The following is a 144179-nucleotide window of genomic DNA, read 5'->3' on the forward strand; positions in this document are numbered from 1 at the left end:
GCACGGGAATGCAGATGCATTAAGTCGCAAATTAGACGCATTAGAAGTAATGGGTAAGGCAGTGGTGTACCTTAGCTATGTGGCGCCCCTGGCAGTAATTTAAAATGGCTCCTTCTGAAGAACCCCCCAGGAAGCAAAGAATGCAGAGAGATTGATATTTTCCCTTGTCCCAAGAAAATGTGAAGGCGTTTCTTGGCACACACACACACACACACACACACACACACATATATATATATATATATATATATATATATATATGTATATATATATATATATATATATATATATCCAGTATTGTTAATTTACAGAAATTTGAGATAGAACGAAACTAATTTACAGCTCAGAATCAAAGATGTTATGAAGGATTAAGAAACAGAAACACACATTTAGATACAAATACTCGTTATATTTTACAGTCTATTTCAAAATACATTGAGTTGCTAGGAATGCCAATATCAAATTTAACTTAACACGTTATTAAGCTCAGTTAATCTACTTAAATGCTACTTTCCTGGTTTTAATTTTCGCTAAATTATCGATTAATTCCTCTAAATTAAGTTTCGCTACCTCTCCATGTTCAATCGATAAAATGGCTAAATTTGACAAACGTTCCTGTCCCATGGATGATCTTAAATAATTCTTGATAAGCTTTATTTTACTGAAGCTTCGCCCACAAGAGGCCACCGTAACAGAAAGTGTTAAGTAAATTCTAAGAGTTATTTAGATATTCAGATATATATCTTCTAAAGAAAGCTCTTGAATCTTTTTATGAATGTCAAGTGGTGTTGCTTTTTCAACATCCTTAATGAGTTCTTTAACTTGCATTCGAAAAATTTCCAATTCTATATCTACATCATGTGAATATTTAATCCCGAAATCTGCAGCATGTTTAAGAAGAATATCAATTGGCTCTTTTTTTAGAGCTTCTGCCGTTAAAAAATAAAATTCTGAAGATATGGAAGCCATTGCCTTATACCTCTTAGTGAGTACTGTCAGGATTTGATCATAAACCAAATTTATTTCCCTCTGAAACTCCCGTTTTGAGTCGAGATAATCATCATGGATTTGTTTGTTTGAATCTGAAAGACGTTGGCTTATGATCCTCCGTCTTTTTTCAGCAGAATTATCATCGATGCCGATTTTTTGCGCTTGCTTTGTTGCATAGTCGATTACTGGACCAATACCTTGATCTCGGATTTCCTGAATCGTATTTAACAATCCCTTTATCATTTTGCTAGCCTTCTCGACTGCAACAGTCTCTTTCTGAAGTGACTTGCTGATTGTATCAATCTAGACTAGAATTATTTCCCACAGATGCAAAAGACATAGGAATTTGAAGTCGATTTGCTTGATGAGTCCTTGAGCCCCCACTGACGTTTCAGGTTCCATTTGTCTTGATTAATATCAGCCACTTCCTCCAGACTTGCATACTGTTCGCTCAGTGTTCTTTTTAAAGCAGTGACTGCTCTTCGTTTGGTTGACCACCTAGTGTCTTAATGACCATTGAATGTAATGTCGAAGTTACTTAACACAGCTTGCCACTGAATAAAGTAAATATCTTTTGAACGGTTCCAAAAAAAAGTAATCATTAAAGGCGAAACAGCGGCAGCATGCGATCCGTTAAGGTTTAAACTATGTGCAGCACATGGTACAAACCGAGCACTATCATTATTTTTGAGAACCTGAGCTTGCACATCGATATATTTTCCAGCCATATTGCTGCCATTATCATAACCTTGACCTCTGCAATTATCCATACTTAGCCCATCTTCTTTAAGTTTTTTAAGGATGTCCTCTGAAAGCCTTCACCTGTTCTTTCATTAGTGTTGATAAAGTCAATGAAACTTTCTTTAACTTGATGTTTCCCATCTGAAAAGTCAACAAATTTAATAACATGGCTCATTTGCTCAATGTGAGCACTGACTGGTGTGCAGTCAAAGATAATCGAAAAGTATTTTCCATTTTTTTAATTGATTCAAGATTTTCTGCCTCAAGTTCCTTCCAATTAAAGTTATGAGCTCGTTTCGGACCTTAGGGGAAAAGTAACTGGGTGCCATTTTATTTTATTTAACGTATGCCATATGTTTTGCTAGTTTAGAATGTTAGCGACTTTTAAGTTCTAATGTGCTTAAAAAACTCCACTACTTGACTCGCCAATGATTTCGAGGAACAGCAAAGAAAGAAGTGGTAGATTATTCTTAGTACAAAATATAATTACATCTATGACTACTTTCTGTATGTTCCTCCACTTCTCTACGTCCTTCTGAATACTTTCTTGAATTTCATCATCTACAGTTGTCTTTTGTTTTAGTCGGTTTTGCAAATCTTTCCACTGTATGCAACACAACCTGTGGCTGGACGAGTTTTCGTGATTGTAAATGAGAGGGTTTAAGTGTTTGCAGTCATTGAAGCCTTTATTAAAATCTGAAAATGAAGATGACTTTCCTCGATGATCCTTCCCAAAGAGGAGACAGGGGAAAGAAAATAGAGAATCTTCCGACTGGCTATAAAGTAACCATTGTCTTCGCACACGTTCGCCATTTGTGAGCTTTCTGTAAAACCACTTGCCATCGAAACGTCTATCTCCATCCGACACAGAAAACTTGAAGGTTGATACGTCAACTATTTGAGGGTCACGTTCAGCCAGCACAGTTCGAGTACTATCAGTAATCAATGGATAGCTAGGCCATTTCTTGGGATCATTGAAAACTATTTCACCTATTTCTGGTGAACAGCCTTCTTCTAGTGGAGGTATATCATGACAACCAACTGCTGACCCTTCCTCATCTAAAGAACTATATGTGGAAGATTCGTACTCTTCATAGTTGTTTTCTGAAACTAGTGGGGCTATATGATGGAAAGTTGATGGTTGTAGTTGGTTGTCATCATTTGTTTGTGGATGTGTTTCCGTATTATCATATTCAAAATCGGCGTTACTCTCGTCTTGATCTGTTGCAGTGTTACGTGTTTCCACCTCCTTCTTGGGTTTTAGCCAATTTTCGAAGTCTCCTAAAAGGTGAACTGCAGCTCTTTCCTTTTATTTTCTTAGTTTTTTAAATGCACTTCCAGATAGTCTTTTAGGTCCCATTTCTTTGTTGTATGAAAGGAAATGTTTTAACCTGGAATGAAATATAAATGCAAATAAAATGAACCTATACACATAATAATATAACAATAACATATGAATAATTTATAATGGGCCACACAAAAGAGAACCCTCTGGGCTCAAGTACCAACAATTGGCTCAAGTACTCTCCCCAGGTCAGGCCGAATCTAGACAAGACACTCAGACTTGTCATGTCGAAAATTGCCTTGATTTCTGCCACTGCCAAATTTCAGCTGTAGAGACACAGTGGAAGTTACCTAAAAGAAATCACGAAAGCTTTTATTTAGTGTGTTGGCGCTTACAAGGAAAGGCCTGTCCACACGTTACGATTTGTCTGCACAGGTATCTGCGCAAATGTGTGTGCATGCAAAAGATCGCCGCAAATCAGATATTAGATTGTAGAGCGTACCCAGGAGCCGATATAGACTCAGATCACAATTTAGTAATGATGAAGAGCAGGTTTAAGTTTAAGAGAACCGTTCGAAAGAACCAGTCGGGAATCAAATGGGATACTAAAGCTCTGAGGAATGATGATACGCGTTGAAGATCGCGAAGGCTGTGGATACTGGGGTCGTGAATACCAAGGTTGGAAGTTCAAGTGAAGAAGAGTGGAAATCTCTAAAAACAGCAGTCACAGATGTTGGGATGATAAACATAGGAACAAGGAAGAGAAATACGAAGAAGCCATGGGTAATAGAAGAAATACGTCATGTGATCGATGAAGGAAGGAAGTATAAAAACGTTCAGGGAAATTCAGGAATACAGAAATACAAGTCAATTACGAATGAAATAAATCTGAAATGCGGAGAAGCTAAGGCAAAATGGCTGCAGGAAAGATGTGAAGAAATTGAAAATTAAATGATCGTCGGTAAGACTGATTCAGCATACAGAAAAGTGAAAACAACATTCGGGAAAATTAAGCCGACAGTAAACTCAGCTGGTCTGTCAAACCACGGAGATATCTTCACATTAATACAATGTCTGAAAATTGGTTAAAAGAAGGCATCTTGTCGGCACATATAAAAGATAACTATAGAGTCGTCTGATGGTAAATAAAAATCGATGTAATCTGTAAGGGTCTGAAAGACGTGCTTGACGTTTGTGCGTCCCGTTTCCAGGCGCGTGCACTGCCGGGCTAAAAGCAATGGCGGTAACATTAAGACTGCAGTGGTAATTCCACTGCTGAGCGCAAAGGAGAGGGCGGATGGATGGGAAAAATACATTGAAGGACTCTATTAGGTGGAAGACGTTTCTGATGGAGTGTTAGAAGAAGAGACGAGTGTTGACATGGAAGACAGAGGGGATCCAGTATTAGAGGCACAATTTAAGAGGGCTTTGGAGGACTTGAAATCAAATAAGGCTGACGGGATAGGTAATATTCCATCGTAATTTCTGAAGTCATTGGGAGAAGTAGCAACCAAATGACTGCTCAACTAGGTGAGTAGAATCTATGAGACTGGCGACGTACCATCAGACTTTCGGAAAAATATCATACTCACAATTCCGAAGATAGCAAAGGCAGATAGGTGTGAGAACTACCGGACAATCAGATTAACATCTCACGCATCGAAGATACTGACGAGAATAATATATATAAGAATGGAAAAGAAAATTGAGGATCTATTAGGTGACGATCAGTTTGGCTTTAAGGAAGGTAAAGGCACCAGATAGGCAGTCACGACACAGTGACTGATAATGGATGCAAGACTGAAGAAAAATCATGACACTTCCATAGGATCTGTCGACCTAGAAAAAGCGTTCGACAATGTAAAATGGTGCAAGATGTTCGAAATTCTGAAGAGAATAGGAGTAAGCTATAGAGAAAGCTTATCCATCGACTCTTTGATTTGGTCTGAATGTCAGATATCAAGGTAAAAAAAAAAAAATAAAAAACATAGCAGCAAAACAATGTAGAAGTATATCAGAAGTGACGGTGACAATAAATGCTGACTTTTTAATATTTCTTTGAATTCAAACAAATTTTATTGTCAGGGAAACCACATTGGGCACACTATGTTGCTTTATATTAGGCAATACTAACGATGTAAGAGCTAGAGAATTTAGAGTTAGCCAATTTGTTTCAAAAAAATTTCCCATAGAGAGATACAACGTGCATCGAGAAACATATCGCAGCCAGATATGACTGAAACTGAAGTGCTCAGGGCTTGTTTTACTAAATCAAATTGACTAGTGCGGTATCGCCAGTGTTTGTGAACCTTGAATGCACAATTCACGTAATCTGATAATAATGCCCGTTATTGATCTGGATGGTTCATTGTTACCTGTGTGTATGGACCAGCAACTTTGGTTCACGCCTGATAATACCAGCTTTACGTACAGAAAAAATTGTGAAGGGATCATCGATGTCTGGAGTAAAAAAAAAAAAAAACTGGAAGAGAGAGAGAAATAAATGTATGGCATTTTTCACACATCAGGCTTTATTTCCGATTTAAAGAAAGTTGTTGTTGTCCTTCTGTGTTCTGTATTCCATACAAACGCTTTGAGAAATGCATGAAAATTCGGCCGGATTTCATTAACCCGGAGAGTCTCAGTGGAATGCAGGAAGGGACACTTCGTGCCTCATGTGGCAAAACAGCAGGTAGTATAGTGGAAAAAATTCAGATATACTATCAATATCACGCTTCTACTTGGCACGTACATCAAAGTTGCTTCTTTAACACAGCTTGCTTTTATCAAAAACATTCATCTGAGATTATAATGAAATTAGCGTCACTTTGATATTAATCAAATGTGATGACATTTACGATAAAACAACTGATTTCATCTTCAATACTTTTAAATCTTATGTGTAATTGTAACTGGTACTTCTGTTATAAAGAATATGACAAACAGCCAAATTCCCTTAGACAGCATATCAAATGTTACTGAAATAAACAATAAAGGTGCTGCAATTATCAAACACGAGTATGTTCGTATTTATTAATTTTAGTAAAGGAAATGTAGTTGTGAGAAAGAAAAATTGTATGATTGGCATTGTAGATGAATGAGTTCATATTATTTTGAATAATCAAAAGTAAAACTCTGTTTTTTATGTACTTATAAACAACAAGACTGATAATTTTAGTATCTTCCCTAGGGACGCTTTTGGCAACACCTATGTCGATTGAAACTTATAGTGACATGTGCATGACTTTCCACAGATTTTGATATGTATATATTGTTATAATGTAGTTTTACCTACTGCTACGAATTTCAAATAAAACAACTAACTGAAAAAAAAACAGTCCAGAAATTAAGCATATATATGTAAGAAGCGTCAAATCATAAATAGTGCGATGCTACTGCGATAAAAACGGGGAAAATGTTTAACTGTCTGATAAAACAAAATAAGAGTTTGATTCAAACATGGATGAATCGTAGCTGCTTATGAACCATGAGTATGAGCACCCGAAACATGTTGCTATTACAGAACACATGACTCACCTTCCATGATGTACGACCGAGCGCTTCCTATAGCTACACAGCCACAGATGAACTGGTAACTGTTGAGTTTTGCAAGGCCGTGTAACTTTGAATGCAGCTTTGGCGAGCCTCTGAGGGGGGCAGTCAGCCTCACGGTCGACAGGATTAGGGTCGGCACCGAGGTCCTTCTGCGAATAGGAGACAGACAACACGGAGGTGCGTGTCCGGCCTGGTCTACTTACGCTCACCAGCTAACACAAACACCTACCACTACGAAGGCGGGTAGCGATTTTGAAACCTAATGGAAAGCCGACCAGGGTGGGGAGGTAGGCTAGTCGTCACTGCCAATGAACTTTTAAGTGCTAAATTATTTCTCAGTATGATAACCAGGTATTACCGGAAGTGTACATGGTGCGTTCAGCATGGCTTGTTCTATGTCGCTCTCATTAGGCCTCGTGCTTCAAAATCCTCACCCCCAAACGTTTGGGAAAATCGTATTTGCCCTGACCTGTCGAGAGTACAATTAAGCCAAAAGGATCTATGTTCCTTCAAAACCTCAAATCTGCTAACACATTGTCGACTCAGCGGAGATAAAAGAATATGGTAAAAAGATTTGATATGGCAATTACCATAGCAAAATTAATGAGACCAGTAATATTAACAACGAATCTTGTTTATAGGTGTATGTGATAATTGTTATTAAATAGGTCTAATATGAATTTCTGGGTACTTTGTTAAGGTAATATTTTGCAACTGTTGCCATAAGCTAATATAACAAGTAAATAATATTTACTTACCGTGAATATAGAGTATATGTTTACTTGCCCAATTAAACAAGAAATGTAACTGGATCCGACCACAATCGCACTTTATACATTTGCATGAAGATGAAGATGTCAAAACTGGTTTGCAAGGTTATGTGCTCTCGTGCTCTGATAAAAAAGTTCATGGAGTAAGGAGGTTCAGCTTGGGTGATATATATTAGCTGAGCACTGCCAAAAAAGTAGTTGTAGTAGTATTAGTAGTAGTAGTATTTTTCAAAAGTTTACCTAAAATGATAATACCGGCCGCGGCGCACATTCTGTTTCGAGCAGACTGCACATCTACGCCATAGTCTGCGTTTCTTGGACTGGTTACTTGGAGTGACATGAGGAAAGTGCCTCCCAGTAAAGCGAATAGTTTTCTCGTCATCAGAGCGTTTTCCTGTACTCTCTTTTCTCCGCTCTGTAGCAATTTTTTCCGAAATTTCTCGTACCAGACTGGCTGCGGCGCAGCACCTTTTTTTTTTTTTTTTTTTTTTTTTTTTTGAGAGCTGCGCGGCGCTCCATCACGTCATCGTCGGCGGCCTTTGGAATTTGCGCCCACCTTGTTCTTGCGCCCCTGGCGGGGGACACTCCTGCCAACCCCTATGTACACCCCTGGAGTAAGGGTGTCACGGAATGGCAAAGGGCACAAGCAGAGGATGAGGAGTGCCAGGGCCTTAGAACTCAACCACATTTCATTGTGGAGGGAAATTTGTTGTGTAGAGTTACCAGGTGCGGACCACAGGTAGTGGTACCAAAGAGTTTGATAGAGGAAGTCTTAAAGCAAGCCCATGATTATGTGCTTTCGGGGCCTGGTGGTCGTCGAGTAACAGAAAGATGAGTTGCAGAACGATTTTGGTGGCGCACTCGGAGAAGGGATGTGGAACAATACGTAGCCACCCTTTCCCCCCCTCCAAGCGGCAGTGGCGGCGGCTGAAAGACGACAGCGGCTGAGGCGGCGTGTGATGACGCCCGGCCCCAAGCTACGGCACGAGGCGCGACTACCTGCGGCAAGGTCACGGACGGTCAGAGCGGTAAACTCTTTCCACTACAAAGGAGACCCCCGCTGTTATCGCAACGAGACAGCTTGTCGGACGGAGATCGCAATGTTGTTCCCCATGCACACAGGAGGCGGCGACTTTGGCAGAGATTATTAGCGCTACTGGACCTATTAGTTGGTGATAGTGAACACTGTCGCTTTTGCAAAAGTCAAGGGATAAAGGACAAACTATTAAGGGCTGCTAGCCTCATTAGTAACCCTTGTCAGATGCAAGAACACTGAGCATAGGGAGAACACGCTGTAGAATTTTCAAGGCAAAGACAGCGGACTTTGAATTTAGAAAGAGGGGATAATTAAATAAACCGATATTTGAGTAAAGTGGGTGTGTAGTCGTGATGAACTTACGTTTTGGTAATCCATGACGGTGAAGGCTAGGCATAGATAGCTGTGCCAGACAAAAACAAACTGTTCATCACAGAGCTTAGGCCCCTGAGCCATGGTAAATTCCTATATAAAGAATTCGGAAAAAGCCAGGAAAAATGGTTCAAATGGCTCTGAGCACTATGGGACTTAACATCTGAGGTCATCAGTCCCCTATAACTTAGAACTACTTAAACCTAAGTAACATAAGGACATCACACTCATCCATGCCCGAGGCAGGATTCGAACCTGCGACTGTAGCGGTCGCGGTTCCAGACTGACGCGCCTAGAACCGCTCGGCCACACCAGCCGGCTAGACAGAGGACAGTAAAATAGATCAACAACTTAAAGACACGTACGTGCAGTGCAGTTGTTCAACTTACGCTTTTATTTGGATCACAGGAACTGATGCACCATTAGTCCAGCCCATTCCACTCGTTGAGTTGCTCTAAGGCTAATACAAAAGGGGAACTGGTTTATGACACTGTGTTGACTGCAAATGGACAACTAGTTTGCCACCATAATTTTGCAGCAAGTAATTGTCTACGGAACAATAAATTTAAGAAGACAGCATGAGCTAGACAGTTGGCAGAATGCAACAGGCTACCTCCAAGTTCCTTTGGAAGAAAGCCCTCCCCGACAATTACCCTAGAAGCTGTGTGTGTGACCTCATAGTGCCGTGTGGTTACTCAAACGTAGGGCGTGCCAAACAGTAACCGAACTAGCGTGAGAGCTGGTCCTTTGAGAATGTGCATGGGTATTTTCGTCAAGATATTCTTATATTAATATCGTGTGTTTTCTTATTAATGACTTAATTAAATATGTCGAAGATATGAAATGTTGTTTGTCTTAGGTTAGTCGTTTTATTTATTTCCTTTTTTGATGAAACGTGCAACAGGACAGTACCTTGTTTACTGAGTGACAATTTTGAGCAAAGAGGAAAGAGGGAATGTACTGCTTTAGTATAAATGAAGTTATCTCTAATTTTAGGACCGTGGTAGACAGTATGTTGTTTTCTGTCACTGATCAGCTTGAAAATGGGGCTATGAGATCAAAAAAAGTTTGCTATCTCAAGGCAAAATGTTGTCTAATAACTCAATCAGAAAGTAGGTCGACGGTGTTTCCCTCATTCCTGTCTGACCAGAACTAAATTTGTGTATTGACAAGGAGGCCATAAGCCTGAAAACAGTGGATGTAATGTAGTCAAGTGTTATCTGATCATAACGTGAGTTAACTAGATAAGGATAGATCATTACATTGGTTTCATGACACATACATAACATGATTGCTAGTTGGTAAAGAACAAATTAGATAAAATTTTATGTGTGAAAATACGAAGTTGCTTTCTGATGAAATTTGTTACCTACCTAATGTGCTACTGTATAATTTTGTACTAGTTTAATTTGAGATAGGAGTTAATCATGGATTACTTATTGAGAGCCCCATTCTGAGTAAATAGTGTCAAGTAGTATTTGTTTCAAATATGTATTTTCTTTTTCAGAGTTTCTGATTGGTGACTGGAGAATATTCATAACTGTAAATGTTTATGGAGCCATTGAATGCTTGGTGTTTAGTATTATTAATTACATTGAATGTTTACTTATTTTCCGATGTTTTGCACAATTGATGAATAGGTAGTGGACATAGCATAAAATATTTTGAAACCATTGTAGACTGAGTGTTTTATATTATTGATTGTGTTGAATACTTACTACTTTTTCAATGCTTTGCATAGAACACATTCTGTTTTGTTGAGATACTCTAACAGTCGCCCTTGTTATCAGTAGTTGATTATTATGTCTTAGGATAGTATAGTGTGTTTACTTAATGAGTACCAACCTGTATTGGACATAAATGTGGTTAATTGCTTAAGATGATTGCATTTATAGAATTTTAGTAATGTTATGAATGTTTACATAATGTGTACCAACCTTTATTGGATATAAGTGTTATTAATTGATTAAGCTGATTTCATTTACAGAATTTTTGTAATATTATGAATGTGTTTACATAATGAGTACCAACCTGTATTGGATCTAACTGTGACTAATAATGGTGATTTCATTTACAGAATTTTTGTAATGTTATGAATATTTGTGGCAATGGCCACTGTGTCAATGGTCTTGGCAAGTTAACTATTTCAAATGATGTATCTTGAACCTTGCCAAACATAACAAAAAATTAATAACGGATTGGTATAGCATGGAGATTAGGGTCTCCTCCTCGTGGCACTAACCGAAAAATGTCCTGGACTGTCGTTCCATCGGAAAGACAGCCCTGAGTCCATTTTCTTCAAAGATATCTGAGAGTGATGAAACGGAACTTATTGTCCTGTTCCATGTATTTTCCAGTAAATTGCGGTACAGGAGAACTATAGCCAGAGTGTTTTGACTCTGCAGAATCGAATTCCGTGTATGACAAACAGAAGAGAATGGACCAAGTGGTGTTTATTTATTTATTTATTCATTTTATTTCATGTGTGCCACATTTCCTTGTATCCTTTCCCGTATGCGACCTTTGACTGTATGAATGAGATAGTATGTGATGTGGCAGAAAGCTCTGGTCAGAGGTCATAGCATTGCATGTGTTGAGTCGTTCTGTGGTAGGGTAGTACCAGTCCCCTAAACGTGAACAAGTTTAGTAAAGATGGTGGCAAGTCAGGTGAGAGAGATCGCAAAGACCGCACTGCAGTTCCTTCTCTAAATCCTCGCACAAACGAAAAAATGGCTGACATCGAAATAAGTGTCCAAGGAATAGAAAAGCAACTGGAATCACTCAATAGAGGAAAGTCCACTGGACCTGACGGGATACCAATTCGATTCTACACAGAGAACGCGAAAGAACTTGCCCCCCTTCGAACAGCTGTGTACCGCAAGTCTCTAGAGGAACGGAGGGTTCCAAATGATTGGAAAAGAGCACAGGTAGACCCAGTCTTCAAGAAGGGTCGTCGAGCAGATGCGCAAAACTATAGACCTATATCTCTGACGTCGATCTGTTGTAGAATTTTAGAACATGTTTTTTGCTCGAGTATCATGTCGTTTTTGGAAACCCAGAATCTACTATGTAGGAATCAACATGGATTCCGGAAACAGCGACCGTGTGGGACCCAACTCGCTTTATTTGTTCATGAGACCCAGAAAATATTAGATACAGGCTCCCTGGTAGATGCTATTTTTCTTGACTTCCGGAAGGCGTTTGATACAGTTCCGCACTGTCGCCTGATAAACAAAGTAAGAGCCTACGGAATATCAGACCAGCTGTGTGCCTGGATTGAAGAGTTTTTAGCAAACAGAACACAGCATGTTGCTATCAATGGAGAGACGTCTACAGACGTTAAAGTAACCTCTGGCGTGCCACAGGGGAGTGTTATGGGAACATTGCTTTTCACAATATATATAAATGACCTAGTAGATAGTGTCGGAAGTTCCATGCGGCTTTTCGCGGATGATGCTGTAGTATACAAAGAAGTTGCAGCATTAGAAAATTGTAGCGAAATGCAGGAAGATCTGCAGCGGATAGGCACTTGGTGCAGGGAGTGGCAACTGTCCCTTAACATAGACAAACGTAATGTATTGCGAATACACAGAAAGAAGGATACTTTATTGTATGATTATATGATAGCGGAACAAACACTGGTAGCAGTTACTTCTGTAAAATATCTGGGAGTATGCGTGCGGAACGATTTGAAGTGGAATGATCATATAAAATTAATTGTTGGTAAGGCGGGTACCAGGTTGAGATTCATTGGGAGAGTGCTTAGAAAATGTAGTCCATCAACAAAGGAGAAGGCTTACAAAACACTCGTTCGACCTATACTTGAGTATTGCTCATCAGTGTAGGATCCGTACCAGATCGGTTTGACGGAGGAGATAGAGAAGATCCAAAGAAGAGCGGCGCGTTTCGTCACAGGGTTATTTGGTAACCGTGATAGCGTTACGGAGATGTTTAATAAACTCAAGTGGCAGACTCTGCAAGAGAGGCGCTCTGCATCGCGGTGTAGATTGCTCGCCAGGTTTCGAGAGGGTGCGTTTCTGGATGAGGTATCGAATATATTGCTTCCCCCTACTTATACCTCCCGAGGAGATCACGAATGTAAAATTAGAGAGATTAGAGCGCGCACGGGGGCTTTGAGACAGTCGTTCTTCCCGCGAACCATACGCGACTGGAACAGGAAAGGGAGGTAATGGCACACCGTTGGGTGGCTTGCGGAGTATAAATGTAGATGTAGGTGTAGATTGGTTCTGTTAGGATGGCGAACCATCCCCTCCACCACCTTTTGAACGAAGAACGGTTAGGTGAGGTGTCCGGTCGAGCACTTGTTCCTTGGTCGCGGTGCTGGACAGACATGGAGACGCAGCCCTCGTTTTTGTAATGTTAACAAAGGTATTAGATTGTTTGAAATCTGCTCAGTAATGAAGTCCAGATGTTGAAATCAGGTGCGAGATTACCATTAAACCCCATAAGGGTATTTATTTTCATAATTTATTTGAATTTCAGTAGAACTTTGCGTTTGTGCCTTGGTCAGGCCACACACCATGGGCCTTAAGCTCACGGTCATTTTATTGCTCTGTGCTGAACGGAAATTCACTCATTCAATTTATTTTAATCTGCTCTTTCATTTACAGTAATATTTTGGGGGAATTTTATTTATTTTCCACATGTTTTCTTTGTGAACTAGCTATCGCGCCACGTGGTCGGTTGGAGCAACCGCCACATCGATAAATTGTAGTTTCGGTCTGAAAATGTATTGTACGCGATGAATAATCATATGATAGTGAGCGAATTTAAAACAGGGAAGGAATAATCTTGTGTGTCCGTAATTTTCTAGATGTCTGTTGGCTACCGAAACTTGGCCACGTGTGTTGAATAGCATTGAAGTGAAAATGTTTCTTGTGATCCACCATAACTATTTGATTTGTTAGCGATGTTGTACGTTAAGTAAAATACATGGTTTAAACTCGTGCCACTAGGAAAAGTGTGCTCATTGATTTGATAAAGACTTGCGAAATACTCTTCCACCCTGACCTAGTTTTGCTTGTAGTGTCTTTGCTGAACTTGTTCTGAGTCACCTACAGCAATTGAATCTAATAAGCATGAGTTTAGGTATAACTGTGTATCTGTATGAAATTACATTGAAGCCAGGTCTGCGCTCCCGTCTCATTCCATAATTACATGGCGAAACTGAACCATCTTAACTAGAGAGACCAGTTGTGATAATGTATATTAAAAGAGAAACACGACTAGTTGTTGAAATACCATCAGTACTGAATAACTATCATATAATCTGTACCCTCGACTGATTATTTGCTCCCTCCATCGTAAGGAATAGGTGAAAGTCATTACCACAGTCGAATTCTGGGTCATGAAAGCAAATAAAAGCTATATACTGCCTATTAAGCCCTGTATAGATGCCTTCTGTAGTGGTTCAAAAATATATTTTGTTATCTGTTGCGTTCAAATTTTTTCCACTAGAAATTACTAATACCCGGCAATAACTCGCAGGGTCCCGTAATTTTGTGGACCACACGAATTTAAGAAACCATTTATCACAGACGGTAGCTTGCAGGAGCGGTAGGACATGGCAAAGTGACGGCAATCTCCCGACTTAGGTGGAGTTTTGCCACCACCAGTACTGGAAGGTTACATTGCACATGGAACGAACTTGATGTCCGAATTACTGCCACAGTTGTATCGTCTATTGAGAATTAAAAAATTACGGACCAGTCCATTTCATCCGCGGGTGAATGGGAGAACGGAGCGAGTACATAGGACAATTTCGAAAATGTTAAGTTATTATGTGAATGGAAACTGGGACGTTTATCTTCCATACGTGGTATCGAGTTATAACACTAAAATACATTCGTGGATCGGGATGTCACCGTTCGAGGTTGTCTATGGAAGAAAGATGCCATCGACATTTGAAGTTCTATGTCTGAAATCGGGAGCTAAAGGGGACGCAGTGAGGGAATTTGCACAGTCAATACGGGATGTATGGAAGAGGGTACAGAAGGCCAACACGAAAGCGTCAGAGAGGCAGAAACAACCGAATAGGCGGTTGGAACCTTTACCACAGTACAGGGTAGGTCAATGGGTATTAATCACGAATCCATATACACCTAAGGGAAAGACGAAAAAACTCTTGACGAAGTACCATGGACCATACCAGGTCGTGGAGATGAATTCGTCTGTGAATGTTAAAGTACAGCTGCCAACAAAAACATCCATTATCTACGTGAGTAGAGTAAAGGTTTTTAAAGGAATGGTGGACGGATTACCTCAATTACAAGCAAGTGACCCGATTTCAGAGGCTAGGCAAAGCAAGTGGAGGAAGAAGGTCTCGGCGGAAGAACAACAGCGGACGCTTTCCAAACAGAATTATCGTGTCGCGGATGTTCAGTATGCAATGCATGGTTACAAAGGAAAGTGCACATAAAGTAAGAACGTCCCTAGCTGTGTAACAGTACGTTTAAAGAACGGCTTGCTCAAGTACCAGTCAACTATGAAGAAAAAATGCGGTGTTTGTTGTTGTTGTTGTTTCTGGTGACACCATTGAGACACAAAAAGAACAGCTATCGCGAAGTGAGTATTATAAATATCTCTTTGATAACAACTGGCTGACAAATGTTGTTATACGCTGAAGCGCCAAGGAAACTGGTATAAGCATATGTATTCAAATACACAGATATATAAACAGGCAGAATATGGCGCTGCGGTCGGCAATGTCTATACAGGGTGTTACAAAAAGGTACGGCCAAACTTTCAAGAAACATTCCTCACACACAAATAAAGAAAAGATGTTATGTGGACATGTGTCCGGAAACGCTTAATTTCCATGTTAGAGCTCATTTTAGTTTCGTCAGTATGTACTGTACTTCCTCGATTCACCGCCAGTTGGACCAATTGAAGGAAGGTAATGTTGACTTCGGTGCTTGTGTTGACATGCGACTCATTGCTCTACAGTACTAGCATCAAGCACATCAGTACGTAGCATCAACGGGTTAATGTTCATCACGAACGTGGTTTTGCAGTCAGTGCAATGTTTACAAATGCGGAGTTGGCAGATGCCCATTTGATGTTTGGATTAGCACGGGGCAATAGCGGTGGCGCGGTACGTTTGTATCGAGACAGATTTTCAGAACGAAGGTGTCCCGACCGGAAGACCTTCGAAGCAATTGATCGGCGTCTTAGGGAGCACGGAACATTCCAGCCTATGACTCGCGACTGGAGAAGACCTAGAACGACGAGGACACCTGCAATGGACGAGGCAATTCTTCGTGTTGTTGACGATAACCTTAATGTCAGCGTCAGAGAAGTTGCTGCTGTACAAGGTAACGTTGACCACGTCACTGTATGGAGAGTGCTACGGGAAAACCAGTTGTTTCCGTACCATGTACAGCGTGTGCAGGCACTATCAGCAGCTGATTGGCCTCCACGGGTACACTTCTGCGAATGGTTGATCCAACAGTGTGTCAATCTTCATTTCAGTGCAAATGTTCTCTTTACGGATGAGGCTTCATTCCAACGTGATCAAATTGTAAATTTTCACAATCAACATGTGTGGGCTGACGAGAATCCGCACGCAATTGTGCAATCACGTCATCAACACAGATTTTCTGTGAACGTTTGGGCAGGCATTGTTGGTGATGTCTTGATTGGGCCCCATGTTCTTCCACCTACGCCCAATGGAGCACGTTATCATGATTTCGTACGGGATAATCTACCTGTGCTGCTGGAACATGTGCCTTTACAAGTACGACACAACATGTGGTTCATGCACGATGAAGCTCCTGCAAATTTCAGTCGAAGTGTTCGTACACTTCTCAACAACAGATTCGGTGACCGATGGATTGGTAGAGGCAGACCAATTCCATGGTCTCCACGCTGTCCTGACCTCAACCCTCTTGACTTTCATTTATGGGGGCATTTGAAAGCTCTTGCCTACGCAACCCTGGTACCAAATGTAGAGACTCTTCGTGCTCGTATTGTGGACGGCTGTGATACAATACGCCATTCTCCAGAGCTACATCAGCGCATCAGGGATTCCATGCGACGGAGGGTGGATGCATGTATCCCTTCTAACAGAGGCCATTTTGAACATTTCCTGTAACAAAGTGTTTGAAGTCACGCTGGTACGTTCTGTTGCTGTGTGTTTCCATTCCATGATTAATGTGATTTGAAGAGCAGTAATAAAATGAGCTCTAACATGGAAAGTAAGCATTTCCGGACACATGTCCACCTAACATATTTACTTCCTTTCTGTGTGAGGAATGTTTCCTGAAAGTTTGGCCGTACCTTTTTATAACACCCTGTATAAGACAACAAGTATGTGGCGCAGTTGACGCCATGAACTCTGCCTCAGCTTCCCTATCTGCCTTCCGACCACCATGCGCATCCTGTACGACCACATCCCCTTCTCCCACCTTCTTGTCCTCGGAAACATACGCACCCTGTACATCGTCTCGATGCCTCCACCCCCTGATATTTCCCTTCCTCACCACCCCAGCCCGTTGCCACGCCTTTACCGTTTTGTCCCGCCCTCTCTCCATCTCCAAAGTCTCCACCTCCTTTCCTAACGCAACTTCCAGTACCTACCCCTGCCGGATGATGATCCCCGCCCTGACATCTACCCCTCCTACCAACTCTAACCCCACCTTGATCCTCCTCCTCCTTTGGGGTCACTTTCCCCACCTCTTCCCTTGCCCTGAGTGGTTTCCGTCCCTCCTACCACACCCCTCCCCGCCCACTCGCAGCCACTGGCCATTAACGTGCCATCTTCTGAGGAATCATTTGCGCTATGATTTCACCCGGAACAAGTCCCGTCCACTCACCCCCTCCGGAACAAGTCCCGCCCATTCACCCTTGGTTTTCCCGGTATTTGTTTGTAGCCTGGTTTACCGCGTTCAGCTGCACGTTGCGGCTTAGCATTGTCTTTTTTACTCGTTTAATACATCGCAGTACCATTTGTGCGTGAACTATTTGCGTGTGAAAAGCGTTTTGTCGTTCGTTATAGAACAACTATTTCCGCGTTTCGTGTTGTAATAGTGGTTTATAATGAGTTCTTTTAAATGTGAAGTTTTTAGTAAATGAGTACAGTTACCGCAAGACTCTGAAGAGGCATATTTCCACAGCCCACCCACGGAAGCTGAGAGAAATGATGTCTCCTGTTACAAATAACGAACGATCGTGTACATACAAGGATCTCACTTGTAAAGGTAGTTTAAAACGCCACCAACAAAATATTCATGGCGAACCGCAACATAAAGGCTTAAAGTATACGATGTGTGCATTTGAAACCGATTCTAAAAAGTGCTCATTTCCATTCTGCACACGCATTATGCGTGAAACCAGAAGCCCTGGAAATCTCCAGTGAAGAAGAATTTTTAAAATGGGAAGAATAAATGGAATGTGCTACACATTCCAAATTCATTAAAAGCTGTGGCACTAAATTTTATGATGATGGCCCCACATGGTATTATGTTTGCCATCGCTAAGGTCAGTTTATCTCCGAAGGTGATGGGAGACGACATGTAAATTGATAGGGAGCAACAAAATCAATGAAAAGTGCCCTGCAGAGATTAAAGTCCAATACAAGGAAGGAAAATGCCATGTTACTTTTGTGTCCACTCATGTTGGTCACGATCTGGACCTAAGTCATCTGAACCTGACAGAAAAAGAACAGATGAAGATAGCTGAAGACATTGTTGCAGGAATCCCGTTTCCTAGTGTCCTCCAAAAAATTCAAGAAACAGTGCAGAATTCAAATTTGGAGAGAGTGCATCTTACAATGATGCAAGATTTTCGTAATATTGCAGCTGGGTAAAAGCTGTCTTCAAAGTCAGTCAGACATCCAAATTATGCGATCAGTGTTGAAGCTTGGGTGCAAGAAGTGCAGCAAAGTGACGATCCATGTGTATTGTTCTAGAAGCCTCAAGAAACAATTAATGGCAGCACCCTGAACTGAGAAGTGAAAGCTTTGTGTTAATTATAATGAACAACGCACAAGGCGTAATATTAGCTAAATATGGAAGTGATTGAATTTGTGTCGATGGAACTCATGGCCTAAATGGCTACGATTTTGAAGTTACTACGTTACTTGTACTGGATGACATGAAGCAAGGATTTCCCTGTGCTTTCCTCATATCTAACAGGAATGACTCAGATGTTTTGAGTATATTTTTCAATTGTGTTAAGTCTCAGGTTGGACAGATTTCCCCAAAAGTATTAATGAAAGTTGTGGCAGAATCGTTTAGTATCGCTTGGAACAAAACAATGGGACCTCGTGAAACGAGACTTTTCTGTACCTGACATGTCGATAGAGCCTGGAGAGTCAATATTAAGAGCAAAATTCGAAATTTGGACAAGAGAAACGAGGTCTATAAACTTGTTAAGTCGTTAATGTAGGTAAAAGACGTTGCTGTGTTTCAGGAATCATTGATAAAAGCACTGCAGAAATTCAACAGCGATTCACAGACTTCAGAATTTGGTCACTATTTCAAGACGTATGTAAAAAGAAAAAGTGAAGTGTTGGCATATTGTCATCGGATGCGAGGCGGACTCAACACAAAGATGCACCTGGAGAGTATGCATAAGACATTGAAATACACACATGACAATGCAAAGCAGGTGAAACGTTTGGATAAAGGTATATCCGCTTTGATGTCGCTTGTAACAGCAAATCAGTTTGACAGGGTCGTTGTCAACGTGAAAGGAAAGCTAACAAGTAAAACGAAAAGCATTCGCCGTACCGGTAAGCACAAATCCAGTATTTTGATGAATAAGGACTCAACTAGGAAGGTAGGTGGAGGTTGGGAAGTACCATTGACAAAATCACATGAAGTTTACCTCGTAGGGGAAAACAGTATCCACTGTAACTGTAAATTAATATGCACTGACTGTAAAGTGTGCATTCATAGCTATTCGTGCACGTATTTTGATTATAGCATTAAGTTAAATATTTGCAAGCATATACATAATGTTTGGCAACTAGAGAGTACAGAAGAAAATCCGTTTGAAATTTCGGAATTACGAGATGTACTAGCAGCTACAGATGTTGGAAACATATCTTTCATTAATTAGAGATAAGTGATTCTGAAGCAAGTTAGTGGAAATGCTAATGCATGCACCCCATAAGCATTGGCAGAAGAGAAGAGAAAAATTATTTCTATTGTTTCTGGTATGTCAGCTACTGAAGTTCAGCTGGCCAACAAAATGGTGACTTCATTGAAGGCTATGTAAGTGCTTTTTGCATCAGTAGTGGTATCTCTTACACTAGCCCACAAAGAATTCACAAGAGAAAACTTGTGCCCCAGAGGAGACTGTTTTCAACAAAGAAGAAAAAATGGCTCTGAGCACTATGGGACTTAACTTCTGAGGTCATCAGTCACCTAGACCTTAGAACTACTTAAACCTGACTAACCTACGGACATTCAACACATCCATGCCCAAGGCAGGATTCGAACCTGCGACCGCAGGGGTGCGCGGTTCCAGACTACAGCGCCTAGAACCGCTAGGACACTCCGGTCGGCAAATAAGAAAAGTTCCTCACACCACATACCCATGGCAGTTCCTGATACAGAAGAAACTCACAAGATACTGAGAACAATTCCGGATGAAGGTTTGTACTATTAATTTGCAGCTACTTGCTGTTAATATTTTAAATGTTCATCTGTTGTGATTAGCTCTACATTGGGATGTAGTATGAAGATTCTGACGTGAAAATCAGTTCATTTTTTATCATTACATAACATGCTTCATACAAACAAAGATAGTGACGTAAGTTCTCTGTCAATTCTCACATTATACAAACTGATAACCATAATCTAGGTTACAATACATATGTAGTTAATTCTTCCAGTAGACAATATTTGAGATGGTTATCACTAAAGACAATAATCTATTATGATAGCGCATATGGTGTTACTTCTTTAGACAGATAGGCCTACTGTTTGAGAACATTTCTGATGTTCGTATAAGGGAACAGATTTTGAAACTAGTCAATCCCTCCCTTCAACAAGTGATGGACATATTGGATCGGCAGGACACACTTGACATTGCTCAGGAATCATTTGAAACTTCACCAGCCATGTGTCAGGTTAACCGACCTGCCGAGCGAGCTGCACGGAGCAGTAAACAGCCCTCGCGCCCGGCCGCGCCGCTGCCACCAGGCTCTCAGCCACGTGTGCTGCGCCGGCAAGCAAATGCAGTGCTCAAAACCTGCCCGCGCTGCGCTACTAGACATTCGCGTGAGAATTGCCCGTCACGGCAAGCTATTTGCTTTTATTGTAATAAAAAAGGACATGTTCAGTGTGCTTGCCAGAAAAAGCTCAGATCGGAAGCTCAAAACCATTCCAGGCGCCGGAATCGGAATCGAACCAAGGATACTCAGGCTCGTGAAACTTCGCCCATTGAAATTCATGTAGTTCATTCCACTCCGCCCTGTGCCACTCTCTCTAACAGTGACTGTGTTCGTCCCACAAATAATGTGTGTCGACATCGCCGGAACTTCCGTCAAGTCGCAAGTGATTCTGTACCAGTGTCAGTTCACGTTGCACGAGACAGTCGCTCTTGTCATCAGCAGGACAATAAACTTTTTGTGGACTTGGACATAAACGGCAAAGCGATACCATTCCAGCTCCATACCGGGGCTGCAGTTTCACTGATCAATCAAGACACTTAAAAACTGCTGGGCACACCTCCGTTGCGTGCCACAAATGTTAAGTTAACTAGCTATTCAGGTCCAAAGATCCCTGTGTTAGGACAGTGCAGCCTTCTTGCAACATGCAAAATACAAACAAAACTTGTGTCATTTTACGTCCGTCGCTCTTCTTCAGCAGTGAACATGTTTGGTTTCGATTTATTTCAGTTGTTTAACTTGTCTATAGTAAATCAGGTCCTATCAGTGAACCAGACTGTGCCTTCCGACAGTGTTTCTCGTCTATGTGAAGAATTTGCAGACATTTTTGCACCGGGCCTTGGTTGCGCTAAGAACTATAAAGCACATTTGGAACTCAAAGTAAACGCGCAACTGAAATTTTTCAGAGCGCGCAATGTTCGCCACGCATTGTGTGATGAGGTCGCAAAAACATTACTCGATTTGGAATCACAAGGTGTAATTGAACATGTGTAGACTTCTATCTGGGCTTCACCCTTAGTAATTTTGCCAAAACCTTTGGGAAAATTGAGACTTTGTGTGGACTTCAAGGCAACAGTGAATCATCAACTAGTAATTGCAACTTTTCCTTTACCCTGCCCGGAAGACCTTTTTGACAAACTGTGCCCGGGTAAATATTTTTCGAAATGGACCTCGCAGATGCGTGCTTGCAAATACCGGTGGACGAAGAATCCCAGCGCGTTTTGGTTGTTAACACGCTTCTTGGGTTGTATCAATTCAAACGACTGCCACTCGGGTGTGCATCGGCCCCTGCATTGTATCAGCATTATCTCCAAACTGTTTGTGCGTTGGTCCCTACTGCAGCAAATTATCTGGACGATATTGTGATCTCCGGAAAGACGGAAGAAGAACATTTGGCCAATCTCAGAACATTATTTCAGGTCTTGCGACAAAATGGTCTTCGCTTGAGGAAGGACAAATGTGTGTTTTTTGATCGCGATTTGCCATACCTGGGACATGTACTCAATGCCCAAGGCATACATCCCAGTCCCACGCACCTCGTGCCATACAAGACTTGCCTTCGCCGCAGAATTTGAAGCAGCTACAGAGTGTGCTGGGAAAAATAAATTACTATAACAGATACGTGCCACATGCCTCTTCCATTTCAGCTCAGCTTCATCGCTTACGCCGTAAAGGTGTTCCGTTCGTCTGGACGACGGAATACGAACGCGCCTTTCGCCAGTTGAAATCGGCGTTGCTTTCCAATACCTGCCTTACGCCATTCGATCCCCAGAAGCCCCTTTTGATGATGGTGGATGCATCGGATTTCGGGATCGGTGCTGTGCTTGCGCACAAAGATGGATCGCACGATCGCCCTATTGCCTTTGCGTCCAAATTGCTCTCGTCTGCGCAAAGAAATTATTCACAGATCGAGAAAGAAGCATTGGCTCTCGTATTTGGTGTTACAAAGTTTCATGATTTCTTGTATGGTCGTCACTTTACCATCATCACAGACCACAAACCTTTGACATCGCTTTTTCATCCGAACTAGCCTGTACCTCCACGTACAGCGCAGAAATTCATTCGCTGGTCTATTTTCCTCTAGTAGTACCGCTACGATATCTTGTATCGGTCCACTGCTAAGCACGGAAACGCCGATGCGTTGTCCCGTTTGCCTGTTGCTGAGGATACAGCATTCGATTCCTCCGAACTTGCTGGCATGTTCATTGATTCGGAAACCAATGACGTGGTCGAATCGTTTCCGATTGATTTTCGTCGTGTAGCTACAGCCACAGCTGCCGACCCTGTGCTTGCTACCGTTCTGCGTTTTGATGCTACGCAATGGCCCTTGTCAAAGTCACGGATCGGGGATACGTTGGTTCGCCGATTTTTTGCTCACAAGGAGAGACTTTTTGTTCGACGTGGTGTTTTGCTGTTGCGTTCTGATAATGATCGGTCCAGGGCTGTGGTCCCACGTTCGTTACAGTTCTCTGTCTTACAGCTTCTCCACCAAGGACATTGGGGTATAGTGAGAACGAAACAACTTGCTCGTAAGTACTGTGCTTGGTTTGGAATCGATGCCGCGATTACGAATATGTGCTCTTCTTGCATGGTGTGTGCCGAACAACAACCAGCACCACCGCGGAAATTCTTTGCGTGGCCAAAAGCCACTTCCCCTTGGCAACGCTTACACATCGATTTTGCTGGTCCATTCTGGAATGCTCGATGGTTGGTTGTGGTAGATTCATTCAGTAATTTTCCTTTTGCTGTCCAGATGTCTTCCACGACGTCATCTGCCACCATCCAAGCGTTATCTGCTATCTTTTGCATTGAAGGTCTTCCACAGACTATTGTTTCCGACAATGGCCCACAGTTCATGTCCGCAGAATTTCAGTCATTCTGCAAGGCCAATGGTATCCAACATCTGACGTCCGCGCCGTTTTCGCCACAGTCAAACGGTGCCGCTGAACGATTGGTCAGGACTTTCAAGTCACAGATGTTGAAGTTGAAAGAGTCGCATTCTCGGGAGGACGCGTTATTGCTCTTTTTGTCTTCGTATCTCTCTCAGCCCCGAGATGGTCGCTCACCGGATGAGTTGCTCCATGGTCGTCATCGTCGAACCTTGATGTCTTTGCTAAATCCGCCGCATCAGGTTCCTGTGCAGCGGCAGACACCTGCTTTTGCTCCAGGCGACGTTGTCTACTATCGCCACTATCGAGGTTCACGGCGTTGCCTCGAAGGGCGCATTCTTCGCTGCCTCGGCTGCGCTATGTATCTGGTTTTGGGGGCTTCTGGTGAGGTGCGTCGGAATCTCAATCAGCTGCGCCTCTGTCGTCGCACGGGATCTGCCCCTCTCCGTCTGCTTTCAGCGACGGTGCCGTCCGGTCACCGCCCTGGGGACCCATCTACTGGCTCGCCTCAGCTACAGGTGTTACCGACGCTGCCTTCCATTTTACCCCATGGCGACGCGCCGCCGCCGCCGCCTGTTCTCCCGCCGGCGACGCCCGCAGTGGACGCTTCGCTGCAGCCACCGGGCGCCTCCCTGGGTCACGCGCCGCCGATCGCTTTCGGGACCAGTTGTCCTCCGACATGGAACTCTTGCCCGCTCCGGACCATGTGTCGTCTTCGCGTACATCGCATGTTGGCGTGCACCCTGGAGCAGGTTTTCAGGCGTTTCCTAGCTCCCCGCGGTCCGAATGGTAGGGTGCGGGTGGCACAGCCTCGCCTGTCGTTAGGCTCCCCACCTCGTCGCATACAACATGGGGTCCTCCCCACGCCGGGCGGAAGCCTTATACCACAACCGTACGCCGATTTGCGGGGGAGGAATGTGGTGTCACCGCCAGACACCACACTTGCCTCTAAATCGGCCGCGTTCCGGTATAGTCTGTCGGTAAACTGAAGAGCGAGCGAGCGAGTCCCCACTCTGCCAACCCAGCTACGTCACAAGGCGCTTCTACAGGCTGTTTCACAACGTAGTACCGGCCCTGCCGCGGCGCGCGATTTAAATCTGTGGCGACGTCGTACACAGATACGTCTCGGCTGCGTTTTTTTTAGACAAATGCATTAAGACCATAAGGAATACAAAAGACGATAGCTTCTTTCGAAATACAACAATAGTGCAAATAATATTAACATAAGAACGGAAGTCAGGATTCTACCACAAACATAGAACCGAATGCCTGTTCATGTGAATATGGTATATGTTCCTCTACTGCTATTCGTGAAACGAACCGCACATAATTCAATCAATCTGTAGAATTTAAGGCTTGTTCTTATTTTGTGTTTCTACTGAAAGGTAGAAGTTTTCTTTGAGGGATTGTATTGAAACTTAACAATTCTTGCAACATGAAGAGTGCTTAAAAAGTAAGCAGAAATTTATAATTTTGTGTGTTAGTCCGATTTGCACTACTTTTTTGTTACTGTGTACAATGTTATGCATATTGGCTATTTACTCCGTTGTCAGTTGTCAGAAAGATTACATGTGTTTTGGTAGCATCAACGATTATTTGTTTTGTATAAAAATAGAATAGAGAATCTGTATCAAAATTTGTTGTAAGAATGGAATAATATGTATGAAATTTTTGGAAATGTTGAATATTGCTTTTGGTGAACTTGTTATGAGTAAGCCAAGGGCATACAAGTGGTATAAACATTTCAAAGTGGGTCTTAAAGGGCAGCAGTTTTACAAGTATGGATGAGATTGAAAGTGTGCAGTTAGAAGACCTATAAACTATCCCGAAGAAACAGTTCCTAAAGTGTTTCGGGAATTGGAAAAAGAACTGGCATAAGTGTGTAGTATGTAATGGGGAATATTTTGAAGAGTATAACATTGCTGTAGACTAACAAATAAAGTTCTTACCAAAAAATAAAAGTTAATATGTAAGCGCACCTCGTATGTCAAGCTGTCTGCTTGGAAGTCCAGAATCGGGGTATGTGTTTCGAAGGAAATTTCAGCAGTGTTTACAATAGCTATTGCGCACATGTTTTAAGCAATATGTCATAGAATCGGGTGAATAGTGACCGAGACAGAGATTTGGTGTTCCATCAGCATCAAAGGTTTTACGTGATTTTGAAACTGTCTATAACGATGGGTTCCCTCACGAAATTATTAATTTCCTTCGTGGCGACTCCAGTAAACCATGCGGCTTATTTCCGCGTTTCTTCTTTATGCGTCCTATTGGGGGAGGCTGACGTTTGCCTAAATTGCACCCATTTGGTTGGGAGTAGTAATATCAGCCAACAGTTCTTTTTGCGTCGCCTCTTTAACATACGCTCTACTAACATTAGAGACGATCGAACGCTCGTTACTCCGCAAATACCTCCTTTTCTTCGTATTCTGCACATTTTCTTACAATACTAGACGATTATTCATCACTTCCAGATATCGAAGTATATCAGTAAGTATACAAAGTTAACTCACACTGGCATCTAAAATCCCACGAACAGAAACGACGTATATCACTGCATGCCGATCTACACCGCTACAAAGGTAACGGGCAACAGATTTTGGGTGCCCCTGTAGTCCGGTGGCAGCGTTCTTCCGGGAAAGGCCACTTCCCCCACCAAAAGCGCTGCTCGCTCTTCAGTTTACAGACAGACTATAGTATACGTCGGACCCGCCTGTCGCCACTATCAGTGGTTGCAGACCGAGCTCCGCCACACGGCATGTCTAGAGAGTCTTCCTAGCACTCGCCCCAGTTGTACAACCGACTTTGCTAGCGATCGTTGACTGACAAAATACTCTCTCATTTGCCGAGACTATCGTCTCCAGGCGACGGGAGTTTAGCATAGCCTTCAGCTACGTCATTTGCTATGACCTAGCAAGACGCCATATTCAGTTACTATTGATATTGTGAATCATGTACCGTCAAGAGCGCCGTTCATCATTAATGGATTAAAGTTAAGTATTCCACCCGCTACGTCCGTTTTTCTCAGTTCTAATTTCCTTGTCATGTTCCAGACCTCACGCCAGCCTCCGTGAGCTAAAACGCGTGCATTTCGGCCTCCTCTAGTAACACGGTGTTGGCTCTCCTGCCAACCACAACAGTTATCTTAAATTGCAACGCAGTGTAATTCGAGTGTGAAGTTCAGAATATCTTCTGGTAGTTGCTTTGTCACTACTTTGTGAGTAAAGTGGAACTACGTGTTGATCAGTAACTCTAACTAAGATCATCAATCCGAAATACGAATTTGCGTGAGATTATGACGTCTCGTCTTGACAATATTTTTCAATATAGCAACTTTTGTTTATGTTCAACCCACTTTGAGAGACCAGTACCACGTGCTTATACATTTGTTTGACCCATCAGGTTAATAGTAAGACGATAGTAACCTGTTCGCGGTTTTTCTTTTGTAAATTGCGTTTCGATGTAATTTATTTTAATTATCAAAATTATTGTGGAGTTACACTCTTTGTGTAAACCAAGTTGACCACGTGAAGCATGTGGTGTACGTATCAAAGTAGCCCTGAGCAATTCTTTTCAGGAAGATTTCACAGAGAGTTAGTATGAATTTAGTATACCAGTGTGTGGTAATTTCATGACGGACAGGATTGCGCTACGAACGTAACTTCTTTGGGTGAAAATTGAATCAGTTGGTTGTGGTTAATTTCCTCTTGCATATGTTTCAACGTTCTTCGTGTGTTATTTTATGAATGCTGTGTTGTATGTAGTTTCCCAATCTTGGCTCCCTATTTGATGTCTTCCGTAAGATTACAAACTCACATTTACACAATCCTAAATAAGGCACCAGTTTACTTATGAATCAAGTTTGATATGCTGAAATTTTAACGGAACAATGATCAGTTAGGGGTAGCGTCTTTGATTCATAATCAAAACGTCTTCGGTCCCGGGTTCGATCCCCGCCACTGCATAAATTTTGGTAAATAATCAGCATTGGCGGCCGAAGACTTCCAGCGTAAGAAGTCAGCCTTATTCTGCCAATGGCCTTGTCAAAGAGGGCGGAGGAGCGGATAGAGGTTCAGGGCACTCTCTTGTCCTATGGGTGGGAAATTGCCCCCAAAGGCGGAAGAATCAGCAATGATCAACGACATGAGGATGCAGAAGGCAATGGAAACCACTGCATTAGAGACACGTAACGTGTATCCACAGGACATGTGGCCTGTAATTGAAGAAGTGTCATGATGATCTCTCCATTGGCAAAAGATTCCGGAATAGTCCCCCATTCAGATCTCCGGGAGGGGACTGCCAAGGGGGAGGTTACCATGAGGAAAAGATTGAATAATCAACGAATGGATAACGTTCTACGAGTCAGGGCATGGAATGTCAGAAGCTTGAACGTAGTAGGGAAACTAGAAAATCTGAAAAGGGAAATGCAAAGGCTCAATCTAGATATAGTAGGGATCAGTGAAGTGAAGTGGAAGGAAGACGGGGATTTCTGGTCAGATGAGTATCGGGTAATATCAACAGCAGCAGAAAATGGTATAACAGGTGTAGGATTCGTTATGAATAGGAAGGCGGGGCAGAGGGTGTGTTACTGTGAACAGTTCAGTGACTGGGTTGTTCTAATCAGAATCGACAGCAGACCAACACCGACAACGATAGTTCAGGTATACATGCCGACGTCGCAAGCTGAAGATGAACAGGTAGAGAAAGTGTATGAGGATATTGAAAGGGTAATGCAGCATGTAACGGGGGACGAAAATCTAATAGTCATGGGCGACTGGAATGCAGTTGTAGGGGAAGGAGTAGAAGAAGAGGTTACAGGAGAATATGGGCTTGGGACAAGGAATGAAAGAGGAGAAAGACTAACTGAGTTCTGTAACAAGTTTCAGCTAGTAATAGCGAATACCCTGTTCAAGAATCACAAGAGGAGGAGGTATACTTGGAAAAGGCCGGGAGATACGGGAAGATTTCAATTAGATTACATCATGGTCAGACAGAGATTCCGAAATCAGATACTGGATTGGAAGGCGTACCCAGGAGCAGATATAGGCTCAGATCACAATATAGTAGTGATGAAGAGTAGGCTGAAGTTCAAGACATTAGTCAGGAAGAATCAATACGCAAAGAAGTGGGATACGGAAGTACTAAGGAATGACGAGATACGTTTGAAGTTCTCTAACGCTATAGATACAGCAATAAGGAATAGCGCAGTAGGCAGTACAGTTGAAGAGGAATGGACATTTCTAAAAAGGGCCATCACAGAAGTTGGGAAGGAAAACATAGGTACAAAGAAGGTAGCTGCGAAGAAACCATGGGTAACAGAAGAAATACTTCAGTTGATTGATGAAAGGAGGAAGTAGAAACATGTTCCGGGAAAATCAGGAATACAGAAATACAAGTCGCTGAGGAATGAAGTAAATAGGAAGTGCAGGGAAGCTAAGACGAAATGGCTGCAGGAAAAATGTGAAGACATCGAAAAAGGTATGATTGTCGGAAGGACAGACTCAGCATACAGGAAAGTCAAAACAACCTTTGGTGACATTAAAAGCAACGGTGGTAACATTAAGAGTGCAACGGGAATTCCACTGTTAAATGCAGAGGAGAGAGCAGATAGGTGGAAAGAATACATTGAAAGCCTCTATGAGGGTGAAGATTTGTCTGATGTGACAGAAGAAGAAACAGGAGTCGATTTAGAAGAGATAGGGGATCCAGTATTATAATCGGAATTTAAAAGAGCTTTGGAGGACTTACGGTCACATAAGGCAGAAGGGATAGATAACATTCCATCAGAATTTCTAAAATCATTGCCGGCCGTGGTGGTCTCACGGTTCTAGGCGCGCAGTCCGGACCCGCGCGACTGCTACGGTCGCAGGTTCGAATCCTGCCTCGGGCATAGATGTGTGTAATGTCCTTAGGTTAGTTAGGTTTAAGTAGTTCTAGGTTCTAGGGGACTGATGACCACAGCTGTTAAGTCCCATAGTGCTCAGAGCCGTCTAAAATCATTGGGGGAAGTGGAAACAAAACGACTAATCACGTTGGTGTGTAGAATATATGAGTCTGGCGATATACCATCTGACTTTCGGAAAAGCATCATCCACACAATTCCGAAGACAGCAAGAGCTGACAAGTGCGAGAATTATCGCACAATCAGCTTAACAGCTCATGCTTCGAAGCTGCTTACAAGAATAACATACAGAAGAATGGAAAAGAAAATTGAGAATGCGCTAGGTGACGATCAGTTTGGCTTCAGGAAAAGTAAAGGGACGAGAGAGGCAATTCTGACGTTACGGCTAGTAATGGAAGCAAGGCTAAAGAAAAATCAAGACACTTTCATAGGATTTGTCGACCTGGAAAAAGCGTTCGACAATATAAAATGGTGCAAGATGTTCGAGATTCTGAAAAAAGTAGGGGTAAGCTATAGGGAGAGACGGGTCATATACAATATGTACAACAACCAAGAGGGAATAATAAGAGTGGACGATCAAGAACGAAGTGCTCGTATTAAGAAGGGTGTAAGACAAGGCTGTAGCCTTTCGCCCCTACTCTTCAATCTGTACATCGAGGAAGCAATGATGGAAATAAAAGAAAGGTTCAGGAGTGGAATTAAAATACAAGGTGAAAGGATATCAATGATACGATTTGCAGATGACATTGCTATCCTGAGTGAAAGTGAAGAAGAATTAAATGATCTGCTGAACGGAATGAACAGTCTAATGAGTACACAGTATGGTTTGAGAGTAAATCGGAGAAAGGCGAAGGTAATGAGAAGTAGTAGAAATGAGAATAGCGAGAAACTTAACATCAGGGTTGATGGTCACGTAGTCAATGAAGTTAAGGAATTCTGCTACCTAGGCAGTAAAATAACCAATGACGGACGGAGCAAGGAGGACATCAAAAGTAGACTCGCTATGGCAAAAAAGGCATTTCTGGCCAAGAAAAGTCTACTAATATCAAATACCGGCCTTAATTTGAGGAAGAAATTTCTGAGGATGTACATCTGGAGTACAGCATTGTATGGTAGTGAAACATGGACTGTGGGAAAACCGGAACAGAAGAGAATCGAAGCATTTGAGATGTGGTGCTATAGACGAATGTTGAAAATTAGGTGGACTGATAAGGTAAGGAATGAGGAGGTTCTACGCAGAATCGGAGAGGAAAGGAATATATGGAAAACACCGATAAGGAGAAGGGACAGGATGATAGGACATCTGCTAAGACATGAGGGAATGACTTCCAAGGTACTAGAGGGAGCTGTAGAGGGCAAAAACTGTAGAGGAATACAGAGATTGGAATACGTCAAGCAAATAACTGAGGACATAGGTTGCAAGTGCTACCCTGAGATGAAGAGGTTAGCATAGGAAAGGAATTCGTGGCGGGCCGCATCAAACCAGCCAGTAGACTGATGACAAAAAAAAAATTCACCGGTTATCGTAAGATGAGTGCTAAAAGATTATAATTGATGTTAGTCTGGTTGGGAATTTGGTAAGGTAGACTGGGTACCTGGTGAAACAGTTGCGCAGTAATGCAAGGTTAACTTCCTCAGATAGTTCACAGCTTTTAACCCACTTTTATGGTCTTGAATATCAGCACCTCTATCAGAAAAAATTAATGCAACAACGTTACACATGGCGACCCTGTTCTGTGATTCCGCTAGACTCTGGAATCTCTGAAACGTTAGATTGCGAGCGTTGTATAATTTTAATTTTTTTCCCTGCAGCGCTCAAACAACTTCTGCGTTGTTTCTGAGCAGACTTTCAAAAGATTCACGGCGTTGTTGAGCAGCGTTGTGTTGTTTGTCTTGTTTTGTTTTCTATATTTGTGTGTTTTATATGTATGTATTTTTTTTCTCGCTTGTAAATTGCACTGACTTCGATCAAAGATATAAATTTGTTTTGAGTGTGAAAATTTGCGTACTAGGTTGGGTACCTTTCGTGTGACTGTCGTAATTTTTGGGGGATATATTTATTCTGATTAGTGTGTTGCGTACCGGGTATAAATTGAACTAATGCAGACATGTAACCAAGCTAAAAGTAGGCGGTCCAACAACTTAAGCAACATGGACCAAGGGGATAATTTGATTTCGAATATTAACGCGTCAGACGGTTCCGAAAATCCATTGAGGATACTTCAGAGGAAATGCCAAACAGGACGAACGGACCATCAGAGCCAGAAATTAATTTGCCTCCAACTAACCAAATTGATTTGGCAGAACTCATGAAAGCCTTATTGCAACAAAATAAAGAAAACGCAGAGAAATCTGAAAAATCGATCCGAGAGCTAGGCGATCAAATGACGCAAAATCTGAAAAATCGATCCGAGAGCTAGGCGAACAAATGACGCAGAAATCTGAAAAATCGATTCGCGAGCTAGGGGAACAAATAGACGAAAAACTAATCCTGCAGACAAATAAAGTCGAAAAGTCGATGCAGAGAGTGTCCAATGATATCCAACAAAGAACAAACAATTTGGCAAGTGAAATAACAAGGGATATTACGAAAGAATTAGGCAGTACATTTGAACAAATCGATGATCGTCTGCAAGCCTTAGAACAAGGCAAGCGGAGTCACGATGCGGAATCGAAAGAGAGCGAGAAGCAGCTACTTAAGAATTTACAAGCGCTGAGAGAAGAATGCCAAAGGGAATACCAGCAGGTACTCTCCAGGGTCCAGGAGGCAGAAACGCATTGTCCCGCGTCCGTTAGCAACACATAGCGGACAACAGTCAAGCGATTCACGCACTCGAACAGCAAGTAGAACTATTGAAGCAGACTGGGGCAGAGGACAACAGACAAATACAATATAAGATTGCGGCATTAGCGGACATCATAGGCACGATGAAGGTGACGGAGAGCGATAACAATACTACATCGGTAGTGGTTGTAGAGACCGAAGAAGTGCGTTCGCTTCTTAGATTTCAGAAGGGTCAGTTCGAAGTGAACAGGCGGCACAAAGCTGTAACAGGCAAATTACAAGAACGCGTGGCCCATCTGGAAATCCGCATGGCATGTGATTCCGAACTCACCAATAGCACTAAAAATAGCTGTACGAACAGTGCAGAGAGGGACTCCGGCCACGAGGGAGATTTTAACGACAGGGAAGAATGTATTTTGATGGGCAGACATGAGAAAAATAGAAACATTCAAGGGCCTCGCCAGGAGGAAATGCGGGGATTTGATTTCAAACATTTCCTTACAGTGAGAAAGTTTGAGATATTTTGAAATTCGCAAAAAGGAATACATTCACGAGCATGGCTCGAGCAATTTGAGTTCTGTCTTCCCTCCAACTGGGCAAGTTCACATAAGATAGAATATATGTGTGGCTATTTGGAAGGCGAACCGGCGATTCCCATGAGGTCGGCAGCGCGTCACTGCAACTCCACTCAGGAGTTTCGACAAGCCTTTCTGTCCGCCTATTGGTCGGAAGGGGCACAAGATAGGGTAAAGCATGGCATAATTATGCTGCCTAATTTCAACCAGTCTGGTTTCGTCATCCCAGCACACCTATTCGACCACATGCTGCAGGCAAATCAATCTCTATACGACCCATACGGGCCTGCGGAACTAATTAAGATATGCATCACCAAATTGCCGATGCACTTGCGCCATGTCATTCTTGCGGGACGATGCAAAGTGGACGTGGAAACGTTTAAGACACTTCTCCAAGAGTTGGAATACAATACAAGAGAATGCCCGCCTAATCAGGCACAAAGTTATTACGGGACACAGCAGCGCGACGCGAACGGAACAATAATCGGGACCGGCCGTATAGAAACTGGGGTAACAGTCGCGAACACAGGTGGAACAACGGAAATGATCGAGGACGTGGACAGGATCGTGAACGCAACAGTTACGGCAACCAGAATCGATACTACAGTGAACACGGTGGGAATAGGACTGTAGGTGGAGCACCTCAAGATTTTGAAATTCGGCCGGCTAACCCAAGACATAGCCCAGCAAATGGAAATGAACAAAACCGGCAATGACAAATGATCAGCGCAGAAGGCGCCCAATCAGAACAAATGAGTGACATGGCAAATGAGTACATAGGGTGTATAGAGAGGAGAATGAATTGATTGGTTTACATTTGTGACATATGCATTTTGAATAATGATAAAGATGTTTCTATGTGCTTAATTGAAGTGATGTTTTTAGTTTTTTTTCTTTCCTTGTGCAATTAGGATTTAGGTTGGTTCAAATGTGAAGATAAAAGGTTTCTTTGTGAATGAGTGAAATGCTGTTTATGGTTTTTTTGTATAAATTGAAAAGAGTCGATCCTGAGAGAAGCGAGATCTGTGTTGAATTAGTGCAAAACTAAGGGGAATATCCGATCTGTGGGTATTATAGGTCTGGCAAACCCAGGCCCCCAGCTGTTAGTAGCCTTGTTTCCGATTTTCTGCTTTCGGTGCTACTACCTATCTATTACTATTCTATATCTGTCAGTATAAATGAGGATCTCTTACTATAATATGCGTGCTGTATGAATATTTTAAGATTGGAGAACTCTGAGAAAGGCATGAGTAAGTTTGGAATCTTGAAAACAGGAACGATAATACGATTGTTTAACCAATGGCTTCCCAATGTGCGCTGACATATTAATATTGATGACATATTTTTTTTGTTCTTTATAGCTGAGTACGTAAAGTGCTGTCTGTGGATTTCGTAAGTGGATTGATTCCCTTCAAGGTGAAAGAAGAGTTGTGGTTTGTGTAATTTACGTGGCCCTGAAATAGTATTGTGGCAGTCAAATGACGAGCAATTTTCCAGCAAACGGAGAATGGAATGGAAATATGGATCCTTTTTGTAGTCTTGACTGATGTTGAGCCAGAGCCTGAAAAATTCTTCTTCTTTAACACTTGCCCTAGAAAAGTGACGTTTATGTGTTTTGCTGATGCTGTGAGCATTACAACTTACTGTTTTCGCTGGTGCGGGATTCACTGCATCCTATATGAATTGAACTGAAGAGATGTCCCTCTTGAAGGTAGAGGAAGATTAAATAATTTTGATTATGGGACCGAAGGAAAGCTTGGTTTAAAAATAGAGGAGACCACAATTTTGCCAGTAATGAGAAAAGAATCAAGAGTAACCACCACAGGCGAAATAACTAATTTGGAAGCGAAAGGTGACTTAAAGAAGGAACGAAATTTGAGCAAAATGGCTAAGAAAATGTAGTATAACCTGTATGATGAAAATATTTTACCCTTCTCAGACTCATCTGTGTGATTAATTCTTGTGATAACGTAATCTTAGATGAACTTGTCTCACTGTTTTATGTATGAACATATGAGTATGATAAATGTATAATTGCGAGTCTCTTATCAGGTGTGTCAACTGGTATAAATGTTTTGGCGTGTAAATAACCATTGTTCTTTTTACTGTGTATGTTTAAGGAAAGTTTCTCCATATTTATCATGTGACAAGACATATGCCGCGAGCGTCAGGAAGAGGACGAATTAGAACAATAGTGGTATAAACACTGTGTTGAAGTAGCATTGAAGTAGCTTGTTGGATTAACTAGTAGTGGATTGAAGTAAAATTCTGAGTAATTCATGTTTATGGGTAGTTAGTTTGTAGAATAGACAACAGGTGTGCATGTGTGTGTGTAAATAACATGTGAACCCTATGCTTTCCTGACTTATACTTGCACAAAGCATAATCCTATTCATTTTAGTTAATTAATAAGTAGCATTTGATTTATTAAAACGCCAGTGAACCACATTAGTGACGTGGATTTAGATATTACATTGTCAGTTCATTTAATTTTTATTTTTATACTGTCAAGTCATTTCCCTTTAATTTTTTATATTGTCAAGTCATTTAACTTTTATTTTTATATTGTCGATTCATCTAACTTTTTTATTTAAAAAATGAAGTCTCACTTTTGTTCTTAAAAATTGTGAATGACAATACTAAGTGGTATTATGTATGACATTTTGTAATCACATAACTATGATGAACAATTTCTGTGAATGCAGTTGAGAACATGAAAGCTAACCGGCTAAACTCTTACGAGACAGCAGGAGCAGCGAGGAGGACAACTAGTTGTAAACAGGCGGGTTTCCCTGCAGGACACACTGTCAACCGGGCCACTTCGGGAGCGCGGTTGACAACAAAAGAAGGGTACGGGACAAACACTTTCCCTCCGTGGAGGCGATGACCTGTGATGGCCGAGCGGTCCACCGCGCAGAAATCCATCTGCTGGCAACGCACCACACGCACGCGACCATGACGAGACGGCCGCGGTGAAACGACAGAAGACAGGGGATAAAGGGGTGTGGAGCCTTTTGACAGGTACTCTCCAGAGTAACTTGCAGGTGTCAATGACAACTATCAACATTTCTTGGCGGAAGCCCATTGTCAAGCGACAGTAAATCATGGTTCGGTGTTCTCTGATTTCTAAGGGTGGCACAAAGAAGAGCCACTAAGTGTCATCCTTGCCGAGGAATATCAAACGGGCGAGCCAATTGAGGATAACTCAAGAATTTAACAACACAAGGGCGTGGAGCCTTTTGGCACGTACTGTCCAGAGAAATTGGCACACTTCAACACCGCCTATCAACATTTCCTGACGGATGCCCACTGTCAAGCGCCAGTAAATCATGGTTCGATGTTCTCTGGTCGCTAAGGGTGGCACAAAGAACAGCCATTAAGTGTCATCCTTGCCCAGGAATATCAAACCGGCGAGCCAATTAAGGATAACTCAAGAATGTACCAACACAAAGCACGTGGAGCCTTTTGACACATACTGTCCAGAGAAACTGGCAGACTTCAACGGCGCCTATCAACATTTCCTGGCGGATGCCCACTGTCAAGCGACAGTAAATCATAGTTTGTTGTCTCTGATAGCTAAGGGTGGCACAAAGAAGAGCCATTAAGAGTCATCCTTGCCCAGGAATATCAATCCGGCGAGTCAAACAAGGATACCGCACGAATTTGACAACACAAACATGCAACCAAATCGAGATCTACATCACACGGGCCACTAAGAGAAACTTCATGAGAGGGCAGAGACGGCAGGATTGCACGCAACAGATGGAGAAAAAACCCTACTGACAGCTGCGGCGACCACCCCCCCCCTCTTATATTGTACCTCGGAACAGTGGAACTACGGAGTGTGCCAGTGAACAGTGATTATACAATTCTTAGTCCAATGCATATACGTGTGTCCTTTCAGAGAAACTTTGATCATGTATTTTGCAGGGGTTCGGTTTATTGGTGTTTTTTTCTTATTAGACTGAATCTTGTATTTTGTAGGTGTTTTATTTATTGGTATTTGTTTTAGACGTTGACTACTCTACTTTCAGAGCTGTTTTATTTCTCAATATTTGTGTTTGTGTGATGTATTAGATTTGTGATATTTTGTTCCGTAAATTCATTCCTGTGGCATTGTTTCGTTTATCAGTCAGATAGCTATTCATTCTCATTGGACTGTGATCGATTAGCCTTTGCATGGGGCATATTTAAAGTGAGTAAGCCCTTAAGGGTAACAATCACATAATTAATTGTAGTTTCAGTATAATGACACAGTGATCATTGTTTGCTAACTAACTGAAATATAGTAGAGTGATTAAATTAGTGCCACAAAGTTATTTTAATTCTGCAAATTATTAGTTTTATAGGATATAGAATTTTTTGCTATAAACACTTTGTAAAACATATTTTTTTTCTCTAATCATGTTGTTTGCTTTTGCGGATTGTGCATTGTAATGTTCTGCTTTATAATACTGATGTTATTTTCATATTTTTTTAAACTGCTGTGACACCTTTGTTATTTTCATAAATTTTACTTGTTAATAAACAGTCATAAATTTTACTGTGATCAGTTGGCTCTTGCAATGAGCAAATATTGGTGAACTCCATAAGGGTAACAACCAGTAATTATTTTCATATTAATGACACAGGGACCATTGTTTTTACTTGCTGGCCGAATTAGGTCTACACTATCATTTAAACAGGTGTCACAGATTGTTTTTTTCTCTTTGAAATTGGTAGATTCTAAATATGTGTTGAAATTATTGTGTTTTAGCAAGTAGATGGTGACCTTTTGCCTTTTCTTTACATTTTTGGTTTAAGTTGGGTGTGAGAAGCCTGCTTGGGAATTTCCTAGCATGGCCAGAAAATTCCCTGCACAGTCTTTTCCCGGAGTGTTGGAGTAATGAAAGGTATCTGTTGGATTCCTTTCATGTTAATTTCTTAAATGTCATTAACGGCATAAATTCCTCTTCTAAATTTACTGTGGTGTTTCTGACTATCTGGGAGGAGACTGTGCTGTGAAAAGTGATGCTTTTACACATAAACAAGAACGATCTGTCACACTACTACACTTTAAAACACAGTTTCTATGTAATTATTGTCACACAGTCTCATACAGAACCTACATTCGCTTTCTTTTATATACAGTATATGATAAGATACTGCCATTCTTAGTATGGTCCTCTCTGTCCCTTGTCATGTTGGTATAGGAAACTGCCTCTCTGGTCACTTTGTTTGTATCTGTCAAGCATGCTCGGTAGGGGCCCAGGTCAGTCGGTCCACGGCGAGCATCTGAAGTGGTAAGATCTCCACCTAAGATCGTGTCTGCTAAGTCCGTAGGACAATGGATTTCTTAAGTTCAGCCTAACTGAAAATTTAATCACCTTCATTTCAGGTTTAGCTCTATAATATCTAATGTTATCTTAAATTGCAACGCAGTGTAATTCGAGTGTGAAGTTCAGAATATCTTCTGGTAGTTGCTTTGTCACTACTTTGTGAGTAAAGTAACTCTAACTAAGATCATCAATCTTAAATGCGAATGTGCATGAGATTATAACGTCTCGTCTTGACAATATTATTCAATATAGCAACTTTTGTTAATGTTCAACCCACTTTGTGAGACCAGTACCACGTGCTTATACAACTGTTTGACCCATCAGGTTAATAGTAAGACGATAGTAACCAGTTCGAGGTTTTGCTTTTTTAAATTGCGTTTCGATGTAATTTATTTTAATTATCAAAATTATTGTGGAGTTACACTCTTTGTGTAAACCAAGTTGACCACGTGAAGCATGTTGTGTAAGCATCAAAGTAGCCCTGAGCAATTCTTTTCGGGAAGATTTCACAGAGAGTTAGTACGAATTCAGTATACCAGTGTGTGGTAATTTCATGACGCACAGGATTGTGTTGCAAACGTAACTTCTTTGGGTGAAAATTGAATCGGTTGGTTGTGGTTAATTTCCTCTTGCATATGTTTCAACGTTCTTCGTGTGTTATTTTATGAATGCTGTGTTGTATGTAGTCTCCCTATCTTGGCTCCTTATTTGATGTGTTCCGTAAGATTACAAACTCACATTTACACAATCCTAAATAAGTCACCAGTTTACTTATGAATCAAGTTTGGTATGCTGAAATTTTAACGGAACAATGATCAATGTTAAAATAAATGTCCAAATATAAACTGATGTACTTCTTTTTATTTAAATTGTCTTTATATATATCACCAGTTATCGTAAGATGAGTACTAAAAGATTATAATTAATGTTAGTCTGGTTGGGAATTTGGGACGCTAGACTGGGTACCTGGTGAAACAGTTGTGCAGTAATGCAAGGTTAACTTCCTCAGATAGCTCACAGCTTTTAACCCACTTTTATGGTCTTGAATATCAACACCGCCTTCAGAACAAATTAATGCAACAACATTACATACTTTCCCTTTCAGATTTTATTTATGAATTTCATGTTCATGTGATGTGGAGTCTTTTCGTGTAGTTTTAGTCTGTGACTGAATCACTCTCCCTGAAAAACCTGTGAGATTTTTTTTATCTGCCACTATGGCTTGGATAGAATTTTTTGTAGTCTGAAAGTATTGAAGAAGTTATTATTCCGAGAACCCCAAAAAATAATACTATAGCTAATGACTGAAATGAAATATACAAAATACATATTTTTTAAACGTTAATGAATGATATTATTTATGGTGTTCATGACTTAGTTTTGTTACTTGGTATGCTGTGTACATGATAACTCCACAATATCTTTTTAATTACTGATACACTTACCTATTTGACACAGATTATGAGATACAATTTTTTGATCAAATAGTGTATTTCACATATACATTCCACAGACTGTTTTGTGGTGAAATGAACAATTCTAGGTTTTGCATAGTTTAATTATTTTTTACTTGCTGTGGTGTGCTGCTGTATTTTCACTCAGTAATTCTATCGGTATGGCTTGAACCTGCAAATAAGTTTGAACTTAGAGTGTGCAATGATATGTCATGCTTGGTTCAGTCTCATACCATCCTCTATGTAGATAACTCACAAGTAATAGGCTGCTATAACACTGATGAAGATTTTATCTGTCATACTGAGTAAAGGCTTGGAGAATCAAGTGCTTTCTCAGTGTGGCAGATTATTTGCATGTTCCAGCAGAACCAATAGATTTACTGAGTGAAAGCTCAGTGGCATACACAGCAGTGATACATGCAACATGGATCATCTGGTATGTGATGGCAGTTCCATGAAGTTGACCACAATGCAAGTGATTTATCTTCTATTTCACTCATATGCAGTGGCAAGTTTCTGTTCTATGTATGGAACATGATTTAAAATCCTGTATCTGTCAGTACATATGTGCAACAAACTTTGAGTCAACCAAGGCAGCAACAGCTCCAACGTAACACACCAGGTATGAGATTAATTCTGTCTTATGCACAATGATGAAATGCCTTGTGAGTGATCGTCATATTCATATATGCCCAGTGTTACATCCCTGTTCCAGTATACAATGCCTGCATTCTGAATTAATGTTTACTTACAGTGTCTGTTACTGAGTGTGAAGGACTAACTTTTGGCATACCTTGGCAACAAGAGATCCCTCACAGCACACCAGGTTCGAGATTAATTTTGTGTTATGCATAATACTGAAATGCCTTGTGAGACATCACTATATTCATATATGCCCAAGGCCAGTTCCCTGTTCCAGTATACAATGCCTGCATTCTGATTTAATATTTACTTTCAGAGTTTGTCGCTGTATTGTGTGACACAGCAATTGTTACTGAACATCTCCAACACACCACCTAAGGTGGTCTGTCCCTGTAGCTGTGTGGTTAGAGAGAGACAGATAGCTATGCAGGGGCCCAGGTGCATTTCCTGGCCGAGTCGGAGAATCTATCCTCTCGGAGGCTGGGTGATATGTTGCCCTTATCACCATTTTACCTTTTTTTGAGATGCAAGGCACCAAAGTGGTATCAACTGATGAAGACTTGCTGTAGGCAGCCGAATGGTCCTGCATAGGATCTGCCAACCAGGATTTCCATTCGTTCACACTAGGTATGAAACTTATTCCATGTTATACAAATTATTGAAATGTGTTGTGCGTCATCTCAGAAATCATATATGCTCAGCCAATTTAATATTTATTTGCAGGGGTCTAGAGTAAGCAGCGTATAGCTGTGTACGCTATGATGCATTGCTGTGACTTACAACTAGCATGGCAGTACAGCATGCCACTGTAACGGTGTCAACACCGCTGGGTAGTGTTGTCTGCTCCACTGAATGGTGGTGAATGAGAAATAGACTTGTCATAATGGCCAGTCTGACCTCTGTACCACAGGTTTGCATGCTGGACAATGGGTATTTGGGGCAAATCCAGTAATACTCAGCTACAAACAAGTTTATTTACTTTTAACATCACAGGATCATGTTTCTATATCTGCATCCATCCCCTGTCCCCGCTCCCCAGGGAGACAGGTCACAATTTGTTGTGCAAAGATAAGGTTAGACCATCAGCAAGAGTGAACCACTAGTTCCTGCTACTAATAAGGTGAGAACACTGTTCCCTTGTTGTATATTTTTAAGAGCTTAAAACAGGACCAACTGCAGTAATGGATAGCAGCTGTACAGATGTGAACTGAGTTGGCGACCCTTTGCTCACAGCTCCAGGCTGCTTTGGCTTCCGTCACACAGCTTGAGGCTGCTGCCAAGGGGCGTCAGTGTGGGGGATCGAACACAGGCATGCAAGGGACATCGAGCATGTCCCACGTTTCCTCCGATTGGCCCAGTGCTGTTACTGCCCCGGGTACTGCCTGCACCGAGGTTGATCCGCTACACGTGGTCGACTGGGAGATCATTCCAAAACGTGGCAGACAGCGAAAAACTTTCCAAGGGGCCGGTTGTCGGGCCTCCCCATTTCGTTTGACGAACAGGTTTCGGGCATTATCTGTGGCTGACGATATCTCTGAGTCAGATGCAATCGTCCACCCTGTTCCAGAGGAAGCTTCTCGGCCCACAAGGTCTGGGCATTCACAGAGGGTGGGTATGTTGGTAGTTGGGAGCTCCAACGTTAGGCATGTAATGGGGCCCCTTAGGAACATGGCTGCCAAGGAGGGGAAGGAAGCCAGTGTGCACTCCACGTGCGTTCCAGGGGGAGTCATTCTGGATGTGAAAAGGGTGCTTCTGGATGCCATGAAGATTACAGGGTGCAGCCAACAGCAGGTACTAGCTCATGACGGTACCAATGATGTGTGTCGCTTTGGAATGGAGCAGATTCTTTCTGGTTTTGAGTGGCTAGCGGAAATGGTAAAGACTGCCAGTCTTGCTTCCGAGATTAAGGTGGACTGTGGTCCTTTGGTGCAGAGCCGAGCAGAGGGTTTGAATCAGAGGCTCAGACGGTTCTGTGACCGTGTAGGCTGCAGATTCCTTGACTTGCGCCATCGGGTGGTGGGTTCCCAGGTTCCTCTTAATAGGTCAGGAGTCCACTACACACAGGAGGCGGCTACACGGGTAGCGGGGGCTGTGTGGAAGGGACTAGGAAGTTTTTTTTAGGTTAGAGGGTCTCAGTGAACCACAGAAGGGGCGTCCATCTAAAAGTGGGCAGGTAAAACACAGTAAGGTAGTTGTAGAAACGATTGGTATTGTAGTTGTAAATAGTCGTAGTTGTGTTTGGAAAGAACCAGATCCCCAAGCCCTAATAGAAAGCACTGAAGTTCAAATAGTTGTAGGTACAGAGAGCTGGCTAAAGCCGGAAATAACTCCAGCCGAAATTTTTTCAAACGATCTAACACTGTTCGCAAAGGATATATGAAATTCAGTTGATGGTGGAGTATTTATTGTTGTCAGAGGTAGTTTGCCTTGCAGTGAAATTGAAGTAGATAGTTCGTGTGAAATAGTATGAGTAGAGGTTATGCCTGACAATCAGAGTAACCCATTAATTGGATCGTTTTACCGACCCCCCGACTCAGAAGATACAGTTGCTGGACAGTTCAAAGAAAACATGAGTCTCATTTATAATAAGTACCCCGCCCATACAATTATAATCGGTGGTGACTTCAAGCTACCCTCAATATGCTGGAAAAATTATACGTTTAAAGCCGGCGGCAGGCATAGAACGTCACCCGGAATTGTACTGAATGCTTTCTCAGAAAATTATTTCGAACAATTAGTTCAGGAGCCCACTCGAAGCGGAAATGGTTGCGAAAACATACTTGACATCATAACAACAAATAATCCGGGACATATAGTGAGTTTTGATGGACCACAAGGTGAGTCGCTGCTAGGCTGAATACCGTAACACCTACAAGCATCAAAAAGAAACGCAAAGTATATCCGTTTTAAAGAGCTGATCAAAATGCTCTTAACGCCTTTTTAAGAGGCATTCTTCAATTCTTCTGATCTGATCATGTAAGTGTAGAAAAGTTGTGGAATGTTTTCAAAGAGATAGTATCGACAGCAATTGAGAGATATATACCACATAAATTAATAAGTAATGGTACAGATCACCTATGGTACACAAAACGGGTCAGATGGTTGTTGCAGAAGCAACGAAAAAAGCATGCCAAATTTAAAAGAACGCAAAATCCCCAAGATAGGCAAGGTTTTACAGAAGTTCGAAATATAGCGCGTACTTCAATGCGAGATGCTTTTAGTAATTTCCACAACGAAATTCTGTCTCGAAATCTGGCAGAAAACCCAAAGAGATTCTGGTCATACATAAATCACACCAGTGGAAAGACGCAATCAATACCTTCAGTGAACGATAACAACGGTTAAGTCACTGATGACATAGCAGAGTTATTAAAGCCGGTTATCCGAAACTCCTTCACCAAAGAAGAAGTAAATATTCCTGAATTCCAATCGAGAACAACAGCCAAGATGAGAAACATAGAAGCAGATATCCTCAGTGTAACAAAGCAGCTTAAATCACTTAATAAAGGCAAGGCCTCCGGTCCATATTGTATACCAGTCAGGTTCCTCTCAGAGTATGCTCATCCAATAACTCCATTATTTAGCACTTATATAAAACCACTCGCTAACAGAAAGATCCGCACTTAAAGACTGGAAAATTGCTCAAGTCACACCAATACCCAATAAAGGAAGTAGGAGTAGTACGCTGAATTACAGGCCTATATCACTAACGTCCATTTGCAGTAGGGTTTTGGAACATATACTGTATTCAAACATTAAGAAGTACCTCGAAGAAAATGATTTATTGACACATATTCAGCACGGATTCAGAAAATATCGTTATTGTGAAAAACAACTAGATCCTTATACTCAGGAAGTAATAAGTGCTATCGACAGAGGACGTCAAATTGATTCCATATTTTTAGATTTCCAGAACGCTTTCGACACCGTTTCTCACAAGCGTCTTCTAACCAAACTGTGTGCCTATGAAGTATCGCCTCAGTTGTGCGACTGGATTCGTGATTTCCTGTCAGAAATGTCACTGTTCGTAGTAACAAGCGCAAAGTCATCGAGTAAAAAAGAAGTAATATCCGGTGTTCCCCAAGGAAGTGTTATAGGCCCTCTATTGTTCTTGATCTACATTAACGACATAGGAGACAATCTGAGTAGCCGTATTAGATTGTTTGCAGATGATGCTGTCATTTACCATGTTGTAAAGTCATGAGATGATCAAAACGACTTGCAAAATGATTTAGATAAGAAATCTATATGGTGCGAAAAGTGGCAGTTGACCCTTAATAAAGAAAAGTGTGAAGTTATTCACATGAGTCCTAAAAGAAATCAGCTAAATTTCGATTACGCGATAAGTCACACAAATCTGAAGGCTGTAAATTCAGCTAAATACTTAGCGATTACTATTACAAATAACCTAAATTAGAAAGATCACAAAGATAATATTGTGGGTAGAGCAAACCAAAGACTGCGATTCATTGGGAGAACACTTAGAAGGTGCTACAAGTCTACTAAAGAAACTGCTTACACCACGCTTGTCCGCCCTATTCTGGAGTATTGCTGTGCGGTGTGGGATCCGCATTAGGTGGGACTGACAGATGACATCGAAAAAGTACAAAGAAGGGCAGCTCGTTTTGTATTATCTCGAAATAGGGGAGATAGTGTCACAGACATGATACGTGAGTTGAAGTGGCAGTCATTAAAACAAAGGCGTTTTTCGTTGGGGTGGGATGTTCTCATGAAATTTCAATTACCAGTTTTCTCCTCCGATTGCGAAAACATTCTGTTACCACCCACCCACATAAGGAGAAATGAAAATCACCAGAAAATCAGGGCTCTCACAGAAAAATTTAAGTGCTCGTTTTTCCCGCGTGCCGTTTGAGAGTGAAACGGTAGAGGTACAGCTTGAAGGTGGATCATTGAACCCTCTGCCAGGCACTTTATTGTAAATATCAGAGTAATCACGTAGATGTAGATGTAGATGGGGGTCCTAGTAATTGAAACCTCTCTACTTTTCCAGGCTGCATTAACTGTCCCGTGCTCGAGCATCCCTGTCCTCACTCCTTCCCCTCTTCCCCTTCTTTAGATGTTTCCTTGCTTACATTGGCCTGGCTGCCCTGGTTTTTTGCTATCCCTTACAGTCTTATCTTAATGCTTTTCCCTTTCCTTTTTGGAGTTTTTGGTCCCTATTTGGGGTTTGAACTCCTCTAAATTTTGTCTCCATGGTGTGAGTCAACTGGGGAGCAACACCATGCATAAAGCCTTTGGCATGTGGCCTTACCACCTGTTTCATTTTTCACATAAAGCCATTGTCCTTTCTGTGTCGGGGTGTTATATGCTCTTTTGATTGGACCTCTGACAACACAGGGATCACAGTTCCGATACATGACCTGTTACCTCCCCGTGTATACCTGGGAGCAGTGGCTTGTCATTCTGGAGCATCAGAACTCCCAGCAACAGCCCCTATTCCAGGTGGCCCTTGGTGTGTTTGAGTAATGCACAAGGGGAGAGCCCATGATTGCTTTCGGTGATATCAGGGTATCAAACGCATCAAACTTAAAAAAAAACCAGCCATTCTGTGGCTGCCTCTTTAGTCAGGAATGACTCTTTTCATGGTACCTCTTTTTAACCTACAACTTTCCCCTCCCTGATAGGAGGAGGCTCAGAGTCGCTGGCTTGAGGTGAGGTCTTTTCCTGCTATCTGGTTTGCGTCAAGACTGACAAGGACACCTTCCCACTACCAGCTCATTATTTTTGGTAGAAACTATCAAAGACAAGTTTGGCTGATCTATTGATCAGATTTTTTGCTGCTGAACAGTCTGTGGCCCTTTGTGCCTGTGACCATCTTCGAAACATTCTGATGTCCATTACTCCTCAATAGCCTTTGAATATGTTTCAAGGTGTCATTTCTCACAGGGACCTCATCTTCCAAACTAGTGAACTGGTGAACTGGTGAACTGCGGGCCAGTCTGGAATGACGAGGCATTCATTTTGATCAGCATGTTCAGAAAGGTCCTAAGGAAAACCACATTGATAATGACCACTTTATTCTGGTCTTTGAAGGGGATACCCTCCCAGAAAAGGTAAAGGTTATGGTTTATCAGTGTGATGGGAAACTCTATGTCCATTACTTCTGAAGTGTTGTTGGTGTTTATGTTTTGTACACATGTATGCATGCTGTGCAGCAGATTCTGTATGCAATGAGTGATGGGAATGCCTTTGTTCCCTGCCCGTGTGCATTCATTGTCATGACTATCACTCTCCATGCTTGCTGGATTCCCTGGATTATAAGAAGGAAAGGAGATACTGGGATATAACTCCATTGACTGTTTATCATAAACTGAGGCTCTTCACAAATATGATCAACTTTGCTTTGTGTCTATGAGATCTACTATTGGCTCTATTACATCCTTCCCCCCTCTTCCTCCTTATCCCAGTGATGCCCCTCTCTTCTCTCCCTCTCCCCTGAAGTTAAAACTTCTTTCTCTCTGATTGTTGCTCCCTTCATCTGGCTATAGAAGTGATCCTTCTCTGGAGTCTGCTAGTGCGAGGGTCCCTTCTCAGTCCAGGAGTCTGCTGGTACACATTGACTGTGGAAGCATCAGCTCTGGGAGGGCCCAAGGCCACCCAGTGTCTCTGAGATCTAGGGCTTGCAGAAGCCTTCTCTCCTTCTCTCTCTCTCTCTCTCAAGAAGGAACATAGTTCCTGGGACGAGGCCCCTCATTGCCCAGGTTTCAGTGTTAAGTATCCTTTTCCTCATCACTATTTAAGGGCTTATGACCTCCGTCAAATTGTTTGTTACCCCTGGCCTGCATGAGGATGATTTCTGTGTCTCTGTTAGTTTCCACTTGGTGGCCTCTGTGGAGTGAGAGTTCCAGGGTGCCATGTACCATGCTTCTGCATGGACCTTCCCACACAGTTTTCAGTTTTCTCCCCATAAACTGTGGGTAGTGCATTTCTGTCACCATATTGTGTTTGATACCAACTGATTCTCTATCATGAGACCCATTCTCTGACTGTGGTCCCTCAATGTCCTCCACTTCCTTGCCCACACCTCTGAGGGTGCAGATAGTTTGACTCCACTCCATCTTTGTTCGACCTTAGTTTTGTCCCCTCCAGTATGTGGTTGTCAAATTTACGGCTCAGCTGCTTCTTCCACACTGATCCTCTTAGATGAGGTATACCACTGTGATATCTGTTTGGCGTCAGTGCCTTTTGCAGTAGCCCTATTGTTTCTGGTTGAAGCTGGGCATCTCCCCCATGTCACCACCCTTTTGGTTCTAAGCTTCTTGTTTCCTATGTCATTGCAATCTTCTTTTTCCCCACACACCCCTCCTATTTCATACTTTAGCATCTCAGACGTCACCCACCCTCTGACCACCTTCCAGGTGGTCTTGCTGCTCTTTGCCATGATTTGTGTCTTCTCTCTTTGTCTTGTTCCCCACATTCTCTCCAAACATCTCTTCCCCCTTGGTTAGTTTCTTGACCCTGGATTGAGATGGATCTCTCCTGAGGGGTCTAAATTTCATTGTTTATGGGAGTTTCAGGATGTTGTTGTGTTTTACTGCAATTGGTCTAGGCTGTAAATTCGCTGATCACAAGGGATTTACCATCATGTCTTCTGCTGGCAAGGTACACAATCTCTTGCCTGCCACATGTAGCATGTGTACTGCATAACTAATGGCCATTTACCAGGCTCTTTTAGTTTATGAAACAGTCCTCTCTCACCCATGTTGTGTTATGTGCAGACTCAATGAGTGCCCTTGAGGCTATCAGGCAATGGTTTTCCCTCCACCTCTTGGTCTATGCCATCTACAGCCTCCTCACCAATCTTGACCATGTTGATTGTTCAGTTGACTTTCTTTGGGTTCCTGCTCATGTGGTATTCCAGGTAATGAGCTGCTGATCATGTGGCTTGGGGTGCATTCCTTTTCTGTGACCTCTCTGGTGCTGGATTTGCAGCTTCACATCAAATCCCATTTGCTTAGTTTTGGGCTTACTCTTGGAGACAACCCCCCTGCCCAATAAACTTCTTGCGATAAGGGTACTCTTGCTGCATGGCCCACTGTGGATCTACCATCCTCTACTATCTTCGTATTGGTCATACCAGGTTGACTCAGAGCCTCTTACTCCATAATGATCCGCCCCAAACGTCTCTGCCTCTCACTGTCATCCATATTTTACTAGACTCCCCCACTAAATATGCTCTTCCACTCTCCGTTGCCACAGATGTTAGCAGACGACCTTGCATAGTTAGATCTATTCTCAGTTTTCATCATAAAAGTAGTTTGTCCCCTATATTTAAGTAGCTGAATTTTCTTCCATAACTGGTGGCCTTCATCGTTGCCTTCACGCCAGCCAGCTTTTCCTCCCCCCTTTTATCTCCATTTTGCCACGCGGGATTAGCCGAGCGGTCTAGGCGCTGCAGTCATGGACTGCGCGGCTGGTCCCGGCGAAGGTTCAAGTCCTCCCTCGGGCATGGGTGTGTGTGTTTGTAGTTAGGATAATTTAGGTTAAGTAGTGTGTAAGCTTAGGGACTGATGACCTTAGCAGTTAAGCCCGTATAATACTTCACACACACACATTTCTCTCCATTTTGTTCGGTATTTTGTGCTGTTTCGTCCCCACCCCTCTCTTCTTGTGTCATCTTCCCTGGTGTTGCAGTCTTGGTATGATGTGGGGACCGGGGTGGGTTGGTGGTGATTCCAGCACCCTGTCACACATAGCACCATTGGGGTGCATTATGATCTCCCCCCCCCCTCCTGTTCATTACTCTTCCTGCCACCCCAGTGCCCAGTGTTCCCTCTGTCCATTCATTTGCCTGTTTTCTTTTCCCATCGACTAGACTGTGTTGTTGGTTTGTTGCTCGGACTGCCTCTGCCACTACTTTTGATCTTGGGATCGATGATGTCACCGTTTGGTCCCTCTCCCCATTCCAACAATCAATCAATATCTGCATCCAGCAGGCAAGCAGTGAGACACAGTATCTGCTCTGTTAGCATCTGTGTCAAGATGTTACTTGGCTTAATGCCAGGTTTGAAATTATTACTTATTTCGAAATACAAATAGGCATTATTGTTCTCTGATAAATTAGGGCTTCAAAACTATGTGTGTGAATTTTGGAAATAATGACCAGTTAAAAATGCAACATTCTGGAAATTGAGAAATTTGGTTACAGATAACTTTTGAAATAATGTGATTTTAAAAAAACTAAAATATATACTGCAAAGTGGAACCAAAAAGGCTTTCAGCTAATTATATTGCTACACTCAGAATTACTTATCCACTCATTCCTAATTCCATCTCCAAGTGTTTATACTGATCCTGAAATTAATATTTATTTATGAAACTTATTGTTAGGTAACTGAGTTACATTGTCAGGAAAATTGATTGTGAACAATCAGATGTAGATATATTCCCATCTATAACAAAAAAATATTTAATCTGTTTAGCAGTTATACGTGTGTTACTCATCTAGCTGGATCAAAAATAAATATATATTACAACTTGGTGATTTCAGTCTACTCTGTTGTAATTTACCCGATTGGTGAGAAATGGATGGCCATCACCAGCATTGCACTGAGCCTCAATCACAGTCATCACTGCTCAGCTCAGATTCGGAGCGGATCGACCTAACAATGCTAGCATTGTAGGCTGGTGGCACAACCAGCGTCAGTTGCTGCCGATGCATAATATCGAACGTCAGCAGAACTGCCATACCAGATGCTGGTGAAGAAGGAAGGAAGATCGACGTTCGACATCCTGTCAACAGTGTAGTTGTCAGAGACAGAGCACAAGCTCGGATACTTTCAAGGATGGAGAAAAAAATCAGCCTTGGCCTTTTAAAGGAACCATCTAAGCATTTGCCTTAGTTGATTTAGGAAAATAATGGAAAACCTAAATCTGGAAGGCAGGACACAGAATAGAACCATCATGTTCCTGAATATGAGGCCAGCGTGCTAGCTAATGTGCTAATAACCTTCATCCAGAAGTGTTCTCAGTAACTTGGTTTCTTCTGTATCAGGAACTGCCATGGGTATACGGCTTGAGGAATTCGTTTTCTTTGCTGAAAACGGTCTCCACTGCGGCGCAAGATTTCTCTTGTGACTCCTTTGTGGGCTAATGAAAGACATCCACTACTGGTGTGAATAGCACTTACATAGCTTTCAACCAAGGCACCACTTTGTTAGCCAGCTGAACTTTAGTAGCTGACATACCAGAAACAATACAAATAATTTTTCTCTTCTCTTCTGCCAATGCTTCTGCGGCACAGGATCGCTTCTGTCTCATTACTGAAATACATCTCTCCAACATTTGTAACTGGTACATATGGCAATTCTGAAATTTCTAACGAATTTTCTACTGTACTTTCTAGCTGGCAAACATCATGTATATGCTAGCACATATGCTTTAGTCAGTACATGTGCATGAAAATCTATGAATGCATACCTTACAGTCAGTATACACTAAGTAGATAATATTTTCTTCAAGAAGATAAACTTCATGTGATTCTGTGGCTGGTACTTCGCACCCTCTGCTTACATTCCTACTTGAGTCTCCTTATTCATCAAAAAATACTGGATTTGTGCTTACAGTGCTTGTCTTTCACTTTACTTGTTAGTTTTACTTTCAGATCGACAATGAGCCTGTGAAATAGCTTTGCTGTTACAAGCGACATCAATGCAGATATAGATTTATTCAAATGTTTCACATGCTTTGCATTACCATGTATGTATTTCAGTGTCTTATGCATACTATCCTGGTGCATGTTTGTGTTGAGTCTGGCTCACATCCTATCACAATACCCCAACACTTCACATTCTTTTCACAATGCGTCTTGAAATAGTGACCAAATTCTGAAGTCTGTGAATCACTGCTGAGTTTCTGCACTACTTTTATCAATGATTCCTGAAACACGGCAACGTCTTTTATCTACATTAACGACTTACGAAGTTTATACACCTCATTTCTCTTGTCCCAATTTCGAATTTTGTACTTAATATTGGCCCTCCAGGCTCTATCGACATGTCAGGTACAGAAAAGTCTCATTTCAGGAGGTCCCATTGTTTTGTTCCAAGCGATACTATATGATTCTGCCAGAACAGTCATGAATACTTTTGAGGAAATCTGTCCAACCTGAGACTTAACACAATTGAAAAATATACTCAAAACATCAGAGTCATTCCTGTTAGATATGAGGAAAGCACAGGGAAATCCTTGCCTCATGTCATCCAGTACAAGTAACGTAGTAACTTCAAAATCATAGCCATTTAGGCTATTAGTTTCATCAACACAAATACAATCACTTCCGTATTTTGTTAATATTTCAGATTGTGTGTTGTTCATTATAATTTACACAAAGTCTTCACTTCTCAGTTCAGGGTGGAGATCATTAATTGTTTCTTGAGGCGTATAGAACAATACACATGAATTTTGATTTTGCTGCACTTCTTGCACCCAAGCTTCAATGCTGATTGCATAATTTGGATGTCTGACTGACTTTGAAGACATGTTATATGCAGCTCCAGTATTACGCAAATCCTGCAACATTGTCAGATTCTCTCCAAATTTGAATTCTGCACTGTCTCTTGAATTTTTTTGGAGGACACTAGGGAACAGGATTATTGCATCAATGTCTTCCGCTAACTTCGTTCTTTTTCTGTCAGATGCAGATAGATGACTTAGGTCCAGATCATGACCAGCATGAGTCGACAGAAAATGAAAATGGGAGTTTCCTTCCTTGTATTAGACTTTAATCTCTTCAGGCACTTTCCATTGATTTTGTTGCTCCCTGTCAATTTTAGATATCTGCCCCCATCACCTTTGGAGATAAACTGGCGTGAGAGATGGCAAATATAATAGTTGGTGCCAAAGCTTTTAAAGAATTTGGAATGTGTATCACTTTCCATTTTAAAAATTCTTCTTCACTTGAGAATTTTAGGGTTTGTAGTTTCAGACATAATACATGTGCAGATAGGAAACATCCATCCAGCACATTTTAGAATCGGTTTCAAATGCGCACATCGAACACTTGAAGCAATTATGTTGTGGTTTGCCATGAATATTTTGTTGATGGCGTTTTTAACTACCTTTACAAGTAAAATCCTTGTTGCATAAGTAGCAGTGATAGGTACACAAACATTCGTTATTAGTAACAGGAGGCATCATTTCACTCAGTTTCTGTAGGTGGACTGTGGAAATATGCCTCTTCAAAGTCTTGCAGTAACTGTACTCATTTCCGCAAACTTCACATTTAAAAGCTGTCATTTTAAAACACTATGACCACATACAACTACAAGTGATAAAAACAGCCACAATGTACAGTATCTATTGAAATCAACAGCTTAGTTAATGCTTCAATACTAGAAATAAGTTTAATCCATAGTAAAGATGTTCATGTAGGCTAGTTACTTTGGCGTAGAAGGTGTTCATTGTTCAAGAACACACCATTTCAATAACTTGTCTCTTCAAAATGTGTAACTAGTAATTTCAATTTAAGAGGAGTGTTAAATGGTTAACTGGTGGCCAACTTCCTCCACTACATTCACAAATTTATTGCATAACTACCATAACTGATGTACCAAGTGTACCAAATAACATAAATTTTATGGAAAATTTTACCTCTGTGCATGTTTGAATGAGTAATATGTTCTGTGTAAATAAGTGTGGTAAACTAATTTTCTGTTTCATGGTGTGTGTCTACAACAGGTTAGAATGTTTTGTACTTCTGTATATTGTGGATTGACATACTGTACTGTATTTAAAGTTTATTGTTACTTCTTAAATGAAAATATGTTTAAAGAATTTTTTATTTACTTCTCGTCCATGAAAACCACTTCACATTGAATCTGTGGATGACGTATTAGCATATTTATTCTTTTGTGAATAGATATAACATGTATGGTCTCACTGTGAGATTGTACGTATGTATGTTTCTGTGTAAATGAAAAAAAATTATGTCATCTCTCAGTTCTCACATTTTGATCACTGTAATTTGCATATCTCATTCTAGATTTACTATGTTATTGGTCAGCAGCATTTTTGTTTCATTTGTGTAATGCCCATACTATGTACTACATTTTGGCACAATGTAGCGTATAATTTAATGCATACACTAAATTATTTGTGTCTGTTACGTTTTTAAATGCCTTCTGGGAGTTACTTGTCCTTTTACGTAATTTTACTCATGAGTATTGCCTTCATTGCTTAAGTCTCACAGTATTTTTGGAAAATGAGAAGTGTGCCAGTAATGATGTTTCGGCCCCTCAATCAACAGTAATCATAATTTTATGGGAGTTCTAAGTTATTTGAAAACATTCAAGAAAGATTATTATTTTGGGTGAAGCTGGGACACAAGCTTCTACCCCTTTGAGATATTCAGAGTTGTTTCATTGTAGTAAGCACTGAAAATCTTTTAATCATTTATAATGGAGTTAACACAGCGAAAGCATTCCTGACTGTTGAACTTCAGCATTACTGTTGTGCATATCACACTACCAAAGCGAACTGACTAATTGACCTATCAGATGTCCACTTGTATGTCACGTACAATTTGTTCCCACATGTGTTTGATTCTGATGTGTTAGGTTGTTATAAAAATTGTACTGAGTCAATTTAAGTATGTCATTCTAGAATTTGTGTTTTTTATTTCTTTGCTCCTTTCACATACATGCTAGCTAGTCATTGTGTGGTAGATCTGAAGTGGTGCTGCTGAAACATCAGTTTAGTGTTGTGTAGATAACCAAATTAAAATCTGTCTAGCTTGTTTCTTCACATAGGGAATCTGCCAATATTTAACTGTTGGCTCGTTATTCTTTCGGTACTCTATTCTTATTGAATTCTTATAATATGAATTCTCACACAAAAGTTCCCTGCACATTTTCAAATTACACAGACACAGATGTGTTTTATTATGTTACCAAAGGGAGAAAGGCTTTGGAGGCAAATGATTACTTCTGAAGTAATATAATAGCTTTGTGATTTTGTTCTGCATAAAAGACAGTGGTAGTTGATGGCACTTTCATTTGGATCAGTATTGTTATTCTGGATGACAAATAATTTCATGGCCATTTCTTACTACTGGAATTTTTCACATGATGCTTGGAACACAAGTTGAAGTCGAAAAAAAAAATTAAACTGATGTGAAAGTTATGTTCAGAATTTACTTATGAATTACTAAATTATCAGATGTGTTTGCTCTCATGCACCTAAAGTATAGCAAGTAGTCTCATTACCTGCAGAGAAATGAAAGTGCTACACAAGTAAGGATGGAACTCTCCACAGATATTTTAAAAAAATTATAGTATGTCACCTAACTCTCCCTGGGATTACGGAAGTGTCCGATTCCACCTGTCCGCTTTGACCCATGACGTCATCGGTATGGCGGAAATGGCTATTCTAAGCGTCTCCATAATGGCGCCTTTGATGTGATTACATACACATGGCAACAAACATGAAAATACGTATAATTAAGACAGTAAAATATCCCTCCTGAAATACAATCAAACCAGCACGACAACCGCGGGAAATTGGGGGTTTTTGGGAGGGGCCAAGCTAAGTATAACAGTAAAAAAAAACACACCACGATCCCAAAACACACAGAATGACGAACAAAAAAATTACAACATCAATAGGAGTCGATAACTTCCCTTGACCAATACAGATCAACCGCAGCTGACGATACCAAAACAACAACTCCAACAGTAAAAACTACAGAAAGTGGAATCAGACATTTCCCTTGACCACAGGTAACAATACCGAAACACCAATACCTACATGTAAAACTACGGCAATTGGTTCGGTCATTTCCCTTGACCTATATAGATCAACCACAACTACTGATACGAAAATACCAACACCCACAACTACGAAAAACAAAACGAAAACCACAACACCTCGAAAACGGTCAAACATCATAAATCCCGCGCCGTAATCACGTCACACACACCAACACCCTTATTCATGGGTCAGAGCAGACGGGGGAATCGGACGCTTCCGTTGACCCCTCTCCCTCACACCCTATTATCAGCACTTTGTCACTGAAATTAATTTAAGCCGTAGAATATACATAGACGGCCGTACTGGTTAACATATATATAATAATAACATAATAACAAACAATTAAAAAACGGAAGTGCTTCTTTACTCATATTATGGTGAAGTATCCATGTACATTTCAAAAGTTTTTCCAGCACTTTAAAAATTGATTTCAACTCACAACTGTGAAATTACAATAGACTTAAAGCTTATGCAAACAGACAGAATTTTTAGACTTTTTGGAGTGAATCTTAAATTAATATCTTGCTAGGTGTTAAATTTTGCAAGATGGTTAAAAGACACGTTACAATAAACGTGCACAATTGGCTTCAGCTGTGCCAGGTACTTCCACGGCAAACATAAGAGATAACAATTTAGCAATGAATTCTTTAAATACGAGAACTCAGTACTCAGATGAATAGCCTATGAAGAAACATACTTCTATCGTATGTGAGAAAAAGCATCCAAAGCTAAAACTGGAAAAACCCACCCTCAAAAAATAATTTGCTTGGAGAAATTGGAATCACAGTATACTTGACACTTCAGTTTCAGAACTCAGACAGCATATGTGAAACAAGCACCAATGTTCGCTATACTTCCAATGGGCATCAAAATTACATCGTTCTTGCTAGATCGATCCAAACTGTTTTCGCGTGTTATTCGCTGAATAGTTTTGCTGAAATGTTTTAGGGGTGGAAGAAGAATTAGCACAGCTTGAAGAACGTTTTACAGCTGTGAAACACTGCAGCATTTATTTCCTCCATACCTGCTCTGTGACAAACATACATATCATCATCATTGTGTTTAAAAAAATGGTTTGAATGACATTTACGAAATTAATAGATCTGTTCGTTAAAAACAGACAGGACAGAGAATAACGACAGTTTATTTTCCTGAAACGTTTGCAATTGCATATAGGACACTGATCACACAGAAACAGCCACAATTCTTTATAACCTCGTTTATAATGCGCAGGGATGTCATTGGTAGAATTTACAAGTTAAAATTCACCCATTACCCATGCAAATATTAAAGAAATATATCATACAAGGAAATATTTGACTGCTTTCATTATGCATTTCCACTTTACGGCATTCTTATATTCTTTAATTTTCGTGAGCTACTATGAGGGCACACACAAACCAAACGACTTAGACATCTTTCTGTATAACGTTGGTTATAGACAATAGAAAATCGACTGCATCCTTGGCTTTACTACAGACATAACAGACTCAAGACGATTGTTTTCTCATTGTATGTTTGCTCTGCTGTATCCCTCAAATGAACTTATTATAATAAGTGAATTAGTTAATGAAAATTTGTCGTTTTTGCCCTTAAATAACATCACGCTATTTTTTGTTTTCTATTGCTGGCGATGCTTCCAGTTCTCTATAAATATTTTTGTTTCTTTAATAACACACATTGATATTATATTGCTATCCAGAAAAGTTAAATTTCTTATCATTACTGAATTTCGTCACGGTCTAACATGTGTTGGACTGTGACGATAACAACTTTGATGCAGCTTCCAGTTTGCGGAACTGGCAGCTGTTTAGGGGACGGCCTTACACTATTGATAGGCATGAAGGGGGATGAATGGGTGGGACTTGTTCCGGGTGAAATCCTAGCGCTAAGGGCACGTTTGTCAGACAGGCTCTCCGCATCGTGTCCGTCCTTGAGCGAGGTGCGAATGTTGGCCCGGCCTCCCGCTGTATGCTCGCACCCGGCGGCTCGCCGCATGGACTCCAGCGCCTTCCTCCTCCACGGCCGCTCGCGACGACTTGGCGAAAGTGGCTGCGTTGTTACAGCCTCTTTTGGCGTTCCCCAGACGTAACCCTTACCCGATGCTGGAAATAACGAAAATGTTGACTCGTTGGATCATACGGCGTGTTTTCACTGATCAGCTGTCCATGATTTAAGCTCCTGACACCACGTTTTACGCTTCTTTGCGTTGGTTGTCATAATTGATGGTTTCGATATAGCAGCTCGTCCATGAATATTTGATTTATGGAGCTCTCCCGACAGTGTCGATAGATACGGGGTCTCTAAGATGGCTATTCAGCAATGCAGTCACTTTATCAGCCATTGTTTCGTGTTAGCGTACGACTATTTCTAACATTTAGTTTTGATTTGCGCCCACTATTACATTTACACAATGATGTCTTTCCATGTTTTGAATCGGGTGCCACGACTGTTGAGACAGTTGCTCTTGAAACATTCAATGAGTTGGCTTTCTTGGTTACTGATACTCCAGGTAATTGGGCCCCCACAATCTGCCCTCTTCAGAACTCTGTTAGATCTTTCATTGCACGTCGACCTCAGCCTCTGACTGCAAAATACGCAGCGTGCACTACTGATAAACCACCTGCAGTGATGCCTAGTCCATACTGAACACACACAGTCCGGAGTGTCTTACCTGCGTTGTTGACCATCAAACACGACCATCCCATTACTACCACTGTTCAAATTATTTTGTCTATCCCCTATACAACATGCTGTAAATTTTCTAGTTAGCAAATTTATGCACAATAACTAAAAATAAAAATAAGAAAGAATTTCATTTGGTCTTGGAATGATTTTGATACTGGTTAGCTAATTGTTGGTGTCTATGTTTGCCCTCTTCTGACATGTAAAATAATGATTTTCCTGTGATATTTGTGTGCAATTTATATTGTGGTCAATACGGTATTCTCCTAAGACCAGTGATCTAAACATTTTTGTTTCTTCAACTTTTACTTGAAATGACTTGACATTATGTTCATATTGTGTTATAGCTCGACCAGTCTATGGCCATTGTTGTTAGTGAACCTGTGTCCAGGGCATTGTTGTATTGTTCCTCTGTATTTCCTTTCTCATCCTAAGTATGAGTTTAAATGAGCCAATAAAATTTTGACATCACCTGTAGGAAGTTTTATTGTGGTTTCCTCTAGTTCATGCAGGTAGTTATCCACTGCACCTTTATCTCTCTTGCTACCTTGGTTTACTACTGCATGTGAATTAATTATTTTTGTTATTATTGATATCATAATTATTGATGTCTTACAATTTACCCATTTCACACAACAAGTAAAATGCAAAATAATGTTGCTCTATAATATATGGATGTAGAAATATCAGGAATAGGGTTCCTGATTCCTGGGCCTGAATATTCACAGCAAGCTCATGTGATCAGTGCACATGCCAGAAGTATGTAAAAGTCTACACTCACCAGAATTTTCTGTTTGTGGATTTGTATCTATTTGTGAAAATGAGGTAACCAGAGAAGTATACCTTCATATGTTCACTCAGTCGGAACATATTGTATTGTGTTTACTGTTCTCGTGCAAGGGATAAATTGGTTGTCATTCATAAGCAGCTGGGAAAAGGCCTAACTACTCTCTAGTAATTTGAAGTTGCTGTGATACTATCGAAGGTCATTTATCAGAGATACCCAAGGTATGCCAATAATATCCTCTGCTGTGGATATTGTCTCTACTGCAGGAAATGCAGAGATCATAATTACTCGACCAGTTGACTGTGAATGGCACGGCACTGGTAGATGTAGGCACCCTATATACGGGATGTAGGCATCAGTGAGAACTTAGGGCTCTACTCCCATCCACCTAACAGCTAAACTGAGCCAGTGAGACTCAATTCAATCGTTTGGAAACCTGCTGTGTCCTGTGTGGTCTGGTAGGCATCAGCATTTCAAATATATGGTGAATAATGTTCCCCTTAGGGAAATGGCTGCAAGGCATGCAAAGAAACACCAGATGCCCCTAGTGTGCATGCCTGAGGTCTTGTTTAGGATGTTGACAAGGCTAATCTAGAAGCCACTGAAGGAATAAAGTGCAAACAATAGTAGATTTTGATACAATTTGGAAGAAACGATGCCTGTCGTCTGGGCTCTGAGGTCATACTTGGATCATTCCAGCTACTAGCAGAGAAGATTAAGAATAACAGCCTTTCAATAGAGCTCGTGATGTGAAGCATTGTGTCCTAAATAGATCATGGTCACCTTGTTCTGAGATGTGAGGAAAACTAAAACCAAAGACTGTGAAGGTTCTGTGACTTCTTACATTTGTAACACATGACTGAGAACTGAAAATTCCCCCTAAATGGGTCAGGTGTGCAATACACTTCATAGGCAACTACCAATGTTGCAGGCTCCGTGTGGCGTGCAAACAAGGCTGTTTTAGATGATGCTACTCTCCATTCAACCAAGATAACGATAGCTACAGGAAAACCAAAGCTCTCAGAGCAAGATCCTAAGAAAAGCCCCCACCCTCCCTCCACAGGTGAGAGTACTACAAACCTAGTGATTTATTGTCAATGTATTCACAATAAAGTGTAAGAGTTTGGAGAACTCCTAAAGAGCAGTAAAGCGCATGTTCTATTAATTACAGGAAGTTAGTTAAGTCCTGAAGTTGACAGTAGTGAGATACTTGGAGAAAATTTAGGAGTATACCTGAAGGATAGGCTAGTGGGAAATAGACAGAGTGTATTTGTCACAGTAGATAATCAACTCAAATCCACCAAGATTGGAACTGAAGCTGCATGCAAGATTGTTTGGGCTGGACTCAGTATTGAGGGTAGGCATAAAATTATAACTGGATCCTTCTGCCAACCACCAGACTTCTCTCTTGATGTAACCAAAAACTTAAGAGGAGACCCAGTTTGCTTGTACTTAAGTACGCCAGTTGTGTTGTAATCATCATAGGAGGCTTTAACTATCCAACAATCTATACTCATAATTACATTTTTGTTAGCTGTGGGCGTGAGGGGGCGATCTGTGAAACATTACCAAATGCCTTCACTGAAAACTACCTAGAACACATACGATGAGAATACATTACATCTAATATCAATAAATCTTTCAGGACATCTGCAAGAAAACTGCTATCACTGACCATGAGGCAGGTTTAGCAACAATAAATACCAAAGTACAAGGGGCAACCAAACCAATTACACAATCTTATGTGTTCAGCAAACTAGACGTAGAAGAAGTAACCTCATACCTCACTGAGGAGCTTGAAACTTTTAGCTTGGAACAGAATCATGTACAGGAACTATGGCTCAGGTTTTACAAAAATTGTTGACTATGTTCTGGACACACATGTACCCAGTAGAACAGCTACAAAGGAAGGTACCCTCCATTCGATACAGTCACTGTAAAGAAACTTCTAAAGAAACAGAGAATACATTACAAATACAAAGCGGAGTAAAGGGTTATAGATATGGTCACACAAAATTGAGTGTTTAAGGCCTTCACTGACTACTGCAACAGAATATTGTCAAAAGGGCCTTCACAAAACCCAAGCAATTCTGATTAACTGTAATGGCTGTTGGTGGCACTAAAGTTTATGTCTCAAGACAGGACTAAAATTGGGAGTAGTAAGGCAAAAGCAGAAGAATTTAATTTTGTTTTCAAATGTTCCCTTACAGTTTAATTCTTGTACCACTGAAAAGATGACATATACGAATATTAGTGCCAGTGGCATTGAGAAACATCTGGAGTCATTGAAACTGAAAAGAGCCCTACAGCCTGGTAAAATCTCTATCAGATTCGAACAAAATAAAAGTGCTGAGTAGTTCATAGAAAGCACAAGCCATACCTGTCTGGAAGAAGGGTAGCAGAAGTGATCCACAAAACTGCCATCCAATATCTTGGTATACATTTGTTGTACAATGTCAGGACATATTCTGAGCACAAACATAACGAGGTATCTTGAACTGAATGGCATCCTCCATGCCAGCCAGCACCCATTCCAAAATCATCCATCATGTGAAACCCAACACGCACTTCCCTCACATGACATATTGAAAGCATTAGATCAAGGCAGTCAGATAAATGCAATAATCATTGATTTCCAAAAAGCATATGATTCAGTACTACTCATAAGCTTATTACCAAAGGTATGGTCATGTCAGATAGCAAGCAAAACTTGTGACTGGATTGTTTTTATATTTTTGGTCGGAAGTATGCAACACACTATCTTGGATGGAGAGTCATCAGTAGGTGTACACACAGTTAGTTAGTTACTTGTTCCATTGACCAATCTTATGGTAACAATTATCATGTAGACCATGTCAAGTGCATAATAAATGCACACATGAATCAGCGTCTGTTTTTTTTAAGCTCAAAATTTTTATTACCACCCCAGTCAATTAAATGGCACAAAATGCATATATTACATGTATACTTTTATTTATTCCTATTCAAGAATTCATCTATGGTATAGAAGGAGTTCTCAAGGAGATATGATTTCAGTTCGTTTTTGAAACTATTACTGCTGTCTGTCAGACATTTTATTTCTTCTAGTAATTAATTTAAAAGTTGTACAGCAGCATATTTTACCCCTTTCTATGTGAAAGGTAGGTTAAATAGAACATAGCATAAGTGTTCCTTTCGCCTTATATTATAATCATGAATGTCGCTGTTGTTTTCAAAATGGTCCATGTTGTTGAGAACAAATTTCATTACTGAGCAAATGTACTGTGATGCTGTTGTAAGAATTCCCAACCTTTTAAACAAATACCTACAAGATGCATGACTATGAGCCCCACACGTTATTCTAACCACTTTCTTTTGAGCAGTTAATACTTTTTACCTAAGTGTTGAGTTACCCCAAAATATTACTCTATATGACACCAGAGAGTGAAAGTATGTTACTGTTGAGATGGCTAACCACTTTTGAGTACATTACTTTATTGATGATTTTTGTAAACGCTATAATCAAGGGTACTGGCTGGTGATTATTGACATCTGTGGTGTCCACTTTTCTGTAGAGAGGCTTGGCCATGGCACATTATACCCGGTCTGGGAAAACAACTTGAGTTAATGATACATTACACATCTGACTAAGAACTGTAACTGCTCCACATTGTTTTAATTTCTTGTTAGAGATGTCATCTATGCTAACAGAACAGTTATTTCTCAAACATTTAATACCTTTCCTTATTTCACAAGATGTTGTTGGGTGACAATTAATCAAACAAAGATTTCTCAAAATTGATACTTCCACATACTGCTTGGCGTTCTCTATTGAACTATTCTCATCAATTTTTTCACCAACACTTGCGAAATGTTTGTTAAACACATAGGTTTGAGAGCACCCCAAATAAGTGTGTTGGGTCCCTTGCCGTTCATGTTGTATATTAATGACAATACAGACAATATAATAGTAATCACAGACTTTTTGCAGATGATGCAGTTATGTAAAGTGAAGTACAGTATGAAAAACAGTACAGATATTCATCCAGACCTTGGTCAGATTTCAAAGTTGTGCAAGTATTAGCAACTTGCTTTAAAAGGGCAAAATATAAAATTGTTCACTTCACAAAATGAAAAAAAAAATATGTGTAAGATCCTAGGACTATAATATCAATGAGTCACAGTTGGAATCAATCAGCTCATACAGACACCTTGGTAGTGCTTTGTAGTGATATGAAATGGAGCAATTGGATTGTTCAGTCATGGTTAAAGCAGGTAGCAGACTTCAGTTTGTAGGTAGAATACTAGGGAATTGCAATCAGGAAATTACTTACTAATCACTCCTGTGATACATCCTAGATTACTGGTATTACTCAAGTATGTGGGACACATACTGAGTAGGGATAACATTGGATGTTATATGCATATGGACAGGCACAGCACGAATGATGACAGATTTGTTTCACCCATTGGAGAGTGTCATAGAGATGATGAAAGAACTGAACTGGCAGACACCTGAAGATAGACACAAACTGTCTCAAGAAAGCCTATTTACAAAATTTCACTAACCAGTGATGGTTCTAAGAATACGTTACAATTACCCACTCTCCCTCATCCTCCATCACCACCCCACCACCCCCACCCCCTCCGAGACGTGTTGTTCCCATAGGGATCATAAGTACAAGCTTAGGTTACTTACAACACACACAGGCATTTAAACTGTCTTTCTTCTGACCTTTCATATCCCTTTCAGACCCTCTGCTTACAACTGTATACATTAATTTTTAATGTGTTTCAGCTGCAACAGAAGTATATCTCTCCAATGGGATACTGAGGTACACGTTTGTGAATGTTCAACTTTTTCATCATTTACAACCACTGCCAACCGTTGGCCATCACTATGAAAATATAAAAAAGTTAACATAGCAGTACACAACAATGTGCAGCGTTGCGCCTCACCTTGTAACCACCAGAATACACAGTTATGATTGGTTTACTATATTTCACAGTATAATTGATTATTGTTGTTTTGATAGTGTATGGTAATTACTGAATGATCATTTTACTATTTATTACAATAGAGACTATTTTGTAATTAGTTATTTTAGTCCATAAAATGAAGCCAAGTGTACAAAGTATGTTTGGAAAATGGGCACCTATTTTTGTATAAATATTGCATGTAAAATCATTAAAAATCAGCTACGAGAATTATCACAAAAGAAATACTTTCTCTCCTCCAGAAAAAAGATCAGGTCTGAAAGGGATATGTTAATGGAATGGGTGAAAACCTAAATGATTGGTACAATGGGATAGATGCTATGTCATGCACATCACAATGGTTTGCTGAGTATAGATGTGAATGTAGATGTAGTCAGTCAAAATTCTTTCATATTAGGAGGTAATTAACTGCTTTCTGTTATTGTAAAACAGTAAATTTTATTGACACAATATCTTAAGACTTTCATTATTACCTAAAGAACAATAAAAAATATACATCGTAATTTTTGTCATATTAGCACAACATCTGATGATTTTATAGCAGTAAAGATAAAATTATTGCCGTATAAAAATGACTGTGAAGCAATATAAAGAATTCAACAATGAACAGCAATTGTTTGCAGAACTGGTGAATGAAGGGAAACAAAAAAAAAAGAATACTCACTGGAAGAATGTACATGGACATGTGGATCTGGGTTTGAACCCCTCTCTACAGAAATGTGAGTCCAGAGTATTGCTACTACATAATCCTGCTTCATTCTCCCTAAAATCACAATAGTTTGAGTGTTGTTATTTTTATTTTGTATGGTCATTATTGACTGATCGTTTTACTATTTATTACAATAGTGGAAATCAGTTAGAATAATTAATGACTCCAGGACAAATGTTTTTAAAAATAGTTTACAGGTGATGACCTGGATGAAATTTATAATGAGCCATATGCTAACATATAATTTAATCTATTCCATTATAAATTCATATCATTATCTGAAAACAGCTTTCCCCAAAAGCTAATCAGAAAGGACTCTTAAACAGACATGTAAGAAACCATGTATCACTAGAGGGATTAAAACACCTTGTGAAAGGAAGGGAAATATATCTTTTGGCAAGAACAAGAGGGGGTCCTATAGTAGCCAAACACGGCAAAAACTACTCAGAATCACTAACTGAACGTTTTTAAAGGTCAAGAAACATTAATATAATGTCAGAAATCTGTAATTCTGACAACAGATTTAAGACTATGTGGAATGCAGTGAAACAAGATACCAGAAAATCAGCCACAGAACATCACTTTTGAACTGAATGGAAGGGCTACAAATGATGAGTCACAGGTAGCAAATATATTCAATAATCATTTCTTAAATATAGTAGAAACTGTAAGAACAAACAGTTCAAGAGGAAAATCACAGCAGTATGTTGAAAAAGTAGCTCTCATAAATTTGAGTCATATGAATGTATCAAAAACTTCTCCTTCTGAAATTAAGAGTATTATTCATTCTCTCAAAAATAAAATGTCATCTGGTTTTGATAGTATTTGCAACAGAGTACTAAATATTAGCTCCCATATAATAAGCCTGATCTTGTTCAAAATATGTAATGTGTCACTACCTAAGGGCATTTTTCGAAAGAGACTGAAATATATCATTGTTAAACACTGCTTTAATAAAAGTAATAAAAGAGACGTCAATAATTACAGACGTGTTTCACTGCTGACATCATTCTCCAAAATTTTTGAGAAGGTGGTGTATTGTAGAATAGTATTTCACCTTACCAACAATAATATTCTGAGTAAATCATAGTTTGGGTTTCAGAAGGTTGTTTTACTGTGAATGTCATTTACATGTTCATTCACTGAATGACACAAAGATTATATAATAAAATAGTGGTGGTTAGCATTTTTTGTGACCTCTCTACAGCATCTGGCTGTGTTGATGACAATATCCTCCTTGATAAATCCAAGTTTTATGCGGCTGCTGGCACAGCTAACTAATGGATAATGTCACATGTAACCAAAAGAGTGCATAAAGAGAAAGTTCTACTTAATAATTCAAACAATATAGTCTCGGGACCTATTTTTGAGTGTGGGGGAAATCATTTATGGGGTTCCTCAAGACTCAATCTTATGCCCACTACTGTTCTTCATATGTGTAAATGATGTTCCATTTAATATACAACAAGAAGAATTAGTTCTTTCTGCAGCTGACACTAGTATTGTAATTAATCCAAGCCTACATGCAGAAACAGAAGAAATGTTAGAATAAGTTCCTAAAAGTATCACTGACTAGTCTTCTGAGAATAGTCTCGACCTCAATTTTAAAACGACACAGTACATTCAGTTCTGTACATCTAGGACTTGGCTGACAAGATGAGAAAGAAAACCAATGTGCACTCCGTGTCCATACCAGATGGAGTCACTCCCAGGTCCTCCCAGATGCCATGGAGAGCACAGGGTGCAGCCAACTGCAGGTCGTTGCTCACGTTGGTACCAATGATGTGTGTCACTTGGGATCAGAAGAGATTCTCTCTGGTTTCGAGCGGCTAACAGAAGTGGTAAAGGCTGCCAGTCTTGCTTGCAACATGAAAGCAGAGCTGAGCATTTGCTGCATAGTCTACAGGACCGATTGCGGACCTCTGGTACAGAGCCGAGCGGAGGGTCTGAATCAGAGGCTCCGACAGTTCTGCGACCGTGTAGGCTGCATATTCCTTGACTTGCGCTAAAGGGTGGGTGGGTTTCGGGTTCCGCTGAATAGGTCAGGTGTCCACTAAACGCAAGTGGCTGTGTGGCGTCGACTGGGCTGCTTTTTAGGTTAGAGGGTCTTGGGAAAACACAAGAAGGGCTTCAGTCACAAAGGGTGCAGGCTGAACACAGGAAAAACGTACGTACAGGAACCATTGGTATAACAGTTGTAAATTATCGTAGCTGTGTTGGGAAAGTAGCAGAACTCCAAGCGCTAATAGAAAGCACTGATGCTCAAATCGTTATAGGTACTGAAAGCTGGCTAAAGCCGGATATAAGCTCTGCCGAAATTTTTTGCGAAGAACCTAACGGTGTTCCGAAAAGATAGGCTAAACACAGCTGGCGGTGGCGTGTTTGTTGCTGTGCGAAGTAGTTTAACTTGTCGCGAAATTGAAGTAGTTACTTCCTGTGAGTTCGTATGGGCAGATGTCATTGTTGGCAACCGGAATAAGATAATAGCAGGATCCTTTAACAGACTTCCCAATTCAGATGACATAGTTGCTGACTGGTTGAAGGAGAACTTGAGTTTGATCTCAAACACGCACCCGACTCGTACGATAACAGTTGGTGGTGACTAATTTACCGTCGATATGTTCGCGAAAATACATGTTTAATTCCGGAGGTAAGCATAAAATATCATCCGAAATTGTGCTAAACGCATTCTCTGACAACTATTTCGAGCAGTTAGTTCATCAGCCCACGTGAATAGTAAGAGACTGTGAAAACACACATGACCTCTTAGCAACAAATAATCCTGAGTTAATAACGAGCATCAAAACTGATACAGGGATTAGTGAACACAGGGTTGTCGCAGCGAGATTGAATACAGTAATCCCCAAATCCTCCCAAAAAAAGGGAAAAATATACCTATTCATAAAAGCTGATACAAACTCACATGACGCCTTCCTGAGAGGCAATCTCCACTCATTCCAAATTAATAATATAAGTGTAGACCAGATGTGGCTTGAATTCAGACAGTTACTATCGGCAGCAATTGAGAGATTTATACCAAATAAATTAACAAACAACGGAGCTGATCCTGCTGCAGAAACAACGAAACAAACATGCCAAATTTAAACAGATGCAAAATCCCCAAGATTGGCGGTCTTTTACAAAAGGTCGTAATTTAGTACGGACTTCAATGCGAGATGCTGATAACAGTTTGCACAACGAAACTTTGTCTCGAATCCTAACCCAAAGAGATTCTGGTCGTATGTGAAGTATGATAGTGGCAATAAACAATCAATGTCTTCTGTGCGCGATACAATGGAAATAATATCGAAGACGGTACTGCCAAAGCAGAGTTACAAAACACAGCCTTCCGAAATGTCTTCACAAAAGAAGACGAAGTAAATATTCCAGAATTCGAATCAACAACAGCTACCAACATGAGTAAAGTAGAAGTAAATATCCTCCGAGTAGTGGAGCAACTTATATCACTTAATAAAACCAAGTCTTCTTGTCCAGGCTGTATACCAGTTAGGTTCCTTTCGGAGTACGCTGATGCATTAACTCCATATTTAACAATCATACACAACCGTTCGCTCGACGAAAGACCCGTACCCAAAGACTGGAAACTTGCACAGGTCACACCAATACTCAAGAAAGGTAGCAGGAGTAATCCACTTCAATACAGGCCCATATCGTTAACGTCCATATGCTGCAGGATTTTGGAACATATATTGTGCTGAAACATTATGAATTACCTCGAAGAAAACTGTCTATTGACACACAGTCTACATGGGTTTAGAAAACATCGTTGCTGTGAAACACGAGTAGCGCTTTATTCACATGAAGTATTGAGTGATACTGACAAGTAATCTCAGATCGATTCCATACTTCTGGATTTCCTGAAGGCTTTTGACACTGTACCGGTACCACACAAGCTGCTTGTAATGAAATTGCGTGCTTATGGAATATCGTCTCAGTTACGCAACTGGATTTGTGATTTCCTGTCATAAAGGTCACAGTTTGTAGTAACTGACGGAAAGCCATCGAGTAAAACAAAAGTGATTTCTGGCGTTCCCCAAGGCAGTGGTATAGGCTCTTTGCTGTTCCTTATCTATATACACGATTTAGGAGACAATCTGAACAGCAGTCTCAGGTTGTTTGTATGTTACGCTGTCGTTTATCGACTAATAAAGTCATCCGAAGATCAAAACAAATTGCAAAACGATTTAGAAAAGATATCTGAATGGTGCGAAAATTGGCAGTTGACCCTAAATAACGAAAAATTTGAGGTCACCACATGAGTGCTAAAAGGAATTCGTTAAACTTCGGTTACACGATAAATCAGTCTAATCTAAAAGCCGTAAAATCAACTAAATACCTAGGTATCACAATTATGAACAACTTAAACTGTAGGAAACACATAGAAAACGTTGTGGGGGAAGGCTAACCAAAGACTGCGTTTTATTGACAGGACATTTAGGAAATGTAACAGATCTACTAAGGAGACTGTCTACACTACGCTTGTTCATCCTCTTTTAGAATACTGCTGCGCGGTGTGGGGATCCTTACAAGATAGGACTCGCGGAGTACATCGCAAAAGTTCAAAGAACGGCAGCACATTTTGTACTGTCGCGAAATATGGGAGAGAGTGTCACAGAAACGATACAGGATTAGGGGTGGACATCATTAAAAGAAAGGCGTTTTTCGTTGCGACGGAATCTTCTCACGAAATTCCAGTCACCTGCTTTCTCCTCCGAATGCGAAAATATTTTGATACCGAACTAAATAGGCAGAAATGATCACCACAATAAAATAAGGGAAATCAGAGCTCATACGGAAAGATATGTGTGTTCGTTCATTCCGCGCACTTTACGAGATTGGAATAATAGAGAATTATGAAGGTGGTTCGACGAACCCTCTGCTAGGCACTTAAATGTGATTTGAAGAGTATCCATGTAGATGTAGATGTAGATGTATGAATGACAAGTGTACCAGTGATAATTGTAACAAATGCTGATGAAATAATAAATAGGTTGGAAGTTTCAAAATTCTTATGTGTTCATACTGACAATAACTTAAATTGGAAAAACCACATTTTGGAACTCCTAAAACAATTTAGTTTAGCCACATTTTCATTTGGAATCATTGTAAAACTTTAGGAGAGAGAAATCAGTTAATTATCATATTTTCATTCAATAATGTCATGGAGTAATGTTCTGGGGTAATTAATCTTTAAGAAAACAAGTCATCATTGCACAAAAACATGCTCTAAGAATAACATGGGGTTCTCACCCATGACCATCTAGTAGACATCAGTTGAAGGCATGGGACAGCCTGACTACTGTTTCACAGTATATTTATTCCCTTACAAAGGATGTTATAAGTAATCCACTACAGTTCAAAAGCAACAATGATGTAATAATTACAATACCAGAAGGAAAAATGACATTCATTACTCCACATTAAAGTTGTCTTTAGCACAAAAAGTGGTGCACAATGCTGCAAAAAAAAAAAAAAAATTCATGGTCACTTAAACAGTGATATAAAATGTCCGACAGACAGGAAACTAAAATTAGAAAATATACTGAGAAAAATTCTCCTTAATATTTCCTTCCATACTGTATAGGAATTTATATTACTGTAATATGTATAATGAATATTACACTGAAAAATTTTCAGAATGAAATGACAGGTATAAAATAATTTTCAATCTGAATGTAAAATGAATTTTGCCACATCATTACAAATGATGCATGGAAAATATAACTAATAAACTAAACACCTTGCTTGGTTCCTCTTATGTCCACCAACCACCTTGGTAAGTTACTTAAAAGCTTTTAGAAGGCAAGCAATATAATCACCAATAGTACCACTGTCTGTCAAACACAACAGTGTTCAATATAACATAAGGGTTGATGGAAGCTTTCATTTACTTTACCTCTTCATTTTCCCCATAAATTACTTGAAGCAAGGTTGGTTTCTTGTAACCAACCATTGTGTCTACATTGGGTTACCTAGTTAACCTTTATAGCTGTATCAGCCAATTTTAAAGGTGTACTGAAATTAGTGTACACAAGCCTCAGGTTGTTTCTCATTTACATCTTTATAAATGTCATAATAAAAACAAAATTTAAATACCAGTACTTTTAAGGAAGAGGATCTAAATGGGAAGGAACCTAATGCTCACTCTAATATACATTTGGGGTAAATTAAACAATATTATATAGTTCTGCTGCTCATTAGAATGGAAAGATAAACCTGCAATTATTATTTACTGATGAAGTCCTCACACTATTGTAGTAATGCACCATATATAATTTTTTATATTTCTTGCAACTTTTTCATGTCTTCCTCTTCCTTTTGTTTGATTTAAATGTCTACAAAACCATCACCAACAATTTTCAGCCATCCAGAAGCATCACATTTGTGCTCAGCCTCCATTGTTCAAGAACAAGAATTAGAGGTCCACCCACCATGCACTCCATACCTGTTTTCATGGAAAATTTTCTCAGGCTATTGGTGTGTGTGTAAATAATATATGCTGATAAAGCAAGAATTATCCAGAATGTTGTAGAAAAATGCTAGCAGCCATATCTGTGCCCTATATTTTACATTTAATGCATACACAGCTTGTCCATGTTATCGATGCTCCTTTTTGTACTGTTAATTAATGTATAACACCCAGCTTTGAAAGAAGGCCAGAAATGGATGCATCATAGTGCAGTGTGGATAACATTAAAACTGCTTTGTTCTCATTTGAAACATATGAACACAGAGAAACATTATCTTAACTTAATCAAAATATAGATGACAGTTCTTGGCGTGCAGAGAAAGATTGCATTTCTGGTCATACATAGGACTTTTCCTTTTCACAGTACTAACTATGGACAAATCCTATGTCATCAACAGCCTTGATAATTGTAGAGTTGTGAAAAAATAGTCAGTGACACATTTCAAATGCGTCAGATATTGCAGCAGCTTTGCCACTTTCAGACATTCAGCCCTACTGTTCACAATGTCAGGTCGTATAAATCTGCTTGTCTGCCAAGAGGAATAAGCTTGCACAATACAAAGGGAATGCATTTGTTTTCCACATTTCCTTTGTACATTCAGTGTCAGAGAATCTTACTCTAGCTGTAATCATGATACTAAGATATGATCAAATTTTTCACATATCAACAGCTTCAGAACTTTAGCTGCTGCTTCTGGAGAGATGCTATAGTTTGTGAATACCTGATTTTTCTTCCTTTTGATTTTATGTACTATTATACAACACATTTATTCTAAGCATTTCTGTATGTGTTGGATCAGCCCTTTCAGACAAAATATTATGCTTCAGCAACTTTCTTGTCCCAAAACATTCCTGATGCCATTTACTTCCACCTTCACCATGTAGAATGCTTGCAGATAATACAATTGCTTCACTGTTTTTGTCAGCTCTGTCATTTCCATAGCTACTATTATCTTGTGTCTCTCTTTCAACTTCACTATCACTGCAAGCACCTGTAAGAAATTCAATATCTATACTCTTCTTTTGCTTCATAGATTAATGTGTTGTATTCAGATTTAAATTGTTCCAGTTTATAATGCATGAGAATCCAAAGTTGAAGTTCACACTAGCAAAACGTATACAATATCGAACAGTTCATAATGTTGTGCAACAGTAGCCAGTAACAATTAGAACGCCTTTTTACAATGATTTTGTATACAGCTAAGGCTGAATGTGGACAGTCATGACTGTATGACAATAAATTCATTGGGTTACCTTGGTTCCCTCATTAAATAACAAAGACTATTTTTTTGAATTTGGACACAAAGGTTAAAATTACAAGACCACATTTTGTGTGTGTGTGTGTGTGTGTGTGTGTGTGTGTGTGTGTGTGTGTGTGTGTAAGGGAGGGTGGGGGCTGACATAGCTCTATCTGGATGCACATATCTCATTGTGTCCCAGTGTGGAACTGCTACTGTGCTGATGCCCAGAGATGACATCAGTGATGACAATATATGTTCTAATCCTACTCAAGTGCATGACAATTTCAGTTTATAAGAAAACAATGATTGAGTGCATGGAATTCATGTCATATATCAATATCCTCAAGAGCAGATGATTGTGTCTCTACAATAACTGTTGTCATTCCCACATTTGAATGGGGATGTAGATAATTGGAATGCAGAACAACTGAAAAGATAATGTTGTGAGGAAGTTAAACCAAAGACTGAGATGTATTGACAGAATTTTTAGAAGATGTAACAGGTTTACTAAAGATGCCACCTATGGTACTGTTGTCCATCCTCTTCTGGAGTATTGCTGTATAGTGTGGGAGCCACATCAGAGGGGATTGACACAGGACATTGAAAAAGTTGAAATAAGGGGATCTTATTTTGTATTATTGTGAAATGGTGTACAGAATGCCACGGGTGTGATACATGAACTGGTGTGGCAACAATTCAAACAAAGGCATTTTTTGTTGTGGCAGGATCTTCTCATTACATTTCAATCACCGAATATTTCCACCGAATGTGAAAATATTTGGTTGGTGCCAACATACACAGGGATAAATGTTCATTTTCATAAAGAAACAGAATCTGGAGCTCACATGGAAAGATTCAGGGTTTGTCTTTCCCACATGCTGTTCAAGAGTGGAACAGTAGAGAAACAGCTTAAAGGTGGTTCAATGAACTCTCTGCCAGGCACTTAATTGTCAATTGCACTGAAGTCATGCATATACAGATGCAGAATTACATTTCTCTGTTAAATGTAGAAAAGGTACCGTAGTACATTAATGTCGTCCATGTTTGGTGTTGTTACTAGGCCTGGTAGGGTATATAAAGGGCATGTACAGTGTCACATGTTGAGTGATTGCTGTGAAGGACATTGATTTGGTGCATAATAACTGAAAAACTTTGAAAGTGACCTCTTTGTGGGTGTGCATTTTGTTTATTGGTCAAATTGCACAATATGCAGATTTTCGGAGCATTTGGATAATGTTAGTGGCCTATCTTGGACTACAAGGGAATGTGAAGGCAAGTACAATCCTTGCCAAGTTCTAGTCAAAGACATCTATCACCACAAGGGTGGATCACTACGTTGTGCACGAAGCACTTCGTAACCACTTCACCTCTGCATCTGCCACCCAAGAACAAGTAATGGACTCCTTGTAAAAATCTGTATCAATGCACACCACTGGTCAGAGACCAGCAACAGGCAGACTAGGGAATTATCCCTCCATGCATTGGCTGCTATTAATACTAAAATACAAATGGTTACATCTGATTTGGTGCAGTGACTGGGAAGTGTGGACTACTGATGAACAGCATCACATTGTGTTCAACAATGAATTACAGTTCTGCCCTTCTCCAGAAAATCATAATCAGCAAGTGCGGCAGTGAACTTTGGAGAGGTCCCATTATTCCTATATTTTGGAAAGGCACAGTGGTACTACTCTGGCATCATGATGTATGGAGACTTAGGCTATGACTTCAGGTTATCGCTTGTAATGATTGAAATGCTGACTGCACAATGGTACATCATGGACATCACACGTCCTCATGTGTTATCACTCATGTGTGAATATGATACCTTTTTTAAGAGGACAATGCTTGCCCTCATATGGTATGTGTATCGTTGAACTATTTTCATGATGTTGAGATACTCCCATAGCCAGCAATATTCCCAGATGTATTTGCAATAGAACATGAGTGGGACCAGTTCAGATGTGAATTGTGGCACAATCTCTCTGTCCAGGATATCAAGGACCATATACCACAGTTCTGGTCTAGTTGGCCTAAGGAGAAGATACAATTGCTTTATGACACCCTTCCCAACAGTGTCAGTGCATGCAACTGGGTCAGAGAGGGTGCAGTGTCATACTGATAAGTGGACTCACACTGCTAATTTCTTTGTAAATTTGTTTCAGTATTATAATTACTGAAGTAAGATTACATGCCCTTTCAACGAATAAGTTACATTTTTCTCACTCCTCCCCTTGTGAGTGTTTCACTTTTTTCATCAGTGTATTTAGGACACTGTTGATGGTCGTGTTGCAGCTCACAGTCTTTCTCCGCTGTTGCCTGCTACTGTGAAAGCATATTTGTAAGGTCATTCAATTCCATCCTAACCCTCAGTTAATCACCAACAAAGATTTGTTTAATACAAAATAATCTCTTTGTAACAGCACACTAAATTGCTCATTAGTCTACAAAACCAAACAATTCCTGATCGAAATTAAACAAGTCCAAGTATGACTACTCTCTTGTGACATTTATTGCATTTATAATACTAAGCAAATAAGCCTTATAGTAGGAAAACCACACACTCATGAAATATAATCACTGTTTGGAAATGTTATACAAATCCATTGAGGGCAGACTACAGGCCTATATCTCATGCCATGCAGACAATTTGAAAGCGCATCAGTCACCATCCAAATAGAAGTTCAATCTACTCCAGGTAAACACCAAAGGCCACCACTGTAGTTCACTTCATAGGCGCAGAGTTGATTAAAGCAACTAGCAAATAAAGAACTGATTTAAGCCTGCAGCCTTGCAGCCTTATATTGCCTTACCATGGAATTTCACATTACCAGCCTATGATAGCAGCATCTAGCTTCGCTGCTGGTGGTGCCTTTGCCATATATGAGTGATGTTATGCATACTTATGTATCGATATCTTCCATTTGCACATCCAGAGGAGATACTAAAATCTTGTACCATACTCACAGACACTTCAACAAATAGAATTACAGAGTTATCTACATCCTGTATTAATGAAATGAGCGTGCAGCATTGTTGGCCAGGAGGTCTCATCCAGGGAAGTTCTTCCGCTGAGGGAAAGTCTTATTTCAGTCGACACAACATTGGGTGACTTTTGTGCTGGTGATGAGGATGAAATGAAAATCTCCAACCTGGCCGGGAATCGAACCTGGGCTCACTACATAGTAGGCAAGTATATTACTACTCAGCTAAGCAGGCAGACATCATGTATTAATGTCACAGGTAAACACATTTTACATTGTCTTGGATTTTGGTAATCCAAACAAAACACTGATTTACATGCGACAAGTGTTTCACATTTGATCATGATCTGTTTGTCTGCAATTGTAGTTTTGTAATGTACCTATGTTGTATGAGGTGCTCCACACTTTGGTTTATTTTCATTATGTTTGACACATTACCTTTATCACAGTTTTAATTTTGTTCTTCTTCCTTGGTATATGGAGAACATAGTAGAATGTGGTTCTGCATACAATGCTCGTATTAAATGCACTTCATTGTAAGAACTAGAATCTTATACCATAGATTAAGAACAGATCAGACACTAGAGGGGCTATGAATGAATTGTCTTCACTCTTCACATTAACTATCAATAGAAATGTTTACTAATATTGATTATGGGACAAGATTCATATTCTACTATGGTTTCTCTTTACTTATCCTTACACAAAATTGTAAATGAATATCTTGAGCTATGGGCAGGTCACTCTTGAACCATAACATTCTATGTATCTGATGTGAGAAAATGTTATGGTATGAGTGGCATCCTCCTCTTAGAGATGAAGTCTTACTGTCATATCAGAAAGCAGAGGCTCATATTGACTAATTGTGTGACGTTGATGAAATTAAGCTCTTAATTGGAAATGTAAAATATGCACTCCATTAAGGAAATAGGGAAATGATCTAATGATAAGAGGAAAGGAAAATGAACAACTTTTACCAAAATGGCTGGAGAGCCCTACTGCATAAAGAACTGAAACAGCATCAACACACACACACACACACACACACACACACACACACACACACACACACACACAAATCAAACTCTCATTTCAGTATGTTATGCACTTAGAAGAATCTGCAGCATTGACTTGAGGGCAGGTATATTAGCTTATTTTATATATCCCTTCTGGCCCTGTTTTAAGGGGCAATGCTGCTGAAGCAAATGAAGTATTTGTTCATCAAAATTGGCCCATAAGAATGAAAACTGCATAACTAAAATTACTGCATTTACTTCATTAAAGATCTTGGAATTACACAAGTATGAGTCTTAGTTAAACTATAATTTACACACCCACAATACATGACACAAAAAGAATCCAAATTACACTTTGGCTTTTTGTTCAGGGATGAGAGTGGGGTACCATATTCTGGTGCAAAGGTTTTGAGCAAGCTAAAAACATGTCACATTAGCAATTTTTTTCATGAGTTATCTGATTACCTGGATTCAATGAATGAATACTAATAATGATTTCCTGAGTAGCAACCACATTTATATTAAACAGACTCCAGTTCTCACAACTTATGTATAACTGTTATTCTCTGATAATTGTCATTGTGGTGATATAAGACATTAAACTAATAGTAGGTGATAAATAGCTGCTATATGCTATAACTGAGAAAAATGGAGCTGTTTTAAAAATGCAGTTTTTCTGCTTTTTGTAAGCTTTTGTAAATGTAACCTGGACACCTACAGATTGTATACAGCTATTTGGTAGTGAGAGAACAGTTTTCTCTTCTCCCTTCTCCTGGAGTGTAGACTATTCATGCTTTAAAAATTTTTCACAATTTTCTATAAATGGTTGCCTGTTAATCTACTAAGTCTTAAGCTCACCCTATTATGGGTTGACATTGTTATATCTTGGAAAATACTGTGGCTTTAGCCATCACTACAGAATTTAAGGGGGGTAAAGCAAAAAGAAATGTAGCAAGACTGAGGGTGGGGAAGGGAGGGGGGAGAGGGAGGCTGAAAAACAGAGGGAGGAAGAGAGGAACAAGTGAAGATGTAGGGGGAGAAAGGGAGAGGAGGGAGAGGCATTGAAAATGGTGGAGCAGAATGAGGGGAGGGAGAGAGGGAGAGCGAGAGAGAGAGAGAGAGAGAGAGAGAGAGAGAGAGAGAGAGAGAGAAAGAGAGAGAGAGAGAGGTTCCACATGGGAGGGAGGAAGGTTGGTATGAGAGACAGTGCACAGTCTGGATAGAGAGCAAGTTGTGTGGACTGAAGAGAGATGGGAAAGGGTAAGGTGGTGCAGTGGGAAAAGGTTAGTGGAGGTTTCAGCCGGGAGGATTGTGAGAGACTTGAATAGGTTGGAGATACAATTGCCATCTATGCAGTTCAGAGGAACATGTGTTGGAAGGCAGTAGCCAAATTGCCTGTGAAGTGAAGCAGCTGTTTAAGTCATTTGTGTTGTCGTGTACAGCATGTTTGGCAACAGGACCGTTAAGTTTGTTGTTTGTCACAGTCCAGTGGTGACCATTCATTTGAGCAAACAGTTGGTTACTTGCTATGATCACATAGAATGCTGTACCACAATAGCAACTTAGCTGATGTATAATATGGCTGCATCCACACATGGCTCCGCCTTCCACTGGATAGGGAATGCCTGTGACTGGATTGTGTTATCAGGTGGTCTGTGGGTGTATGGGACATATCTTGCACCTGGACTGACCACAATAGAGTGTATGAAGAATTGGGAGTATTATTGGAATAGGCAGGGACAAGGACAATTTGTAAGTTTGGTTGAGGATGGCATACAACTTTGGGTGATGTGGGTAGGATTTAAGGGAGAATATCCTTCATCCCATGGCATGACGAAAGGTAGTCAGAGCACTGGTGGACAATGCAGTGCAGCTTTTCAAAGACACAGTGATTATGGGCGATCAGAAGAGGACTAGTCAGTGGCTGGTTAACAGGCTTACAGGTGTCAGAGGGGCAGAAGACATGGGAGATTTGTTTATGGGTGAGTTGGATAGGATATTGTCTGTCAGTAAAGGCTCTGGTAAGATTATAGGTGTATTTAGACAATTCCTACTTGTTACTGTACATGTGGTCTCCATGGAAGGTGAGGCTGTAAGGAAGAGACTTTTTGATATGGAATGGAACCCATTCTCTTTATTACAGCCTTGTGCTATATGGACACCATATATGAAATTGAAAGCAGTTGCTAAATATACCAATAACCTTACCAGGGCCTCTGACAGCCATAAACCTGTGAAAAAGACACTGACCAGCTCTCCTCTGATCACTCAGAATCACCCTGTCCTTGTGTAGCTATGCCAAATTGTCCCCAGGTTCTCTGACTACCTTTTGTTGTGTCCTGAGATGAGAGATAGTCTACCCAAAATCCTACCCAACTCAATCAAAATAGTATTCCACCACCCACACAACTTACAGAATATCCTTGTCCATCCCTATTCCACTCCTACTCCCACTACTCCACCCAGTAGGTCATTCACTTGTGGTCAGTCCACAAGCAAGATCTGTTCCATAGACCAACACACCACCTACTAACACAGTTCAGTCACAGGCATTTCCTATCCAGTAAAGGGCAAAGTCATTTGCGAAAGCACCATGTTATATATTACCTATGCTGCTATTTTTGTACAGCTTCCAATGTGGGCATGACAAGTAATCTATTGCTTGCTCACATGAATGGCCACCTCCAAACTGTGGCAAACTATGAAGCTGACCAACCAGTTGTCAAACATGCTGCATACAACACAAATGACTTCAACAGATGTTTCACTACACAGGTAATTTGGATAATGTCTTCCAGAACAAGTTGTCCGAACTGCATAGATGGCAATATCCAGCACTCTCCCCCAGACCTAAACCTCCACTACACTGGTCCTACTGCCCCTCCTTACCTTTTTCCCTCTCCCTTCAGTCCACACCACAGCTTCTCTGTTCATACTGTATGCTGCCTATCCCACCAAAGTCCCCCCCTGCTATCCCTGTTTCGATCCTTCCCTAAACCTCCCCCTACATCAGAGCAGGCAACTGCTTTCAGTAATTGAGTATCAATACTTATTGTTGCTGTGGCCACTGGAGTGTACATTTGGGTGTCTGTGTGGTTGCGCATGTGAATGCATGCACTCTTGCTAGAAAAAGAGCTACTGCGTCAAAGCTAGTGTGAATGCTGCCTCCTGTTACATTTTTCTGTACTCCACTTATTGGCCCAGAGTAGGTGAGTGGTTGCCTCTCCATTATTTTAAGCACATAAAAGTTTGTCATTTATGCTGGTGAAGTAGCCATTTCAGTGTGTCTAATTGTCAAGGAACATGCAAACCATTGGAGACCAATTCAGAGTAGGTCACCAAATTATTTTATTTCACTTCTTTGTGCACACCCTTATCGGTATACAATCAAGGTTCAGTCCAACACTGGGGTGGCAAGGTGTCTGGTCAATTTCTATAAGGACAGTTGTATACCCCTACAAAACTTAATGCCAACTGTAGCAAATGTTTCATCTGTGCATAAAGTAGCCCAATGGAAGCTGCTAAGACTACTTTCCAATTTCAGTGGTAGAGTGATTGAAGTAGATCCTAAATTATATAGGGCTGTTATGTATGCCTGTTCATGTATGCTTGATTTGTAGAACCAATGCATCATTCAGAAAGGAGAGAAGTCACTATTTGTACTAGAACTGAAGAATATTTTGAACATTCTTTGGGGGAAATATTGAGCCTGGGTATTTTACAAATGATATTGAAAAACTCAGTTATGTAAGTTTATTTACAAACATTACAGAAGAACTCTGTAACCTGAAATAGTTATTCCTCTGTATCATAGTAAAAATTCATTAAATTCATGTAAAAGCACCTTTAAACACCCCCCCCCCCCAAAAAAAAAGAAACATGACATCTTTTTACAGTTTTTACAGATGTATTACTTCTTCATGCACAAAAGGTTGCGTGAGACAGAAAACAGCACACCTTAAGAAAACACATATTACAGGATGGTGATAAAACATATGTAACGAGGCAACACTAATAAGTAACACTTTTTTTACATTAATTATGGTGACAATTTGTCATCACAAAGCTAAGAAAAATAGAGGAATGGATGGACCAAAAAAACTAGGAACTTTAGAGATGGGTCAGGATATAACCTGAGAAAGAGAAAATTTAGGCTCTTGATACCAAGTCACTAGTTTTGTATAACCAAGTGCTAGTCTTAGCAAAGTAAAAGAAAAACTGGGACAAATCTGTAAAGGATTTAGCAAAAAAGATTAAGTGATGCTAGATGAGGTAGCTGGAAACAGCCTGACTAATAAAATACAGTATTATATTTAATGTCAATAAAATTGGATCTGCTAGTGACATGCAAGTGCAGGCTTTGTGGAGGTCTTGTGGTCCATAACCAGCTCAGGTCACCTTTGCTATAAAGAAAATAAGCAAAGAGGTAGATGGACCCCTCGGAATGTCTGCAAGAACTCATCTTGGTACTGTTTCAGTGGATGATTTAGAACAAGGGGGATATACACTATGTGATCAAGAGTATCCGGACACCTGGCTGACAATTTCTCACAAGTTAATGGTGCCCTCCATCGGTAATACTGAAATTCAATATGTTGTTGGCCCACCCTTAGCCTTGATGATAGCTTCCACTCTCACAGACATACATTCAATCAGGTGCTGGAAGGTTTCTTCGGGAATGGCAGACCACTCTTCTTGGAGTGCTGCACTGAGGTATCGATGTCGATTGGTGAGGCCTGACAGGTAGCTGAAATTTCAAATCATCCCACAGGTCTTCTATAGGATTTAGGTCATTAGCCAGTGCAGGCCAGCTGATTACAGGGATGTTATTGTTGTGTAACCACTCTGCATCATGAACAGGTGGTAGATTGTGTTGAAAGATCCAATCGCCATCTCCAAATTGCTCTTCAACAGTGAGAAGCAAGAAAGTGCTTAAAACATCTATTTGGCTGGCTCTGAGCACTATGGGACTTAACATCTTAGGTCATCAGTCCCCTAGAACTTAGAACTACTTAAACCTAACTAACCTAAGGACAGCACATAACACCCAGCCATCACGAGGCAGAGAACTATTTGGCCTCTGGTGTGATAGTGCCATGCAAAACTACAAGGGGTGCAAGCCCCTCCATAAAATTCATGACCGCACCACAACACCACCGTTTCTGAATTTCACTGTTGGCACTACACACGCTGTTAGATAACGTTCACCAGGCATTCCCCATACCCACACCTGCCATCGGATTGCCACATTGTGTACTGCGATTTGGCACTTCACACAACATTTTTCCACTGTTCAATCGTTCTATGTTTACACTCCTTACACCAAGCAAAGCGTCATTTGGCATTTACCAGCGTGATGTGTGTCTTATGAGCAGCCGCTCGAGCATGAAATCCAAGTTTCCTCACCTCCTGCCTAACTGTCGTAGTACTTGCAGTGTATCCTGATGGAGTTTGGAATTTCTGTGTGATGGTCTGGATGGATGTCTGCGTATTACGCATTACGACCCTCTTCAACTGTCGGCAGTCTCTGTTAGTCAACAGACGAGGTTAGCCTGTACTCTTTGGTGCTGTAAATGTCCCTTCACATTTCCACTTCACTATCACATGCGATTAAGTGTACCTATGAATGTTTAGTAGTGGGGTAATCTTGCTTACAGATGTATGACACAAGTGACACCAAATGAAATATTGTGATGTAGGGGAGAGAGTGCCGTAGTTATGATATTTGTTGGGGTAGCAATCATTAAAACAAAGGAATTCTTCATCGTGGCGAAATCTGTTACAAAATTTCAGTCTCCAACTTCCTCCTCCAAGTACATAAATGATTTTCTGATGACCACCTTATAGAGGGAGAAAGGCTAACATGAAGAGATTTACATGACTGTTTTTCTCTTGCACTATCCTAGAGCAGAATGCAGAGAAATAGCACAAAAGTGGTTCAATGAAACCTCTGTCAGGCACTTAAGTGTTAATTACAGAGTAGTAATGTAGATGTAGGGAAATGTAAAGTAGTTACTGTATTCATTTTTTTTGAGAGCTAATTAGTAGGAAATCAGTTAATGTCAGTACTCCATTTTAACACTTCATATGACTGGTTATAAATTAGCTATATGTTCATGTACTCTGACCCGTACAAGAAGTGAAGCAGGCAGAAGATTTGGAGGAAACTAAATGGAATTTCATGGGTGCAGATGGTATTTTAAATTATTTCAGTGATGCAAAGTCGATTGAATTTTAGAAAGAACTTGGCAGTCAAAGTCCATATAACAATACAATGTTGCAGTCCATCTGGGCTCCATGCATGCACTGATTTGGTTGGGAAGGGTGTCGTAGGGCCATTGCATCCTCTCTTGAGGCAGGCTGGCCACAACTGTTGTGACTGGTCATTGACATCCTGAGTATTGGCACTGGTATGAAGTTGCTGTCCAAGCTGGTCCCACACATATTGTATGAGGGATAATCATCAGGATCTTGATAATGATGGTAGTAACTGAGTATCACACAGACAGTTCATAGAGATATGTCCCACATGTGGACGAACATTGTCCTGTTGACAAATGGCACCACAATACTGTTGCATGAGAGGTAAAACATGAAGGCACAGAGTGTTCAGAGATCTCTCAATTGTTAGCAGCGATGACCCAAAATCATACCTGATGGCTCATCATACAATGACGCCAGGTGTATCACTGCTTTGCTCTACAGAACATTAGTATGTTGGGGCCTCTCCTTGGTTTGCTGTCACACTAACCAACAATACTCTTCCTGGGTAGTGATGAGCTATGAATCATTGCTGAGCACAATGCAGGACAATTTGTCAGGAGTCCATGCATCCTGTTCATGACACCAACATAACTGCAGTTGTTATTTTATGGTGTTAAAGGGAGGCTACACATTCGAGATTAATTAGCCTCTGACTGGTAGTGTGTGATGACACAATGCTGCAGGAAGTTCATTACTTGTTCTTGGATGGCAGGGGCCTTTGTGAAGGAGATACAATGTGCTTAATGCACAGTATGTATCCTCCATAGGGGTTGACTGGCACCTTAATGAGTATGCCTGGTCTCATGTTCCTGTGCCATTGAGCATCAGGCTACTGGCACATCTGATTGGCCCATAATTCTAGATATTGTACAATTCGACTAGCTGGTCACATGGAGATACAAAATGAGGCCCCTTACTAACTCTGTGAGGTGTTGCTAACAACATCCCATAAGAGTTACCAGGTATCTCTATGTCCTTTACAATAATCGCTCAATATCTGATGCCGTTCTCACCCCTTATACCTTATTTACCCTACCAGACCCAGTAAAAACACTAAATATGATCAACATTAATGTACTCTGATGGCAATTCTGTTGTCACAAGAAATGAAACTCTAATCAATTGCGAACCCACCAATGGTGTGTAAATGTGTGAAGAGCATTCACATCTGACCATGTCTTCTGAGTGCTTGACTTTTTGTCTGGAGAAGTTGGCACATAAAAAAGCCAGAAGATGCACTAGTGAGTTGCCTTTGGACTGTAATTATTGTTACTGTTACAGCTTGATTATCCCTACTTTATGACTGGGAATTTTTGTGGAACATTTTGATGTCTTGTTGTGCAGTATCACAGAGGAAGAAAAGAGTATTGATTTGTGGAGCTTTTAATGTAAATTTATATAGGGAATCTGGCAACAAAAGTTATGTAATGATGTTATTAGCCACTTTACAATTTAACAATATGTAAAATATGGTCAAATATACATTTTTTATTTACTGACTGTTGTCAATCATAACGCTCATCTTCCAATTGATCTGTTTCCTTGAAACTAAAATTTAATGTCATATTAATTTTCCTTGGATAATAAATTCACTGAACTAGTAGAAGTTAAACAAACATGTACCTACCCTGTTGTAAACAGACTGTCAGATCATGGTGCACAGATAGCCAAATTACATAGTTTCTCTGCACATCAAAAACACACAAAGGAAGAAATGAGCATGGTTAATGATAAAGTAGTGGAAGACCATAGAGAAATCTTAAAAATGTTAATAGGCGAAATTTACAGTGGAACTAACGCCAGGTCAAACTCACATATTTAATAATAAGGTTTTATCCATTTCTGAAAGTAATTTTGCCAAAAATATAATTAAAGGCACTGCTAAGAAGTCTTTAAAAACTATTGATTCACACTACAAATGTAAGTAAATTTGAAATGAAAATGAGAAGTGTACAAAGTAGTAGCAAGGCTTGAGAAGTACTTTCCTGTTGTGATCTGTGCAGATGAGAACTCTCCCTGCAATACATCCTACATCTTGATAACCCCCCTGGCCCCAGTCTTTGCTAGTCCCTGTTCTTCAGCCACTTGTCCCTGTCCCTTCTTCCATTCCAAGACTATACAGCCTTCCATTCAGACAATGGACAGAATTGTCTGTCTCCTCCTCTATTTACTTTCTCTTCTGTTCCCCTGGCTCCCCTCCCCAATCTTACTAACTACACCTAGCAGCCCTACCTCTGGCATACTGTGTCCCCACAATATCTCTGCATGCTCCCAGAGGCAGCTCTTCACTTGGTCCCACCCCTACCATGCTATCCCTCCTCTTCTCTGGACCAGCCTCCTCCTTACCCCCACCACTCAGATAGCTTTTCCCATCAGTCCTGCCTTGGTGGGCAGAGACAATTGTTACATGTGCGGCAGTTGTGCCTGCAAGAATGTATGTGTGTTTTCTATGCTAGAGGAAAGCCTGCAGGCCGAAAGTTCACATGTATAGCAGTCTACACTCACCATATATATATATATATATATATATATATATATATATATATATATATATATATATATATATATATATATATATGTGTGTGTATGTGTGTGTGTGTGTGTGTGTGTGTGTGTGTGTGTGTGCATGTGGTGAGTATCCATTCTTTTCATAATGCTGAACTATTTTGAAAAGAGAGGGTAACAAGCCATAGAAGATGACACTATTTCTCTTAAGGAGAGCAGGAGTAATATGTGTATCAGAAACTTTTAGTGAAATATAACTTTTTAAAAGTGAATAAAAAAAAGTTAGTTGTAGAATATCTGTAGAGGGTGAAAAACACTTCACTGAAGCAGCAATACAGAGAAAATTTAATGAAATGAAAGTCTCTCAAAAGTCCCAATCCAGAGTAAAAAATCATAGTAATTCTCAAAAGTAAAAATTTGTATGGAGCTATTTTTAAGCTTATTGACCACATAACAAAATTTTTAAATGATAAATTGTCAACACTGGGAATCTTCTACATCTACATCCACATCCACATTTATATTCTAGACCACAGAGAGGGGCTTTGCAGAGGGTACATCCCAGTATGCCAGTAATGAGAGCTTTCTCATGTTCCATTTGTACATGGACTTCAGGAAGAATGACTGTTTTAACACTTCTGTGCATACTGTAAATAGTCTAATCTTGGCTTTACAATCCATATGGGAACATTATGTTGAGGTTTTAGTATATACCTAGATTTGTCACTTAAAGTTGTTTCTAGAATCTTTTTAAGGAGGCCCTCATGGGATAGTTTTTGTCTACACTCTTCTCTGGGTATAACAAACCTGTGACTATTTGCGCCATCCTAAGGTGTATCTCTTCAATATCCAATGTTAATCCTTTTTGATATGAATCCTACACCCTTTCCAGTATTCTAGGATGGATCACACAAGTGTTTTACATGCAATCTCCTTTGCAGACTAAAAGAATTTCCCTACTACTCTACCAACTGTACTTATGGCTGAGCAAATGTGATTGATCTATTTCTTATTTCTACAAATTGTAGCACCCAATCAGTTAAAACCATGACTCACTGATATTACAGTCACAGGATATTATGTTTGGTGAAATGTGTAATTTCACCCTTTCTGACGATTTAAAGTGAGTTGCCAACCTTCACACCACTTATTGAAATATTATCAAGATCTGTCTGAATATTTTTGCCGTTTTTTCCTGACAGCACTTTATTACAGGTACCTGCATCATCTGTGAAAAGTCTGAGATTAGATTAGATTCAGTTTTCATTCCACAGGCCCCAAAATAAGAAGATTCTTGTGGGTGTGGAACATGTCAGAAAGTACAACATAAAAAAACATAGAAAATTTGAATATAATACTCACTTCCCTCAGCATTTGTCAGGAGATTGTTAAGATATGTGAATACATTACAGTAAACTGGAACTTTTAGTACTTACAGAACTAATACACACTCATAATTGAACATAGTCATTCATTTTTATGAAACTCATCATACAAAAAATACGTAATCTTGACTGTTGTGACCAAGAGCTCTGAAACTGAAATCTAATAGACATTTTTACTTAAGATAGTATAACAGTCCCTGTTAAGATATTCATCTATAGAGTAGAAGGAGCTCCCTGCCAAAAAACGCTTCAAGTTCTGTTTGAACTGTGCTTTATTTGAAACCATGAAACCAAGTTTTTAATGGTTGCTATAAATTTTTTTTAAATGTATGTTCCTGAATACTTGACCAAGTTTTGTACCAAGGTAATTATAATGATTTTATTGTGTTGTTTGGATGAGAAAATGATGTATTTAAGTTGATCGCAGTGGTGTAGGAGATATAGTTCACATTACACATGGAATACACTTAAATGGGCTAGGAAAGCAGCTTCTGGTGGAAAAAAGTTAACAGATATGTCAACAAGAAATTGGAGATCAGACATACAATATCAAAGAAAACATATACATCTACATGATTACTCTGCTATTCACAGATCCATCTTTACATCTTCTCCATTCACCAAAATGTCAGTTGTCTCCCTCTTACTCACAAGTGGGCCACAGCTCATTGGAAGAAAAGATTCAGAATCCAACAACTCATAGGAAGACTCCAGGTTCAAATATATATTATTTTTTATGAGCAAATCCTTACAAAGCACGAATGGGGCTATTGGTTTAGTATACATATTCAGTCAGTAACAAAAAATTTTAGATGTAGAGATTTTACTGGATACAGAATTCCACTTTAACAGTTTTCTGTGCATTAGAAGCACTGGGTAAATATTGACCAGATTGTCTCTTTCTCTATCCATGGTACATACTAGCAAATTATTTCTGTAGAAACAGTTATGAGAATGGAGGTACTGCAATTTACATCAAGCAAGGTATAAAATACAGATCTGTTAATAAGTTTCAGCATCTCAGTGCAGAAAGCGAGTTGGAGCTGGCACTCATTGAAGTCAGTAAGGCAAATACAGTAGTTGCATGTATTTATCATTCCCAAAATGGAAATTCTAAGTCATTTCTCAGAGCTTGAGTATGTACTTAACAGGCTCCATCTAGACAAGAAACCAATAATGCTGTGTCAGAACTTCAACACTGATTTTATAGAAACCAAAAAAAGAAAAGAGCTTGTGTTCAACCTCACAGATACTTTCAGTGTAAAATAGACTATAACCACCCCAACAAGAGTCACAAAAATTTGTTAATACAAGCTGTACCGCAAAATTTAGAGGTGCAACTCATGGTGATCATGGAGCTCAAGATTTTACCCTCTAAAGCTGCTTGTTGCAGATCCACAACTACAAAACAGCCATAACAGCAAGAAGCTTCAATACACATAATATAGAAACACTCAATTATCAAAAGAAAGGTGGAAAAAGTTTTGCAAATAGATGACATCAACAAAAAGTTCAAGAAATTCTCTAGCATCATCACTGCTTACTTTGAAATTGCATTCCATCACAAAACACGAGCAATAAGAGGCACAACCCTAAAAGCAAGGGGATGGATAGCAACACGTATCAAAATCTATTGTGTGAGGAAAACAGAATTATTCACATTAAAAAAAAATAAATAAATAAAATAAAACTAACATACCCACACTTCTGAACACCTCCATTTAGAAATAAATTCAAATCTACAAAAGAGTGATATTCCAGGCAAGAAAATGGCCAGTTATAAGTTTATAACCGGGTCGGCAAATAACAGAGTCAGCAGAGTCAGCAACAGAGTCAGCAGATAAAAATATGGAAAGTGATAAAGAAGAATGCGAATAAAGTGTCCCCTAAAATGGAAAATATCACTCTGATCCATGAGAACAAAAGTGCACGTGATCCCCAACACACCAAAAATCTTTCAAGGCGTTACTATGCAGATATTACAATTAATTTAATAGTCAGTAAGAAAACAGATGCTACAAAGAAATAGAGAAACAAAGTGCAGTCAAGTTCCTCTTCAATCTATGTTCATGGAACAACTAACAAATGAGGTCATCCATGTCGCACCAACTCTTAAGAAAAAACATCAGTAATTGACAGTATTCCTGACTGCATCATAAAGCAACACATTACAGTCATTTCACTGCCTCTTGTAGATACAGTCAATTGATCCTTTCTGACAGGCACATTTCCAGACTGTTTGAAAATTGCTAAGGTGGTCCTTATTGATAAGGAAGGAGACAAATCAAGTATAGAAGACTATAGACAAATTGCCTTTCTATCAGGCTTCAGTGAAATGATAGAAAAATTAATGTATAGTAGGCTAGCGAAATATTTAGAGAAAAACAAAATTCTCACTGATAGTCAGAGTGAATTTAGGGAAATTAAACTAACAACTAGTGCCATCTATGATTTTACACAAAATTACACACAAATAATGGACCAAAAACAAAGTGCCTCTAGCATTTTTTTTACATACAGCACCACAATGTACAGTTGGACAAGCTACAAGTCTATGTCATTAGAGACCATGCACTAAAATGGTTCACATTGTACTTGACAAAGTACAAATAAAACATGATCTGGATGAAAATACTAGGATATGTTTCTCAGTTGCAGAAATTCTGAAATAAATAAGTTCTCTGGGAATCCATTCTTGTACCAATCCTCTTTCTTCACTATATAAATGTCTTTGACCTAAACAATAGTCACAAACAAATACATTTGCTGCAGGTGAGTAATGACACAATTATTCTTATTAGAGTTCTCAATCCCCCTCAGCTACAAGCAGCTGTAAATAAAACTACATCACAGTTTATTAAAAGGTTTGACAGGAATAAACTACTGATAAACACCAAAAAAGGAACAACATACCTAAATTTCTGTTTGAAAGGTGATGCACGCAACACCAATGTGACAATGAATTCCAGCAAAATTTAATCCTCTGTAGAAACAAAGTTTTTAGGCCTGTGGCTTCAAAATAACTTCAAATAGCTTGCACATGAAAACAAAATAAATTGAATACTGAATAAAATATGTTATAGTCTATGGTTACTCTGTGTTGGAGCAAGTTTTAACATTGTCCAAAGGAAAAGCTTCATGTCGAGTCAGTAAGGACATTAACCTAGCTGGCCACTGTGGCCAAGTGGTTATAGGCGCATCAGTCCAGAACCAAGCGGCTGCTCCGGTCACAGGGTCAAATCCTGCCTTGGGCATGGATGTGTGTGATGCCCTTAGGTCAGTTAGGTTTATGTAGTTAGTTCTAAGTCTAGGGGACCAATGACCTCAGATGTTAAGTTCCATAGTGCTTAGAGCCATTTGAACCATTTTTGAACATTAACCTACAAAACTCCCACAATAAACAATTTAGAATAGTCTTCCACATAAGGTAAAATGATATCACCATTCATACTGTTTTGTGAAACTCTAAAGGAATTCTTATTAGATTATTGCTTCCATTCAGTAGCAGAACTTTTACAACATTTGAGATACAAGAGACTTGAAATTAGACAGTACAGATACTGCAATTAGTGCAAGCTCTTTTGTGGATAAAGCCAAGTTTTATGTATCTAGCGAAAAACACTGTATTTTTACTATGCTGTGTTATGTTACTGTTTTGTTTTGGGTTTGTTCTGTGTCCCACAATCCATAAAGATTTTGTCAGTGGGTGAATGAATGAATGTATGAATAACTAAATAGAGAGATAGATATATTTTAGGTCTTTATGTAGATTGTTCCTAGTATTGATACTATGTATTGAGCTGTTGGCTGGAAATAGAGACATATTATTTGCAACAAATTTCATTATGGAATAAATATACAGAAAAGCTTTGGTTAGAAAACTCAGTTCCTTGAACTGGTTATACACGATGTTCTTTTATTTACAATAAATTAATCTTATTACATGTATTTACACTCTGAAAACATTTGCTTGGTTTAAAGAGCTACTCCCAAGTGTAGTCCCATATGACATAATATAATGAAAGTAAGTGAAGTATGCAAGGATTTTTTATATTTACATCTCGTACATCTGACATCATTTGCATTCTAAACAGGGTCTTCAGCAGTGCTGTTGTGTGTCTTTCCCAACTGAATTTATTATCAAGTTGTAGTCCCAGAAGTTTAACTCAGCCAACATCTTCTATCTGCATGTCTTCATATGTTATACACATGCTGGAAGGAAATCTCTTACAGGTTCTGAACGGCATATAGTGGGTTTTTTCAAAGTTCAATGACAGTGTTATTATGACCACTATAATACGTTGAGTTTAAGGATTTTAAGATGGATGCTATTCTTTGGGATAAGAGAGTGTCATTTCCATTTTACTGAAGTTATTTGTACAGACTGGTCTCCGATATTCCATTGCACTGTTTACTGAACCTCATAAGTCCAAACTGTTAGTAACAGAAACAAAGTACTTCTTTAAGAGGTTTGCAACACCACACACAGTTTTTACCAATGCCTCATTTATTTTTATAGTTATCTGTTCCTCTTCCCTTCTGGCCCAACCTGTTTCTGTCTTCAATACTGTACATCCCATATCATTTTTCTTTTGCTGTCCAGTGTAATTACCGTTTTCTCATAATAAAGCTGTTTAGATTTCTGGATTACTTGCTTCAACATTTAGCAGTGTTCTTTGTAATGCATTACAGTGCTAACATCAGAGTAGTTTATAGACAGTACACACAGTTTTTGTCCCACATGGTGCCTTTATTCCTTGTGTAATCCATGGTTTATATTTAGACCTCCATTTGATCTAAGTTACCTTTAGAGGAAATACTTTTCAAATAAGGAATTCACTTTATTAATGAATGTTTTGTGTTTTCCATTTGAGCCAGAAGTATTGCAAACATTTATCCAGCTCATATCTTTGAGCAGTCTTGTAAAATTCTCAGCGTTTCATTGATTTATTACCCTCTCACACTCAGGTTTAATAGATTATATATTATGACAAGTTCCAACATTTAACATAACATGTTGCATGCTATGATCTGTTAGCCCATTTACTACTGAATTTGTGATATGACTTTTTTCATAGATTAGTCCACAGAGATATTATTAATAGCAGTCTTGGAGTATTTTCACGGCCTAGTGGCTAAGTTCACAGTTGGAGTTAAATTATGGTGTTACTGGTTGCAATAATTGTGATTGGCAGAGCTTTTTCATAAATCCACATTAAAATCATCAGAAACCACGGTATCCTTGTTTTTCCTGTGAGATGGGTGAACAGAGCTTCCAGATTTTTTATGAAGAGGTTAAGGTTTCCTGAAGACATTTCATATATACTTATCATTCCAAAGGGCTTATTATGAAATACTACTTCTGTCGCACATGGTTCAGAGATCTGCTCTGAGCAAAATTTTTTAAAATCAGTATTCTCGGAATCAAAACTATTTCTCACAAATGTAACACCTCAATATTATTATTAATATTGTCTGCAAGGTCATTAATATATGACATGAACAGCTAAGGTCCAAACATATTTCCATCAGGCAGACCTGAAGTTATTTTCTGCTGAAGACCCTCCATCCAAGATATCAGATTGTGTCCTCCCCACCAAGAAACCCTCAATCCCGCCACAAATCTTTCTTGATACCTTATATGATGATACATTCAGGAATGTGTGTATGTGTGGTACTGAGTCAAATGTCTATCAGAAGTTCAGAAAAACTGATTTTTTATTCGGTCCTCTAGATTATAAGTTGTTCAGTTAGTGTACTCGTAATATACAACAAGTCAACTGAAATAATATAGTATTACATGAGTGTTTTAGCTATCATTAGGGCCATACTGAGATCATGATAAGACTGGTCTCTGAGAAGTGTGGAGACACAGAGGGGGCACAGAAGCAAACACTTTAAAAAGATGAGGTTTAAAAATTATGTGGGAGAAGTACATGAATTGTACAATGTCTTATGTTTCTATCTTTTACCTAAAACAAGAATCCTTACCCATAGCCAGTGAGTGTAAATGCATGCTGTTGTCACTGTGCCATATCTATGGTTATTTTATCTATGCAAAAGAAGAAACAGCTGCTAGCAAATGGATGTCAATCCATAACATAATTTATGTGGCAATGGTATGCTTGGTTCACACAGCTGCTGCCTGCACAATTCACTCATGTTCAACAATGGAACTCTTGCTGCAACTTTGCTATGGAATTGTAAAATCTGAAACATTAATGATATGATACTGAAGCAGATGTGCTACTTTACTGCAGGCATCCAATTTTTGCTAATTGTGGACTGGAGTGTGACTGTTTCAGCTAGAGTGCTTTAAAGTATTTAATAGAATGATAAGTGCAGTGGAAAACAGATCTCAAACGTATCAAGACATTTCATCTGCTTTTAATTTACTGTCAGGAAACATCTGAAATTAAAGATATAGAAGAGATGCTGCTACAGAGGAGATAGTTGAAGCCATAGCTACTTTCATGTTCTAGGTGAAAGAGCAGATTAAGAGCATTGAAATGGATTCCCATTTGGATATTTTGAAAGTTTTTAACATAATGGTTAAGAGATGCTTATCCAAACACTGAAATAGCTTTGCCAGGGACTGCAATATCTTGGGTGAAAGCAGACCATTAGGTCCAATAGCTTGTCCATTGATATGACATGGATGTTATACTTGACCTCAGTGACTTATTTAATGAGATTTTTTCTCTTAAAACAAAGAAATGCAAAGTTCAATTACTATACAAATATTATTCATGAAAGGGATATTTTCTCAACTCTTCATCAAGCCCTCCTTCCTCTGTTTCTAATTAACAATATAAGTACTACCTGTAATGTATAATTAATTATCTTATTATTGTTACTATACGTGTGTGGACGCTGTTGAATCCATGGTATATTCATTCATTTTCTGATGTATGTCATAATACTGTGTGTAAGCCTCGTAGTTGGGATTCTTTTAACATGTCCACTAAATTTAAATCATTTTCTTGTGTCTGCTGTCAGATCTGACAATGTATGAATTTGCTTTACAGGATTTAGGATTTCAATCTCTGTCAATCCTCCATTTTGTCTAGACCAAGAATTTTTCTTTTAATTATCTGTCATCCTCTCATGGTGTTTTCCCAATTGCTTTAAATGTTGAGAATTGAAAATTTATCGTGCACAGATACCTTCAGGACGAATCATTACTTTGTAATCTCCCCTGTTTGTGTGTATGGATATGTACTTTTGGTTGTAGATTTCATGCATTCTGCTGCAAACTCTCTTGAGTTTTTGTAGTGGAGCCCTCAGTGCTTCCTTTGCTACACTTGTTTGTTTTAACAAAAAATGGAAAATCCAGGATGAAATAATGAGAATATTTTGAAAAGAATAGATTGCTACTCAGCATATAGAGGAGATGTTGAGTTGCAGATAGGCCTCTCTGTGACTCAACAAAGCCATCATATGGTGCATAGCAATCTATCCTTGTTGTTCTATGATCATCACCAAAATACATGAAATGTCTGATCCTTTTGCTTGATTTGCAGTACTTTCAGTTTCATCTCTGAATGGTAAATTTAATGCAGATGAACTCAGCTGCTTTTTTTTCTGAAGAGAGATTTGCAGCTTTCCCACTGCATTTGCTGAGGATTTCTTTCTCATTTCTGTGATTTGATTATTCATTAGTATTGCTGAATCGCATAAAAACCTAAGCAAGAGATAATAATGTCCACTTTGTTCATCCAAGCAGTATAGATTTCCAGCAACTTTTATTTTTTAATTCTTGTTCCTATGCCCTAAGGGCTTCATCTAATATGAAACTGAAGATGAGTGGGTAGAGTCCACCTACTTGTAGAACATCTGTTTTAATTTCAAATTATAACATTATTTCCTATGCATTTTTTTTTCTCGCCATTGTGTCAATGAATGTTTGGTTAATGAGGCTCACTCTCTTTGGGTCTAGTCCCTGTTCTTCTGAGATATCAAACAGACACTATCAATTAAGTCATGTATTCCTGAACTTGCAAATAACTGAACTGTTTCAAATTACCTTATAATAGTTTTTGACTCAGTTTCTGTAGTATGCATGAGCATCCTACTTGAAAGATTGCACGATATTCACAGATTTTATGTTCATGCTATGGTTGTGTTGTATGAAGTGAACATGCTGAGAATATCTTGCACATACTTGAAGGAGTGGGATGCCTCTGTAGTAATTAGTTCTTTCCTGTGGCCTTTGTTGTGGAGTGGATGGATGAGTGTGTACTTCCAATCTTGTGGCAGTTATTCTGAGTGCTAAGTATCCTTGATTATTTATTTATGTTATTGAAGTGTGTTTGTCCCTATGTGCTTCAATAACTCTATCAGGGCCATTTTCCCCAGATTCCCAGTTACTTTTGAGTCTGAGGGTATGTTTGTAGATTTCATCTTTGGTGGGGCCTAAGATTCTGGGTATGGTTGTATAGTAGTCTCCCTGGGAATTTCAAAGGTGGACCGATCAAGGTGGTGGAGTGTTTAGCACAATGGACTTGCATTCAGGAGGATGACGGTTCAATCCTGCGTCCGGCCATGCTGATTTAGGTTTTCTGTGATTTCCCTAAATCACTTCAGGCAAATGCTGGGATGGCTCCTTTGAAAGGGCATGGCTGACTTCCTTCCCCATCCTTCCTGAATCCAATGAGACTGATGAACTCATAGTTTGGACTCCTCTCCCAAATCAATACAGCCCAAATCTTGAAGGTGGCTCTGAACAATTGTTTAGCTGAGAGAATTAAAAAAATATCTCTCTACAGTCGTTGTGATTTGTCAGACTGAGTTTACCATCCTGCTCTCCGAAACATAGATTGTCTTATGTATATCCACAGATGTTTACACTGAGCATCTGTTATGTTCTTTAATGTTATTTTCAGTAATTTAATATTATTCTTCCATGTGAATTCCCCTTGGCTTTGTGATTCATGTTTTCACCTGATTTCTGACATCAAAAGAATTTTGTTTAGACTCTTATATTTTAGGAATTCTCTCTTCCAATTTTTGCAAAGTGTTTTCATATGCTTAGTTCCACTCCAATTGTTTTGTGTTCTTCTTCTGCAGGTTAGTTTTTTGGCTTTCTGTGTAATGTTGGTTTGGAACTGTGTCCAGGTGACTGCCTTTCCTTTCTCTCCTTCCTCTCGTATACTAGTTCCTTGGATCCTTTGTGTTAATTTTCTGAAGGTGTGTACTCTTGTAGTGTGCTCTTTTGGGTGCATTTAATTTTGATGAGGACAAGTAGTGATCAAAGTCCACATTTGCACCTGTGTAGATTTTAACTCTTTGAACTACTTTTTGTGAAATGTATGTGATAGCAATGCGATGAATTTCATACTCTTGAAGCAATAGTATGGGTCACTTCCAGTTGTTTTGCTTTTGAAAATGTTTCCTCAGGGAGATCACTATGAGTTTCTAGAATGTTATGAATTTGGCCCGTTCCTGATAGCGAATTTATGTGCTGAGAAACTGCCAACAGCTGTTTAGTATACCTTTTCTCCACCAAGTTGTGTGATGAAATCACGTACCAGGATTCTTGTACCTATCTTTATTGTACAGTATACTAAAAACTATGTACAGTACCTCCATAAACTATACAATACCACTTTACATTAGTGCAGTGTCTGTATTTTATAGGGCTGTGTAGTTCTATACACTTAAGTCTGAAGGAAAATTGTATAGAAGTACACAGACACTGTAAATGTACAGGCACTTCATTAATGTATTTAATGAGAAATTGAAGCTGACCTGACAAGAAAACTCAATAAGTCTTTCCCTGTGTGGGGATCACATACTGTGCAATTACTTTCAGATGTAGACATTGGGACAGATATACGTTTGGGTTGGTCCACGAAGTGTGGTTGGATATCTAAAGTGGTTAAGGAGACCACTTGTCCCAAGCATGAAATCCAGGTTAGACATCCAATTTGGGACAAATTTTCATATGTTCCTGAGAAAACCGTACAGCTTTTGTTCAATCATACTCATAAATTGTGAATACATTTCAGAATACCATTTTACTTTTCATTGTTTTTAGAAAGCATATACTTCTTGCAATTTATGTGCATACAATGATACAGCTCATTTGTTGTGTGTAATGTATTACATAAATATAGTTCAATTAAATAATATTCTTCAATTATAAAAATAACTGTATCCATGTAAGAGATATGCTCAAATTCTGGATGGGGAAGGGGGTGGGTGGGCACGGTCGTACAGATTTGGAGGTACGACAAGGGAGCAGAGTCACCTTACTAAATTGCGTTATATAATATATGTATAATTTTATTTATTTTCTAGGAGCAGTTGGTTGCATACAATGCAACATTGTACAGTTTACTGGCTTTAGTTTAACTGGAATAAGTTTAAGCAACAAATTAAAACTAAAGAATAAATGAAATTACACATTTTATCCAAATGACATCAGTAAATAAATGAATTATATCTTCATTACCTTTTAGTTATCAGTATTCTGCCTCATTTGATGTGGTCTGCCCAAAATTCTTTTCCTGTACCAACCTCTTAATCTCAGGATAGCACTGACAACCTACATCCTCAATTATTTGCTACATGTATTCCAATCTCTGTCTTTCTCTATGGTTTTTAGGCTTCACAGATGCCTCTAATGCCACGGAAATTATCCCCAGATGTCTTAACACATGTCCTATCAACATGACATAAATAAATGTATTACATTATTTCTTTTAGATGTATGTATATACCTAAGTGGTTTGCTCTGTCCTTCTACTAAGGGACACCTTAAAATTCTAAGATTCTTTCATTTCATAAAAAGTTTGATCTATGAGGAATATTTGGAATTTTCTTTTGAATATTTAGTGCATTATTCGTTTCTGTTTTTATGTTGAAGGGAAGCTTGTTTGTATACATTTATATCTTTTATTTTCTATTTAAGAAGCAGCATGCTGAGTTACATAATAATTTTTGAATAATATGAGGAAAGTTGCTACCTCATATGCATTAGGAGAAATACACAACTGCTATTTGACAGGATTCAATCTTGAGCTCATTGCATTTCTTGCTCCAAGTTATTGTCTACAATTTATTTGAATGATCCAGAAGATACAAGTATTGTCTTCAAGCTAGTCAAAGAAGTATCAACAAGGAAACTAGAAAATAATATTTTTGTTAAAGTTATTAAATGGATTTGCACAGAAAACACCAAACCACCTGTTAATATAGTGAGAAAAATTGAACTGGAGAAAAAATTCAAAGTTATTCTTGTGAGACTGTTTCACCAAGACCCAGTATCACATGCAAGCATAAACTTATAATTCTATCCTTCTATCCACAATGAGACACATCCCCATTGTAACTGATAATATTAGAGAAAACCTCAGCTCACTACCATATGTGTTCCCTAATCATGCTGCTATCACAGGAGGAGACTTTAATCTGTCAAAATTGTATTGTGAGAGTTACAGTTTTCTGAGTGTTGGGTATAATATCACATCCTGCTAAAATTGATAAAAAGCCCTTCTGAAAACTACCCCAAGGAGACAGTTTGCAAGCTCACTCATGATGACAAATTGGATCTATACAGTTAATAATTACAAATTTTTGAAATACTGTATATTTATAACTTATTTCCTACAATTACAGATATGAATTACATTTTTTCTTGCATTGGATACTGTAAGATTTAATAGTAGCAGTTTTTCAGAAGGTAGGCTGTCACAGACTTTTTAAAGCTTTGTAGTTCAGGAAGAGATTTTATATGTCTTGGTAATCTGTTGCAAAGTTTCGTTCCTGCATGATATAGATCTTTTTGGCATAATGTGGTGTTACAATGATTAACATGTATGTCACTGTCTGACCTGGTACTGTAATCATGGACACTTTCGTTTTGAGGAAAAAGGTTTTCTTTTCTCAGTATGCTTTTTTTGACATGCATGACTACTTGCAGTATGTAAATGCAGGGAAGAGATAGGATCTTTAGATTTTTAAAGAAAGGTTTACATGGTTTTCTGTTCTCACTTATTTCATTATTCTTATAATTGCCTTTTGTTTTCTGAAAACTGTTATGGCCTGGTGTACATTTTCTTCACAGAATTCCCCCAAATGAATGTGGAAAACATTTTTCACTTCTAGCACAGATAAGGAGTTTTTTTTTTTTTGTATGGTGCATTTGGGTCTACAAATCTGTCATACAGGAACAAGCAGATACAGCAGCCCCATGTATTTTAGGATCTATATCAATCACTCTGTCACTGAAAATGAAAAGTAGATTTAATAGCTCCCATAGTGCTCATAGTTTATACACAGATGAAACATTTGCTACTGTTGGGATTCAGTTGTGTGGAGGTATGCGACTGGCCTTCAGGAAATTGGCCGGAAACTCTCCCCCCCCCCCCCCCCCGCCACCCCCTCCCTAGTGGGAAACTCATACTGAACTGTATACTAATATGGGTTTGTTGAAGGAAGTGAAAGAAAATAGTTTGGTAACTAATTCAGAGCTGTTTGGAAAGTTTATTGTGCCAGAGAAGTGTGTAATCATCCTACATGTTCTTGTATCACTCCCAAAATTTGTGTAATACTTTTTATTTATTTTATCTCATTTAATGGAGAAAGCATATAAGACAGTCACACAAAATAGTTAAGTTCATATTCAGGCTTCATTTTATTATATTTTGTTGTTCATCACATAGTTTCTTAATTACTAACTATAATATTATATTTAATTCAGCTGGAAACTATTTTCATAAAGAAATATTTGCAATTTAAGGTTTATCAACAACACATGGAGCTAAAATTTTCTGTGAGCTAATGGACAGTCCACTGAAATGTATATTTCATTCTGAATCAGGATGATGATGGTCTGTTCGTGTCAAACATTACGTTAACATCACGTAATTATGAAACACTATGTGTGGGAGAAGTATCTACATTAATCATATTTGTGTATCTCAGATCTGATCTGCCACCAATCAAATGTGAGACCATTTTTTAATGAGTGTAGCTTACCAATCTGGTTTACATATTGAGACTTATGACTGTTAAAATACTGATCATCGTAAAAGTTAAAACTGTATTCCAAAGAACATGAAGAGACTGAAAATCATATTCTGCAATGTAGTGCATATTACATAACAAATTTTAATCAAACTCACTAATAGTACAAGTGTGACTGAAGACAACAGATTATGAGACAACCTAAGGTGAGTTACCAGATCAGGTTGGTTACAGTTTGCATGTTCGTTAGTAATTAGATATACCAAAATGACCACTTCGTTTTATAAACAGAACAGTTTCATGCATACAGTGTGACACCCAAACTGACTTAAATTATTCTCTGATTTCTAAACTGAGGGTATTTCCCATAAGATTTAGCCGAGTCATGCCAGACTTGGCTGGAACTTTGGTTTAGTAGAATGACAGGCAATCAACTGTAGAAATGTATGATAATTTTTTAAGGAACAGAAAAGCTATTTTGCTAGGGTGAAGAGAGAAGGAAAATGTTTCTAATCCCCTCCCCTTCCCTCTCCTGCATAGCTGCACATTTACACACCCACCATCTACCTCACCTGCAGGTTTCTATAACAAAATTTCATAAATACGTTTTTGCTTTAACACAACCATAAGTGTACACTACCATAATTATTAGAAATCTTATAGTGGAGCATAACTGACGGCTTGAATGATGTAATACAAAGACAAATAGTTTTCTTGAAAGCATGATACTTTCCACCATTAATCATTTCTTATATTGTCCGCCCTGATAGCTGAGTAGTCAGCATGACTGATTGCAGTCCTATGGGCCCGGGTTTGATTCCCGGCTGGGTTGGGGATTTTCTCTGCTCAGGGGTTGGGTATTGTGTTGTCTTCATCATCATTTCATCCCCATCCAGTGCGCAGGTCACCCAATGTGGCGTCCAATGTATTAAGACCTGCACCAAGGCGGCCGGACCTGCCCCATAAGGGGCCTCCCGGCCAATGACACCAAACGCTCATTTCCATTCCATTTCTTTTATTCACCATGTTATGCAGATCCAGTTATGATATGGAATCTACATGGATATGGAATGTATGAAAGTTGCATTAAGAAAGGCAAGCATGTGTCAGTAACTGGATCTGTAGCTGCACTCTGCCCACAAAAAATTGTCACTGCACAGCTGTATACTATTTGTCATTGCACAAATTAAGTAAACACATCAGAACCAAGAAAAATTGAGTGTCTCCTCTGTTATATTATATATTTCTCATTTATCCCCAACAAGTAGCTGATTATCTGCACAACAAAATTGACATTTATGAATTAATGACATTTACCTGCAAGTGGTAAGAACAGAGGACTGTTAAATATAAATGTGGCTCCCTGTAATGGAATTAGTGCTAACCTTCATTCCTTGAATCAGATAACTTATGAAAAATGAGGGCTAATATGACATGTCTTTAATTTCTTTTGAATTTGGAGGGTGTTACGAATTTTATGCTTTATGACTAATGATAGGTTCCTCAAAACCTTAGCATCAAACTACAGTACCCTTCCAATTCCAGATTTAATTTGTTGCTTATTGCGGCATTTTGTGTGTGTGTGTGTGTGTATGTGTGTGTGTGTGTGTGTGTGTGTGTGTGTGTGTGTGTGTGTGTGTGTGTGTGTATGTGATGAGTGAGGTTGGTCTCTTTAAGGAAGTGAGCTGTAATTAATTAGAAATGAATAAGACTAATCCCCACATGAAGAGCATTTAATAATATGAGCAGTGCATGCAGAACTGTATTCTACTACACGTTAAATGTTTTCACAATTGTGAATATGGACAAGCATCAACTGTAGAATGGAAATATGAAAATGAAAATTTTAGCTGGATGCGGACTCATACCCGGATTTAATGTTTTCACAATTGTGAATATGGACAAGCATCAACTGTAGAATGGAAATATGAAAATGAAAATTTTAGCTGGATGCGGACTCATACCCGGATTTCCTGCTTATCACAAGGGGTCGCCTTATGATTTGGCTATCCATGCCCAGCTCACTGCCAGACCCAAACTTCCATATATAGTCAACCCTGCATGCATGTCCAAAGGAACTTTGTATCGTAATTCGGAATAACACATGCACTGCAATATCGTATTGTACTACACTCTCCATACACAAAGGAAGAAATACAAAGCTAATAGTGTGCAAAAAGTAATGTATCAAACATGATGAAAATAAGTTAAAGTGTAGAACACATGATACAGCATAAGTAAGCCACAAAACCACAGTACCTGACAAAGATTTGATGTTCAAATGTAAATCACCTTTGGAATGTAAATAAATATTTTGTTTGGGCTTATCACATGTCAAGACAGAGTAAAAAGTGATCACCTGTAGCAAGAATACAGAACTTAGATCAATCTGTAATGCTCTTCATAAAATGTGAATATATTCTCCCCTTGGATAAGCAAGCATCAATGTGCACAACATTGCTCATGTGCAATGAGGTGACCCCTATCAGGGAAGCCGAATGCTGCTGAAATCATAGACAGGTAATGTGAAATTCCATAGCAGGCCAATATATAGCTGCCTGGTTCCTAGCTGGCCCTTGATTTTCCTTTGATTGCTGCTTTAATTAACTCTGTCAGTACAATGGTCATTGCTGCTTATAGACTGGATTGGATTTGTGCTTGGACAGTTGCTGCTGTACTTCCCAAATGTGTGCATGACTGAAGTGGTGGGCCTGTTATCTGTCCTCATTGATGTAAATCAATATTTTGTTTGATATACAAGAAGCCAACACAAAGCAAAACTTTTTTACCTGTAGCAGTAATGAAGGATTTAAAGCAATCTGTAATGCTCTTAATAAAACAGTCTATGAGTGTAATATGAAAGGAACTGACTTCTCCTTATAAATTGACTTTCAGTGTGGCTGGCAATAGCAGTAAAACATGTAACATGACTATCAAGAGTGTTCCAGATTCATTCTGTGATATTCAGATGGAGAATGATGATGATTACTCTGTGCATGCAGTTGTTTCTCATTGATGATACTTATATATGACTAGATTGAGATGTGGATGGACAGTTATTGTCTTCTTGTGGACAAAAATCATCATGCATTGTAAAAGCATTAGGTAGAAAGACAGTTATTTATCCACTATGTAATCTTGTTTAGTGCACTTATTTGGACCTACTGAAACATTATAGGCTGCTTGTTATTGTTCTGTCGTCATGTATATTGGCATGTAGGTATTTTATAGCTCTCTCAGATAAGATTTAGTTATTTTATTTTGAGTTCTATTGACATATTTTGCAATGAAAAACCAGCCAGACTAGTTGACAGCTTATGGGGAGGTGATGGAAACACATTGCACACATCATCATGAGGTGGGATATCTCTTCATGTCTTGTTGGACCTCCTTTTACCTAGTGTAATGAAGCAACTCAATGTGGCATGGACTCAAGTCATTGGAGCTCTTTTGCAGAAATATTGAGCCCATAATTGCAATAGTGTTACCTGTGATTTTATGCAGGACCTCCACCTCTTGATTATGACCCATGAATGTTCAACAGGACTCATGTTGAGTGATCTGGATATCCAAGTCATTTACTCAAATTATCCGGATTGTTCTTCAAATCAATCATGATCAATTGTGGCATGGTGTAAATTCCATTATTGTTTGTGAGCATGAAGTCCACGAATGGCTCCAAATGCTCTACAAGTAGGTGAACAAGCCACTTTCGGTCAATGACCAATTCAGTTGGACCAAAAGACCCAGTCCATTCCATTTAATAACAGCCCACACTATTATGAAGGTACTGCCAGTTTGAACAGTGCCTTTTTGACAACTTGTGTCCATGTCTTTGTTGGGTCTGCACCACACTTGAACCTTGCCACCAACTCTTACCAACTGAAATCGGGACTCATCAGACCAGGATATGGTTTTCCAGTCGTCTAGGGTCCAACTGATATGATCACAAGCCCAGGTAGTGTCATCCTGTTAGCAGAGGCACTCACATTGGTCATCTGCTGCCATGGCCCATTTTGCTGCACTGTCCTAATGGATACATTTGTCATAAGTACTACATTGATTTCTGTGGTAATTTAATACAGTTTTACTTGTCTGTTAGCACCAACATCTATATGAAAAACGCTGAAGCTCTTGGTCGTTAAGTGTAGGGTGTTGGCTACTACCTTGTCTGTGGTGAGATGTATTGCCTGAAATTTGGTGTTCTTAGCATTCTTTGGATCCCAGAATACTTAATTCCACAATGACTTCCAAAATAAGTGTCCTATGCAGCTAGCTTCAAGTACCATTCCAAATTCAAAGTCTGTTTATTCCCATTGTGTGGCCATATCATGTTGGAATCCTTTTCACATGAATTATCTGAGAACAAAAGACAGCTCCGCTAATGCACTGCCCCTTTGACGTTGTGTATGCAATACTATGGCCATCTGTGTATAAGTATATTGCTATCCCATGAATTTTTGTCATCTCAGTGTAATACTATAGAATACTGCACCCCATTATGAGTAACGAGTGCCCCCACAAGAAATTTGATACGTAGCTGAATGAATTGATTAGGATAATAAGTGGCTCATTGACACTGACCACCTCAACCTGGCTACCGCTGCTAGTGAATATTGAACAACCAAACATCAGATGCAAAGCTGCAGTAAAAAAAGGAGTCGAGGAAGTTATCAAACTAACATGATCCCCCAATTTACTGTCACTTGGACACAAAGGAGCTGCTCAAATGAAAGATACCTCTCTGAAAAATCATATAAAGATTAGAAGTTTGGGTGAAAGAGAGACAGGTGACCTTGCCTTTGGTAAGATAGGATATGTCTGTGACAGGACTTGTGTTGGTGGAAGTGAGAGGATCTATAGGACAAGTTTTGAATCTAGGTCTATTGTAGGGATGTGAATTATGAGGCAAGGAGTTGGGTGGAAGCATGGATAAGGGATTAAAAAGAAATTATGTAGGTTGGTTTGGCAGGGGAATATGACTGTGGGAATAGTAGGGAGGGTAGTCCAGAGGATATGTCTAAGTGCAGGGCATGCTGAGAGATAGTCAAAACACTGGCAGTGAACAGAATTCAGTTGCCTCCATCCTTGACAGGACTGAATGGAGTGTTCCTTCTGGCCAGACAGTGTATATCTGGAGGACGATAGGTGACTAGTGAGACAAGGACAAGGTTTCAGGACAAGGCCTGGAAGATAATTTCGCTCCATGAAGGCTTGAGTGAGACCTCTGGCATATTTTAAGATGGATTGCTCGTCACTACAGATGCAATGACCACAGATTGCTAGGCAGTATGAAAGTGTGCAGTTGTCAATGTGGAGGTACTGATGGTGTATAGTAGCTTTCATGAGGATATAGAGGTGGAGGTCAACATCAAAGAAGGTGGCTTGTTAGTATTATCTGGACCAGAGCAAGTAAATGTTGGAGAAGGTGTTCAGGTTCTGGAAGACTGTGGATAGAGTATTCTCTCCCTCAATCCAGATCTTGAAAATGTCAATAATGAATGTAAACCAGGTGAGGAGTTTGGGATTCTGAGTGGACAGGAAATGTTCCTCTAGGTAACCTGTGAGTCGGGTAGTATAGTGTGCTGGTGTGTGTATGCCCATTGCTGTACTACTGAATAGCTTTAAAAGGAAAGGTAATTGTGAGAGAGAATATACGGAGTGTCCAGCAAAGGGGGCTCTGGTTTCAAAACTAAATATCTCGAAAAGTAAGATCGATAGACAAGTGCAACAAAAGGTATGTTCATCATGGAAGAGCTAAGACTTTTGTATAGAAGTCATACAGAACTTTTGAAAGGGATAGGAAAACTGGTAACAAATGGCTCCCTAGGCTGTGCACCTCGAACAATGTCAGCTACATAATTAAACTTGTCCTCTGCAAACAGGTTTTGCAGTCGTATCCTAATATTTTCGAAATGTTGATCATTCGTAATATGGAGGTTACACAAATGAACAATGATATTTGCCATCACATCCTGTAGTGTGTCAACCGGAATGAATTCAGATACCATACTGATCGCCGATTCAAGCTTGTGATAGTTTCTCACACGAAAAAACGGCCAATAATTCCTATCCTACATACATCAGGCCAAACTTGACCTTGAGTTATTACATTGGTTTCAGTTCACAAAAATAGGTTTCTTGGAACATCAAAACTGCCAGTTTTGTTTATTCACAACTCCATTCAGGTCGACATATGTTTCGTATTCCTCAACTAACATGAATTTCTTCATCATTAGTGACTGTGAGAATCTGGTCTGCAAAGTTAGTCCTCTGCCGCAAATCTCGTTCTGGTATGGCCTGATGGCTTTGAGTTTGGAATGGAAACGTGTACACTTCGTTTCTGGATTTTTGTATGCTGGAATGCTTCAAACAGGCTCTGCTGCAATTCTTCAGATGGATTTCTTTGGATTTTCCTGAATAATTCCAGAAACTATGGCAACATTTTCAGGTGTGACTTCAGTTCGTCTAGGGCCAACATTCCCTCCAGATCATCAGCGCTGCTATCTATCTCGTGGAATTAGCGGAAGAGGTTGTGGATGGTTTCCACATTGGGCCCTTTTGGAACATAACATCATGTTTGAAAACTGCACCTTGTTGCCATAGGACTGTGTTCTAACCTGTGGAACTCAAGTACCAGAAAACACGTTGTTCAATGTAATACATGATTTCAACCTCTTCCTTCTGTACGCTAACCTTCTTTTTATGTTTCAACGATGGAACTGGTTGCTCTGAGCTACAGAGCAATATTTACAGGCACTATGTATTGCGATCGCAGTGCATCTTTCAGAAGAATTTCGAACTATTTAGAAAGTTCTGTATAAAATTCTTATAGGTTTTATAATAAAAATTCCGTTTGTTGCACTCATCTGTCGATCGTAGTTTGTGAGATATCTAATTTTGAGATCAGGGAGTTCTCTCCCGGACAGATTATAGTTGGTCATGGTGAGCAGGAAGGGAGATGTAGATTTATAGTTGGTTGAACATTGTAAACATAGTGTTCAATAGTGGCAAGGGCACAGACAATGTGGACCTTAGTGTACATGGAGGTGGCATGGATACTGTCAAGCAGCGTGCCATGTGGTCAAGGAACAGGATCTGTGGAGAGGTGGTTATCTGGGGAAATGGTTGGTCTTTTTTATACAGGAAGTTAAGTTACAGGTAAAATTCTGATGGGGTCAGTCCACAAGAGAGAGTCTCTCCCTGGGAGGGGGGGACAAAGTAGTCAGCCACAAAGGGGCAGTCTGGGTGTTTGGGTTTATGATCTTTAGGAAGGATGTAGAAGGTGTCAGTGTGGAGATTAGTGGGGTAGGGAGCGAGATAGACTCAGGGGAGATTCTGGGATGGGCATAAGGGTTTGAGGATGGACAGAAGATGTTGCTGGGTTATGGCATGGGGTCACTATGACCGGCCTTGTAGATGGACACATGTGACAATTGACAGAGTCCCTCTGACAGGTAACCCCTGCAGTTCATAATCATGGGGGTGGAGTTTATGTCAGTAGATGGGATTATAAGGTAAGATTATGGGACTCTCTCAGCCAATCCATGTACAGCTGCTGCCCTCTGTCTTCACACATATAAACCCACAAAATTTTTAATTTTTTTCCCCACTTTCACTGCATCCTGTTTTCACGAAGATTTTATTTTGTTTTGGGGTTTCATTATAGCCCCTTCTCAGATTTCATCGTTTTTCACTGTACTTCATTCATTAAGTCCTTTTTATGATTTTTACAAATTTTTCATCCTACACTATAAATTGTCCCACCTCCCATTTGAGTCAGTACAGAAAATATTCCCTACCTCTGGCGAGACTTTAGTCCACCATATTGTTCCAGTGTTGTTGCCTAGCTCGTGGAATCCCCACAAGACCATGAAACTACCAATCTTGTGTAGCAATCTGTGCTTCCCAAATGCTAGCTACAAAAATTCCGACATAGCATAGCCCTCACCTACCAAGTACTTGAAAACCATGTAAAACTGGTCCAAACCACATTGCGCTACCTCCAATCCATCTGTACAATTCTCCTGCTCTGTAACCCCAACTTTCTGCATACCATCTTGCAGACTGTGTCCAGTCAATCCACTTTCTCTCCTACCTTTGACTACTATCTACAGCCACTAAACAAGCCATCAAACCCCCCCCCTCCCCCCGGCACCCCTCATAGCCACCAAATGCTGAATTGCAGACCTACTGTATTTAATACAGCCTCAAAAACTTAATTCTGGCATCCCACAGAACCAAGAGCCTAAAGAGATGTAGAACACAGTCCTGAACCTGTCCGCCAAAAGCCTCAGTCCTACAGAAATATCAGTCTTTTCACAAGAAGTTATCTTGGGCTTGACTCACAGATCCAGTCATGTTGGGTTTATGAAAGGCCTACTCTTTCTCGTGGCCCCTACAGTGGAAATAGTTTCTTTGTCACTAACTGCATAAATCAGACTCATTCCAAAACCAATGTTAAAACCTGACGGACTCAGCTTGCTCCTCCATCCAACTGTGAGCCAAATCCACTACCCCAGTCCCCAAATCACCTTCTGTTAACTTTTCAGATCTTCCAGCCTCAAACCTTGTCTCACCATCATTCTCGAAATCCCTCAACATGTAAACCAATCTCTCATACTCAGAAAGGCCCACTAACCACGACCTAACAACTGATTCTGATGTTATGATCCTACGAATAGTGTTTACAATTGTGGTTATGAATCACAGTTATTGTCACGCAGAGGGACTCCAGTAGCTGTCACATATGCGCACCTACAAGACTTATCATAGTAACTGCATATCCAAAATCTTGCAGGATCTCCAGTTACTCCTCACATCCTTAGGCTCATCCCAAAACCTGCCACTAGTCTGTCTCTCTCTCCTTACCCCCAAAACTTCCTGCACTTTTACCTTCTACATGCCTCCTAAATACCATTAATGCAAACATCCAAGATCTCCGATTGTGAGTGGTTACTGTATACCTACAGAGAGAATCTCTCCCTTGTGGACTAACACCTACTGCCTATCAGTTGTAACTTACCGTCCTATATAAGAGACAGCCACCATATCCCCCACAAACCATCTCCCCACCATTCCTGTTCCTTTACCACATTGTTCCCTCCTTGACACTGTTGATGCCACCGCCATCTACACTAACATCTCCAGTGATTGTGGTCTTGGCACTGTTGAACACTATGTTTCCAACAAACAAATTACTATAAATCTATAACCACCTTCCTGATCAACATGACCAGTTATATCCTCAGCTATATTTACTTCTTCTTTGATGGCTGGTCCATGGTACAGCAATTGGCACCTGCATGCCAATAACCAAAGCTAACCAGTTCACTGGTTATCTAGAGCATTCATTCCTAATTAATTAGAATTCAAAATGTCTCATCTGGCTTGGATTCATTGATGACATCTTCATGACCCCAACTGAGGGTATGGAAAACCTACCCATATTACTCCAGAACATCAACACCTTCTCCATATTCACTTCACCTGGTCCTACTCAGCGTAAACTCAACACTTTCTCCACTATTCGCTAAATCTGGTGCTCCACAGCCCAACAGGCCACCTTTTTCAGTGATGAACTCCATCTCAAGGAAGATTACATCAATACCTCAATTAACATCAGACCTGCCAACCACCAACAATACCTCCACAACTACAAAAAATGGCTCTGAGCGCTATGAGACTTAACTTCTGAGGTCATCAGTCCCCTAGAACTCAAACCTAACTAACCTAAGGAGATCACAGACATCCTTGCCTGAGGCAGTATTTGAACCTGCGACTGTAGCGGTCGCGCGGTTCCAGACTGTAGCGCCTAGAACTGCTTGGCCAGTCTGGCCGGCTCCACAACTACAGATGCCACTCTTTCTACACCAAGAAGTTCCTTTCATATGGCCTATAGAGTTGTGGCCATACATCTGTAGTGTTAAGCAGTAGCTCTACTCATATGCTGAATGTTTCTCTAAGGCATTCACAAAGCGAAAGCATCCTCCCAACCTTGTCTGGAAACAGAGTTGGGGATGGCCTCACCAGTCACCTGCAGTCCTCTCCACCTGCCCACAATCTAGCCACAAGAGAACAGTTTTCTTGAGATTCAGTATTACCTAGGACTGGAGCAACTGAATCACATTCTCTGCCAGCCTTTCGACTGTCTCTTACTGTATCCTGAAATGAGAAATATCATTCCTATTATACCCCCTCCCAACCCCTCCAATAGTGCCATACTGCCACCCACCCAACCTGTTAAATATCCTTGTACATCCCTACTCAATCCCTGCTCCCAACCCCTTGCCTCATGGCTCATAGCCCTGCAATAAACCTAAGTGGATGATCTGTCCTATAAAGCCTTCCAGTACTGCTTGCTCCAGTCCTATCACATGCACGGGCATTTTGAAAGCAGCCACATGAGCTAACAACTTAGCTGCAACCACTGTACCACATGCTACTTTGCCATCTGGATTCCTACCACCAACTTCAACTTTTCTGAATTATATAAATCGAAATTCTGCATACAACACATCCATCATTCCCACAACCACCCTGGTCTCAGTTCTTGCTAGTTCCTATCCTCCACCTGCCTGTCCCTGTCCCCTCTCCATTAACGTACACTCTTTCTATCCCACCAATATGACTGCATAGTCCTTTCTTCTTAACACCCCTTCCTTTCCCCCTCCCCCTTGTTCCTCCTTCACAAAGTCTCGAGATTCTGCACAGTGGGTCTATCCTGTTCCCACCATGTGTTATGTTACACCACAGAAATTTTCATTCAGCTCTTAATCTAGCCTTCACATCTCAGTTATGTACCCATACATTAATACTCCAGAAGAGGAAGGGCAAGTGTAGTATAGGCAGTCTCTTAAGTAGATCTGTTGCATTTTCTAAATGATCTGCTAATAAATCAGTCTTTGGTTTACTTTTCTCACATTATCTATTTGATCATTCCAATTTGAAGCTATTCACAGTTGTAAACCATAAGTACTTAATTGAATTTACATCCTTTAGATTTGTGTGCTTTATCGAGTAACCGAAACTTAGCTGATTCCTTTTAGCACCCATATGAATAACTTTACACTTTTTATTATTTAGAGTCAAATGTTACTTAAAGGACTATACAAATATCTTGTCTAAATCATTTTGCAAATTGTGTTTGAACATCTGATGACTTTTCAAGATGGTAAACGATACCATTATCTGAGTATACTCAAGGGCTGCTCAGATTGTCTCTTAAATCGCTTCTATAAATATGGAATAGCAGAGGGCCTATTACACTTCATTGTGGAACATCAGATAGTACTTTGTTTTAATCGATGACTTCCTATCAATCACTATAAACTGTGACCTTTCTGACATGAAATCATGAAACAAGTCGCACAACTGACATTATACTCCATAGGCATCCAATTTGATTAGAGGTCACTTGTGAGGAACGGTGTCAAAAGACCTCTGGAAATCAAAAAGATGGAATTAGTTTGACATTTCCTGTCGATAGAACCCATTACTTTGTAACACAGACACCCAAATTTGCCATCATGTCACAGAACTTCTATGGTGAATATTAAACATCAGTCGCCTCCATGGGATCTATAAATGGCGACAGCCATTATAGATGCAACAAGTTATTGTATTTTGACGTCAATTTTATCAAAGAATAAAGTTACATTGTCCAGCTGTTTAGTGCATTCTGTGCTAATATCGAAATAAGGTCTGTGACAAGGCTGGGGGACCTAAATGTCCAACATACAGGCAGTTATATGAACGAGAAATTGAACACATGGAATATGAAATCATGGACAGTGTTCACTAATACCACACTGTGGTACAACCACCCCCACCTCAGACAGAGGTCCAGACTATGAAACAGAAACTATAGTTGGGAGTAAATGTAGGTCACCATCAACTAGACCAGAGATTTGTGTTATTCAGTCACCCGCAGGCAACACAATCGACTTCTGCCAGATGTGGACCTAGATACAGATAAACAGCTGCCACTTCATTCGTGTGATACAATTCAGCAGAGATATATCACAGATTCCATCGTCATTTCATGTATCCAAAAATCCACAAGCTACTACTTTCAAGCACACCATGCATCAATGGGCCAACTTTCAAACTGGGCTCTTACTCAGAATAGAGGGACTCAAAGTAGAAATTTTCCATTTAGGTACTGATAACGTTCACATACATATAGGCACAAAACACCGAAATTAATGAAACAGCCCTGACACACACACACACTTTTCACTGACACTAACATGTCTCAGAATAGTAATGAACACACAGCCCTAACATATCCACAGCAGAAACCAGAATACAATACAACAAAATTTAGAAATTACACAACGCCAGTGTACTTTACTTGTGGAGGATCTACACACAGTCAAACATTCAAGTACATGTTCTTGGTGCAGAGTGCAAGTAAATCCAAGATTGAAATAACCCCAGCAACAGTTAGTCAGAAGGAAGAGAACAGCAGGGCAGGAAATCCACACAGACATGTAAAACACGTGAAAATAAAAACACTGTAAATGAAGGCAGTCTGGAGCCATCTTTGTTACGTATATTAACAGCAGATGCAGTGTGTCCCAAGTAAATATCAGAATAAACAGATTGCAGAGACCGACTCTTAATAATAAAGGCCAACATCAGGACGTATCACCAGACACAAATCAGTAACATGCACGCGGCATAACAGATATAATCTATTACCATGACATTGAGACAAACCTACATAACAGTAGACCCGAAAACAAAGATATATTTCAAACGATACTGCTCTTAGTTACATGTCTCAATCATCCAAATGGGCGCAGAACATGTTACCTGACCAATGAGCAGACAGATCGTATGATCCTCCAAACTGTAAACCTCCCAGCCGACAAACATGAGCTCTGCAAACGTCTTGGGAGCAGCATATACACAGAATAGAGAGGGCTTGAACTTACAGAAAGTCTACAAGAATTTTGTAACATCTTCTTCACTGCAAAAGTGACTACACCTCAGTGTTTCGCTTACACTGAATATTCATTCTGAAGATAAAACAGTTACATTATATGAGGAATACATTAGCTGGAATCGACCTTCACGGTAACAAAGATTACTCAGACAGTTTGGAGCACATAGCCACAGCTGAACTCATTCACAGTCATGACAGATGGATACTAATATAATGTATGCACAGTATTCGTCTGACACAGAAACATTTGGAGACCTAATCAGAGGAGTTGCAGAATTTTTCATAGGAGAACACTACATGCACATTAACGCCCACTCTGCACTCTGGAAAACTGATAGAACAGATACTCGAGGACATATACTAATTGCCACCATAAATAAGTGCAACCTCTTTGTATTCAAAAAGAGAGGACAAGCATCAACATATTGCGGTAACGCTGTAGGAGTTAGTAACATAGATATATCACAGAACCAAACTAAAACTCACTTGTCGGCCGGTGTGGCCGAGAGGTTCTAGGCGCTTCAGTCTGGAACCGCACGACCGCTACGGTCGCCGGTTCGAATCCTGCCTCGGGCATGGATGTTTGTGTTGTCCTTAGGTTAGTTAGGTTCAAGCAGTTCTAAGTTCTAGGGGACTGATGACCTCAGATGTTAAGTCCCATAGTGCTCAGAGCCATTTGAACCATTTTTTTTTTAAATTCACTAGCACATATAGCCCCCCATGAACCGTCGTGGTCCTTGCCGTTGGTGTGGAGGCTTGCGTGCCTCAACGATACAGATAACTGTACCATAGATGCTACCACAATGGAGGGGTATCTGTTGAGAGGCCAGACAAACATGTGGTTCCTGAAGAGGGGGAGCAGCCTTTTCAGTAGTTGCAGGGGCAACAGTCTGGATGATTGACTGATCTGGCCTTGTAACACTAACCAAAATGGCCTTGCTGTTCTGGTACTGCGAATGGCAGAAAGCAAGGGGCAACTACAGCTGTAATTTTTCCCGAGGGCATGCAACTTTACTGTATGATTACATGATGATGGCGACCTCTTGGGTAAAATATTCCAGAGGTAAAATAGTCCCCCATTTGGATCTCCGGAAAGTCGTTTCTGAGAGTATGAACGCTGTTGGTTTTGTCAGGGCACTTCATAACACAAACACTTGAGTCCTTCGCTGTAGTATTTTTGCTTCTGGTCCATTCATGCTGCTTTTCTTTCTCACTATTTACAGTTTCTGTCGGTTTTGTTTTGATTGGTGCACTCGATTTCAGATAACCTAACAGTTCGGTATTTTCATGTCGAAGTTTCGTTAAATCATTCTTTAAAGTGTTAATCGCTGTTTGCATGCTTATGATACACTCTTTTAATTGTTCAATACCTGTTTAACATTTGTTACACGGAATATTTTCACTTTCAACGGCTGTATCTCCGCGCGGTAGAACATTGTGCAAATAACACTCGTGAGTCATTTTATTTGATTTCATATACGTACCAGTAGTTCACTGTTTCTAGGCCGAATTCCCGGACACTTGAGTTATAATATCACGCAAAATGCATTTACGACTGCAGTATTCACTGATTTTTACGTATGTCGTGCATTTTTCGTTCAATTTACGTTTATACTTGTAGAGCTAACACACTAGCAGTTTACACTTTCCGCCATGTTGTCAGGCCTGTATTTCAGGAACAACTGTAGCCATTGACACGAAACTTTTACAGGACATTAAACAGTATGTTCTGAGTCTACTAAACTACAATAATTGCATTTCAGTCACTGCTTTCGGAAATACAATTTTTTAACTACACGATTAAAATTTTGTGCACTTTTTTATGTTATCCTAAATAATTTTAATTATTCATTACATTTTGTTCTGCTTTTAGTTCAGTAGACTCAGGATATGTATGTTATTACTCCCTGAAAATTTGAATACTCTACTCAAAGTGGTTTCAGAAATTTAGGGAAAAATGCAACAGAAAATAAAAATTTTCGGGAACGGTTTCTAAGGTTTCAAAAGACTGTAACTCACTTAATATAAGCTTAACTTTTTTTATTTTTAGTCACTCAAAAGCACCCTGCACCACACTGTATATCATCCTCTAGAGCTTTTTCCAAGTTTTTTCTTCATTTCTTGTTCTGGACTCCTTAATGGCCAACTGTTCTGCATACTCTGCTTTACCAATGCGAATCTTGTCCATCTGTTCAAGTTCTTTGATGTGGTTTGCTCCACAATTAATTCCCATATGCTGTAGCACTTTCACCCTACCAATGTTGTCATAATTATAAGCAACAACAGCTTCACTGACCTCCACTTTAGTGTTTTCATTCCAACAAAAACACTTTTTGGTAAGCGAGTCCATATAAGATAATTGAACGACCCAATGGGATTTTGAGTCTGACCATGCATTTCTTCAGTAAATCAGGATTTGCCAGGTCTGTGTAAATAGGTTTTATGATATCAATGACTGCTGTTGGAATGGAATGTTTATGGTTGTATGAACTGTTTGAGTACTGGGCATTGCGGTAATAGCACCACGAGTCAGGTCCAGGAGGACAAACGTGGTGTACTGGTTTTTCATCAGTTGACAATCTGTGGAAGAAGTTAGCCCATACTTCCTGCTTCATTTTAAACAAATATTCAGTATCATTTCTAATAGCCACCCCATAATACTGCTGTAGTTCATCAATCATTTTGTCTGTCAGCCTGCCTCTTATGGTTTTACCATCAGAAAGTTTCTTGTCTCTCAAACTTTGTTCCAGCTTCCTCAACCTGGTGCCCATCCTCTTCTGGATATGATCAACACTTTTAATCTTCGAAACACAGCAATCCACAGTCTTCTATGCAAAAATTACCGATTTTAAGAGATCTTGAAGTAATGCACGTAAAAACTAACATTTTCTGCCGGTGTACATTACATATGAAAAAAATGAGATAAAATACTTCCCCTGTGAGTTTATATGTGACATATATATATATATATATATATATATATATATATATATATATATATATATATACATACCATTTTATTCGGAAAACTGCTAATTTTGTAATGAGATACGAATCCAAAAATGTGAAAAAAAAATTTCCGCTCTAACTCCCCTTAATAAGCTTACTCCAAAGAGCGCTGTCAGCACCCATTTCACCAGTGAAAGATAGATGGAATCGTAAACTACCATGGTCCACAGAATTGACAAGATTGCAGAAAGATTCACATGACAAACAAAACCACTATCAAAGAACTAAGACAGCTCAATTACAACTCAAACTTGAACTATACCAGATGCAAAAAAAAAAAAAAAAAAAAAAAAAAAATAGAAAACAGAACTAAACAAAACAGGGCAAAACAACTTGGCCAACTCTGTTAAAACACAACTACAGAACCACGTATGGGGAGAACAGTTAGAGATATAACGAATTAAGATCGCAACAGTTTTGTAGACATTAAAACGAGCGGACAGTACGACGACACAGGGCTGGGGATGCTCAGCGGAGTTTCGGCTGAGCAGGTTCCGTCCTGATGACAAAGAAACACCAAGGATCCCAAAACACTATATGGACTTACGGTACCTGATGAGCAATACTAACGAAAATGGTTGTGTTACCATGCCTTTCGCCCATGAATAGGTAGCGCTAGAGATGGCTAGACTTAAAAATAGAAAGGTGCCTGGCCCAGATGGAACACTTCTGGAAGCTCTTAAAAATAATGTCCCACAGATAATCCCTTTTGTAATGGAGATGTATAACGATGCCTTACAACAAGGAAGAGTCCCTGATCTTTGGGAAACAGCCAAGTCCACACCAATATGGTTTTGTGGCAAAAAGATCAACAGGTGATGCAATCAACCATGCATTAAAAATAATACACACCATAAAGGATAAATATCCATTTGAAATTTTAATCAGCATCACAAGTGCTTTTCATAACCTTTGGTAACCTGTGTTGTTCGCTAGGTTGAGAGGGATGCAACTACCAACTGCCCTGTGTAACAGCTTACTAGATAGAATTAGGACAGAAAAGTGGGTAGCAGGATACCAAAAGGTAGTCGAGAAAATAACGAAAGGTTGCCTACATGGCTCAACCTGCGGAACAATATTTTGGGACATTGCTATCGAGTCACTTGTAAACAATTTGGATGCAGATGACGGTAAATGGGGTGGTCACATATGCAGATGACTTGTTCATCGTTGCATCAGCAGACTTATGAGCACACCTAGAAAACAAAACTACACGACTTCTACTAAGTAAACCTATAAGTAATTAGTGTAGCAGAAACATAGTCAAAATAGCTGCAAACAAAACAATATATCTGTTATTCAAAAGAGCAATGAAATGGAACCCAATTATTAATATGGATAACGTTAACGGAAAGAGGAAACAAGCAATACGATAGTCAGGAATACATGTTAATGTATGATGTACTTTTAATATGCGCACAAGACTGGCAATTGACAAAGCAACGAAATTGATATACAAACTTACAAGGCTAAATACCCCACAATACAGACTACCTTTGAAGATGCTACAAATGTATCACACAGCTCTCTTGGAAGCTACAGTATGCTTTGCATCAAATGCATGGGCGAACCATCTGTGTCTAGTGACCTATAGAAACATAGTGAGGAGAGGACAGAGGAGCATACTACTCAGAATATTAGGTGTTTTGGCATTACATCAGTAGAAGGCTTGTATGTGGTTCTTGGGACTTCCTCACTGATATCACTATCCACCACAGTGCAGCTGCATACTAACTAAACAGGGCAGACACGACAAGGTTCGAGAAATAACAGGGGAAAACATCATAGGCATGTGTCAGTTAAACAACTATTGCCTTGACGCATGGCAACAGGAGTGGAAGAGGCTCATAAAGGGTGTCGAGTTTTCTCTTTCTTCCACAATATCCAGAAACCGCTGAAGTTGAAGCATGTGGATCCAAACTGTTGCACAGTTCACATTTTGACCAGCCATGGCCCATAGCAAGCTTTTTTTAATTGGGTGAGCCTTAGCTAGAGCGCTATGTGCAGATGTGGGGCATATGGTGCTCCTGAACATGTCGCAGTACATTGCAACACTCTCACACACATAGGAACTGTAACAGAAAACAATGACATCAAAGAAATGTTACAAGATACAGATTAATTGTGTTCTCTTGGTTACATCTCTGATAAGGTTTTAAGAATACTGCGTGGCATCTATAGACAAGAAAATCCATATGGCAGATCTCTAAGCAAAAAGCAACATGATCCTTTGGATGAAAGAAAGTCAATCACAGCCACAGACAGTGGTGGAGATGCAGACACAGAAAATGACAAAAGCACAACAACATTAGACACAGGTTTATAACATATAGGAGTATAACCCCTAAGATATACAAATGATTATAAGACAGGCAGACAGTGCGTGATAGTTTCATGCATCTAAACTTCACTATAAGTATGATAACTAAATAATATAAAGGAAAATGTCTAAAGTAAACAACGAGGTAGTCGTAATATCTAAGGAATACAGCATACTGGAGGTCGAGGCTCGAAGTTTAAGTTCGGAGTGTTTCCGTCCAACTATGGCACTGGTCAAGGGGAACAGCATCATACAGACAAACATACAACACAACAGCACTCATACAACATATAGTACTATGTCTAGATGTAGCAACACAAACAGTGCAATAGGTACACCTCACACAAACACTTAAAATATGTCATAATAGTGCTAGTTCCTAGACCATAGAAACAAGTACAAAAGAGTCTCTCATGATGTATTTAATTTAGTAACGAAAGGAGACACAATTTCGTATGTAACTTCAGGTGGGACAAGCTCGATGTTTCTGCTGAGGCCTTCCGACCTCGAATAGTAACAACACAAACGATAATTTATATGTTATATTTTGTTTTTAACAGTAAAAGTAAATGTGTAGATAGTTCCTTCCCTATCTTTCTATTATTTTCTTCCAAATTACTAAAATGTTTCATTTTAACACTATTTCCTACAACTAACTTAATTTTCTTGGAAACGTATTGTTATTACCCTTCCTTTATTGCTCAAATCAAATTTGCTAGTAATGTGAACCAACGGACTATTGCATGTAAAACACTTTAATGACGACTTGATTTTTAAAATATCAGGCAGGAAGTCTTAAATATGCAATAAATAAATTGATGTAAAATATCCAGGGTCATGAATGAATAGAGTGAACCCCACACATTTCAGAACAACATGGTATTGGCTACGAACTCATCAATTCATTCATAATCCCTGCATGAACATTTCTTATTTTGTTCGTGTTGTAACATCTCGGAACTCAACACTGTATTTTGCTGTGTTGGTGCACCTCTGTTCAGTGTCATGTTTCTGTGTTACATGGATTAAACAAGCTTTTGGTAGGATGAAAGGGAAGGGATTCATGTTGTTATTCTGTCTACAGAATAACAACAACAGAGCCGACTAGTGATAGCAATATAGGCCTTTGGTTGTATGAATCAACTCGAAGATACTTTTCGCAGTACATTATAAATTTCAAATGTGACTTCAAACTCACAGAACAGGTGTAGTTCTGACATACAGAAGTCCTATCCATTGAATTATTGTGTTAAATCATTCACATTTTTACCACAGACTCAAAACCATTACAATTTGGAAGCTGAACGTTTCATACACACTTCTGACGAGCAGTGCAATTTATGAACTGTTAGACCATTTTTTCTTATTTCTTGAGAATCAGATGTACGCACACAAGGTGAAAACGCAGAACGCACACAATGCGAATAATAAACGTACTGTACATCCAGCTATCGAGCTGCAGACTACAGTGGCAAGCTTTAGGAGGGACTCCAAATGCTACATTGATTCTGTCTCACACAACACAGTTATAGGATCCCGAAAGTGAAAAACAGCAACTGTTAAAAAGTCATATCCGATTACAGTTCGGAAATTGTGGTACGTTCACATCATGGTGGTGAACGGATGTGATGAAGCAGTGACGTCTTACGAGACTAATAGTATTTTCCCTTCTTATCTATAATATTTCAACACGAAAAACAGTCAACAGACCACAACACACCACGTATTTAACACCAACCTGAAGTCAGGAACGCTAACTTTCTGTTCGAACAAATACTCGATAACCTAATGGAAGAGTAGTTTTAAGACAGGTCCACCTTAGATTGAGTCTCTCCACAGCAATCCATACTACAGGCTATAAGTCACACAGGTTTCATCATAATTAAACAAGAAAGAGACATATTTTCATTCTGCACTGCTCCATATACACATGTGACAGCAGAAGGCGTCAAACCATTTATCTCTTTCTGTGTCAATGTGCATGTCGAGGCATTCTTAACTGACATAAGCTCACCATGCCTAATCTCAAAGGTAACTAATGCTCATAATCCTCATAGAACGTACGTGAAGCAAACCTGATTAGAATCCCCATAGAGGAGCTACTAGTTCCACTCGTCTGTGACTGAATAGACAGCATCTTCCTGACGTATAAACATGTCTGCCAACTTTCATTTATGTCGAGTGACTCCTTTTGGTGTTGCGATTTTTACCTGTCGGTGTATGACAATAAATAATATTTTTCTTTTACAATTTGAAATAATTTTATTCCATCATACACGTATAGCACGTGACTTAACAGTTAAGATGTTGGAAAGAGAGTTTGTAGTTCATACGTTTGCAATTTCAGAGACTTCAAAGTTCAGCTACTGCTGTATCAGAGAGACTTAGCACATTAATAACCTTCACAATCATATGTCGTTCAGATGACAATACACATGATGGTTTAGGGATAGCAACCATTATAGATTCTTGTAGTTTAATATTAGCTGTTGCTGTTGCTGTAATTAATACATCTTTGTCCTGATATGTAGCATGTATCAAAAATCTTCCTCATGGAATTTACTTCATTTATGACTTCTATAGCATTCATACAATGCAAATAAAATAATTCTGGATAGTTCTTTAGTACGTCTATGGAAGTGAGTGTGATCATGGACTGCCTGTTCCCATGGCGGCAGTATCACATACACAAGATATGAAACGTCATGCATTGGTGGAGCTGACACTTATGCTAAGACGAATAACGTGAAACGGTTTCAGAAGCAATTATGGCCGCAGGAGGGAAATGAAGAGACTTATAGTGGGGAATTGCAGTTGGAGCTAGACACATAGGACATTCCTCTTCTGAAACAGTTAATGAATCCAATATCCTGAGACCCACAGTACTAAGAGTGTGACGAGAATGCCCATTTTTAGGTATTACCACTCACCATGGACAACCCAGTGGCCGACAGTCGTCCCTTAACGACCGGGAGCAGCAGCATTTGTAGAGTTGTCAGTGCTAACAGAAAAGAAACACTGTGTAAAAAACTACCGAAATCAGTGTGAAACGTACGAAGGACGTATCTATTAGGACAGTGAGGCGCAATTTGTCGTTGATGAATTATGGCAGCAGATGACCGACACGAGTGCCTTTACTAATAGCATGACAATGCTTGCAGCACCTCTCTTGGAGTCGTGGCCATATTGGTTGGACGCTAGATGAGTCCTGAATTGAGTTGCTAAGAGCTGATGGCCGTGCGGTTCTAGGCGCTACTGTCTGGAACCACGAGACTGCTACAGTCGCAGGTTCGAATCCTGCCTCGGGCATGGATGTGTGTGATGTCCTTAGGTTAGTTACGTCTAAGTAGTTCTAAGTTCTAGGGGACTGATGGCCTCAGACGTTGAGTCCCATAGTGCTCAGAGCCATTTGAACCATTCGTGTAAAGTTATATTTGGCAATAAGAAATTCAGCCTTACGATGCAAGTTTAATTTTTGTTTAGTTTACCTAGGTTTCGATGCCAATAATTGTATCTTCTTCAGAACATAAATTACATTATTTTGAGTGCCTTACGTTGGCCATGTCACGGAATAAAACTAATACAGAATAAAGACGCATAATCATAAAACCATGACGGTCAATACTAAAAACAATAAGAAAAATGTAGATGGTACTACGCCGGGCTAGGAACAAGGGACACACGCAAGCAACAAGGAGTTTTCCTTGTTGTTTACGTATGACCCGTATTCCTGGCCTGGCGTAGCTCCGTCTACGTTTTTCTTATTGCTTATGATTATGCGTCTTTATTCTGTATCAGTTTCATTCTGTGACATGGCCACCGTTAGGCCCTCAAAATAATGTAATTTTTGTTCTGAAGAAGATACCATTATTGGCATCGAAGCCTAGATAAACTAAAAAAAATATTTTACCTTGCAACTGAAGGCTGAATATCTTATTGTCTGAACAATTGCCGGCCGCTGTGGCCTAGTTGTTCTAGGCGCTTCAGTCCGGAACCGCGCGAACGCTACGGTCGCAGGTTCGAATCCTGCCTCAGGCATGGATGTGTGTGATGTCCTTAGGTTAGTTAGGTTTAAGTAGTTCTAAGCTCTAGGGGACTGATGACCTCAGATGTTAAGTCCCATAGTGCTCAGAGCCATTTGAACGATTTTGAGAGGTAGTTGGTACCACATCTGCATACATACCTAATTCCCATAAATTCCGCGGGAGGGGGCTCTGAGCTCTGATACTATGTTCAATCAAATTCCAGATGTGTTCGATCAGGATCATATCTAGCGAGCTGTAGGTCAGCACATCAATTAGAACACGCCACTGTGTTCCTCAGACCACTCCACCACACTACTGGCCTTGTGACATGGCGCATTATCTTGTTGTAAAATGACATTGCCGCCAGAAAACATGATCGTCATTGTGGTATGAAACTAGTGTACGATATTCCTTGGGCATCATGGTGCTTTGCATGAGCTACTCCGGACCTATGGATGCCCACGTGATAGCTGCTGATGTGATGTTAACAGAGGTACATGCATGGATTTTCGGCATTGGAGGCAGTTCGTTAAGAGTGTTCAATGCACTCTGTGTTCAAACACACTTATATTCTGCCCACAATTAAAGTCTGATGTTAGTTCCACCACAGTTCGCTGGCTGCCTTGTTTTACTAGTCTGTCCAGCCTACAACATCTGACATCTATAATGACGGGTGCTGCCCAACCCAATGACACCACGAAGTCATTTCACCACGTGTCGAAGAAACTCAACACAGCACTCCTTGAGCACCTGACAACTTGTGCAATTTCAGAAATGGTCGTGCTGAGCCTCTGGGCCATCACCATCTACCCTTTGTCAAACTCAAATACATTGTACATCTTCCCCATTCTAAACATGGACAACACATTCACTGATATTACATGCACCACACATGTGGTTGACTAACAGTCATTCCTCGCCAGGTGACGCTGCCGTCGTCCAGATTGGTTTATATCGATAGTAGGTCGGTTATCATAAGGTTCTGGCTGATCAGTGTATAGTATCAACCACAGGAGGTGCTGTATTTTGGACCTGAATTATGTGCATTATGGTGTGTCTAACAAGAAAAAGCACCAAGTGTAGTTTGCAGAAGGAGAAGAATGTCAGACGGTTTACAGACTAACTGCTTGGGATTTTGCCTATCGTACTGCATCTATGAGTCCATCAGAATAGGCAGACCACTTCCATAGAAATATCGAGCAGGTGTCAAAAATTTGTCATCTATACTGGATGAATACTACAGAAGTCATATACGGAGTAATTTTCATGAGAAAGATTTTTCACAGATGCTATATGTCGGAATGAAGACATATTAATAAGAAGCAAGGGATGTAGCTAAAATTAAACTTTAGAAATCTGTAACGGCTTCTATCTGTAAAACATCATTTGCATTGTCGTCTGAGCGATATATGACTGTGAAGGTTGTAAATGCGCCATGTCTCTCCATTACAGCAACAACTGAACTGCAAAGTATGGTATTCAAATGTATGAACTACCAAAGCTTTTTCTTCAACATCTCAAGTGTCAAGTCTCGTGCTATAAGCATATGATGGAATAAAACATATTACAACTTGAAAACATGAATATTATTGATTAATAAATTTATATTGATGAAACTTCTATACATTCTTATCTCACAATTGGTACATTGTGAACTGTAGGAAGGAATTCATCATCCTTAGAAAAACGTCGTCATTCCCTTCTTCCTCCATCATCACTGATCATCAGTTTGCAGTACCTTCCAAATAACTGTTTTTATGTCCTCTAATTCAGCATATATTTCTCGCTATCCAATCGGAGCATTAGTAGACTTAGGAATGCTTTCTGAAAACTACATTTGTATGGAATGTATTGTTATAGGAGCAACACTAGCAGACTTATGTATAGCACACACCTATTCACACAATTATAGCCTCATCCTTATCTTGAACGTCGTGTTCCAACAGATACATGAATCATTGAAGAGTGGTCTGACATACCTTCAGCATAGGCTGAGTCTGTCCCTGGCCATTCGTGTTGCATGTTGGTGACACCTGGGTGCTTTAAACATACTCATTGCATTGGGTCTTGAGATGTTGACTTCACAGTATCACCTACAAATATGTTGACTATGGATACACTGTTGCTGCTTAAGATATTGATGTCTCGAGGAACAGGATTCTTCTTGGTTGTCATGGAATCTTCGACGTATTTCAGCTTGCTGCTCAATTGATCCCTGTCCATATTACTAATCGGCACCTTTGTACCCTGGTGGATATCCTCTATTTTAAGTATAGTTTTTAAGTCTACATCAGGCTCTGAGCCAATATTAATACACTTAAAGCCAGTGGCAGTCAGTTGATAAGTAGAATGAACAACATCACTCTGTGACGAATTAGCTGAGGCTCGATGGGTTGAGCAGCCGTTGAATATAGTGGAAAGTCGAAGACTGTCATCATTTACGTGTCCTGGTCAGAGATATCAGACTGCTCAAATGATCAAGCACTGTATTGTGTACATCATGAAGCTGTTGAACTGTGGGGAGAATAGAAGAAAACTGCGAAAAACGTGTACACAGGCATACATATAAACATGCAAACGCACACGCACACACGCTCACACACACGCTCGCTCGCTCACTCGCTCGCTCACACACTCGCTCACACACACACTCGCTCGCTCCCTCGCTCACACACACACACACACACACACTCGCACACTCATACAGCAAATAAAAAAAATTGAGGTAAACGAATGGTTTAATACTTAAAAGCCAGTGTGTGAGTCAGATTCTTCTGCCTGGATGTCGTAGATCTCTGATTATACTTCACAATAGTGATGCTCAACCCTTCACTATGGAGTATAGCGCCCATATGTTGATATAACGTAATGGATAGTAAGCGTGCACTGAAGGTGAGTGGTGGGAAGGTAGATGATTGAAACACACCACGAGAGAGGTCAGTAGCGGAGTATGTGTGGAATGCACGTGGGGGTTTTTCGGGTTAGAGAATTCCCTCCCTAGGCCCGACAAGACGCCTCCTGAGAGGCAAGGTAGGAGTAGGCAAAATGCAACAGGGAATAACAATATTAATGAGCTAATAGTAAACTGCAGGAGCATCTATATAAAGGTCCCAGAACTGCTCTCATTATTAAACGGTCACAACGCCCATATAGTACCAGGGACAGAAAGTTAGCTGAAACCTGACGTAAACAGTAATGAAATCCTAAACTCAGATTCGAATGTATACCGCAGAGACAGGCTGGACAGTGAAGGGGGAGGCGTGTTTATAGCGATAAGAAGTGCAATAGTATCAAAGGAAATTGACGGAGATCCGAAATGTGAAATAATTTGGGTGAAGCTCACTGTTAAAGCAGGCTCAGACATGGTAATTGGATGTCACTATAGGCCCCCTGGCACAGCAGCTGTTATGGCTGAACACCTGAAGGATGATTTGGAAAATATTTCGAGTAGATTTCCCCACCATGTTATAGTTCTGGGTGGAGATTTTAATCTGCCGGATATAGACTGGGAGTCTCAAACGTTCATAACGGGTAGCAGGGACACAGAATCCAGTGAAATTTTTGTAAGTGCTTTATCTGAAAACTACCTTGAGCAGTTGAACAGAGAACCGACTCGAGGCGATAACGTATTAGACCTTCTGGTGACAAACAGACCCGAACTATTTGAAACAGTTAACGCAGAACAGGAAATCAGCGATCAAAAGCGGTTACAGCATCGATGATTTCAGCCGTAAATAGAAATATTAAAAAAGGTAGGAAGATTTTTCTGTTTAGCAAATGTGACAAAAAACAGATTACAGAGTACCTGACGGCTCAACACAAAAGTTTTGTCTCAAGTACAGATAGTGTTGAGGATCAGTGGACAAAGTTCAAAACCATCGTACAATATGCGTTAGATGAGTATGTGCCAAGCAAGATCGTAAGAGATGGAAAAGAGCCACCGTGGAACAACAACCGAGTTATAAAACTGCTGCGGAACCAAAGGGAACTTCACAGCAAACATAAACATAGCCAAAGCCTTGCAGACAAGCAAAAATTACGCGAAGCGAAATCTTGTGTGAGAAGGGCTATGCGAGAGGCGTTCAATGAATTCGAAAGTAAAGTTCTATGTACTGACTTGGCAGAAATTCCTAAGACATTTTGGTCTTATGTCAAAGCGGTAGCTGGATCAAAACAAAATGTCCAGACACTTTGTGACCAAAATGGTACTGAAACAGAGGATGACTGACTAAAGGCCGAAATACTAAATGTCTTTTTCCAAAGCTGTTTCACAGAGGAAGACTGCACTGTAGTTCCTTCTCTAGATTGTCGCACAGATGACAAATTGGTAGATATCGAAATAGACGACAGAGGGATAGAGAAACAATTAAAATCGCTCAAAAGAGGAAAGGCCGCTGAACCTGATGGGATACCAGTTCGATTTTACACAGAGTACGCGAAGGAACTTGCCCCCCTTCTTGCAGCGGTGTACCGTAGGTCTCTAGAAGAGCGTAGCGTTCCAAAAGATTGGAAAAGGGCACAGGTCATCCACGTTTTCAAGAAGGGACGCCGAGCAGATGTGCAGAACTATAGACCTATATCTCTAACGTCGATCAGTTGTAGAATTTTGGAACACGCATTATGTTCGAGTATAATGACTCTTCTGAAGACTAGAAATCTACTCTGTAGGAATCAGCATGGGTTTCGAAAAAGACGGTCGTGTGAAAGCCAGCTCGCGCTATTCGTCCACGAGACTCACGAAGGCCATAGACACGGGTTCACAGGTAGATGCCGTGTTTCTTGACTTCCGCAAGGCGTTCGATACAGTTCCCTACAGTCGTTTAATGAACAAAGTAAGAGCATATGGACTATCAGACCAATTGTTTGATTGGATTGAAGAGTTCCTAGATAACAGAACGCAGCATGTCATTCTCAATGGAGAGAAGTCTTCCGAAGTAAGAGTGATTTCAGGTGTGCCGCAGGGGAGTGTCGTAGGACAGTTGCTATTCACAATATACATAAATGACCTTGTGGATGACATCGGAAATTCACTGAGGCCTTTTGCAGATGATGCTGTGGTTTATCGAGAGGTTGTAACAACGGAAAATTGTACTGAAATTCAGGAGGATCTGCAGCGAATTGACGCATGGTGCAGGGAATGGCAATTCAATCTCAATGTAGAAAAGTGTAATGTGCTGCGAATACATAGAAAGATAGATCCCTTATCATTTAGCTACAAAATAGCAGGTCAGCAACTGGACGCAGTTAATTCCATAAATTATCTGGGAGTACGCATTAGGAGTGATTAAAATGGAATGATCATATAAAGTTGGTCGTCGGTAAAGCAGATGCCAGACTGAGATTCATCGGAAGAATCCTAAGGAAATGCAATCCGAAAACAAAGGGAGTAGGTTACAGTACGCTTGTTCGCCCACTGCTTGAATACTGCTCAGCAGTGTGGGATCCATACCAGATAGGGTTGATAGAAGAGATAGAGAAGATCCAACGGAGAGCAGCGCGCTTCGTTACAGGATCATTTAGTAATCGCGAAAGCATTACGGAGATGATAGATAAACTCCAGTGGAAGACTGCAGGAGAGACGCTCGGTAGCTCGGTACGGGCTTTTGTTAAAGTTTCGAGAACATACCTTCACCAAAGAGTCAAGCAGTATATTGCTCCCTCCTACGTATATCTCGCGAAGAGACCATGATGATAAAATCAGAGAGATTAGAGCCCACACAGAAGCATACCGACAATCCTTCTTTCCATGAACAATACGAGACTGGAATAGAAGGGAGAACGGATAGAGGTACTCAGGGTACCCTCCGCCACACACCGTCAGGTGGCTTGCGGAGTATGGATGTAGATGTAGAACCGGATCAATTACTGGACTGTATTCATAACCTCAGATCAGTTACCTTGGGTTGTGACATCATTGAAGATGTCATGGATTCTAAATTTAGGACCATACAGGTTAGTACCAACAGGGTGACATCATGGGTACCGCTACCCTGCTCAGGGATTTACTGTGTTGGAATATCACATGAGAATAACGTGTTAGACATTCATAGCACAGACTTCATTCTTGATGACAAGTAAGCACTGACATTACGTGAGTAGCAGATAGAAATCTGCAGGAAATCTTATATCTCTTATGTACAATGTAAAGCTATTATATGTATGTGACGAATCACTTAAAAATGGAGTGGCAGCTCGGACATTAGATCACATTTTGTTTATAGGAAGGATAGTTGCAGTTTAATGTTATATCTGTACTGATATCAAATTTATATCATACAAAGCCATGTCTACAGCGAAAATCGGTATTAGTTAAAAAAAGTCTTAATGCCATCCATCAAAACAGTGTGTGGGTAGCTATGGAACAGATGGCTTTGAATTTTATGGTTATCTGGAAACCTATTGCAATCTGAATTCATCAAGAGGTCTACTGTTTGAATATACTAAGTCTAGTACAGCAAATGTTAGTATGGTAGTATACCAACTGAACCAAGGCTATCCACATGTCTGTATGAACTATTAAAGCACTTTTCCCTCCCTTACAATTAATCAAAAATGAGAGGTACGATATGCAGTTTCTGGTGTGCGTTGTATGTGGTGGCTCAAATGGCTCGGAGCACTATGGGACTTAATATCTGAGGTCATCAGTCCCCTAGAACTTAGAACTACTTAAACCTAACTAACCTAAGTACATCACACACATCCATGCCCGAGGCAGGATTCGAACTTGCGACCGTAGCAGTGACGCGGTTCCAGACTGAAGCGCCTAGAACCGCACTGCCACCGCGGCCTACTTGTATGTGGTGTTAAGGACTTTAACACTGTCTTGTTCCGTTATATTCTCGATGAATAGTAAGCCTGCGTGCAACACATTGTGAAGAATATCTTATATCACTAATAATCAGTCCCTTTTCAGTTCCACTTGCATATGGAGCAACAGGACAAAGACAAAGTGTCTCTGACAGGTAAATTTTAGTGTAGAACTGCGGTGAATCTGTGGGAGGTGTACTCTGCAATATCGACTGCTATGAAGAAACCTAATAAATGGTGCGAATCTCTTAAAACAGCTATTCCATTATGTTGTCAAGTATTTGTTGGAACAGGCAATTAGTGTTCCTGACTTTTGAACGATATTAAATACATGATGTGCTGTATTCTGGTGACTGTTTCTCGTCTTAAAATGTCATGTATAAGAAGGAAACGGTTCACCACCAGCACGATGAATGTGCATCCCTTGATCTGCTCGACACACACATTGACACAGAGAGAGATGTATGGTCGGACCCATTCTGTTTTTTCTGGTGAATATGAAGCAATTGGAAACGAAGATATGCCTCTGTCAAGTAACTTCAGGTGTTAAATTACTGTGAACCTGAGCGACTTATACCCTGCAGTATGGATCGCTATGGAGTGACGCACTTTATGGTGGACCTGTCTTAAGACTACTCTTCCATTATGTTGTGAAGTATTTGTTCGAACACAAAGCTAGAGTTCCTGACTTCTGGTTCATGTTAAATATATGATGTGGTGACTGTTTTGCAGCGTGGTCTAGCACTGGTGACTATTTTTCGTGTTGAAATGTCACAGATAAGGAGGGAAAAGACTATTATTCTCGTAAGACGTCATTGTTTCGACAAATACGTTCACCACCCATGACGATCATTTTATAGGGGATGATGTGAACTTGCCACAATGTGAGAACTGTAATCAGATATGAATTTCTAACAAGTAGCTGTTTTCCACCTTCAGGAGCCTATAAACATGTTGTGTCAGACATAATCAATGTTATATTTGGTGTCCAAGGTAGTAATTCACCGTCCTAAATAATGCGACCGTAGTGTGAGCAAGCTGATAGCTGAATTTATGTTTAATGCCAGCTGAATGTTGTTAAATTACCATCAGCATTTTCGAATTATGTGGTTCCCGCATTCCCACCTTTTGTGCATACGTCTCATTCAAAAGGAAGTTTAAAACATGGACTACCGGTCCTAAAATTGCTCAGTTTGTCAAAAATGGAAAATTCAGCTTCCAAGTTGTGATGGTTTTGGGTTTGTGGTAGAGATGCGAATGACTTATCGTGATAATTCAATGGATAGGACTTCTGCGTGTTAGAATTTCACTTGTTCTGTAAGTTTGAAGTTATAGTAGAAATGCATGATGTAATGTGTGAAGTACCTCTTGATTCATACAACCAAAGGTCTGCATCGCTAGCGCTAGTCGTTCAGTTTTGGAGAACGTCTTATGCCCTTTCTATATATAGAAAAACAACAACATGTATTCCTTTAGTTTCATTCTGATAATAACGCGTTTAAAACATGTAATACAGAATCTGGACACCGAAAAGAGGTGGACCAACATAGCAAAATTCAGTGCTGAGTCCAGAGACGTTACAACATGAGAAAAATACGGAATGTTTATACGTGAATTACGAATGAAGTTATGAGGTCCTAGTATATGCCATGTTGTTCTTAAAGGTGAGGGCTCACTTTCTTCATTCGCGATCCTGGATAGGGTATCTTTCGATAAGTTATTCATTGATTTCATCATAAAATTGATATAATTCAATGACTGGCCTTAAGTATGATGCCTGTCCTCATTTATTAATTCTACGGAAGTAACAGATAAGTGTGCACCGTAATAGTTCTGTGACAGCGTCATCTAGGTGTGAGTGGCTGGTTGGGCACGAGTGCTGACCATCAGTGCTTTCATTGCCCGGAGATGGAGCACAGCCAGTGGGGACAAACCATGCACGACGCCGTACAGTAGGTAGATGCTTTCTTACACTCTGCTCGCATCCTCGAGTAGAGTTCATAGAGTTCATACTCCTCCCACCACATGAAGCTAGGAATATGTGCCGTGTCGCTGGGCAAGGCTACTGTCACACATTAGTCCTGCATGCTGTTGAAGTTGACAGTACAGTTTTTCGTCTTGAAATGTGTTGTACGATTATGGTGTGGACCATTACTGCCATAAAAAATGTCATACCTTCCAGTCATATGTATTTGTCACTTTTTGATGAGTACATTTCAGCTTGTAAATATGTATAAGCGTGTTACATTCCCAAATGTCAATGCTACAGAACTTCCACGTTTAAATTCATGTGTGTGACAGGTTTGTGTTATTTTTGGTAAACAACCACAGTCAACTCCGCAACAATTTATATCTGTGGTAAAATTTAGAATTAGCACACGAATTTCATTTTTTTTTCTTCTTCTTCTTTTTCTGGGTTCAGCATTTGCGCACAAGTGTCCTCTGTCTAGAGGACGGATGTGCATCTCTAGAATTTCAGTTTCCATCCAGAACATATATACATATGTATCGGTTATAGTTTACTGGTGCTTCTCACTAGCTGTCCCGGCATTATTCTCTCATTCCCTACTGAGTAGAATTTGTTTGGAGCAACTCTGTTTATTTACTTAGTTATTTATTTATTAACGCGTTAAGTTCCGCAGGATCAAATTGGGGAACAAATCACCAAGGTGATGGAACGTGTCAGTCATGAAATTACAACAAAAAACTAACAGACAAAAATAAAATGTTTATGAACCCGAATAAAGGTAGTCCATAAGTTTAAGTAAACGCAATCAACAATACAAGAACCACCTTAATTTTTCAAGGAACTCCTCAAAAGAATAGAAGGAGTGACTCACGCGGGAACACTTCAGTTTCAATTTGAAAACGCGTCTATTAGTGCTAAGATTTTTGAATTCTTCTGGTAGCTTATTGTAAATGGTTGCAACAGTATACTGCACACCTTAACGGACAATACAATCCAAATGCAGGCTGGATTTCTGCCGAGTATTAACTGAGTCAAAGCTGCTTATTCTTGGGAATAATCTGATATTGTTAACAATAAACGGCAGTAAAGAAAATATATATTTGGAGGTCAATGACAAAATACCAAGACTAGTGAACACGGTTAGACAAGAGGTTCGTGAACTTACACCACTTATTGCCCGAACCGTCCGTTTCTGAACCAAACATATCCTTTTGGAATGGGAAGAGTTACCCCAAAATATAATACCATACGGCATAAGCGAATGAAAATAAACAAAGTAGACTATTTTCTGTGTTGAACGATCACTTCCTTCAGATACCATTCGAAGAGTAAAAATGGCAGCATTAAATACTTGAAGCAGATCCTTAACATGGGCTTTCCACAACAGTGTACTATCTATCTGAACACCTAGAAATTTGCACTGTTCAGTTCCACCAATAATATTCCCATTCTGTGAAATGAAAACTGCGGGTTTTGTTGAATTGTGTGTTAGAAACCGTAAAAACTTGCTCTTACTGTGATTTAGCGTTAGTTTATTTTCTACAAGCCATGAACCTTTGTCATGAACTGCAGTGTTTGAAACCGAGCCAATTTCGAACACAACATGTTTTACTACCAAGCTGGTGTCATTAGCAAAAATAAGTATTTTAGAGTTACCAGTAACACTAGAGAACATATCATTTATGTAAATAAGGAACAGGAGTGGCCCCAACACTGATCCCTGGGGCACTCCCCCAATCCCCCCCCCCCTCTCCATTTGACCGTACCCCACTCAGACCCCACATCACAGCCATTCTCAACTTAACACTGTGAATAATGACCTCTTGCTGTCTGTTGTTAAAGTAAAAGGTGAACCAATTGTGAGTTACTCCCCGTATTCTATAATGGTCCAACATCTGGAACAATATTTCGTGATCAACACAATCAAACGCCTTAGTAAAATTAAAAAATAAGCCTAGTGTTCGAAACCTTTTGTTTAACCCCTCCAGTACCTCACAGACAAAAGAGAATATGACATTTTCAGTTGTTAAACGACTTCTAAAGCCGAACTGTACATTTGATAGCAAATTATGTGATTTAAAATGATCAATTATCCTTACTTACTCAGCCTTCACAATAGCATTAGCAAACACTGATGGCATAGAAATAGGTCTAAAATTGTCTACATTATCCCTTTCTTCCTTTTTATGAAGCGGCTTTACTGCTGAGTACTTTAATCGTTCAGGAAACTGACCATTCCTAAAGGAAAAATTACAAATATGGATAAGTACAAGCCTAACATGTGCAGCACAGTACTTTAATATTCGGCTAGACACTCCATCCTATCCATGCATCCTTAATCTTAAGTGATTTCATTATTGACTCAGTCTCCCAGTTGTCAGTATCACAAAGGTGTATTTCAGACATTAGTCTCAGAAAGACATTTTCCTAGAGAGTTACATTAGTCTGTGTTGAAACTAAATTTTTATTTAATTCACCAGCAATGCTAAGAAAACGATTGTTGAATACGGCACATATGTCGGATTTATCAGTAAAGGAAATACAGGGCTATTACAAATGATTGAAGCGATTTCATAAATTCACTGTAGCTCCATTCATTGAGATATGGTCACGACACACCACAGATACGTAGAAAAACTCAAAGTTTTGTTCGGCTGAAGCCGCACTTCAAGTTTCTGCCGCCAGAGCGCTCTAGAGTGCAGGGAGACAAAATGGCGACAGGAGCCGAGAAAGCGTATGTCGTGCTTGAAATGCACTCACATCAGTCAGTCATAACAGTGCAACGACACTTCAGGACGAAGTTCAACAAAGATCCACCAACTGCTAACTCCATTCGGCGATGGTATGCGCAGTTTAAAGCTTCTGGTTGCCACTGTAAGGGGAAATCAACGGGTCGGCCTACAGTGAGCGAAGAAACGGTTGAACGCGTGCGGGCAAGTTTCACGCATAGCCCGCGGAATTCGACGAATAAAGCAAGCAGGGAGCTAAACGTACCACAGCCGACGGTTTGGAAAATCTTACGGAAAAGGCTAAAGCAGAAGCCTTACCGTTTACAATTGCTACAAGCCCTGACACCCAATGACAAAGTCAAACGCTTTGAATTTTCGGCGCGGTTGCAGCAGCTCATGGAAGAGGATGCGTTCAGTGCGAAACTTGTTTTCAGTGATGAAGCAACATTTCTTCTTAATGGTGAAGTGAACAGACACAATGTGCGAATCTGGTCAGTAGAGAATCCTCACGCATTCGTGCAGCAAATTCGCAATTCACCAAAAGTTAACGTGTTTTGTGCAAATTCACGGTTTAAAGTTTACGGACCCTTTTTCTTCTGCGAAAAAAACGTTACAGGACACGTGTATCTGGACATGCTGGAAAATTGGCTCATGCCACAACTGGAGACCGACAGCGCCGACTTCATCTTTCAACAGGATGGTGCTCCACCACACTTCCATCATGATGTTCGGCATTTCTTAAACAGGAGATTGGAAAACCGATGGATTGGTCGTGGTGGAGATCATGATCAGCAATTCATGTCATGGCCTCTACGCTTCCCGACTTAACCCCATGCGATTTCTTTCTGCGGGGTTATGTGAAAGATTCAGTGTTTAAACCTCCTCTACCAAGAAACGTGCCAGAACTGCGAGTTCGCATCAACGATGCTTTCGAACTCGTTGATGGGGACATGCTGCGCCGAGTGTGGGAGGAACTTGATTATCGGCTTGATGTCTGCCGAATCACTAAAGGGGCACATATCGAACTTTTGTGAATGCCTAAAAAACTTGGAGTTTTTGTATGTGTGTGCAAAGCATTGTGAAAATATCTCAAATAATAAAGTTATTGTAGAGCTGTGAAATCGCTTCAATCATTTGTAATAACCCTGTATTTTTACCACGAACTGGCTTTATAACATCGACCTTGTGCTGCTGAGCAGACACTTCCTACACAACTGACCGCATAGTTTTCATTTTATTCTGTGATTTATCTATTCCATTTGTGCGCCACATACTCTTTGCCTTCCTAATAACAATTTCAAGCACTTTACAATACTGTTAGTAATGGGCAACTGTAGCTTGATTCTGACTGCTTCTAACATTTTCATATAATTCCCGCTTTACTCTACATGATGTCCTTATCCCATTAGTCAGCCACCCAGGCCGCCTTTTACTGCTAGTACCCTATTTAGAACGCTCTATTGGAAAGCAACTCTCAAAGAGCATGAGAAATATGTTAAAGAAAGCATTATATTTGTCATCTATGTTATCAGCACTACAAATTTGCAGCCACTCCTGTTCCTTGATGAGTTTTAAAAACCTCTCTATTGCTGTTCTATTAACTTTCCTACATAGTTTGTGATTATATGTGCCATTTGATGAGTACAAAAGGCTTTTAGTGTTAAATGTGCATCATGATCTGAAAGGCCAATCACCCTTTTAGTAACACAACGGCTATCTAGTAATGAAGAATGCATAAAAATATTGTCTATGGCTGTGCTACTGTTCCCCTGCACCCTAGCTGGAAAAAATATAGTCTGCATCAGATCATATGAATTTAGGAGATCTACCAACATCCTTTTCCTAGCACAATCATATAGAAAATTAATATTGAAGTCACCACATATAACTAATGTCTGGTACTTCGTATAAAGTGAATCAAGAACCTTCTCTAGCTTGAGCAGAAGTGATCTGAAGTCAGAGTTAGCGGACATATAGACAATAAATATTAGAAGTTTTGTTTCAATAAGTTCAACTGCCCCTGCACAACATTCAGGTATCTGTTCTGTGCAGTGACGTGATACGTCTATGGACTCAAATGGAATATGGTTTTTTATGTACATAGCCACTCCCTCACCCCGCAACGAACTCCTTGAAAAACAGCCAGCTAATCTGTATCCTAGTACATGAAGCCTCTCAATTGTCAAATTATTGAAGTGGTGCTTTGATATACCAATAATTTTAGAGTCAACATCTATAAGCAGTGCACTAACTTTATCGCTAATACCTCTTATATTTTGATGAAATATGCTAATTCTTCTCTGCTTGGATACTTGACATCCTCTGAAGGTGATTCCTCAGTTGGAGGGACTTCCTTTAAGTGGGTAAACCTATCGGCTGACTTCAGTCTAAAAAGGGTGAAGCTCTAACACCAACTACAAAAGGAATTTTTCCATGAGTGATGCTACCACCCACCACTACACTGTCACCTACACGTTTTGCCAGCCTCCCCTTCCCATACCTATTGAGGTGCAGGCCATGCCTTGTGAAATCCGATCTACTGATAGACACAAATGTCACAGCTGCAAGGTGACCCATGCCCTCTGCCATTAGTAATCTCTCCATCCCCATGTTAACGCGCCTAACGGCCGCATTAAGATGAGGCCGATCAAGACGCCGAAACAGTTACATGAAATGCTACCAGTTTGAGTAGCTATCTTTATCAGGTCATCACCTACATCATATTCTCCGTCTCTATAAAGACTATTCCCTTCTCCACCCACTATTACTACCTGATCCTGCTCCGTAAAATTCCTACATAACTCACCTATGCTGCCTGTCACCTGAGCCAACCCGCACTAGGCTTCACAATGCTGGTGACCTGGTACTCACTTCAGGACACTCCCTGCAACTGCTGGCCCACACATCTACCATGTGAGCTACCTATCAGCAGAACCTTCTTCTTTCTGTTAGACTTTGCAACTGACTTAGGCCTCCTAACTGCTGAGGACTGTTGCATGTATCCTACACCTACAGCTACAAGAGGCTCCTCTCCACTCAACGCTGACAGTTGGTCAAATCTATTGCATATACGCCAAGTACAACTGCCTGAATACCTCCTCCTCGCAGATGCCTTCTTGCCAACTGGCAGTTCCCATTCCACAGCACCCTTCACTCTCATCAAGCCATCTAGTTCCTCCTTTGCGTGTTGTAACTGCATCTGAAGGGCACATAGCTTACTCTCCTGCTCCTCTAGCAACTTATTTCTGCTACAGATTCTGCATTTCTAGGAGAGGGTCTCACTAGAATGCCTACTGGCTTCCGCACTGCATTTGCCGCAATGAAAATACTCTGAACAAATCCCACAGCGTAGCCCACTACTGACAAACCTACGACAGAGCCCACGCTTCTCACTCATCGTAAAATTTTACAGTTACTGAAGAAAACTAAATGTCTATGTTACCTAAGTTCAGTTACACCAGTAGAACTGTTTATAAAACTAACAATAGCGGTCTCTAAATTCTCCCTCTACTAAGAAAGCAACCACTTTTTTAAACTACTAAACCACAGCTAATACCAATACCAACAAAACTTCCCAAACTGTATTACATAGCTAAAACCAAAAATTCAAGCAGTCACTGGAACACTTGAAAAAACTTAAAACAATGAATGAAAATCTTACAGAAATATTTCACTAGAAACAATGGGAAAGAAGAAACGTCAGCTGAAAACTAAAGCACGAATTTTCTAAACGACTTCATCGCACAGAAAACTCTGAAAAACACAGCGAGCGAACGTTTCCAAAAGTTTGTTAAATCGTTATTTCACCACAAACAGCACGAAACACCGCTGAAAACTATTAAATTTAATGACTGTATAACAGTGCACGAACAACTTTGTCAGCACTTAGCTTTATAACCGCTGCAGCTGCAACCGCACGCCGCGAAATGTAAACACACTACTGCGGCGTGAGACTTGGATGAACGACGTAAGCACACTCACGAATAACAAACCACTCGAGTCAATAACACAGACTTTTTTTTTTTTTTTTGTGATTTTAAACACCTTATACAAAAGCTGGCTGTCAGCAGCACAATACGCCGCTCTTCAGCCTCGACTTTGACAACAAGTAGCACATAAAGGTGGCACAGAGAAGACAGTCAAAATGGTGGGCAAAAAAATGAAGACGCTAAAAATCGAAAAAACATGGAGCCGTTCACGCTGGACGAGAAACAGCACTAACACTAGGCGACACGGTGCACAGAACATAGATGATGGCGACGGCATGTGAACGGTGGTGGCGTGACGGCGAACAACACTACACACAAACGAAGGCACACACACGAAACACTGACGGCGACGATCTCCGGCGCGCGAATGTTCACTGAGCGTGTACGAGTCCGGGGGCCTGCCAAGAGTGGAGGTGGAGGAGGAGGAGGAGGGGAAAGGGAGAGGGGAGAGCAGAGATGCCATGGGCAGAGGAGAGAGGGGGAGGGAGGAAGGGGGAGGGGGAACCTGGGGGAAGAGGGGAGGAGGAAGGGGGGAAAGGAAAGAGAAGGGAAGGGAAGGGAGGGAGGGAGGGTGCCTAAAGGAAAGGACACAGGTAGGGGGGAGGATTAAAGTTGATAGGAGGGGTAGATGGAGGGGAGGAGGACATCATCAGGGAGGGGGAGCTGGCAGAAGCCACCTTGGGATAGGGTAAGGAGGGTGGAGAGATGGAGACCGGGTGGGACATGGGAATACAAGTGCGGCAGCGGGCGGGGGTGGAGAGGATCGGGGAGACTAGCGGGTGAGGAGGATCGAGTTTACGGGAGGTGTACAGGATCCGTATCCTTTCAAGGAAAAGGAGGAGGTGGGGGAAGGGGATGAGATCGTACAGGATCCGCATGGGGGAGGGGAGACGGATGCGATAGGCGAGGCAGAGAGCATGGCGTTCAAGGATTTGGTGGGATTTGTAAAAGGGAGGAGGGGGGGGCAGAGATCCAAGCTGAATGGACATAACAAAGGATAGGGCGGATGAGGGATTTATAGGTGTGGAGGATGGTGGAGGGGTCAAGACCCCACATACGGCCGGAGAGGAACTTGAGGAGACTGAGTCGGGAGCGTGCCTTGGCTTGGATTGTCTGGAGGTGGGGAGTCCAGGAGAGGGTGACGCCAAGGTACTTAAGGGTGGGAGTGAGGGCGATAGGGTGGCCATAGACGGTGAGATAGAAATCAAGGAGGCGGAAGGAAGGTGTGATTTTGCCTACAATGATCGCCTGGGTTTTGGAGAGATTGACCTTGAGCAACCACTGGTTGCACCAAGTGGTGAACCGGTCAAGATGGGATTGGAGAAGGTGTTGGGAGCGCTGCTGGGTGGGGGCAAGGGCAAGGAAGGCGGTGTCATCGGCAAACTGGAGAAGGTGGACGGGGGTTGACGGTGGCGGCATGTCCGCCGTGTACAAAAGGTACGGAAGGGGGCACACCAGCGGAGGGGAAAAAGGTGTAGGAATCCGTGTTATGGATGGTGACATAGGAAGGACGGCGGGAGAGAAAGGAGCCGATCAGACGGACATAGTTAATGGGAAGGGCGAGGGTTTGGAGCTTGAAGAGGAGACCGTAATGCCATACGCGGTCATAAGCACGTTCGAGGTCCAGGGAGTGGAAGATTGCAGAGCGACGGGAATTAAGCTGTTCGGAAAGGAGATGAGTGAGGTGAAGGAGAAGGTCGTCAGAAGAGAAGGACGGCCGAAAGCCACACTGGGTAACGGGAAGGAGGCGGTGCTGGCGGAGATGCTGGTGGATGCGTCGGGTGAGGACAGATTCCAGGACCTTGCTGAAGACCGAGGTAAGGCTGATGGGATGGTAGGAGGAGATGCTGGATGGCGGTTTGCCAGGTTTAAGGAACATGAGGATACAGGAGGTTTTCCACAGGTCAGGGTAGTAACCGGTGGACAGGACTACATTGTAGAGCCTGGCCAGGGTGGAGAGGAAAGAGACAGGAGCTTCACGAAAGTGACGGTAGGTGACACGGTCGTGACCAGGAGCGGTGTTGCGTTTTATGCGGAGTGTAGCAATGAGATCCTGTGTAGTGATAGGGGCATTGAGTTCCGTGAGTACAATGTTGTCCAAGTACTGGAAACCAGGAGCGAGGGGAGGGACAGAGGTGTCAGTTCGATCGCGAATATCCGGGAAGAGGGAGTAATCGAACTGGGGATCATCGGGGATGGAAAACACATCAGACAGGTAGGAGGCAAAGTGATTGGCCTTACTAAGGGCATCAGGGAAGGGGTGATCATCATGGAGAAGAGGATAGTAGGGGGAGGGCTTAGTTCCAGTAAGGCGACGGAAGGCTGACCAGAATTTGGACGAGTTGATAGGTAGGGTAGCATTTAAATGGGTGCATGTCTGTCGCCAGTCCCGGCATTTCTTAGCCGCGCACAAATTACGAATGTGTCACCAGAGTTGCCGATGGCGTCGTAGGGTGTCCGGGTCACGCGCGCGGAGGAAGGCACGGTAGAGACGGCGGGATTCACGGAGGAGGAGGACGGCCTGTGCGGGTAAGGTAGGACGGTGGGGGTGGATGGCGACAGTAGGGATGTGGGCTTCCACGGCCTCAGACAAGGTCTGCTGGAGAAAGGAGGCGGCATGAGTGACATCATCTGGGTGATGGTAGGTGAGAGGGTGGCTATCGACCTGGGTGGAGAGGGTATCCTGGTAGGCATTCCAGTTGGCACGGGAATGGTCATGGACGTACTTAGGGGGAGGGTCATAACGAGGGTCGGGGCGGGGGCGACGACCGTCTGAAACTGTGAGGACGACAGGGAGATGGTCACTACCAATAGGCTCCAGGACATCCACCGTTTTGCGGCCAAGGAGAGTGGGGGAGGAGAGGATATCATCGGGAGTGGAGTTGGATTCAGGACGGGTGTGCTGGGGGATGGGAATGAGGTCGCCTTGAAGGGACGAGAGGAACCGATGCCACCGCCATAACTGGGCAGCAGAACGACTATGGATGTTGAGGTCGGCGGCGATCACGTAGGAGGAGAAGGTACGGTCGATGTGGAAGAGGAAGTCGAAGGGAATAGGGGCGTTGGGGCAGACATAGATGGTGGCGCAGGTAACGGTAAGGCCGGGGAAGAAGAGACTAAGGATCAGGTGTTCGGTGGGGTCGGGGAAGGAGAGGTTGGAGCCGAACCGGGATCTGGTGGTGGTGCCCAATGGCAACTCCGCCATGCGCAATCGGGAGGGGATTATCGGAGCATTGGAGGAGGTAGGGCGAAGTGTGGATGGTGTGGTGGGGTTGCATTGAGGAGGAAGGCATCCACGCCGTGGGTGGCAGGGGTGTGCAGGAAGAGGTTCTTGTTGGCAGGAAGGGAGCGGATGTTGTTGAAAAGGATACGGTGCCGCCTTGCCATGACAGGGATTTAAACGAGGGAGTCAAGACGGGAGAAGGTGAAATGGGCCTGGTTGTTGGAGTAGGTGGCGTACATTTTGAGTTGGAAAACGGAACGGGCGGCGAGGGAGATCTGTTGGAGGGTGTGCGGGCGCTGAAAAGGATGAACATTCTGAAGGACAATGGTGAGGAACCTGATGATGTCCTCAGCGGTAGGGGGTGGGCGAAGGGAGTTGCCAGGAGGGGTGGGGGCGTCCAGAGGGCGGACAGGAACGGTGAGTTCAGGAGTGGTAGGAGGGGGCCGGGCCTTACACTTCTGGGAGTAAGTAGGATGAGGGAGGTTACAGGTATTACAGGAGGGGGGGGGACTGGAGATTGGGGCACTGCCGTAAAAAGTGGGGTTGCCTACAGTGCGGGTAGGTGGGGGCCTCGCGGCACTCCGATGTTGGGTGCACATTATACCGCAAGCACCTTTGGCAGCGGAGGGATTGAGGAGGGGAACGGGATGGGTCAACCTTATATCACTGGTTAAAAAGGAGGGCACCCTCCTTCAGGAGATGGTCTATGGAGGGGGCGTGCTCAGAAAAATCCCGCATAAGGCAGGTGGGGCCAGCAGCGTTGTGGATGCGGCGAACCGCACGCACCTCCAGATGGGGATGGGCCTGAAGCTCCGCCAACACCTCCCCCTCGGTGATCACCGGACTGAGCCGAGTGATCACGGCGGTGAGGGTTGGCAGGTGACGTGGGGGTTGGGGTTGGTGGGAGGTAGGTGGAGAAGGAGCAGGGGTGAGGGAGGCATGAGGGCCGAAGCGGGTGACAGGGATGTGGGAAAGGAGGTCTGTGTGGAGGGTAGGGCTGGGGGAGGAGATGAGTACCGAATCACGGCGAGGAGTGAGGAGGGAGAAGGGGGCACTAGGACAATTCTGGCGAAGGAAGAGGGTGAGGTTCCGGGCTTCAATGAGGGAGGGATCAGGACGGGAGAGGAGGTAGCGGTAGGAGGAGGGGGTAGAGGAGGAGGAGGAGGGGGCAGGGACGGGCGGGGAGACATCCATGGCATCAGGGTTCGGGGAAGGGGGATGTGGCGGAGCCTTTTTGGGAGCAGAGGAGGCAGGGGTGTCACTGGGGCGCTTGACGGCAGTGGAGAAGGTGTGGGGGATGGGAACAACTGGAATGTGGTCGGGAGTGGCAGGTCCCGGGGCTGGAGTCGGCGCCGAAGATGGTGAGGGCGATGGCGAAGGCGATGGTGAAGACGATGACGATGACGAGGACGATGAAGGTGAAGGGGAGAATGTAGCGTGGGCCGTAGCCCGCCGGGCGACCACCCTGGCGGGGGCCGCAGAAATGGAAGGAGCAGGGGGAGGGAGCGGAGCGGTTGGGATCAGAGGAGGTGCGGGAGGGAGGGGCTGGGGATGGGGCGACAAATAGGGAGGGAGATGAGAGAGTGAGGAGTGGAGGGATGGACTGAGAGGGAAGTGAAGCGGCACACCACGTGATAGTGGTGGCAGCAGCGGAGGGGGAGGTGTATATAATGGCAGTGGTGGTGGCTGTAGAAGAGGTGGTGCAGGTTGACATTATGATAAGGGGGAAAAAAACACAGTACTAGACAAAGGAGCAAACGAGAGATGGCCAGGGCGACGTGAGACACAGAGGAGAAAGGGACAGATAATGACGAAGGAGACCGGGGCCGAAGCCCCACTCTGCTGCCGCTGGGGGGGGGGGGAGGCCAACCCGGCTGGCTGGCTGGCTGGTGGGGACGCCTCTGCTGCTGCTGCTGCTGCTGCTGGCGGCGGATGGTGGGGGCAGTGAGGACCACCGCTGGCTGCGACCGCTGGTGGCGAGTACTGCTGTTGGCTGCTGGCTGTTGGCTGGGGCTGACGCAGGCGAGGACCGCTGCGTGCTGCTGGCTGCTGGCGAGGACCGCCGCCGGCGAGGACCGCCGCTGGCGAGGACCGCCACTCACTGCTGGCTGCTGGCTGCTGGCTGGACCGCTGCACGCCGACGGGCTGGCTGGATGGCTGGCTGGCTGGCTGGCTGGCTGGCTGGAACCTGCAACACCTATCACTTCGATTGGTACCAGAACAGCACAAATCGAAGGGCGGTATTCAACCGAATTACCGCCGGAGATGAATAACACAGAAAGAAAGACTGAGATTAATGAAAATAGACCGATAAGTTACTTTTACAGCAACTATTAACACAAATAAACTTTAAAATAAGTAAATGAAGACTAAACCCTTATAAAATATTGACGAGTAATTTCAACAGCAGTCCAGCTTCTCAACCCCAGTATAACTCTCTCATTCCCACTGATATTATCATTTACCGGTCACTTAGGTTTAAGGTCAAATGTTTTCACGTTTTCCATCATTTCAACTGAAGATCCTCATGGCCTATGGGGCATAGTGAGCCATGCCGCCCTGTCTTGCAATGTCAGCAGCAATGCACATTGACATGGTTCTTAGCAGTCACGTGCGGACTTCTTGATCAGGAATTTCGCGGTTGTGGAAAGGGTACTTCTCTATAGTCTGGTTTTTGTATCTATAAACAAAGTTGAATTGTTACTGTTCTACTCCATGCAGTTGCTTTAATCGTATCACATGTGGACATAAACATGGGCCAAGGTGTATGGCCTCAGCGATCGCCTCCACTTCGTGTAAGGTAGATGAATCAGCAGTATGTACATAACATGTCTATGCACAGAACTGTCACCAGCGCGCATCCATGGGAAATTAGCGGAACCGGAGATAGGCGAAGCAGTGTGCAGGAATTCTATAAGTAACGATACATCTTTGAGTAAGAACCTCTCACATCCAGGGCGGCATTAAAGATATAAAATGGAAATAAACAAGCTTAGAGTTAGGGGAAGCAGTGACCATACACCTCTGAGTGAACAGCATCTGAGGGAAACAAGTCACAGGGCTGAACCTGCACAAACGTTTCTTTAGGACACCACAGTGGCAGTATTCTGGAATTTGTATTTTGACATCATAGAGCCTGTCGCTGTGTTTGGAGTCCTGAACTCTGGGATTTCCTCCCCCAGTAACGCAGGTCGGCCATCTTTTATCGCCATCTTGTATACTGAGATCATAACAAGACTCCACCAATATTCCAAGTATTGGGTTATGACGTTGCACTAAGACTGCACAAGAATTCCAGATCGGCCATATTTTATTCAGGTGAGCCATCTTGCTTTGATGTCTTCGATTCTGACATAATACTAATGTGCACCTGTATTACAAGTCTCGGATTGTGACATCATGTAGCCGGTATTCCTAGTCAGGCAGTATGACAGTGCACCATTTCGAATTCCCTGCCAATTTATACTTAGGACAACAGCCTACTGCCTCATGAAACACACCAGCGCAATTGGGCTAGTGGTCTAATTTCTCGCCAAAATTTGAATCTCCTGCCAACATTTAAATTCCTGCCTTCTTAAAATGGAAGTGTGTCGGGATAGGGGTTGATTTGAGGATGAGGGTTTGGCTGTAGGTGGGGAGGGGCGTGGAAAATCCCATGTCTCATTGATACGTCATCGGTGATACACTGAGCGCTCGTTTTCACCTAGAATAACTACTAGCGTATTCATTGCGTCTTTCCGCTAGTGTATTTAGCGTATGACCAGAATATCTTTGGGCTTTCTGACAGATTTCGAGGTCGAATTTCTTTGTAAGAACTATTAAAAACATCTCGCATTGAAAAGCGCGCTGCCTTTAGAGCTGCTGTAAAACTTTGCCATCCTTGGGAATATTTGAGTCTCTTAAATTTGACATGTTTTTGTCGT

General features: G+C 40.7%; 1 protein-coding gene across 1 annotated transcript; it reads right to left on the minus strand.

Annotated features, from left to right (window-relative positions):
- Window positions 1–2131: 2131 nt before the first annotated feature.
- On the minus strand, window positions 2132–71898 carry LOC126471147 (uncharacterized). Its single transcript, XM_050099245.1, has 2 exons — window positions 71733–71898; window positions 2132–3012 (listed from the first exon to the last, which is right to left on the minus strand). The coding sequence occupies exons 1-2, from the start codon at window positions 71896–71898 to the stop codon at window positions 2132–2134; spliced, it is 1047 nt and encodes a 348-aa protein (XP_049955202.1).
- Between the last annotated feature and the right edge of the window lie 72281 nt (window positions 71899–144179).

This window comes from Schistocerca serialis, chromosome 3 (assembly GCF_023864345.2).
Source record: "Schistocerca serialis cubense isolate TAMUIC-IGC-003099 chromosome 3, iqSchSeri2.2, whole genome shotgun sequence".
In the NCBI taxonomy this organism is placed as follows: Eukaryota; Metazoa; Arthropoda; class Insecta; order Orthoptera; family Acrididae; genus Schistocerca; species Schistocerca serialis.

Bases quoted from the DNA above. Each gene is read 5' to 3' on its own strand.
- LOC126471147 (XM_050099245.1), bottom strand. From the start codon at position 71,898: ATGAAGCAAAAGAAGAGTATAGATATTGAATTTCTTACAGGTGCTTGC. The intron at 3,013-71,732 runs GTAAATGGCATC...TTCACCTTTTAG, and splicing joins TCTACATGGTGAAGGTGGAA to GAGACTTCGAAAATTGGCTA.